The sequence below is a fragment of the Schistocerca nitens genome, chromosome 9 (genome assembly GCF_023898315.1).
Source record: "Schistocerca nitens isolate TAMUIC-IGC-003100 chromosome 9, iqSchNite1.1, whole genome shotgun sequence".
Lineage (NCBI taxonomy): Eukaryota > Metazoa > Arthropoda > Insecta > Orthoptera > Acrididae > Schistocerca > Schistocerca nitens.
The window spans coordinates 348,190,574-348,334,752 of NC_064622.1; the positions used below are offsets into that span (position 1 = coordinate 348,190,574).

General features: G+C 44.0%; 1 protein-coding gene across 1 annotated transcript; it reads right to left on the reverse strand.

Annotated features, from left to right (window-relative positions):
- Positions 1-12,510: 12,510 nt before the first annotated feature.
- Positions 12,511-112,822, reverse strand: LOC126203154 (U-scoloptoxin(16)-Er12a-like). The gene is made up of 4 exons (XM_049937396.1): positions 112,692-112,822; positions 46,957-47,051; positions 34,583-34,724; positions 12,511-12,763 (listed from the first exon to the last, which is right to left on the reverse strand). The coding sequence occupies exons 2-4, from the start codon at positions 47,045-47,047 to the stop codon at positions 12,661-12,663; spliced, it is 336 nt and encodes a 111-aa protein (XP_049793353.1). The 5' UTR covers positions 47,048-47,051; positions 112,692-112,822; the 3' UTR covers positions 12,511-12,660.
- Positions 112,823-144,179: the final 31,357 nt, after the last annotated feature.

Here is a 144,179-nt window from a genome sequence, read left to right on the forward strand (position 1 = left end):
AGCCTGGAACCGTAAGACCGCTACGGTCGCAGGTTCGAATCCTGCCTCGGGCATGGATGTTTGTGATGTCCTTAGGTTAGTTAGGTTTAACTAGTTCTAAGTTCTAGGGGACTAATGACCTCAGCAGTTGAGTCCCATAGTGCTCAGAGCCATTTGAACCATTTTGAACGGACCATCAGCCCGGAGACCACGGCTACGGTTACCCTTGACGCTGCATCACAGACAGGAGCGCCTGCGATGGTGTACTCAACGACGAACCTGGATGCACGAATGGCATAACGTCATTTTTTCGGATGAATCCAGGTTCTGTTTACAGCATCATGATGGTCGCATCCGTGTTTGGCCACATCGCCATACTGGCGTATCACCCGCCGTGATGGTATGGGGTGCCATTGGTTACATGTCGCTTGTTCACTTTGACGGCACTTTGAACAGTAGACGTTACATTTCAGATGTGTTACGACCCGTGGCTCTACCCTTCATCCGATCCCTACGAAATTCTACATTTCAGCAGGATAATGCACGACCACATACATTCTGCAGGTCCTGTACGGACCTTTCTGGATACAGAAAATGTTCGACTGCTGCTCCAGCCAGCACATTCTCGAGATCTCTCACCAACTGAAAACGTCTGGTCAATGGTGGCCGAGCAACTGGCTCGTCACAATACGCCAGTCACTACTCTTGATGAACTGTGGTATCGCGTTGAAGCTGCATGGGCAGCTGTGCCTGTACACGCCATCCAAGCTCTGTTTGACTCAATGCCCAGGCGTATCAAGGCCGTTATTACGGCCAGAGGTGGTTGTTCTGGGTACTGATTTCTCAGGATCTATGCACCCAAATTGTGTGAAAATGTAATCACATGTCAGTTCTAGTATAATATATTTGTCCAATGAAAACCCGTTTATCATCTGCATTTCTTCTTGATGTAGCAATTTTAATGGCCAGTAGTTGTAGTTGTGTTTCATCGATTTCAGATAAGCCGAATCTGATAGCCAAGACATCACCGTGAGCTCACTGTGATGCTCCTTAACCATTCCAACAAGATTCTGGCCTTGTGGCACGAGCAGTTGTTCTGCTGGAAGATGCTGTCGCCGTTGAGGAAGGCACTAAATAAAAGGGGTTACAGGTAGTCCCTAATAGTGTCCACAGTTGTCATGGTGCCTTAGATTTCTACCACAGGTCCGATGGAAGCCCAAGTGAATGTTCCCCATAAAATAACGTGGCTCCTACCCGATTGGGTCCGTGGCGAGCTGCATGTTTCAAGCAGCCGTTCGCTTGGATGACGGCGTATCTGGACACGGCCATCGACTTAGTTTAACAATAAACTGGATCCATCCGACTAGGTGAGACGACTCCATTGATCCGCAGTCCAGTCTTGATTATCTCGTGCCCACACTATAATTAACGATGTTATTGGGTCAGCATGGAAACCTGCAGGGGTCCTCTGCTGTGGAACACCATGTTCAACACTATGAGGTGTACGGTGTGCTCCAAAACACTGGTGCCCGCGCCAGCACTGTACTCTGTCCAGAGATCTACCATAGATCGCCGGCTATCCTGCTTTAGAGATCGGGCAGGTAACCAATGCCTATGTTCCGCGGTGAGGTATGGACGTCCAACTTCTTGTCGCCTCCTCTTGGTTTCAGCATCCTTCAACCACTTTCCATAGTTGCTCACGACAGCAGCACGCGAACAACCGACCAGCTTCGCCGTTTCCGAGATACTCGCTCCCAGACACTAGGCCTCAACAATCTGGCTTTTGTCAAAGTCGCTTAAGTCGGCGGATTTCAGCTTTCGCGCCACTTATCATCGCTAGAATGATTCCCCATTCGTCTCCTCCCCGTCCACAGACTTCTCTTACCGCTTCACGTGCACTCAGCGCCACCCACATCATGGTGGGCAGTGGTCATAATGCTTTAGCTGATCAATGTATGTTACCTAGACAACTGCATTCCCGAATTTTTCTTACTCTACATTAATTACTTTTTGATGTTTCCATTTTTTCCGTCAAGATACACTATTGGCCATTAAAATTGCTACACCAAGAAGAAATGCAGATGATAAACGGTTATTCACTGGGCAGATATATTATACTAGAACTGACAAGTGATTACATTTTCACACAATTTGGGAGCATAGATCCTGAGAAATCAGTACCCAGAACAACCACCTCTGGCCGCAATAACGGCCTTGATACGCCTGGGCATTGAGTCAGAGCTTGGATGGCGTGTACAGGTACAACTTCCCATGTAGCTTCAACACGATACCACAGTTCATCAAGAATAGTGCCTGGCGTATTGTTACGAGCAAGTTGCTCGGCCACCATTGACCAGACGTTTTCAGTTGGTGAGAGATCTGGAGAATGTGCTGGCCAGGGCAGCAGTTGAACATTTTCTGTATCCAGAAAGGCCCGTACAGGACCTGCAACATGCGGTCGTGCATTATCTTGCTGAAATGTAGGGTTTCGCAGGGATCGAATGAAGGATAGAGCCACGGGTCGTAACACATCTGAAATGTAACGTCCACCGTTCAAAGTGCCGTCAATGCGAACAAGAGGTGACCGAGACGTGTAACCGATGGCATCTGATACCATCACGCCGGGTGATACGCCAGTATGACGATGACGAATACACGCTTCCAATGCGCATTCACCGCGATGCCGCCAAACACGGATACGACCGCATGATGCTGTAAACAGAACCTGGATTCATCCGATAAAATGTTTTCCCATTCGTGCAGCCAGGTTCGTCGTTCAGTACACGATCGCAGGCGCTCCTGTCTGTGATGCAGCGTCAAGGGTAACCGCAGCCATGGTCTCCGAGCTGACAGCCCATGGTGCTGCAAATGTCATCGAACAGTTCGTGCCGGCCGTGGTGGCCGAGCGGTTCTAGGTGCTACAGTCTGGAACCGCGCGACTGCTACGGTCGCAGGTTCGAATGCTGCCTCGGGCATCGGTGTGTGTGATGTCCTTAGGTTAGTTAGGTTTAAGTAGTTCTAAGTTGTAGGGGACTGATGACCTCAGAAGTTAAGTCCCATAGTACTCAGAGCCATTTGAACCATTTGAACAGTCCGTGCAGATGGTTGTCGTCTTGCTAACGACCCCATCTGTTAGGGATCGAGACGTGGCTGCACGACCCGTTACAGCCATGCGGATAAGATGCCTGTCATCTCGCCTGCTAGTGATACGAGGCCGTCGGGATCCAGCACGGCGTTCCGTATTACCCTCCTGAATCCACCGATTCCATATTCTGCTAAAAGTCAATGGCTGCTCGACCAACGCGAGCAGCAATGTCGCGATACGATAAACCGCAATCGCGATAGGCTACAATCCGACCTTTATCAAAGTCGGAAACGAGATGGTACGCATTTCTCCTCCTTACACGAGGCATCACAACAACGATTCACCAGGCAACGCCGGTCAACTGCTGCTTGTGTATGAGAAATCGGTTGGAAACTTTCCTCATGTTAGCACGTTGTAGGTGTCGCCACCGGCGCCAACCTTGTGTGAATGCTCTGAAAAGCTAATAATTTTCATATCACAGCATCTTCTTCCTGTCGGTTAAATTTCGCGTCTGTAGCACGTCATCTTCGTGGTGTAGTAATTTTAATGGCTTGTAGTGTATATATAACAAGGCCGAGTCGGACCAGTGACCCTTTCAGGTGCTCAAAGAAACCCGAACTCCTACGGGAATCAGCGATCCCTGCGGATGGTGCGGGTAACGGGCAGGGGAAGTACGTCAATAGTGCGTGGATAAGATGCACTTTTAGGTCGGTCAAGGGTTGTGTCCGGATGGCCAAGGCGGTCAAGGCGATTGTTCGCGAAAAATGAAAAAATCCAGGTTCGAGTCCCGGTCCGGCACAAATTTTCAACTTTCACCACTGATTTATACCAGTGCCCAACTAATGTCCTTATTCCCTGACAAAATTTTTCTTTTCTTCTGGAATGAATTTAGTTTGATGACCAGGGTGTATTTAAATATTTTATAGAATACTGAGGGGTAATTATCCAGTTTCACAACTTTTTGTTGTGAGTTCACATTACTTCCTTGTACTTTTCAGACCTGGATGACAGCAAATGTACGATGGTGAACAGTTTAATTACACACCTACCTGGTAACATCCAATACTTCCTTTCGTCCTGATGACGGTGTTGCGCTGTTTCATGGGTTCCAATTCCGACGTGATGCCAATCCACCACCGACCACAATCCATGTAGCTGCAACCAACGCCCATTCGTCTCGCTCCATTGCGTCACAGATATGCACAAAGCGTCTGATGACTAATAAAGTGGGAAGGAGGACGGATGAGAGGGGAATCGACAGACAAACACCCTTCCATCCGTGCAGTGTTCCCCAAATTAGTTCGACACGATTTTGGATCTATTGGTTGGCGTTTTGTCTCGTTAAAAAAGAACAATGTTCGGCTATGTAAAATGGTGTCAATGTACGAAATTTTCAATAAAATAGATGGAAATTATAGGGGTAGAAGTGTGATATACAATATGCACAAGAACCAAGTTGGAAAAATAAGACCGGAAGACCAAGAACCAATTGCCCTTATTAGAAGGGTTGTAAGATAAGGATGCAGTCTTTTTCACTAAGTACATATTGGACGCAATCTATACTTCGAAGAGCCTGTGGTCGAGCGGTTCTAGGCGCTTCAGTCTGGAACCACGCGGCTGCTACGGTCGCAGGTTCGAATCCTCCCTCGGGCATGGATGTGTTTGATGTCCTTAGGTTAGGTAGGTTTAAGTAGTTCTAAGGGACTGACGACCTCAGATTTTAAGTCCCATAGTGCTTAGAACCACTTGAATTTATACTTCGAAGAAGCAATGACGGAAATGAAGGGAAGGTTCAGGAGTGGGATTAAAATTTAGCGTGGAATGATATCAGTGATAAGATTCGCTGATGACATTGCTGTTCGAAAATTTACAACTGGCCTGACCATAGAGTTTAAATATGACAGCTGCAACCACGACACCAATTCTCCAAATACAACGAACCCACTGTCGTCGGTGTAGCCATACACACTAACACGCCAGTTTGTAATACATGTTAGGAGAGGTTGGATAAAACTCCAGTCAATAAGGGCTACTACAAAAAAGAGTTGTAGACAATCTGACAAGTAACTGTTGAAAATGTGTATGAAACAAACATGATAGACAAACTGAAACACAAAATTAACACAAAACAGAAAGACGCCCACGTGCAAAGACAAACGACAAACAGATGATCACCGATATAAACATGCACATGAATCATAAACACAGAGAACACAAACACACAAAACGCGCCTGATAACAATTCACAGCAATAAGCAAAAGGCACATTCTCACCTGCAACTCTCAGGATAGGCAACATATTCAAAAAAAAAAGGACTGAAAATGTACAAAAGAAACTGATGATAACCAGCACAGACACAAACAAACACAATATATTATTTTGCAATCTATCAACTAAATTTATATCGAACAGACTGTAAAAATTTCAGCACGATCTACACAGAACACAGAACGGCATGTGAGAGTAAAAGCGGTCCTTCTATATTTGCAGAGCTCCTTATGTATATGAACCCCAGGCCAACAGACACAAACACCGACGTAAAAATTCTTAAATGCAGCAACAGCCACTCACCAAAAGTTATAATAGAAGAAAATTACCATAGGCTCATACAAAAATCACAGTAGAAGGAAAAGAAATAGGGAAAGAATACACAGAACTGTGCAATGAAACTCGTCTATGGTCTACCAGAACTACGAGAATATGTAAGCACGTAACACACACACACACACATACATACAGAGCACTCGCCAATTTACAAAGCCCATTCACAAATAACAGTTCTACACAATAGTACTTTCGGAAAATGTTTCTTTAACCTAACAAATGGTAGTTCATGAACATAACAACAAATCAGAATTTATAGCAGAATGTATGATAATGACATAATCTAAATTAGTCAAATGGAGAAATAAAGAAGTGATAACTTCATTTAGACCTAAATATTTAATAAATATATACACTCCTGGAAATTGAAATAAGAACACCGTGAATTCATTGTCCCAGGAAGGGGAAACTTTATTGACACATTCCTGGGGTCAGATACATCACATGATCACACTGACAGAACCACAGGCACATAGACACAGGCAACAGAGCATGCACAATGTCGGCACTAGTACAGTGTATATCCACCTTTCGCAGCAATGCAGGCTGCTATTCTCCCATGGAGACGATCGTAGAGATGCTGGATGTAGTCCTGTGGAACGGCTTGCCATGCCATTTCCACCTGGCGCCTCAGTTGGACCAGCGTTCGTGCTGGACGTGCAGACCGCGTGAGACGACGCTTCATCCAGTCCCAAACATGCTCAATGGGGGACAGATCCGGAGATCTTGCTGGCCAGGGTAGTTGACTTACACCTTCTAGAGCACGTTGGGTGGCACGGGATACATGCGGACGTGCATTGTCCTGTTGGAACAGCAAGTTCCCTTGCCGGTCTAGGAATGGTAGAACGATGGGTTCGATGACGGTTTGGATGTACCGTGCACTATTCAGTGTCCCCTCGACGATCACCAGTGGTGTACGGCCAGTGTAGGAGATCGCTCCCCACACCATGATGCCGGGTGTTGGCCCTGTGTGCCTCGGTCGTATGCAGTCCTGATTGTGGCGCTCACCTGCACGGCGCCAAACACGCATACGACCATCATTGGCACCAAGGCAGAAGCGACTCTCATCGCTGAAGACGACACGTCTCCATTCGTCCCTCCATTCACGCCTGTCGCGACACCACTGGAGGCGGGCTGCACGATGTTGGGGCGTGAGCGGAAGACGGCCTAACGGTGTGCGGGACCGTAGCCCAGCTTCATGGAGACGGTTGCGAGTGGTCCTCACCGATACCCCAGGAGCAACAGTGTCCCTAATTTGCTGGGAAGTGGCGGTGCGGTCCCCTACGGCACTGCGTAGGATCCTACGGTCTTGGCGTGCATCCGTGCGTCGCTGCGGTCCGGTCCCAGGTCGACGGGCACGTGCACCTTCCGCCGACCACTGGCGACAACATCGATGTACTGTGGAGACCTCACGCCCCACGTGTTGAGCAATTCGGCGGTACGTCCACCCGGCCTCCCGCATGCCCACTATACGCCCTCGCTCAAAGTCCGTCAACTGCACATACGGTTCACGTCCACGCTGTCGCGGCATGCTACCAGTGTTAAAGACTGCGATGGAGCTCCGTATGCCACGGCAAACTGGCTGACACTGACGGCGGCGGTGCACAAATGCTGCGCAGCTAGCGCCATTCGACGGCCAACACCGCGGTTCCTGGTGTGTCCGCTGTGCCGTGCGTGTGATCATTGCTTGTACAGCCCTCTCGCAGTGTCCGGAGCAAGTATGGTGGGTCTGACACACCGGTGTCAATGTGTTCTTTTTTCCATTTCCAGGAGTGTATATATAATAACTTTAAAATATCCTGATTAATTGCAGATGACCAACTCGAGCACAATGTCACGAGCTAATGTCAGACAGTCAGACAGACACTAATTTGTTATATTAAGTATATTAAGGTATGTATTCTGTCACTGATGTTATAAGTGTAAATACCCTAATATCACAGTTGCAAACATTATTATGCACAGTTTATTTACATGTATCTGACAGAAAATAAATTAACACGATGACAACGGTGAAACTTCACCGAAACATGTTTGAGTGTTAAACAAGACAGAGCCGTATTTTCACTATCATATATACGAAAGATCGATATAAGCAGTAGTAATATTCACGTGTGAAAGCAAAGATAAAGAAGTAATTATTTACCCATCGTTCTGCATCCTACATTCTCAAAGAGTTTTGAGAAGATAGCCTATAATAGAATACTTAACTATCTTTCTTGTAATAACATTTTTCACAACTTCTCATTTTGGCATCTGTAAACGATTCTTTGTACAGAAAGCAATATACGATTTTTCAAAGTCAGTTCTGGAAGAAGTATTCGAGAAAAAATAACCTAATAACACTTTCTGTGACCATGCAAAAATTCTACTTGGGCGACTAAAACACTTAACTAAATTCACCCATCTTGCCCGGATGAAGTCCTGTCTCAACGGCATAAAACAGAAAGCCACTTTAACAAACGATGCCACAGTAACAAAAGATCAATACAGTTGTTCTGCAAAGTTTAATACTTGAACATCTGTTGTTCTTCACCTATATCAGTAACTTACCAAAGAGACTGAAGCGGTCTTCTGAAATAGTGATATTTGCAGGTGATCCCAGTTATTGATTAAAAACTAATATTTTTAATATTCTAAGCGAAAAAAATGACTTACAGGTACCAGAAATAGAGATCAGTGGACACATCCTAAATGAAACTGCGTGAGTAAAATTCTTATGCATCCAGAAGCACAATAAGCTTAAGAGGCATCAGCACATGGTTAAGTTAGTTAATACAATTTGTAGTGCCTCTTTCCCGTTTAGATATCTCACTCCTTGTGTTGCTCTGAAGAGTGAATTGCTTGTAGAGAACCTGTTTTACATATTTTTACCCTATACTGTTGTATGGTATAATCTTCTTGCAGCTAAGTCAAAAGAGAGGCGTGAAACAAAAATATTGTGTCAAATTTACAACCGAAAATCTTTTCAGAGACCTCGGTATTTTTAACTCACGATTGATTATACTTACTTCCGAATGATGTGTGTGGTTTATAATAAGTGAATTTAGGATGAACTACAAAATTCACAGCCATGCTTTGGGTGCAAGTTCCAGTTATGACGTAAACTACAGTTAAACTCTACTTTTCCTTCAAAGCTCTAGTGTTATTCTCATGGTTACATATTGAACGATGTATTTCTGAATTTATAAGGACTGTTGTTTAAACGTTACAAAAAAAAGCGTCAAATAAAAAAAACTCCGACATTTGTGACATTTTGTTCAGTTTGTATTTACTAGAGAGGTGGAAGTAGCAGATGTAGCTGAAACATTTATACCATGAATGAAGAAACCGCCATCGAGGAAATCAAGGAGGTACTCGATAACAGGCAAATATGATGCACTGCGACCATTTAATCTTCGTGCGATATTTGCATGCAATGGGCAAGTTTCAAGAGTTAAGTATGTTGGTACTGCATGTTATAATTTAAACTAACAAAAAATCAAAGAGGTGGCCACATCCGCATTTTAATTTCAATGTCATCAATTCGCTCATCAATAATTCATATGCAGTAGCGTTACTGGTGACGAATAATGGTGCCTTTATGTCAACTCCATAAAAATAAATTAATGGCTGAGCCCAAACATGAAGCAAAAAGAAAAGCGTGTGTTCACAGTAGATATTATTTTGCATCTGTGATACAAAGAAGGTGTTGTGTACTTCGAACTATTCCCCAGCCCTCTGTCCATCCCATCTGTCATGTGTTGTCAACAACTGAGACGCTTTGAGGCCGTAGTACAAGAAAAACGACCTAGAAGGCTGCATCTTGCTACTGCATGATAACGCCTACCAGCATATTGTTTTGTTTCGCAAAAGAACCTAACTAACAGCATGGTTTGGAGCTCATCCCTAACAACAATTCTCTTACTCTTAAGCTATAAAATATTCACCTTTTTCGTTCCTTATCGAACAACCACCAAGAAATTGCTTCTGGAAGAAAATGCATACAATGCTTGGGTTGACAACCTCTTTAACTCCAGACCAGTAGATTTCTATGAGTGTGAAATCAAGAAACTACCTAGTCAATGTCAGATAGTTATTAGATAATATTATTTTGGTAGTGATTAATTTGCTTCTTGTTTTTAACAGATGTTCAATAAACGAACAAAAATCGCTGTAAAACATGAATCGTTCTAAAATAGATTAAACACAATTTTTCATGATAAACTTATTAAAAAGTACTCGTAATATGAGAAACAAGTTCATTACATTAAAATATTACACAATTTTGAATTCATTGCAGTCTGTCTCTAACTGAAGTTCTGTATCATGCATAGCATTTCACTATTACGACACTGGCGGAGAAGTAGACACACAAAGAATCCTAACTGACAAATTCTGTATTTACATAAAACTAAACTGTATCGGCAGCAGGAGAAAAGTGCTAGCATTAACAAGTAAGTGCTATTATCAACAACGCTGCGATTTTGCAATTTCATAATTTTTTTTCAGTTTCAGATCTATAGGATAATGAATGGAGGTTGTAAGGGGTCCGCAGGCCCTTACTACTAAGTTTGCACTCACACAGGTCGACAGGGCAACTATCGATTAGTGTGTCGGGTCGCGAGAGCGAGAGTAGAGTTGAGTCAGTCTGTGTGTGTTGTAGGTTCCCGCGAGGCGGGCAGAGCTGTGCAGAAGCCAGCAGTTGATATAATGCAAAGTTTTTCGACAAAGGGAGTGGCCATCGCCGCGGTTTAACCCCTTTGTGTTAGTATTATACGGGAAAGTGAAGAAGTTTAATTACAAGTGTGATCAGCGATATTTGTGTGCCGTTATTGAGATTCCGCGTCTACTGCGCCGGCATTATTTGGATTACAGTGTTGGATTACAGTGATTGTATTTTGCGTGTGACGATTATGAATAACGAAGAAACCTGTGCTGAGATTAGCCGTTATTAACAGTGTATGACGAAGGCAGTGGCTGTCTCTTTCTTTTGGTGTTTTTGATAAGAATATAGGTCTTGATTAGTGAAGCTGTGTTGTTGTTCTCTTGCCACCAGACATTTCATTATTACAGCATTTGAGAAGGACAGAATGGAATGTAACATCTCCGTAGCAGTCCATTCCGATTGCCAGCCCCATTAGGTACACGGTCATATTAATTAATTATTTATTTGGGTTGCTATTCAGATCCCGAACGAACGGGCTATAATAATAGAATATAAGGGAGTGTTACAAGGTTATGATAAAAGCAATGGAGAAGATTTCTTAGTTTTCTTGCTGCTTTTCGATCTGACAACTTGTAGCTCAGATAGAGACTGGGTAAAAAGTTGCCAGTACTTCTAGACCGTAAATGAGACTGGAACCGACAGCTAAACCAGTTTCCATTTGACAAAGGGAGCTCATTACCAGAGCTAGAATGCCAGGGCTGCTTGCATTACTCATAGTTATTCATAACACAGATAATTCACTTTTTACGTGTGAGATTAGTGAAATGGCCTTCTGGACTCACAATTATAAATTTATTAATCCGATAGTACAGCTTAAGAGAAAATCACTCAGAATATTTTAGGAAAATGAAAAGAAAATTTAGCAGGATGCTTCTGTGCCATTCCACAAAGTAAACTACAACAGAATTGCCAAACATTCTGCAATGTTGCCAAGTTTCAGTTACAGTAGTGGCTTGAAGAACATGTGTCTCCAGCTGACATCATTTTTAAGTGTGCTGCACATTAGGAGCATTTTAAAGACCTGGAGCAGACAACTGCCGGCCGGAGTGGCCGAGCGGGTAAGGCGCTACAGTCTGGAACCGCACGACCGCTACGGTCGCAGGTTCGAATCCTGCCTCGGGCATGGATGTGTGTGATGTCCTTAGGTTAGTTAGGTTTAAGTAGTTCTAGGTTCTAGGGGACTTATGACCCGAGCAGTTGAGTCCCATAGTGCTCAGAGCCATTTGAACCATTTTGAACCATTTGAGCAGACAACTGCGGAGTTGACCAGAGGTGAAGATCTGACAGGCATAAGTTCAATTCCCATTTCTGTAACAAGAATTACGAGATCTTTGTTATTAATAACACTCGGAAACACCGACTGCTACCAATATTCTTATGCATAATAACGAGGAAACACCCCTTAACAACTGACAAATTTCTGTCGGGTGATGTTGGATTCCCTCTGTTGAACAGAACTCTTTGCCAACCCTGGCAGTCAGTAGTTTCACTCCTGGAAGATGATGGCAGAGACAGCCATTGGATTAAGAAATTTGATTAACATGGTACGGCTTAAAAATCGAGAATATTTTATTCATGTTTACGTATGATGAACATCGGGAGAAACACGTAAACCACATTATCTTCTTCGAACAGTGAAGCTTGAAGGAAGTCTTTCAATATTTTATCTGATAATATCGAGATTTTTCGTTGGTGGTAGGGTACACTTAGTGACAAAATAATTGTTAAGATTTATAGAACTATTTTGAGTGAGCATTAGATGTTGCAGGTACGTTTGTCATTCTCGATCAGTAATCGTCAAGCCGATAATAACCCCTGTCATATAGCAGGAAATGTTCTTGATTGTATTCTGAGCATCAGAAAGTCATAACGTGTCTTCTCTGTCCTATACATAATCGAAAGATGTGAATATTGGAAAAAGAAATAAGATCCCCTCACCTTCTTCCAGCATTCCTCAGTGAAATGGAAATGTTATTTTTCATGAGATGCCATATAATCTGATCAGAGTTCATGTTTTTATGTGTATTGATCACTGAAGATTATGGCTGCTTCAGATGCCGAACATGCGTAACGTTAGCTGAGTGTTCATAGTATTCTGTCTAATTCATAGAGATAAACAAAGGAAGACAGCAGTGAGTGTTAATTTAATACTTTATTGTCCACTTCATACATAATATCTGCAAAATACATATTTTGTAGCAAAACAGTGTGGATAAGAAGCAGAGTGTGTGGGACACGTTAGCGGCGGCGTCTGTGATGCAGGGTGCGAGGTGCGCGCGACGTTCAGTTGGCGGGGCAGCTGAGGGAGGCGCAGCAGCGCGGGTACTTGGCTTTGCTGTTGCCCTCCTCGATGCGGCAGCCCTTCTTCGGGGTCACTGGGTCACACCTGCAACAGGCGCGCAACACACTCAGTGCTGGCTGCTAAACAGCAACAACTGCCGGCTAATACTAATAAGTCATTTATCATCTTCATTAGATTAAGGCCATCAATTGCTATCTAAGACAGACTGTGATATGCTACAACTCTACAATCTTATATTTCACATAATGTGGTGTTTTATCTATTTTTGAATGGTGGGCTCCATGTGGTTCCCAAGTCGTGCAGCGACCGTAAACCATAAAATTGCGACTGGTTGCTGCATATTTGGTAATTTTATCTATTTTGCCGCAGCTATCACTACATCGCACTGCTTAGCAAAAAAATGAAGAACCCAGAAGAAACGGTCAGATGTCATTCTAACTTCGTACACATACAAAAAATCTGTAGGTATATAAATCATAAGATGGTAGTGGTGGTAAGTTCCTATGGGACCAAACTGATGAATTCGTCGTTGTCTAGGCTTACACACTACTTAATCTAACTTAAACTAACTTACGCTAAGGACAACACACACACCCATGCCCGACGGAGGATTCGAACCTCCGCAGGGGGGAGCCGCGCGGACCTTGGCATGGCGGCCTATACCACGCGGTTACACCAAACGGCTAAGTCATCAGAGTTTTAATTCTCATTCTAATATCGATATTTTTTCCAAAAAATATCACGTCCGACCTTTCTCTTTGAATGTGTGAAGCGAGTATAGGTGGTGGAAAAGAAGAATTCGATTGTACTGGTGGGTATGAATGGGATAACAAGATTCCTCGGTGAAGAAAGAGCACAATGTTCAGCGCAACTGGTGTGCTATTTATTCTTCAGAAACAGTTGCCGAAAATTGTGAACAAAACTCTGATGATAAGACTGCTCTTTGCGGTCGGCGGAGACGTGTGAGGGGAAATGCTGATGCAAACGGCGCTCGACTTTACGGACAGAAACTACAACGTTTACCTTCAGCACGCAGTTTTGACACTACAACTGCTAGGTCGTTGGGGTCTGCAGGAGTGAAAAAACAGAGAAGTTGACATGAAGTGTTCCAGGCAAGTCCGATATGTGAAGAAACCTAACAAAGGATCCATCGGACACCTTTTATTGTGCCAGTTATATGCAGTTACCATTGTTAGCAAAGTGGTTATCCCCAGGCGTGAACGTGCATCGTTTTCCTTTCAATTCTTACTCTGAGGGGGATAAGCAGGTTGCTAGCATGTTGATGTACAGAATATCTAATAATAAATCAATACTTAAATATCCAGTTCTAAAACTGGCAGTATATTTACAATGTGCAGACGACATTTTTATAGACCAGTGCGTCGATATTTCATTCGTCGACATACATACATATCGATACACACTTCGATATATCAGCAGTCGGTTATTTATTTATCGTATGATGTGTACATTGATTTACATTTATATACAATATTTTCAGGACTAAAATGTACAATCACAAGTTCGTACAATTTTACAGCTCTATATCTAGTTCTTCAATCCACTTGACTGCTTCATCCGATGTACGATGAATGTCCATTAAAGTTCCTCTGAAAGTACGATGAGGGCAGTCAGCAACAATGTGATGAATCGTCTGTGAGGGGGCACCACAGTCACAATTTGCAGAGCCAACCCATCCCCATTTGTGCAGTAGATAGCCACATCTGCCTTGTCCAGTTCGAATGCGGTTAATGATCCTCCACTGACGCCTTGGAAGATCAAATCCTTGCGTCTGCTTGGAAGGGTCCTCGACTAGATGTTTATTGGCTACTGAAGACTGATCCCACTGGAGTTTCCATGAACTGTTAATGTTGAAAGCAGATCCTTCAAGGTCGAGTGCTGTGCGCCATGGTGGTTTCCTCGATTTCAAGCGTTGGTGTGTTCCTTGTACAATATCTTGATGGATGGGGAGCTGGGGGTTCTGCTGAATGTTTTTCCACGTCTTTAGGAGAGCTTCTGATCTTCTTAGGGCTGGAGGTGGGATATTGCTTAGAACCGGCAGCCACAGCGTGTTTGTGCTCCGAATACATCCTGTGATTAATCGCATTGCCTGATTGAGTTGCACGTCTATCTTCTTAGTGTGAACACTGTTGATCCAGGTTGGGCAGCAATATTCAGCAACAGAATATGACAGAGCTAATGCTGTAGATCTCAGGACGTTAGTATTGGCTCCCCATGATGTACCAACAAGCTTCTGAAGAATATTATTTCTAGTTTTAACTTTAGCAGCCACATTTGATAAATGCTGCTTGAAAGACAGAGTTCTATCTAGTGTTAATCCCAGGTACTTTGGTGTACTACAGTATGGCAACACTTGGTCTCTGAATACAACTTCTGGTTTGTAATTTGACTGTCTGTTACGTAGGTGGAATGCAGATATAACTGTTTTCTGAGGATTTAGGTGGAGGCACCATTTCTTGAAATATTTGTCTAAGGCTTCCAGATCAGTGGATAGAATAGTTTCAGCATCAGCAAAGTTGGAGCACTGAGTCACCAGACAAATATCATCAGCATATATGAATTTCCTTGAAGATGTTTCTGGTAAGTCGTGTGTATACAAATTGAAAAGGAGGGGAGCCAGAACAGACCCTTGAGGTAAGCCGTCATTTAGTTTAAACATTCTGCTCCTATCATTATCTGAGTAGATCTGAAAGTACCTATTGCTTAGCATATTGTTGAGTAAGGCCGTGAGTTTACGACATGGGATAACACTCACAAATTTTAAAAGGAGTCCTTCTCGCCAGACAGTGTCATAGGCAGCAGATAGATCCAAAAAGGCAGCCACACTTACTGATTTCTTCTCATACCCATTTTCAATATGCGTAGTGAGAGATAGTACCTGATCGTTACAACTTCTCCCAGGTCTAAATCCTGCTTGCTCGATAGGAATATGATGGTTGATTGTTTCACAGATTCTGTTGTAGATCAGACGCTCAAGGAGTTTATAAGTGATACTCAAGAGTGCTATTGGACGATAGTTTTCCACTTTTGTGGGATCTTTATTTGGTTTCAGTATGGCTAATATTTTTGATTTCTTCATCAGATGTGGGATGTTTCCAGTTTGCAGGATGTTTGAAAGTAAGTTGGTCAACCATTTTACTGTAGCTGGTCCACAGTGAGCCAGGAATTCTGGGTATATTCCATCATATCCAGCTGCTTTTCCAAGTTTCATACTTTTGATTGCAGCTTTAGTTTCCTCTTCTTGAAATGGAGTAGAGAATTCGGAAGACTGTAGGGCTGCTCTTTTCTTGGTGTTCAACTGTAGTTTGATATCCCTTTTGGCTTCTTGTCCTTTATATTCTTTGTAACTGACACAAGGTGTTTAGCATAGTCATTCAAATTGATGGCATTTTTTGATCTTTTTGTTGTAGGGTTTGAAGAGTTTAATTTCCTGATGATAGACCAGGCTTTTCTGCTAGAATGGATGTAATCTAGGGACCCCACAGTTTCATGCCAGATCTTTCTTCGATTATCATCCAGGGACTGGAGGAGGCTTGTTGCATTGTCAGAGTTAGGATGGTCTTCATATTCTTTTAGTAACTCCTCACTCTCGGAACTCCAACCAGGGATATACTCTTTACGGTACCCTCTAGGAATACATCGTCTGGCTGCACCTTTGATAACCCCAACAAATCTGCTGTAGTTGTTGTACGTTGGTTTGATCCATCTGATATTGGAATCTGTTTGCTTTGCAAATTCAGTCCAGTTGGCTTTCTTGAAGTTCCACCTCGGTTTAGGATGTGATCGTACAACAGGTATAGACATCCCCACCTCCAATATAACAGGTCTGTGTTGACTATGTGGGAATTCCTTGAGCACAGTTCGTCGTACTTGATTTAGGGAATTATGAGACTGAGTTGTGAAGCACAGATCTGGGGTATAGCCTTGGGACCAGCGAGCTGAGTGGAAGGTAGGCAGATCTTTAGCATCGTAAATTAAATTCAGGTTTTCAGTTTCCATCCAGTCCTCAAGCGCTTCACCGTTGAGGTCATTCTCCATATATCCCCACAGGTGATGATGACTGTTGAAATCACCGAGGTATATAGTTGGGTGTTGCAGAGACGGTAGAACGGGATTAGGCCAGTTAGTCCCTGGGGGTTTGTACACGTTAACTATCGTTAGGTTTTCAATTTTAACAGCAGTTGTAAAAATGTCATTTTCAGAATTTTCTGACAGCGGCTGGTAGTTTGTTATGTGATTCTTGACGTAAGTTGCAAGGCCATAATTTTGATGGTGATTAGAGGCTATCAGTTTAAAGCCCGGTATTTTCCCCCTACTCTGCAGCTGTGATTCATCAGCTGTGTGCGTTTCTTGAAGTGCGATGATATCAACTGCATATTTCTGTGTGAGCCTGGAAAGATACTCACATTTTGCTCGACTTATCCCTTCGATATTCAGTTGACAGATGCGCAGAGATGGTCCAATTCTACGAGCTTGTGGGTCCTGGATAGGACCGCACGTGTCCTTCGTCATTCTTTGACCGGTAAAGTCATATTTCAAATATCGATATGTCGGATTCCCAATGTTTTTAAAAATATCAACAGTCTTAGTGTCTAGTGTCGTTACCAGGTCTGGAAAGGTACGTAAGGGGGCGTGCATGTTGGCGGATCTTAAGTGATCACTGTCAAGGACACTGAGATGCGACGTATCGTGTAAGACAGCATTATCAGCACCTAACTGATTTTAATAGGGGCCTCATTGTGGGTCTCCATCTGGACAGGTCGTCGAATCATGCAGTGTCCAGATTTTGAGGCATTCGAATCTGACAGTGGCCTGATGTTGGACTGCATGGGAACTTGAGAACAGGCATAGTCGTCCCCAAGTTTCCAGTCGACAATGTCTGGCCACCACAGGGTAAGAGCGCCGTGTTGAGCACCAAGCACGTACTAACCACATCAGGGCCTGCCATCCGAAAGCAAATAACGGACTCCTTACAACACTGTGTGTCATTAAACACTATGCGTCATTAAGCACATGGGTCGGAGACTAGCAGCTGGGCTAGGGAATTACCATCACATACGTAGGTTGGCGTATAACCACACCACACACGGCTGTTTTTGGAGTGGCGTCGTGACTGATGAATATGGAGATGAACAACGTTGCATTGTGTTCAGTGATGACTCGCGGTTCTGCTCTACCCAGGATAACCATCGAGTTGCAACATTTGGAAGCCTACGGAGGCGATCTCGAGAGAGGTAAATTTTTCCAATGTTTTAGAGAGACAATGCTATGTTACAACGTCATGGTGCGGAGAGCCATCGGGAATGATTCAGGTGACTGCTGGTAATGACTGAAGGAACTCTGCGCTGCAACAGTACACCACAGACATCCTGCCTCCTCATATCCTATCGTGTTACCTCTCATGCGACAGTATCGTGGATACACTTTTTAAGAGAACAATACTCGTGCAAATATAGCACATGTCTCTGTGAACTGTCTGCGTGATATATGTTCCGAGTGAGGTTTTAAGGGATGTGAAAGATCCATCATGGTTTAATAGCCATATTAGAAAATCGCTACGTAAACAAAGAGCACTTCATCTCAGATTCAAGAGAAGTAAAAACCTAGCTGACAGACAAAAGTGAAAATGAGCGTAAGGAGAGCAGTGAGAGAAGCGTTCAATGATTTTGAAAGCAAGAGGTTGTCAACCGAACTGAATAAAGACCCTAAGAGATTTTGGTCGTATGTAAAATCAGTGACTGGGTCAAAATCATCTATTCATTCTCTCAGCGACCACGCCGGCACCGAAACGGAAGATAACAGCGAAGGCCGAAATACTGAATTCGGTCTTCCGAAGTTGTTTCAACCCGGAAGATCGTAACACTGTCCCTCCTTTCAATCGTCGTACGAACGTCGAAATGGCAGACATTGAGATGACCGACCGCGGAATTGAGAGGCAGCTACAATAGCTTAGTAGTGGAAAGGCGTCAGGACTAGATAGGATACCTGTAAGATTCTATAAAGATTATGCGAAGAACTTGTTCCCCTTCTAGCAGAAATTTATCGTAGATCGCTTGAGCAACGAAAGGCACCTAACGACTCGAAAAAAGCGCAGGTTATTCCCGTTGTTAAGAAAGACCGTAAGACAGATCCATACAATTACAGACCTATATCGTTGACGTCAATCTGTTGTAGAATTATGGAACATGTTTTATGCTCAAGAATTATGACGTTGTTGAAAAATGAACATCTCCTGTATAAAAATCAACATGGATTCCGTAAACAGAGATCCCGCGAAACTCAGCTCGCTCTGTTCCTCCATGAGATCCACAACACAGTGGACAACGGCGCTCAGACTGATGCCGTGTTCTTTGATTTCAATAACGCATTTGACAGAGTCCCGCATTGTCGTTTAATGAAAAAATACGAGCTTACGGAGTATCGGAGCAGACCTGCGATTGGATTCAAGACTTTCTTGCAGATAGGACTCAACACATCGCTCTTAACGAAACTAAATCAACAGATGTAAAGGTAATATTCGGAGAACTACAGGGAAGTGTGGAAGGACCGTTGCTGTTTACAATACAAATAAATGATCTAGTAGAAAGCGTCGAATGCTCTTTAAGGCTATTCGCAGATGATGCAGTTGTCTGTGCCAAAGTAGCAACGCCAGAAGATAGTAAGAATTTGCTGAACCACCTACAGAGAATTGATGAATGGTGCAGAACCTGGCGGTTGACCCTGGACGTAAATAAATGTAACATATTGCGCATATATAGGAAAATAAATCCACTACTGTGCTGCTACACTATTAATGAGAAACAGCTGGAGACAGCGTCTGCCGTAAAATATCTAGGAATAACTATCCAGAACGACCTTAAGTGGAATAACCACATAAAACAGATAGTGGGAAAAGCAGACACCAGACTCACATTCATCGGAAGAATCTTAAGGAAATGTAACTTATGCACGAAAGAAATGGCTTATAAGGCGCTTGTTCCCCAGATTCTTGAGTATTTGTCATCTATCTGAGATCCCTATCAGGTAGGACTGGTAGAGGAGATAGGGAATATCCAAAGAAGAGCAGCGTGTTTCATCACGGGATCACCGCATTGGAGTACACTACAGCGGCGTTATTCTAACTTTAAACCACTGTCGTGAGGCACCAAGTCCTTTCTCGCCAGCTGTCAACAATACTGGCTGACAATCGCTGCTGCAAATTATGGCTATTGGACAACCTGAGGAGAATGCAGCTGATCTGCTTTTTTAGAGGTAACTGGCTGAGATATGTGTACACAGATAGTATGTAAGCGCCTCTACACTATCAATTGTGCCTTCTAGGCGTCCATTACAAACAAAAGTACGAAACCTCTAGAACTGTAGTACGCGAAGAAGGTGAGCAGTGGAAACCGAATTGATGGTGTCGGGTTATCTTCATTGACGAGAGCAGTCCCGTGGAAAAGCGTGTAGGTGACCAGGTACGAACGCATGTCCTTCGCATACAGTCTCAAAGATTGAGCTATGAGGTGCGTCAGTTTTGGGACGGTATCGTGTACGGACGTCGGAATCGCTATCAAGTTGTGATGTATTCATCTTTCGAGACGATAATGCAAGAAGACATTGCTCGCAATTCGTGATCATCTTCCTTCCGGAGGTAAGAATCAACCGAATTGACTAATCTGGCGTATCTGTTGACGATAACCTGGTTAAGCACGCTTGGGACCATGTTGAAACTTGCAGTGCACCATCGCAGGAACCCTCTTCATGCACAGCATGAGCTCAGAAGGGCCGTCCTCGGAGACTTGGGCAGCCTTGAACATCAACGTCTTTTCTACGCTGTGGATACCATGCCAAGGAGGAGCCAAGCTTATTACAATGTATAAGGTTGAGCAACAGGATATTGGATGCTACCCAGCAGCATGCGAGGGCTGTCCAGAAAGTAAGTTCCGACTGATCGAGAAATGGAAACCACAGTGAAAATCAGAAATGTTTTATTTGTAACAGTTAGCTACACCTTCCAACAACTTCTCTACGTAGTCACCGTTCTGACTTAGACATTTGTCGTAGCGTTGTACCAACTTTCCAATACCCTCATCATTGAAGGCAGCCGCTAGTGCTTCCCGCCAATTCTCTACGCTGGCCTACAGTTCGTTGTCTGCGCCAAAATGTTGTCTTCATAGCCAGCGGTTTATGTGAGCAGAGATAAAACTCAAAGTGAGACAATTACGGTCTGTATTGTGGGTAATCAGACATTTCCAACTGAAAACGATGCAGGAGAATCTTGATTGCCCCTGCAGAATGCGGCTGAGAATTGTCTTAAAGAAGAAACCGCATGACAGTTATGTAATGTTGGCTGCATAGCTTCAGGCGAAATTTCGCATCAGCTACTCGTATTTGGCGGGAGACACTATTTTCTAGACATCTTTACGCGCTCACTGTGAGCTCAAAAATGAGAAGAACGAGGTGATGCTGTCTAGGGTCATACACTGCACAATACATCTGTGCAAAGCTTTATCGGATTTTCATAGTCGTTTCCATTTCGCGACCGATCGGATCTTACTTTCTGAAAACCCCTCGTATTTTGATTCCACAGCTCAACACTTTTAGACAGATTATCTCTCTTTTCTTCTTCTTCTTCTTCTTCTTGTTCCATATAAGCCATCTGACGACCAAGACATTCAATTACTGTGTTTGGGGTGGGTTTTGATGTTCGTCCCGTAGCTTCGCATTCTCTGGTAGCTCGCAATTTCTGCAGATCTTCTGTCATTTCCGCCAGTCATGGTGACTTGGTCATCTTCTTTCATCAGTAATCGAGAAGCTGACTGGTCAACCTGCTGCGATGCATCATGTAGACATGTTCCTTACCACGTCCATGATTTTTTCAGAGTATTTCTAGAGTTGCTGTTTGGTCGTCTTTTATATTTGTTAATTTCCTCGACTGGTTCCCGAATCTTCCTCATTATCTTTCTCTTCTGAATCTTAAGTTTCTCTGTGAGACCCTACCTTTTGAGTACTAGACACTCTACATCTACATGGATACTCTTCAAATCACGTTTAAGTGCCTGGCAGAGGCTTCATTGAACCACCTTCACAATTCTCTGTTATTCCAATGTATAGCGCGCGGAAAGAATGAACTATATCTTCCCGTACGAGCTCTGATTTCCCTTATTTTATCGTGGTGATCGTTCCTCCCTATGTAGGTCGGTGTCAACAAAATACTTTCGCATTCAGAGGAGAAAGTTGGTGATTGGAATTTTGGGAGAAGATTCCGTCGCAACGTCCAGCTCAAATCCTATATCATTTCTATGACACTGTCTCCCATATTTCGCGATAATAAAAAATCGTGCTGCCGTTCTTTGAACTTTTTCGATTTACTCCGTCACTCCTATCTGGTAAGGATCCCACACCGCACAGCAGTATTCTAAAAGAGGACGGACAAGCGTAGTGTAGACAGTCTCCTTAGTAGGTCTGTTACATTTTCCAAGTGTCCTGCCAATAAAAGGCCATCTTTAGTTAGCCTTCCCCACAACATTTTCTATTTGTTCCTTTCAATTTAAGTTGTTCGTAATTGTAATACATAGATATTTAGTTGAATTTACGGCTTTTAGATTAGACTGATCTATCGTGTAACCGAAGTTTAACGAGTTCCTTTTAGCAATCATGTGGATGACCTCACACTTTTCGTTATTTAGGGTCAACTGCCACTTTTCGCATCATCCTGGTATCTTTTCTGAATCGTGTTGCAGCTGTTTTGATCTTCTAATGACTATTAGTCGATAAACGACAGCGTCAGCTGCAAACAACCGAAGACGGTTGCTCAGATTGTCTTCCAAATCGTTTATATAGATAAGGAACAGCAAAGGACCTATAACACTACCTTGGGGAACGCCAGAAATTACTTCTGTTTTACTCGATGACTTTCCGTCAATTACTACGAACTGTGACCTCTCTGACAGGAAATCACAAATCCAGTCACATAACTGAGACGATATTCCATAAGAACGCAATTTCCCTACGAGCCGCTTGTGTGGTACAGTGTCAAAATGGCTCAAATGGCTCTGAGCACTATGGGACTGAACAGCTGAAGTCATCAGTCCCCTAGAACTTAGAACTCTTAAACCTAACTAAGCTAAGGACATCACACACATCAATGCCCGAGGCAGGATTCGAACCTGCGACCGCAAGGATCGCGCGGATCCAGACTGAAGCGCCTAGAACCGCTTGGCCACACCGGCCGGCCCAGTGTCAAAAGCATTCTGGAAATCCAGAAATACGGAATCGATCTGAAATCCCTTGTCAATAGCACTCAACACTTCATGTGAATAAAGAGTTAGTTGTGTTTCACAGGAACGATGTTTTCTAAACCCATGTTGACTGTATGTCAATAAACCATTTCCTTCGAGGTAATTCATAATGTTCGAACACAATATATGTTCCAAAATCCTGCTGTATATCGACGTTAACGATGTAATTTTGTGGATTACTCCTATTACCCTTCTTGAATATTGGTGTGACCTGTGCAACTTTCCAGTCTTTGGGTACGGATCTTTCGTCGAGCGAACGGTTGTATATGATTGTTAGGTATGGAGCTAATGCATCAGCATACTCCGAAAGGAACCTAACTGGTATACAGTCCGGACCAGAAGACTTGCTTTTGTTAAGTGGTTTAAGTTGCTTCACTACTGCGAGGATATTTACTTCTACGTTACTCATGTTTGCAGCTGTTCTCGATTCGAATTCTGGAAGATTTACTTCGTCTTCTTTTGTGAAGGCATTTCGCAAGGCTGTGTTTAGTAACTCTGCTATGGCAGCACTGTCTTCGATAGTATCTCCATTGCTATCGCCCAGAGAAGACATTGATTGTTTCCTGCCGCTAACATATTTCATATACGACCAGAATCTCTATGGATTTTCTGTCGGGTTTCGAGACAAAGTTTCGTTGTGGAAACGGTTATAAGCATCTCGCATTAAAGCCCACGCTAAATTTCGAGCTTCTATAGAAGATCGCCAATCTTGGGGATATTGCGTGTTTAAATTTGGCATGTTTGTTTCGTTGTTTCTGCAACACTGTTCTAACCTGTTTTGTGTATCAAGGAGGATCAGCTCCATCGTTTGTTAATTTATTTGGTATAAATCTCTCAATTGCTGCCGATACTATTTCTTTGAATTTGAGCCTACGCAGCATATACGGCTCCAGAGCAGATGACTGTCTGGTAGTGGTTCATTTTTGTGTTAGACGAAAGACTCTTTTTGCTATAGGGGCTTATGGTCAGTTGACATGCCAGTTCCAACCTCCTCATTCGAGTTGATAATGCTCGGACAGACTGGGTCCCAGCAGTTCTTCCAGGAGCTTAAACCTGTCGGTATTCTCGATTTCTCCCTCAAGATGCAATGTAGGTGAAGGATCACTGATGTGATTTATTGTGTTTTTTAAAGAGACATATTTAGCGCTGTAGTTGCTGCTTCTTGAATGAGAACATTGAGCTGATTCGCTGAAGTTTCTACTGAACTCTACAGAAGTGTCAGATCGTCGCGAATACTAGGCAATCAGCACTGAACCCAGTGTATCTGCGCCGCTGATAGACACCACTTGAAAGTCTCTGTCTAGCTTACTCCTTCCACCATTCTCTTTTTACTTTGTCTAGTTCACCGTTGAAGAGATGAGGAGTTCATCTCCCTGTGTTTAATTCCAGCATTTAATAGTTTTTTTTCTTTAGGCTCGTATGTCTCAATTCTTTCATTCCCTGCTCAACTTGAAACCAACAGCATTCACAGATATGCGGGTGAAGCAAAACTTTCATTAGTTTATTTATCAATCTCTTTGGTCATTTTTCACCACAGTAGGGGAATTCCTGGCTTCACCATAGACATCAATTACTACAAATTACTAGCATTAGAGCCGGCCGGTGTGGCCGTGCGGTTAAAGGCGCTTCAGTCTGGAACCGCGTGACCGCTGCGGTCGCAGGTTCGAATCCTGCCTCGGGCATGGATGTGTGTGATGTCCTTAGGTTAGTTAGACTTCAGTAGTTCTAAGTTCTAGGGGACTGATGACCACAGATGTTAAGTCCCATAGTGCTCAGAGCCATTTTTGAACTAGCATTAGATCCTACTCTACCGCATTTTCAAATTAAACACCTACTGCCAATTTAAATTTGAAAAAAAAATCCTAAAACAACATGAACAACCATTCGTGCTATCATTACACCATCAATGGAAAATAATACGCATTGTTCCAGATCATACTAGCTGTGGGTTCTTGTCTCCCTCTGTTAGGTGCTGCAGGCTGTCAGTCGGCGGTCCTTCCACTGAAGCCTCTCTAGTGGCTGATGGTGTACCAGCATTGGCTGACAAGTAGCCACTATAAAATTAACTGTCCTTTCCTGTACATTACTTAATTTCATTGTCCTTGAAAGACATTGTTAGCTTTCTTAATGTCTCCTGTGTCATTAAGTTCAGTAAATTTATCTTTGTGTCTGTTCCAGTTATAATTAAATTTTCATTGAGACATTTGAGTCTCATCTTTATCCACTATAATGATGGACGCTGAAGATATGAATTAAAAGCTGTACCACGGCCAGCAGTTGAACCCTGGTCTCCTTGTTTAATAGGCAGGAATGCTAGCCACTATACCACCACAGCACTGTCGCTACGATGCTGCATGGATTACTCAAGTCCAATGCCCTCCGCAGCACAAACTTAATATACTGTCCTTTTCTTCCCGTTCTTAGATCATCACTACTGCCAAGGCTCTCTGGCATTGGAATAACATCCCAGCGTTGGATCTTGTAATTAAATTTTCCTTGAGACAATTGAGTTTCACCTTTATCTATGATAACGATGTAGGCCGAAGAAATGAGTTGAAATCCGTGTCCTTAATTACTAGGCAGGACTGATAGTGCTATTCCAATGCCAGGGAGCCTCGGCGCTAGTGCTAATCTAAGAAAAGGAAAATAAGCAGCATATATGAATTGAAGTTTGTGCTGGGAAGGGTATTGGACTTGGATATTCCGTGTAGCAATCTCATCCATAGTGCTGCAGTAGTGCAATGGCTATCATTCTTGCCTAGCTAAGAAGAAGACCTGGGTTCAAGTCTTGGCAATGACACAAATTTTAATTCATTTCTTCGGCTTCCATCATTATTCCACTTATGTTACTATCAACGTCTGTCTTCCGTCAGAACATCTGGCACTCAAGTATTACGTAATCAGGCATTTCTTCAGGAGCGGGTCGTTCAAAACTTTGTGTAGGTCTTTTCTGTGTCTTAGACAAATATTAGCAGTAGGGACTACTAATGGAGTACACAGTTTAAGTGTTGATCAACAAACTTTTAATTTTTAACCACTAACGAACTTATGGAAAAATTTCCTAATCTCTGCGACATTTTTGAGGTTTTTACCATTGTTTATGTCACGTGTCTAATTCACTGATTGTTACAGACTAATTGACTAGCTTCCTGTCTAACTTTGTCGAATACGCCTTTGACGAATAACTAACGGCTTGTTGCTGAATTACTACTTCTAAAGCATAGCCCAACTATAGGTAGTTATGCGTGTGTTCGAGTAGTCCCAAACGGCTCAATACTTCCGAGAATAATACACTCCTGGAAATGGAAAAAAGAACACATTGACACCGGTGTGTCAGACCCACCATACTTGCTCCGGACACTGCGAGAGGGCTGTACAAGCAATGATCACACGCACGGCACAGCGGACACACCAGGAACCGCGGTGTTGCCCGTCGAATGGCGCTAGCTGCGCAGCATTTGTGCACCGCCGCCGTCAGTGTCAGCCAGTTTGCCGTGGCAGTCTTTAACACTGGTAGCATGCCGCGACAGCGTGGACGTGAACCGTATGTGCAGTTGACGGACTTTGAGCGAGGGCGTATAGTGGGCATGCGGGAGGCCGGGTGGACGTACCGCCGAATTGCTCAACACGTGGGGCGTGAGGTCTCCACAGTACATCGATGTTGTCGCCAGTGGTCGGCGGAAGGTGCACGTGCCCGTCGACCTGGGACCGGACCGCAGCGACGCACGGATGCACGCCAAGACCGTAGGATCCTACGCAGTGCCGTAGGGGACCGCACCGCCACTTCCCAGCAAATTAGGGACACTGTTGCTCCTGGGGTATCGGCGAGGACCATTCGCAACCGTCTCCATGAAGCTGGGCTACGGTCCCGCACGCCGTTAGGCCGTCTTCCGCTCACGCCCCAACATCGTGCAGCCCGCCTCCAGTGGTGTCGCGACAGGCGTGAATGGAGGGACGAATGGAGACGTGTCGTCTTCAGCGATGAGAGTCGCTTCTGCCTTGGTGCCAATGATGGTCGTATGCGTGTTTGGCGCCGTGCAGGTGAGCGCCACAATCAGGACTGCATACGACCGAGTCACACAGGGCCAACACCCGGCATCATGGTGTGGGGAGCGATCTCCTACACTGGCTGTACACCACTGGTGATCGTCGAGGGGACACTGAATAGTGCACGGTACATCCAAACCGTCATCGAACCCATCGTTCTACCATTCCTAGGCCGGCAAGGGAACTTGCTGTTCCAACAGGACAATGCACGTCCGCATGTATCCCGTGCCACCCAACGTGCTCTAGAAGGTGTAAGTCAACTACCCTGGCCAGCAAGATCTCCGGATCTGTCCCCCATTGAGCATGTTTGGGACTGGATGAAGCGTCGTCTCACGCGGTCTGCACGTCCAGCACGAACGCTGGTCCAACTGAGGCGCCAGGTGGAAATGGCATGGCAAGCCGTTCCACAGGACTACATCCAGCATCTCTACGATCGTCTCCATGGGCGAATAGCAGCCTGCATTGCTGCGAAAGGTGGATATACACGGTATTAGTGCCGACATTGTGCATGCTCTGTTGCCTGTGTCTATGTGCCTGTGGTTCTGTCAGTGTGATCATGTGATGTATCTGACCCCAGGAATGTGTCAATAAAGTTTCCCCTTCCTGGGACAATGAATTCACGGTGTTCTTATTTCAATTTCCAGGAGTGTATTTCTGTGGAGTCATGTTACCACCACGGCAAGTCTCACTAACAAGGGAACCTCCCCATCGCACCCCCCTCAGATTTAGTTATAAATTGACACAGTGGATAGGCCTTGAAAAACTGAACACAGATCAATCGAGAAAACAGGAAGAAGTTGTGTGGAACTATGAAAAAATAAGCAAAATATATAAACTGAGTAGTCCATGTGCAAGATAGGCAACATAAAGGAGAATGAAAGCTGGTGAGCGCCGTGGTCTCGTGGTTACAGTGAGCAACTGCGGAACGAAAGGTCCTTGGTTCGGGTCCTCCCTCGAGTGAAAATTTTACTTTTTTTATTTTCGCAAAGTTACGATCTGTCTGTTCATTCATTGACGTCTCTGTTCACTGTAATAAGTTTAAAGTCTGTGTTTTGCGACCGCACCGCAAAACCGTGCGATTAGTAGACCAAAGGACGTGCCTCTCCAATAGGAATAGAAAACATTTGATCGCAAGGTCATAGGTCAACCGATTCCTCCACAGGAAAACACGTCTGATATATTCTTTACGACACTGGTGACGGCATGTGCGTCACATGACAGGAATATGTTGTCGACCCACCTAACTTGCACACTTGGCGAATGGGTAAAAAGATTCTTCTACCTTGCCCGATTTAGGTTTGCTTGTGGATGTGATAATCACTCCAAAAAAAGTGATGAAAACATAAGAGTTTGTCACATAAACTGCATCAAATGAATGCAACAGTTTCAGAGTCGCACAGTTTTCCCTGTGCTCTGTCAAAACATATGTTTTTTACGTTTTCAAATGTTTCCGTGCGTAGACCGTCAAATTCTGTATATGTCCAAGCAAATCTGAACATGTCCTGGAATTTTGGAGAGCGAAGTTGATTATCTGTGAGTGCCTGAACTTTGATAATTATCTGAAAATAAAAAATTAAAATTTTCACCCGAGAGAAGATTTGAACCAAGGACCTGTCGTTCCACAGCTGCTCACGCTAACCACGGGACCACGGCGCTCGTAAGCTAACACTTTCCTCGATGTTGCCTACCTTGCGCATGGACTACTCAGTTTGTATATTTTGCTTATTTTTTTCATAGTTCCACACAACTTCTTCCTGTTTTCTCGATTGATCTGTGTTCAGTTTTTCAAGGCCTATCCCTGTGCCAACTTATAACTAAATCTGAGGGGGGTGCGATGGGGAGGTTCCCTTGTAAGTTAAGCCGCTGAGGACGCCGTCGGTGCAGCACGACGAGACTGCTGGCACTAACGTAACCGTGTCGATAAATTTGGACGTGGTTGTGTACATGTCGCCAGCCGCATCTTGCAGCAGAGCGACAGTAGGTATGACCATCTGATGATGTCGAATAGTGGTTTCGGTGAGATATGGTAGGACTTGCACAATGTCACACAGCGTAAAAAGTTTTTCATCCTACACTGATGGAGAAAAATCGAAACACCAAGAAGACATTGTGTGACATAAAGGAAAGTTGGTAGGCATTTTTATAAATCTCAAAGATGATGTGTAATGAAATTTTGCGCCTGTCGCATAACAGTAGCGCTACTAGCAGGTTTGCTTTACGGTCGTGTGCGTTAGTTACCTTTGAGGTTGCACATGGTGAGTTGATTTTAATCAAGAATGCCTTTAAAACTACGAAGACGCTATTATCAATACCTCACAGAGTTTGAAGGAGGTCTTGTGAAAGGGCTACACGAAGCTGTATGCTCCTTCTGCGCTACTGAAGAAAGACTTGGCAGCAATGTAGCCACTGTACTGACTGCTGGTAGCGGTGATCACCAGAGTGCACGGTCGCAAGAAGACTGGGCTCCAGACGGCCACGTGATACTGCCGAGTAGGCATGCCATCGTGTTCGGTGTGTGGCTCTGGCACGTTGTATTGTATCAGCAGCAGCAATTTGAGCAGCAGTTGGCACCATAGTGTCATTGTGCAGCGTACATTCCACTGACCCCAAAGCACCGCTTGCGACTTCAGTGGTGTCAAGCAAGAGCTCTCACTGGAGGGCAGGTTGGAGACCTGTAGTATTATCTGATGAAAGCTGGTTCTGCGTCGTACAAGTGACGGCTGTGTCTTCGTTAGGAGGAGGGCACTGGAGGCCCTGCAACCAACCTCTCTGATTGCTAGACACACTAGACTACATCTGGACTTGTGGTTTGGGGTGCGATTTCATATGACAGCAGGAGTTCTCTCGTGGTTATCCCATGCAAACTGATTGCAAAATTGTACGCCAATCAGGTGATTCGAGCTCATGTGCTGCCATTCATGAACAGCAATCCAGACGGTGTTTTCCAACAGGATAATGCTCGCCCATATGCCGCTGTTGTAACCCCAACAAGCTGTACGAAGTGTCGACATGTTGTCTTGGCCTGCTCGATCAGCAGATCTGTCTCCAATAGAGCACATGTGGGACATCATCGGACGACAGCTCCAGCATCATCAACAAACAGAGTCTCTGGTCTGAGTGACCAAAAGGCATGGAACTCCCTCCCACAAACTGACATCCGGCACGTGTACAACAAAATGCGTGCACGATTGCAGTCAACATTCTGGTGGTTACCCGGTTATTAATGCATTAGTATTTCACATTTGTTATGGCTTATATCGAGCTTACATTAACCTATGATCTAGCAAAATTTATCAGTTAAATACATTATCCAGACAAGTGTATTCCCGAAATTTTATTGCTCTTCATTAATTATTGTTTGGTGTTGCCATTTTTCCGTCAATTTATTTTTTATACATATTCTGTCTTGTGTGTGTAAACGTTTGTGTATGACGAAAAATCGAGCTTAAGTATAGATTAAAATGTGTGTGAAATCTTACGGGACTTGACTGCTAAGGTCATCAGTCCCTAAGCTTACACACTAAATTATCCTAAGGACAAACACACACACCCATGCCCGAGGGAGGACTCGAACCTCCGCCGGGATTAGTCGCACAGTCTATGACTGCAGCGCCTCAGACCGCTCGGCTAATCCCGCGCGGCTAAGTATAGATTAACATCGTAGTTTGTCAGCATACAGTCATGTCACTGACTGCCACCCATAAAAACCGTTAAAAAGTGACTAGTGTGACGATGTAATCGGTGTGTGTGCGCGTGCGCGCGCGCACGTGTGTGTGTGCGTGCGTGTGTGTGTGTGTGTGTGTGTGTGTGTGTTTGTTTTGATTTATGGACGCTCAGCCCCGGGGTTATCATCTTCTGTGCTCGCGAGCGGAGGCATTAACAGTCAGTGCGACACGAACAATAAAATCGCTTCGAAACAGTCGCAATCGTGCTGACTGAAGTCATATTGACATATCAGATACGTGATCCGTCTGGAATAGGTACATGAGCACTTATATAAACACTTTTTAATATGTTACAGAGGGATCACACTACTTAATTTGGGATATAAAATATTCTCTAATATACTATTTGACACAATACTGTCGATCATACAGAGGGAGATGGGGCCGTACCAATGCGGATTCCTTCCTGGGAAGTCAACTATAAATCAAATATTCACCTTAAGACAAATCATGGAAAAAGCAAACGAATACAGAGTTGGCACGCCTCACCTCTTTATAGATTTCAAAGTAGCTTATGATAGCATAAATAACAGATATATCAAGCTCTAGATGAACTGGTAATCTCTAGGAAGTTGGTAGGGCTGGTGAGAATGACAATGAGCGAAACACAAGGTAGTGTAAGAATAGGAGGAATGATGCCTTCTCTTTAATGCCGCCCTGGAGGAGGTGATGAGAAACATAAACCTTCTGAATAGGGGAACGATCTTCTATAAATCAGTGCAGATACTGGCCTACGCAGATGACATAGATATAATAGCACGAACCCAAAAAGCAATGGAAAAGACATTTACAGCTCTCGAACAGGCCAATAGGAACATGGGGTTAATTATTAATGAACAAAAAACAAAATATATGGCAGCTGGAAAAGCACATAGAGAAAATGTGCCAAATGTAATAACAGTGGGCAATTATACAGTTGAGAGAGTTGAACATTTCAAGTACCTGGGCTCGACAGTTACACATCTAAATGACACCTCCTATGAAATTAAGCAGAGATTAATACTAGCCAGCAGTGCCTATTTTGCCCTTAGAAGACTTCTATCCTCAAGGCTCCTCACTCGTACCACGAAATTAACTATGTATAAATCGCTTATACGACCAGTGCTTACATATGCCTCTAAAGCCTGGACATTAACTAAAGATATTGAAACACTGGATGCATTTGAAAGAAAGGTACTTAGACGAATTATCGGCCCAATCTGTGAAAGAGGAAGATGGAGAAGGAAATACAACCATGAGTTGTATATCAGATACAAAAAGCAACGCATCGGAAGGATAGTGCAATCATCCAGACTGAAGTGGGCGGGACATGGGGCTCGCATGAATGACACAGAAGTACCAAAAAGAATATTACAAGGAATGCCAGGAGGGCAGAGAGGACGTGGTCGACCAAGAGCCATATGGGAAGATGGAGTAATCGGAGATCTTACGAAGAGGGGCGATAGAAACTGGAGAATATTGGCAAAGGACCGAGAGAAATGGAAGGAAATTGTAGAAGAGGCCAAGGCTCATCATGAGCCGTAGAGCCAAGAAAGAAGAAGAAGATGTCTGTCGTGTCTTGGGGATTAATCGTCCGCGTCGGGGCGGTTTTCTGTAGACGTGAACACATAGTATATGCCTTAATTGTGGAAGATTAAGGCAAAGGAAATTGTATGTAAAATGAGAACGTTTCACGAGTGTCTGAATATTCGCTTAACCATCGTGGTCTTGTCGTGGAGACCACATCCATTCGAGTTGCGACCGTTACGCGCTCCCTCGTGAGAAGAACTTGCGTGTTACATAACTAACGTGAACTGTGCGTATCAGAACAAAAAGTAGTTATTGCACGTGTGATTTATGCTCTAAGTAGAACAGTTTTACCAGAGTTTTGTGTGAACTATTTCACCGTGTGTCCTTTCCCCAGCCCTGTAGACGTTCGTTACTTACAGGAACGCACGCTGTTGGTGGAACTTGCCACGGCGTATCAAGTACAGGGTGTTTCAAAAATGACCGGTATATTTGAAACGGCAATAAAAACTAAACGAGCAGCGATAGAAATACACCGTTTGTTGCAATATGCTTGGGACAACAGTACATTTTCAGGCAGACAAACTTTCGAAATTACGGTAGTTACAATTTTCAACAACAGATGGCGCTGCGGTCTGGGAAACTCTATAGTACGATATTTTCCACATATCCACCATGCGTAGCAATAATATGGCGTAGTCTCTGAATGAAATTACCTGAAATCTTTGACAACGTGTCTGGCGGAATGGCTTCATATGCAGATGAGATGTACTGCTTCAGCTGTTCAATTGTTTCTGGATTCTGGCGGTACACCTGGTCTTTCAAGTGTCCCCACAGAAAGAAGTCACAGGGGTTCATGTCTGGCGAATAGGGAGGCCAATCCACGCCGCCTCCTGTATGTTTCGGATAGCCCAAAGCAATCACACGATCATCGAAATATTCACTCAGGAAATTAAAGACGTCGGCCGTGCGATGTGGCCGGGCACCATCTTGCATAAACCACGAGGTGTTCGCAGTGTCGTCTAAGGCAGTTTGTACCGCCACAAATTCACGAAGAATGTCCAGATAGCGTGATGCAGTAATCGTTTCGGATCTGAAAAATGGGCCAATGATTCCTTTGGAAGAAATGGCGGCCCAGACCAGTACTTTTTGAGGATGCAGGGACGATGGGACTGCAACATGGGGCTTTTCGGTTCCCCATAAGCGCCAGTTCTGTTTATTGACGAAGCCGTCCAGGTAAAAATAAGCTTCGTCAGTAAACCAAATGCTGCCCACATGCATATCGCCGTCATCAATCCTGTGCACTATATCGTTAGCGAATGTCTCTCGTGCAGCAATGGTAGCGGCGCTGAGGGGTTGCCGCGTTTGAATTTTGTATGGATAGAGGTGTAAACTCTGGCGCATGAGACGATACGTGGACGTTGGCGTCATTTGGACCGCAGCTGCAACACGGTGAACGGAAACCCGAGGCCGCTGTTGGATCACCTGCTGCACTAGCTGCGCGTTGCCCTCTGTGGTTGCCGTACGCGGTCGCCCTACCTTTCCAGCACGTTCATCCGTCACGTTCCCAGTCCGTTGAAATTTTTCAAACAGATGCTTTATTGTATCGCTTTTCGGTCCTTTGGTTACATTAAACCTCCGTTGAAAACTTCGTCTTGTTGCAACAACACTGTGTTCTAGGCGGTGGAATTCCAACACCGGAAAAATCCTCTGTTCTAAGGAATAAACCATGTTGTCTACAGCACACTTGCACGTTGTGAACAGCACACGCTTACAGCAGAAAGACGACGTACAGAATGGTGCACCCACAGACTGCGTTGTCTTCTATATCTTTCACATCACTTGCAGCGCCATCTGTTGTTGAAAATTGTAACTACTGTAATTTCGAAAGTTTGTCCGCCTGAAAATGTACTGTTGTCCCAAACATTATTTCTATCGCTGCTCGTTTAGTTTTTATTGCCGTTTCAAATATACCGGTCATTTTTGAAACACCCTGTATATGGATAATTACAGACACCGGTCAACAGCAGTCATCGTCGTACCGTGTGTCCTCCCGTAATTATGCTGAATGGCTCTGAGCACTATGGGACTTAACATGTGAGGTCATCAGTCACCTAGAACTTAGAACTACTTAAACCTAACTAACCTAAGGACATCACAACATCCATGCCCGAGGCAGGATTCGAACCTGCGACCGTAGCGGTCGCGCGGTTCCGGACTGAAGCGCCTAGAACCGCTCGGCCACAACAGCCGACCGAAATTATGCACGTTGTTGCACTGCCGCTGCGCGTTATTGGACGGGCTTCGGCGCCCGCACTTACCCTTTGCCCTTGATGATGTACTTGCCCTTGGTCTTGCCCTGGGCGCAGGTGAACTGCGAGCATGGCTCGCGGATGCGATGCCACGTCTGGCCCACGGCGTAGCCCTCGTTGCGGCGTTGGTCGTAGCACTTGCCAGGGTACTCTGTGGGACAGAACATTGTCACATTTAAGACATGGAAATATCATCCATCCATCGCTAGTAGCTAGCTCTACGAGGGTTGTTCGGAAAGTAAGTTCCGATCGGTCGCGAAATGGAAACCACTGAAAATCCGATGAAGCTCTGCACAGCTGTGTTGGGCAGTGTCTCTAGTATGCCCGTAGATCGCTTCACGACGCCCTTTTAAGTTATGAGAGCACAGTCAGCATGTAAAGATGCCTAGGGAATAGCATTTCCCGCCAAGTATGAGGACAGGGTGAGAGATATCGCCTGATGGCGTGAATCCCATACAATGTCATGCGGTTCCTTCTCCGTGACAATTTTCTGCGGAACTCTGCAGGGCAATGAAGACGCTCCTGTAGCGTTTTCGATGGGAAGCCACAACACAGCCCGTAACAGGCTGGCCGTGAGTTTCATCTCTGCTGCCATGAACTGCTGGCTTTGAAGCCAACGTTTTGGCACACTCAGCGACATGAAGACCAACGTAAAGTATTGGCGGAAAGTACAGGCGGCTGCCTTCTATGACGAGAATATGGGAAAGTTTGCACAACGCTGCGACAGATGTCTACGTCGGAACGGCAACTATGTGGAGGTAGCTGTAATGTGTGGCTAGAGCAGTTGAAAATAAAACATTTCTGATTTTCATAGTGGTTTCCATTTCGCGACCGATCGTAACTTACTTTCCGAATAGCGCTCTTGTCAAAACTGCAACCCCACAAGCATCTACATTATCCCTCTATAGGGTGTAACAAAAAGGTATGACGAAACTTTCAGGAAATAATCATCTTTGGGTTGAAGCTCTTTTAACAAAACATATGTTTTTGGAAGGGGTCCACCTTTAGCAAAACACAATTTTGTTTTTTATCCATACATGTTTCACTGCAATTGCAGCATTTTCAGTGGGCTTTTATTTTATGGCTGTCAGAGACAAAGAATGTTCTTCACTGTTTGTATACATGTAGATATTGAAATATTGGTTTTTAAATCGTGATTACAGATGTTTGAAGAAACATATGAAATTATGAATTCATACCTTTTTACCACATGGTGTGGTTTTTCTGATGTATTATGTTTCTACAGTGACTGTTCTGTTTCACAGTTTGTCATCTGCAACCACATACACCTTAAAGTAGACAAATTTTTGAAGCCAAAATTACGATTTAAAATTGTTATGATTATGCCTGAAATTAATTAATTCTGTGTGGAAGGTTGTGTGTATGTGTCTATTTACAGTATGTTTCACTTATGTTTTGTTTTTTCATCTTCTTCATTGTGAAGCACTGTACAGGGTGTCCCAGCTATCTTGTCCACCCAAAATATCTCTGGAACAATAACAGCTATTGGAAAACGACTTTCACGGGTATCAATGTAGGGCTGGGGCCCATGAATGTACATATTTGGAAACATTCTAAAACGAAGGCATATGTGTTTTTTAACACAAACTTATGTTTTTTTAAATGGACCTCCTATATTTTTTCTTCAGAAATCCATAGCATGACAAAGCAAATACACAATGGCGTTGATTACATCGCAATATTCCCATTACATCCCGAGATATTGAGACGCGAATTTAACGTTTGAAACACCCGACATGCGCTGCTAGCGCACGTCCTGAGGCTCAGGCGTGAACCCCATGCTGCCCGTAATCGCGCAGCAGACCGTATTATTCGTTTCGGACCTCTTGATAAGTATGGAAGTGTGATTACGCATGTCAATCACACCGCGATTACGGGCAGCATGGGGTTCACGCCTGAGCCTCAGGACGTGCGCTAGCAGAGCATGTCGGGTGTTTCAAGCGTCAACTTCGCGTCTTAATATCTCGGGATGTAATGGGAATATTGCGATGCAATCAACGCCATTGTGTATGTGCTTAGCCATGCTATGGATTGCTGAAGAAAAAATATAGGAGGTCCATTTAAAAAAACATAAGTTTGTGTTAAAAAACACATATGCTTTCGTTTTAGAATGTTTCCAAATATGTACATTCATGGGCCCCAGCCCTACATTGATACCGGTGAACGTCGTTTTCCAATAGCTGTTATTGTTCCAGAGATATTTTGGGTGGACAAGATAGCTGGGACACCCTGTATATTGAACTGTCATTGAAACAGTTGAAGGTGTTTCTGGTGGTTGTTCTGAATCTTTCAGAGGCGTCCTGTGCATTGTGCGTGTGTGTGTGTATGTGTGTGTGTGTGTATGAGAGAGAGAGACAGAGAGAGGGGGGGGGCGAGTGTGTAGGTTTGAGGATTTTATTTTTCATTATTATTATTATTATTTTATTTTACTTTTCTGTGTGTGTGTGTGAAAAGGGGGAGAGAGACAGAGAGAGAGAGAGAGAGAGTGAGAGAGAGACAGAGAGTGAGTGAGAGAGAGAGAGTGAGAGAGTATGTTTGAGGATTTTTCCTTTGTATGTGTGTGTGTGTGGGGGGGGGGGGGGGGGGGGAACGTTCCTCAGACATGTGTACCAATAATAAATCGTAAGGTTGTCGTGTCTGTCTGAGCTCGCTTCTCCAAAACTACTAGCAAGATTCTTGCAGGTGACTTCAGCATAGTTTAGGACACCATACAGGCTTTAGCTCGTCAAAATCGAATCCCGGAAAAATAGATATCGTGATTTAAAGTTTTACAAAAACCGCCTTGTCCGTCTGTCTGTTTGGACACGCTAACCTCCAAAAGTAATAGACGAATTTTCATGGTGTTTTCACAGGTAATTTGAGCATAACTTGGGGTACCGTATAGAGTTTATTTCATGAAAGTCGGATAACGAAAGAAAAGATATCGTAATTTAAAGTTTTATCGATACTAGTATTATAAATACGAAACTAACTCTGTCACATTTTCACGATTAACCTGCTGAACCGATTTCGACAAAATTTGATGTGGATGTAGCTTGAACCCTGAAGAAGATCACAGGCTGCTTTAGAAAGTGTGTAGTACAAGATGCTTATCGATCTGAAGAATATGACGCGATTTAGGAAAGAATACTTAGAGACAATGGGGTGGCACCGATCAGCGGATGGCAGCGATTAGTTTGTTAACGTCAATACATTCTGTCCTAGAGAAGTGTGGTGAGCGCTACATTCTACCCGGTTGAAGACTGCACTAACTACAATCGGCCACTAATCAAGTTTCGCATTGTTGTCGCAGTGAAGTACACAAGTGCTCTTCAAACAAATTCCTTCTTATTTCTTCAAGTCATTCAATCAACTTAAATAACGTTTGCACATGAATTTTTAATGAGTTAATTGTACAGATGTATTTGTGAAATTTTCAATATCATTTGAGATCAAGGTTTACGTTTTTAAATTATCTTGTTGTAATGTTAGATTGTGAAATTATGTAGTATACATGTTGGGTAGCACCGGTCAAGTGAGTGATCGTCACAACCCCTCACAGACTTAAAGATACTAATGCATTGACCTTTTATATCTGTGTTTCTTTTAACTATAGTAGATTGCAAGAAAGTGTATTCTCTTTATGATGCCCAGGACTTGGAAAAGGACTGCTAGCCGGCCGAAGTGGCCGTGCGGTTAAAGGCGCTGCAGTCTGGAACCGCAAGACCGCTACGGTCGCAGGTTCGAATCCTGCCTCGGGCATGGATGTTTGTGATGTCCTTAGGTTAGTTAGGTTTAACTAGTTCTAAGTTCTAGGGGACTAATGACCTCAGCAGTTGAGTCCCATAGTGCTCAGAGCCACTTGAACCACTTGAAAGGACTGCTGGCAGGGGAGAACGGACTGAGGAAAAGCTGCAACAGGCAATAGTATTTATCAATTAAGGGCGTTCCATAAGGGCATCGAGTAAATAATTCAACATTCCATTCAAAAAATTGCGTGACAGGAAATTTAACGAAATTTCAAGAGGTCAACTTTTTGGTCGAAAAGTAGTTTTTACTCAAGAGCAGAAGACAGCTTTGGCTGAACGAGTAAAGTTGATGGACAATACTTTTTGTGGACTAACTCCATATGCCGAGGCAAACAACGTGCATAACAATTTTTCCAAAATTTCCTGCTTAGCTGGCCTTATTATCATACTGTCTTACAGTCTTTAACCGACAGGACGCAAAATATTTTTTGATAATTTGGGAGCTGTGATGACAAAACCTGCTTTCACACTGGGTAGTATTTTTAACAGGGACGAGACAGGAGTGACAACTGTCCAAGAACCTGGAAAAGTGATTGGCACTAGAAGAAAAGAAGAGTTGGCTCTGTGGTTAGATGGGAGCGAGGGAAAATGGTAACAGTAATTTTTTGCATGAATGCAGGAGGGCACAATATTCTGCCTATGTTTACATTCCCCCGAAAAAGAACGTCCCTACATTTGCAAAAGGATGGCCCTCCATCTGTGCTTTATGATTGTTCCCGTAATGGTTGGTCAAATCAAGCTTTAGTCGTTACTCTGCTTAAGCACTTCATTCACCACTCAAAGGCTAGCGTAGACAATAAAGTGCTTTTGGTTCTGGACAATCATAGTACCCATGCCATCTTCCAGTCATATGATTTGCCTTATGATAACGGTATAATTATGCTCTGATCCCACCACAATCGTCTCTTCGGCTTCAGCCGCTCTACGTCTGATTGTATTCACCTTTGAAATCTGGCTTTCGACGTGAATGTGGTATCAGATCCACATGCCTACAGAAAACAATCCTGTATGATACTGCTGGAGCGTTTAACACTGCGTATTCCATATTAACCACTATTAGAAATGCTGTTCCTGGGTTCAAACAAACAGGTATTTTTCTTATGAAGCCAGAAACAGTCACAGATGAAGATTACTTACCAGCTGAAGCCATCTTGTAACATGATGAAATTCCAGGAATAGCCGTAAGTGAGTGACGAGCCAGTGAGCACATCACCTACGAGCAAAACGAAGTCGAGTGACTCGGCGCATTCAGGATCCTGTTTGGCAAGTAGGCCATCCAAATCACCTTCCAGTGGCCAAATGGCTCCAATGACACAGCCCAAAGAAATTCTTGATATCACTTCTCAATCAAAACGTAGATCTGTTTCAGAATTTGGAGAGCTAAGCCCAACACCATCTTCAGAAGGTCAAAACAAACCAAAGAAACCAGAGGAAAACACACAAAACAATCAAAAATTTTAATTGGAAGTTCTCAAAAGAAAAAAGAAACTGGAGTGCAAACTATTAAACACGAAATCCCCTAAGGAACGTAGGCCGAAATAGGCAAAACGAAAGAAATCAACGAAGACGATGAAAGCTTAGAAACGCAACCACAATTCAAAGTTTGGTTCCCAAGCAATAAAGATTAAGAAATGTGGTTCGTTTGCGGGGAATTTGAGCAAAATGGCAAAGAGTGGTACAGGTGTACAAGCAGTGGGCTTTGGAACCGTCCTCTTTGCAGTGGGGCTGATTCAGCTATAAACTATTTTACTATTTTTGTGGCATTTGATTGAAGAAGTAGCAGACCTAAGCTTTAGTTTTAATTTTAAAAAAAGACTCAAACTTTTATTTGTCTCTCTCAAATAAGCTAAACACGTTGGTAGCTGTTCAGTTAATTTCCTCGCAAGGCCTATTTTTTATATCATTCTTCTGGTTAAAATTATTTCAAGCTATATTATTTGTAAGAATTTTTAACACAATGGATAAAATATATGTATATAATAATTAAATTTCAAAATTATTAAAATACATGGGATAAATATTAGATTGTTATTGTTCCATGGGTAGGAGAATGCTGGTATTTTGTTTGGCAGATTCTGTGCTAATGGATTGACCACAGGCAGTAGAATATATTTATCTGTCGTTTCAAGAAAAATTTTAAATTTCAGATGGATAAATTCTGAGCCATTTGTTTCCTTGACTGATCGGTGCTTCCTCATTCTCCTATTCTTAGAAAAGCTATTTACTTTTTGACTTTCGATCATACACTCTAACATAAAAACAACAGCGCACTATAAAGAAACAATGTGAATGGGACGGAAAGCGATGAACATGTACGGACAAACAAATGGTTACAATTTCGAATGGGAAAGAGAGAAAGAGCAAGTCAATAACGTGTTGGTCTATCTCCGTTCCTTATGCAAGAAGTTATTCGGCTTGGAATTGATTGATAAACTTCTTGGACGTGTTCTGATGGATTTCGTGCCAAATTCTGTCCAAGTGGTGAGCTAGAGCATTAAAATCTCGAACTAGTTGGAGCGCCCTGCTCATAATGCTCAAACGCTCTTAATTTGGGGGAGAGATTTGGCAACCTTGCTGGCCAAGGCAGAGTTTGACAAGCACGACAAGCAGTAGAAACTTTTGCCATGTGCGGCTAGGCATTATGTTGCTGAAATGTAAGCCCAGGATGGCTTGCCATGAAGGGCAACAAAACGGGACATAGCAAGTCGTCGACGTACCACTGTGCGGATGACAACTGAAGAGGTCCTGATATGGAAAGAAATTGCGAGTCAGACCATCGCTGCTGGCTGCTGGACGGTATGGTAGGCGACAGTCAGGTCGGTATCCAGTCACTACACTGTCTGAGGCGTCTCGAGACACGTCCTCGCTGGTCATCAAGGCTCAGTTCAAAGCGAGGCTCATGCCCGAAGGAAATGCTACTCCAGTCAATGCCATTCCAGGCCGAAGACATGTCTGGAGACGCCGTGGACAGCGGTGGGATACCAACCTGACTGTTATCACTTCTGGTATCTCAATGTAGCTTTCTGCGACACACTAGACAATTCTTTCCCATTCCGCGAAAGCAGCAGCAGACATTGTTAATGATGTTTTTCAAAGAATTATTAAGTGGTTATCTGGAAATGGACTCTCCGTAAAGAGTCCAATACCGCAGAACCCCTTGATAATGTCTTTGGCACGATTAACTGTTGCTTTTTCTCTAATGGGATTAATTATAAAACTAGTATCGGCTGAAAGAAGTACCAATTTAGCTTGATCAATGTTAAGGTCATTCACTTAGATAAGGAATAGGAGTGGATCCAAACTTAATCCTGTGGGACTCCGTTCGTAATTTCTCCCCATTCATTAAAATTTTGCTCTTCTTCCAACGTTGTTTGAATAAGTCAGCACAACCTCTTACATTCTGCTTGCTAATATGAGTCAAACTTGTTGTTTGTAAAACCATCAATTCCTAAAATTTAAGATTTTCTGAGAGAGTAAAATGATGTAAGCAATCAAACGCCTTGGAAATATCACAGAAAACACTATCTGGCGATAATTTATTATTTAAGGTTTGTCATGTCTGATGACAATGTATAAATAGCATTTTCAGTCGGGCAATCCTTCTGGAATCAAAACTGTAATGTGATAAGTAAATTATTCCTACATAAATGTGAGACTACTCTAGAGTACATTAATTTTTAAAATATTTTGGGAAAAAAAGTCAGTGAGGAAATTTGACTATAATTATTCACGTGTTTCTAGTCACCTTTCTTATAAACAAATTGATCAATAATATACTTCTGTCTGGAAAAATTCCTTGTTCTAATGACGCATCACATATATCACTAAGAACAGTACTTACTAAGTTAGGACAACTCTTAAGAATCTGTCCGGAATACCAAAAACCATAAAACCTTTTGTTTTTGAGGATTTTAATAATTTTATTATTTTCAGTGAAGAATGTTGGTGCTGTTACTTATCAGGATGGTTATTAGCTTCGGTTTCATCTGAAAATTTCGGAACCAGAGAAAGAGTTTATGATCATGAGTTGAATCTTAGTCTAATGTTAACATTTATGGCTGACTAAAAGGCGTCAATCTTCTACCGATTTCTCACAGGCCAGTTTTAGAATCATCTTGAAATCGGAAGGAGATAGATTGAGGTACATATAGGCCCAGAGACACCGGCCTGCATTGTAACCATACCTACAAGAACTGGGCCCCAGAGAAAAAAAAATCCTTTCTCTCTGCTAATGTTGCACTGGTTCTCTTAACATTTCAAATTTGGATGCTCGTTTTTCTGTCCCATTTCGGGTTTTCAATACATTTTCTGATGGATACTAAAAGTAGGTTTCAAAACCTCGAAAGAGGATCAATTCTGAGAGCATTTTGTAATGCTATCGGTTCCGCAGTAAAACGGAACAACTTGGGGTCAGTTGCAATAACTTGCAATAATTCTTTTTGGGGACAAAGACAGCAAGGTTACTACAGAAGTCTTCTAATATCGAGAACCACCAGATAACAACTGAACAAAGTGTGATCAATGAAGTTTAACTTAAGCGGAGACACTTCAGTTAATCGTGCCAAAGACATTTTCCTTAAAACCGTAATAGAGATAGTATACTTTTTCCGCCTGTTACCTGAGTGGAGTCCCAAATGGACTATGTGCCTTTCGAGTTAAATGCAATGGACGATGCTACTCAAAGAATGAAGTGTTATCACTCCATGGGGTAAAATACCACTTTTCCGATGTTTTCAAAACTTCTTCAATATGATTTCAAATTTAACTCTCCTGTATGTCGGGCACTTTATGTAATTAGGTAAGTGATTAATGACTTCGGTTGTAGCACTGTGCACCAATACCTCAGAAAATGTCTCGTTTGGTACAAAGGAATGAATTAATGGCGTACTTCCACCTGTTTGTTTCTGTAATAGGGACCTCGTTGAACACCATTTTTACATTACTGGAGTTCTTCTTTGCCGGTTAGACTCTCAAAATAGAGTTCCTTGACTGTCTGTCTTCTAATTTACCCAGAACTGTTCTTACTACTTAATGTATATGCCATCTGTAGTACTTGATGTCTTCCCTCTTTAATCTAAGCTTCCTTGTGTCTTTCGTAACATTTCAGAATCATCTGTATGGAACTTAAAATCTCTGACTCAGAATTTTGAAGATTTATTTTGCAAGAACCTTTCTCGTTCATTCTAAAAAAAGTCTCCGTGTAATTTTAGTTTTCTAAAATATTTAATGAGTCGATCCTTTTCCTGGTAAGGTTATTTTATGCCTCTTAGCCTCTATGGTACTAACCACCAAACCCTTGGACGCTTTAGTTTGCGAAGAACGTACTGTTCAAGCCTCTGAGCTTCTCTTAACCTTGCCTTTCTTATAATTCTAAGAGATTCACTTGGCTATAGATACTCTAATACCGTGATAATGTTGTTGTGAGAGTTTAGCTTGCCAATAGGGGACTTCCTCGTATAGATGTCGTTCGCCCTATGAAATCATTAGCTATCGTGTTTCATGTAGTCTTGGCTTTACTTTCACCAGTTGCTAACTGAAAGATCCTCTCAAGATATTTGAAGCTGTAAAGTGTTTCAGTATTATCTCTTTCCAACACTTGTAATTATAAAAGTAGCTTTTCTCCGCATATAGCAGGATAATATATTCTCGGCTTTCAAAGTGTATCATCTTAGATAAAATTATTGAACGTTAGACAGCCAGCACCACCACTGTACTCATGAGTTAGAAAGTACCTGAACTAAGTTGATTACGAAGCACCAGAAGCTGTTTCTTGTGATTTAGTTCTCTTTAATTTGTGCACTCAAAACCTTTGGAGATTTTGCCTTATCGGCCGACATAATTTATCAACGATGGCGCACCTTCTTATGTGGAGACCTTAGCAGGTTGTATGTTGTTTATAGTGTATTTAAAACCGTGGCTGTACAGTGTGATTACATGGCGACATCACCAACTTTCAGGGACGATAGAGAAGAATAAATGTATCAGTCTGAGGAAGGAACCCTGGTCAGGAAACGACTGATCTAAAGTTACAAGCGACTTTTCTTCTTTTAATCTGACAGTGGGCCTCTTCTACTGCAGGATATTTGCTTTCCAATTATGGGAGGAAGTAGTATGGACCAAGAGAAAAAAGTCTTGTAAACAAGGGACAAGAAACGCATACCTTACGACAATAAACTGGTAGCCAAGATCGCAGGAATTCTTTTTATTCCATGATTAACGGGTCGGCGAAACTAAAGCCACCATCATCGGATGTTAGGACACATACAGGTTACAACATCAAGGCAAACCTGTATGTGTCCTAAGATCCGATGATGGTGGGTTTGGTTTCGCCGAAACCGGTAATCATGGAATAAAAAGAATTCCTGTGATCTTGGCTACCAGTTTATTGTTTTACAAGCATCTAGATCGCCCCCACATGAGCACAATGTGCTCCCTACAGCATACCTTAAGAGCTTAAGCACTTCTTCAGCAGAAGAGAAGGCTTTACAATAGCTATGATGAACGACTACTCATAGTTCTGGAGGTATTAATTCTAAAGCCCGTTTTACTGGACTTTTTTCTTGTTTCGGTGCACACTGCCTCCTGCCAAAACTGGAAAGCAAAGAGTCTGCGGTAGAAGAGGTCCACTGTCAGAGGTATCAGAATGAGTTTCGATTATAGTTTTCAACTCTATCGCTTCCGGACCTGGAATCATTACCTCAGATGGATACATTTACCCCTCTCCATCATCACTGAAAGTACGTAATGTCACGGAATCGCCCTGTTTGCAGCAGGCCACTCAATAAGTTTTAAAGACATAATCTTCTACCTCTGTTTGTACTGGAATTGATTAAGCCTTTTGTTACCTTCAATAACAGTTAATTCTGTATTAATTCTGAAGGTGGCAGGGGTAAAATACAGGGAGCGAAAGGCTATTTACAATTTGTACAGAAACCAGATGGCAGTTATAAGAGTCGAGGGCATGAAAGGGAAGCAGTGGTTGGGAAGGGAGTGAGACAGGGTTGTAACCTCTCCCAGATGTTATTCAGTCTGTATATTGAGCAAGCAGTAATGGAAACAAAAGAAAAATTCGGAGTAGGTATTAAAATCTATGAAGAAGAAATAAAAACTTTGAGGTTCGCCGATGACATTGTAATTCTGTCAGAGACAGCAAAGGACCTGGAAGAGCAGCTGAACGGAATGGATAGTGTCTTGAAAGGAGGATATGAGATGAACATCAACAAAATCAAAACGAGGATAATGGAATGTAGTCGAGTTGCCTCGGGTGATGCTGAGTGAATTAGATTAGGAAATGAGACACTTAAAGTAATAAAGCAGTTTTGCTATTTGGGAAGCAAAATAACTGATGATGGTCGAAGTAGAGAGGATATAAAATGTAGACTGGCAATGGCAAGGAAAACGTTTCTGAAGAAGAGAAATTTGTTAACATCGAGCATAGATTTAAGTGTCAGGAAGTAGTTTCTAAAAGTATTTGTATGGAGTGTAGTCATGTATGGAAGTGATAAATAGTTTGGACAAGAAGAGAATAGAAGCTTTCGAAATGTGGTGCTACAGAAGAATGCTGAAGATTAGATGGGTAGATCACATAACTAATGAGGAGGTATTGAACAGGATTGGGGAGAAGACGAGTTTGTGGCACAACTTGTCTAGAAGAAGGGATCGGTTGGTATGACATATTCTGAGGCATCAAGGGAGCACCAATTTAGTATTGGAGGGCAGCGTGGGGGGTAGAAATCGTAGAAGGAGACCAAGAGATGAGTACACTAAGCAGATTCAGAAGGATGTAGGTTGCAGTAGGTACTGGGAGATGAAGAAGCTTGCACAGGATAGAGCAGCATGGAGAGCTGCATCAAACTAGTCTCAGGACTGAAGACCACAAGAACAACAACAACGTGTATTAAGTGGGATGTCGTTTATAAATATGACAAACAATAATGCACGTTGGATTGAACCTTGTTGTGCGCAGCACAAGGTTCTGACTTATTTTTATTTAAGCTTGGCATGGGCCAATTATTAGCTGTCTCATTAATTCCAGGTAATGATACTTTAGTAAGAAAATGCAGTGATATCCTCGATCAAATATCCTGAATTAGTCACCGGAAACAAATCTTTTTTACATGCATTGAAGTTCTTTGGTGAGGAAGGTTAAGATATAACACCCCTTTGACGACGAAATCATTAGAGATGGAATACAATCTCAGACTAGAGAAGGATGGCGAAGGAAAGCAACCCCATTCTTTCCAGGGGAACCATCCCAACATTCGCTTCATGCTTAGGTGGAAACTAAACCTGCACGGCATGACGGGATTTGAACATTGCTCCTCTCGTATGCGAGTCCGGTGCATTCACCATGGCGCCATCTCTCTCCGTCAGCACTTTTTCAGCAGGGACTAGTGTCTCTTTTTGTAAATTTAAGTAATCGCACCGATGCATTTCAGCCTATGCGGAACATGATGCGACCACTATACGTAGGCGGGCCCAGTAAAGGCACGAAGTTAGCGACTGCCTCTGTGCAGTGACAACCAAGGGGTGCTGCAAGCAGCGGAGTGAGGCGGGTGTGCCGGCGGTACTCACTGGGGTTCTCGTTGACCTCCTCCTCGCGCTCCCAGGCGCACACGGCAGCCACCAGCAGGGCGGCGGCCAGCAGTCCGTACATCGGCTTCATGGCTCTGCAACACACACACAACTGCTTAGCGTCACACTAGAGGATTCAGGCACTGAGCCGCGTGTACGGAAACAGAGGCATCATTTCAGTTCCAGGCCCGCTATCTTACGATACCGCTTCAGTTCTCACACTGCAACACATTACTTGATACTATAACAGGGCACTGCTATTGAAACACTTACACTACTGGCCATTAAAATTGCTACACAAAGAAGAAATGCAGATGCAGACAAATATATTATACGAGAACTGACATCTGATTACATTTGCACGCAATTTGGGTGCATAGATCCTGAGAAATCAGTACCTACATCAACCACATCTGGCCGTAATAACGGCCTTGATACGCCTGGGCATTGAGTCAAACAGACCTTGGATGGCGCGTACCAGTACAGCTGCCCATGCAGCTTCAACACAATACCACAGTTCGTCACGAGTAGTGCCTGGCGTATTGTGACGAGCCAGTTGCTCGGCCACCATTGACCAGACGTTTCCAATTGTTGAGAGATCTCGAGAATGTGCTGGTCAGGGCAACAGTCGAACATTTTCTGTATCCAGAAAGGCCCGTACAGGACCTGCAACATGCGGTCGTGCATTATCCTGCTGAAATGTAGGGTTTTGCAGGGATCGAATGAAGGGTAAAGCCACGGGTCGTAACACATCTGAAATGTAGCGTCCACTGTTCAAAGTGCCGTCAATGCGAACAAGAGGTGACCGACACGTGTAACCAATGGCACCCCATACCATCACGCCGGGTTATACGCCAGTATGGCGATGACGAATACACGCTTTCAATGTGCGTTCATCCCGATGTCGCCAAACACGGATGCGACCATCATGATGCTGTAAACAGAACCTGGATTCATCCGAAAAAAAATGACGTTTTGCCGTTCGTGCATCCAGGTTCGTCGTTGAGTACACCATAGCAGGCGCTCCTGTCTGTGATGCAGCGTCAAGGGTAACTGCAACCATCGTCTCCGAGCTGATAGTCCATGCTGCTGCAAACGTCGTCGAACTGTTCGTGCAGATGGTTGTTGTCTTGCAAACGTCCTCATCTGTTGACTCAGGGATCGAGACGTGGCTGCACGATCCGTTACAGCCATGCGGATAAGATGCCTGTCATCTCGACTGCTAGTGATACGAGGCCGCTGGGACCCAGCACGGCGTTCCGTATTATCCTCCTGAACCCACCGATTCCATATTCTGCTAACAGTCATTGGATCTCGACCAACGTGAGCAGCAATATCGCGATACGATAAACTGCAATCGCGATAGGCTACAATCCGACCTTTATCAAAGTCGGAAACGTGATGGTACGAATTTCTCCTCCTTACACGAGGCATCGCAACAACGTTTCACCAGGCAATGCCGGTCAACTACTGTTTGTGTATGAGAAATCGGTTGGAAACTTTCCTCATGTCAGCACAGTGTAGGTGTCGCCACCGGCGCCAAGCTTGTGTGAATGCTCTGAAAAGCTAATCATTTGCATATCACAGCATCTTCTTCCTGTTGGTTAAATTTCAAGTCTGTAATACGTCATCGTAGTGTAGCAATTTTAATCGCCAGTAATGTCTGAGGACATCGAAAAATTTCAAAGAAGGGCAGTTCGTTTTGTATTATCGCCAAATAGGGGAGAGAGTGGCACGAAAATATAACACGAAAATTGGGGTCGCAACCATTAAAGCAAAGAAGTTTTTTTTATATATTTGAGTGGTGTATGTTCTGTCGGAGATGTTCTCACGTTTATTACTATTATTATTTTCAGCCATAATGGCTATGTTTGTGCACCGTGGCTGTTCAGATGGTTCAAATGGCTCTGAGCACTATGGGACTCAACTGCTGTGGTCAGAAGTCCCCTAGAACTTAGAACTACTTAAACCTAACTAACCTAAGGACAGCACACAACACCCAGCCATCACGAGGCAGAGAAAATCCCTGACCCCGCCGGGAATCGAACCCGGGAACCCGGGCGTGGGAAGCGAGAACGCTACCGCACGACCACGAGATGCGGGCCCGTGGCTGTGTGGGATAATTATTTATTTCAAGTTTCTGCTACCAGTCACTTTTTATTTTATGATTAATCCAACAAGACGCGGCATCCTCTCATTGGAGTATCAATATTCGTCGCTACCTAAACGACAAACATCGGCATCGTTGAATTGAGCGTACTGGTGAAGATGAGGCTCTGTTTCCTTTGTCCCACAGATCGCCTGACCTAAGAGCTTATGACTGTTTTGTTTGGCAGAGGAGGGGAAGGGTTGTACGATAAGCACGGTGTTTACGTATCCCCACTGCCAAAACACTGGAATAGATCAGAGAAAGTAACAGGATGTACAGCATAAGGTATGGAAGCAACAAGACTATTCGTTCGACGTGTGTCGTGTGACTCATAGAACATTTGTAGAGTGCACAATGTAAACTTGATGAGTTTACGGTTCTATTCCTTCATCAATCAGATTTGTATATGTAATATTTTGTATAATATACAGCTTCGAAAACGAATGAATCATTTATAGTAGCCCTGTACTACACTAATACGAACGTTAGTGGCTTGTGACTTACAAATTCAATGTACTTGTTCAAATCGAGCACCACCAGCATTGCAGCATTTGTCAGAGGCTCTACTGCGACTGGTATACGAGTCATTTCACTTCTTCATGTTTCGCCATCATATTGTAGCTACTTTTCGATGGTAGACTGCTACTGTTAGGATTCTCTACAGGCTTCACTCCGGCGTCGCTCGATGAAGAGAATATATTGGAATCTCGGTCGCTTCTCTTCGTCCTACACAGCGTTCTGGTGATGGACGCTGTAGTGTCGCTGCTACTTTAGAGATGCATTATCCTTTCGGAAGTAAAGTTCCCTACTCGCAATGAGCGCTCAAATGGGAACCAGTAGGTGACGTAGCGTGACCATACACATGGCACACTACGAGTAGGTGTCCCGAAATCGTTATCTATCAAAATATGCTTGGTGTGGGCTGGGGACGGGGTGAGAAACACGGTCGTTCTATTGTTAGCGCCACATCCTCATTCGGTCCAATTCGCCGCCCATCGCCAACGGCTGCGGGGCTTGAGGCCGACTCTCGTGACATCATTCCCAGCAGCCAGCCCGCTGGCCCATCGCCGGTGTGTGTCGACACAGAGCGGCAGCCAAGGCCGCTCGCTCGGCGCGGGCAGCTTCGGCAAGTTCCCTTTCGCGTGACGCACTCCTTAATGCCGTCTGCAAAAGACCGTGCATTCAAGCGTTGAGCGAGCCGAGTTGCTGACGTCATAGCGTATAAGAAGCACGCTGGCGAATCTTTCGCCGGCCGGAATGGCCGAGCGGTTCTAGGTGCTACAGTCTGGAACCGTGCGACCGCTACGGTCGCAGGTTCGAATCCTGCCTCGGGCATGGATGTGTGTGATGTCCTTAGGTTAGGTTTAAGTAGTTCTAAGTTCTAGGGGACTGACGAACTCAGAAGTTAAGTCCCATAGTGCTCAGAGCCAGAGCGGATCTTTCCGAAAGTGAAGAGCAATATCTAGCATGACAGATGTTCTAGATGTGTGCATTGACCAATGAGATGGAAGAACGCCACCTGTCACATGACGACATCTCTTCAGTGCAGAATCACGAGACGCCGTATTAGTACTCCGTTGAAACCCAGAGGCATATATGCGCGTCAGCAAATTGAGGATTTCTCGAAAACCCGTCGTTAATTTTATGAATTGTTGTAATAAAATGAGGGGAAACGTCACATTGGTGACTAAAGAATTATTGTACACTGAAGAGCCAAAGAAACTGGTACACCTACCTATTATCGTGTAGGACCCCCGCGGGTTAAACGACATGACAAGGACTCGACTAATGTCTGAAGTAATGTTGGAGGGAACTGATACCATCAATCCTGCAGAGCTGTCGGTAAATCCGTAAGAGTATGAGGGGGTGGAGATCTCTTCTGAACAGCACGTTGCAAGGCATCCCAGATATGTTCAATAATGTTCATGTCTGGGGAGTTTGGTAGCCAGCAAAAGTTTTTAAACTCAGAAGAATGTTCCTGGACCCATTCTGTAGTAATTCCGGACGTGTGGGGTGTCGCACTGTCCTGCTGTAATTATCCAAGTCCGTCGGAATGCACAACGGACACGGATGGATGCAGGTGATCAGACACGATGCTTACGTACGTGTCACCTGCCAGAATCATATCTATACATATCAGGGGTCCCATATCACAGCAACTGCACACGCCCCACACCATTACAGACCCTCCACCAACTTGAACAATCCCCTGCTAACATGCAGGGTCCATGGATTCATGAGGTTATCTGCATACACGTACACGCCTATCCGCTCTACACAATTTGAAACGAGACTCGTCCGACGAGGCAACATGTTTCCAGTTATCAACAGTCCAGTGTCGGTGTTGACGGGTCCATGACGGGCCCAGGCGAAGGGTAAAGCTTTGTGTCGTACAGTCATCAAGGGTACACGAGTGGGCCTTCGGCTCCGAAAGCCCATATCGGTGATGTTTCGTTGAATGGTTTGCACGTTGGCACTTGTTGATGGCCCAGCACTGATATCTCCAGCAATTTGCGGAAGGGTTGCACTTCTGTCAAGTTGAAGGATTCTATTCAGTCGTCGTTGGTCCCGTTTTCGCAGGATCCTTTTCCGGCCGCAGCGATGTAAGGCTCTGGAGATTTGATGTTTTATCGGATTATTGATATTCACGGTACACTCGTGAAATGATCGTATGAGAAAATCCCCACTTCATCGCTACCTCTGAGATTTTTCCACCTCGCATATTCACTTAAATCTTGATAAGTTGTCATTGTAGCAGCAGTAAGCGATCCAACAACTGCTCCAGACACTTGTCCTATATAGGCGTTGACCTCAGCGCCGTATTCTGCCTGTTTACAATGAATACGCATGTCTATATCAGTTTCTTTGGCGCTTCAGTGTAGCTTGCGTATTATGAAAGTATGCCGTTTCAAGGCAATGACACTGTGAGGATCCATAAGAAATGCAATGTCCTTAGTACAATTTGTTATAATTAAATGTTAATTAACAACATATTTACGGTTAAAGCTTTCAGGAGACGTTAACATGCGAAGTACGGTCGATGACACTCATGGTCGGCATAGTAAATGAATTGCAAGGTATTGGGTGACATGTTGCTGGTTTGTGTCCCACTGGATCCAAAGGTTTTTTTTACTAGCCTTCGTGTTTGCTAATCGTTTCTAATAGTTTCTTATTAGTTTAATAAAAGTGTATTCTACGAGGGTAATCCCAAAAGTAAGGTTATTTTTTTATAAGCACATAGGTCTGTTTATTTCTAGAATGGTTTACACCAGTTTACAGCTTCAACATTTAGCTATTTTTCGACATAATCACCATTTCTGTCGATGCATTTTTGTAGACGCAGTGGCAGTTTTTGTATGTCCATGTCATACCAGCTCGCCGCCATGCTGTTCAGAAAGTTATGAACCTCTTCCTTCATCTCATCGTCGGAGCTGAATCGCTGGGACCACAAATAACGCTGAGAGGTACTGTGAGACTCTGAAAAAACTCAAACGGGCAGTTCAGAACCGGAGAAGAGGAATGTTGGGCAAGGGCGTACACATTCCCTATGACAACGCTCGCCCACACATCACTCGGCAAACCGTTGCTCTCCTGCAACAGTTTCAGTGGAACATAATCACCCACCCACTCTATAGTCCTGACTTGGCACCCAGCGACTATCACCTGTTCCCTAGGTTAAAAGAACATTTGGCCGGAAAGCGATTCAGCTCCTACGACGAGGTGAAAGAAGAGGTTCATAACTTTCTGAACAGCATGGTGGCGAGCTGGTATGACATGGGCATACATGGTGATTAAGTCGAAAAGTAGCTAAATGCTCAAGCTGTAAACTGATGTAAACCATTGTCGAAATAAACAGGTCTATGTACTTATAAAAAATAGGAGACCTTACTTTTGGGATTATCCTCGTATAATATTCGATGTTATGTAAATATAAGTGCGCTCTCTTTGAGGAATGGATTTATTCGATTTGCTTGATCTACAAGACAGCTTGCAGTATTTCAAGGTATTGGTTCTTTCGTGTTTAAAGTTTTTCATTTTATACGTTGTAAAGATTTTGCTTCTGAACAGGAACAGTGATCGAGTAAGAATGACCTTAGAATGTCAGTAAAAAGTGAGAATGATGAAATAAATTTTTATCTGGTGGAGAACTAAATTTGTATTGCACTATTTGTATTGGAACTTTCAGTAAGTCGATGTCCTTATTGTCTGGATATAGTACGTTCCTTTTTTGGTTATAATATGTCCATGGATATTATAGTTTTTATTTATGTATACTTCAGACAGAACAACATGACTATCATATTGACAAGGGAGACGCGTGCGCTTTAACAGAGCTAACATAGGAATTTTACGCCCCTACATTTAGTAAACTGTGCGATGTGTGAGCCAGATACAGCCAACTGCCGCTGGAGTACGCTGCTATCGGTTGTACCACGTATCGTACGCACAAGTCGCATCGTTTCTGACGAGGGAAGCTCTCCATCGCACGCCACTCAGATTTATTAGTAAGAGAACCCAGTGGATAGCCCATCAAAAACTGAATACAGATCAAGCATGACAACAGGAAGGAGGTGTACTGGAGTGAAAAAGGAGCAAAATAGATACGGTAAAAAGGTCCAAGAACAAGAAGTGCAATATAGAGGAACCGAGCAGAGAAATGGTGTTGTGGTTAAGTGGTTACGACCTGTAATGACAGTTGATTGTGCGCAACTACTCTATTAGCAGCCGAAAGAAAGTTGCTTTCGAATGGGAACCGCAATGTTTGATGACAAGGCGACAAATCAACCGAATCCTCCACCGGAAAACATGTCTGGTGTGTCATACACGGCATTAGTACGTGTATCACACGACAGGAATCTCTTATCGACGCGCCTAATTTGTACGACTGGTAAGTGAGTGAGATATGCCTTCTTGCCCGGTATAGATGTTCGTATGAACTTGAATGTGATCATTCCCAAGGAAATGATGAAAACATAATAGTTTCTCACATAAGCTACAGCCTTGTACGCAACAGTTTCACAATCACACAGATTCTCTGTGCTCTGTCAAAACATGTGTTTTTAACGTTTTTGAAGTTGCGTTCCGTTTTGGAAGTCAGACTTCTGTGTTGTATCTCACCTGCTCTCACTATTCATCACACTTACATGCGACGGTAACGTATTCTTACCACATGTCTCATATTCTGCAGGGTGGTCTATTGATCGTGACCTGACTAAATATCTCACGAAATAAACGTCAAACGAAAAAACTACAAAGAACGAAACTTGTCTAACTTGAAGGGGAAAACCAGATGGCGCTATGGTTGGTCCGCTAGATGGCGCTGCCATAGGTCAAACGGATATCAACTGCGTTATTTTAAATAGGAACCCCCATTTTTATTACATATTCGTGTAGTACCTAAAGAAATATGAATGTTTTAGTTGGCCCACTTTTTTCGCTTTGTGATAGATGGCGCTGTAATAGTCACAAACACATGGCTCATAATTTTAGACAAACAGTTAGTAACAGGTAGGTTTTTTAAATTAAAACACAGAACGTAGGTACGTTTGAACTTTTTATTTCGGTTGTTCCAATGTGATACATGTACCTTTGTGAACTTATCATTTCTGAGAACGCATGCTGTTACAGCGTGATTACCTGTAAACACCACATTAATGCAATAAATGCTCAAAATTATGTCCGTCAACCTCAATGCATTTGGCAATACGTGTAACGACATTCCTCTCAACAGCGAGTAGTTCGCCTTCCGTAATGTTCGCACATGCATTGACAATGCGCTGACGCATGTTGTCAAGCGTTGTCGGTGGATCACGATAGCAAATATCCTTCAACTTTCCCCACAGAAAGAAATCCGAGGTCGTCACATGCGTGACGGGGCCATGGTGCTTCGACGATCAATCCACCTGTCATGAAATATGCTATTCAATACAGCTTCAACCGCATGCGAGCTATGTGCCGGACATCCATCATGTTGGAAGTACATCGCCATTCTGTCATGCAGCAAAACATCTTGTAGTAACATCGGTAGAACATTACGTAGGAAATCAGCATACATTGCACCATTTAGATTGCTATCGATAAAATGGGGACCAATTATCCTTCCTCCCATATTGCTGCACCATACATTAACCCACCAAGGTCGCTGATGTTCCACTTGTCGCAGCCATCGTGGATTTTCCGTTGCCCAATAGTGCATATTACGTCGGTTTACGTTACCGCTGTTGGTGAATGACGATTCGTTACTAAATAGAACGCTTGCAAAAAAATCTGTCATCGTCCCGTAATTTCTCTTGTGCCCAGGGGCAGAACTGTACTCGACGTTCAAAGTCGGCGCCATGCAATTCCTGATGCATAGAAATATGGTACGGGTGCAATCGATGTTAATGTAGCATTCTCAACACCGACGTTTTTGAGATTCCCGATTCTCGCGCAGTTTGTCTGCTACTGATGTGCGGATTAGCCGCGAGAGCAGCTAAAACACTTACTTGGGCATCATCATTTGTTGCAGGCCGTGGTTGACGTTTCACAGGTGGCTGAACACTTCCTGTTTCCTTAAATAACGCAGCTATCCGGCGAACGGTCCGGACACTTGGATGATGTCGTCCAGGATACCGAGCAGCATACATAGCACACGCCCGTTGGGCATTTCGATCACAATAGCCATACATCAACACAATATCGACCTTTTCGGCAATTGGTAAACGGTCCATTTTAACACGGGTAATATATCACGAAGCAAATACGGTCCGCACTGGTGGAATGTTACATGATACCAGGTACTTACGTTTGTGGCTATTACAACGCCATCTATCACAAAGCGAAAAAAGTGGCCCAACTAAAACATTCATATTTCTTTACGTACTACACGAATAATGTAATAAAAATGGGGGCTCCTATTCTTAAAAAAACGCAGTTGATATCCGTTTGACCTATGGCAGCGCCATCTAGCGGGCCAACCATAGCGTCATCTGGTTTCCCCCTTCAAGCTAGACGAGTTTCGTTCTTCGTACTTTTTTCGTTTGGTGCTTATTTCGTGAGATATTTGGCCCGGTCACTATCAATGGACCACCCTGTATAACCAGCGTGTAGTATGACAACTGCTAAGACTACAGAGAGAGAACGAACATGTCAATGACCAGACGGCCAGTTCATAAAGGTGTGAAAGAAGAAGGCTCGAGGGTGTTTTGAACAAGGCTTGTCCTCTTAGCGGGCCAACATTATGACCACTTACACAGGACGCCGTTGCTGTTTCAGCTTGCTCTTTATTGCATTTCTTTTACTTGGACCGTTCACTGTTTCTATTTTGCTTTTATTCACAGTTCAGCACACCTTCTCCCTGTTTTCATGCTTCATCTGTGTTCAGTTTTTGACGGGCTATCCTATAGAGCCATCTTACCACTAAATCTGGGAGGGCTGTGATGGAAAGTTTCCCTTGTGAGTGTCTAGTAGCACGTTGAACTAGGCTCGTTCAACGTTGTCGTTCGAAAGCACGGTCCGTGTGTCGACGGATTTACCTCTCACCAGACTGCGCTTGCGTTCCTTCGGCGAGGAGAGAAATTCAATTGAAAGACTACCAGGTCGTCATATCAACGTGCTGCACTCACAGTGAAAGGAAGACCAGGGTTTAACGTCACCTCCACAATGTGATCATTAGAAATGGAACACGAGCTCGGATAAGCCAGTATGAGAAAGGAAACAGGTCTTTCCATTTCAGAGAAACCACTCCGACCTCTATCTTAAACAAATTAGTGAAACGATGGAAAACCTAAATCATGATTTCAACCCTACTCTTACTGAATGTGAATCCAGGTTGCTAATCACTGCGCCAGCTACTTATTGGAATGATTCCTGCAGCTTCGACCACAGCGTCTTAAATTTGGTTATTCACATACAAACATCCGCTCGTAATCTCGTGTTATGTCTGGACAATGCGATAAGCGCAAGAAGGCTCACTACCCTAGCCTTCTTGGGCATGATTTATTGACCCCGCCCAGATTTTCTGTATGTGAAGGCTCATCTTAGCATTTATTGTAGGGATTTTGATACAGCTTTCACTAGTCGAGAGAGCGATCCATGAGGAAGGTCTCTGTATTATGAGAGTGTGTTGAAAAATAATGCCTCCAAATTTGTATGTGAAAATTTTTAAAGTTTTCTAAATAAAACAAATGTTATTCACATTCTGTATCTTTATTCCTCACTTCTACATACCCATTTCTCAAAATAGTCAACCTGGCGACGAACACAATTCTCCCAACTAGAGATCAGTTTGATGATACCGTTGCTGTTCAATGTTTGACTCTGTTGACGGAGCCCCAACCTCACCTCTGCTTGCAGTTCTTCATCACCATCAAAGTGAAGTCCTCGAGGGTGTCCTTTATGTTTTTGGGAACAGATCCAAATCGGATGGTGCCAAGTCGAGACAGCATGGAGGATGACCAACGACGGCGAATCCAAGGGGTCGGCGTCGGATCGTTGCAGATGTCGCAGCGCTCGTGTGTGGTCTGGCTCTATCATGCTGAACGAGAAGGTGCTCAATATGTAGACGAACTCTTCGAACACTACACTGTTTCTCACTCACCGACGTAGTTACGTTACATAGCGCCATGTTACACGCTACAATTCGGAGCCCTATAGCGGCAGGGGGTTCGAACTTGTGTCAGCGAAGCACGAAAATCGACCGAGTAATATCCATGTATTTAATATCTCAACCGATATTGAGAACAAAACGAAAAATTCGGAGACAATACTTTTCAGAACGCCCTAGTAATTTTTTACTGTCACTCCAGACAAGTAGGCCGTTCGTAGACATCCGTGCGGAGCCAGACGGTCTGTATACACGTATTAATATCGTTTCTAGAGTGGCGGCGAGCATTAGTAGTTTCTGCTGAGTTTAAGCTACATCTACGCAGCAACAAGGGACCGTGCATCCAACGAAGGAGAACACTTTTTGCTGGCGTGAGAAACTCCTATTCGCTCTTGATTAGCGTACGAAGTGATTACTGGTTATTTAAATTTACTCAGAACGTTTCTGCAAAAATAATATCATCTGTTCTCCAAAGTTTTCCACTCAAGTTCCATGAGTATCTATATTACACAGTCTAATAAGCATAAATTGTCATAATTGTCAGGAGATCAAAACGTATTACGAAATGATATAGACGAGGTATCAGCGTGGAGAGAAAAGTGACAATCCTTAACAATAAAAAGTGTGATGTCTTCCATATAGGTACTAAAAAGTTCTGCTAAGTTTCGCTGACGTGATACATCACACAAATTTAAAAGTAACTAATTCAACTAAATATCTGGGGATACGGCTTAAATTGCAACCATCACACAGAAAACGTTATGGGTGAACCAAAGACTGCTTTTTACTGGCAGAATACTTAGAAGAAGCAACAATTATCACTCTTCTGAAGTATTGCTGTGCGGTGCCTGATCCTTGTCAGACAGGACTGACGAAGAACGAAATATTCACTCTGCAGCGCAGTGTGAGTTGATATGAAACTACCTGGCAGATTAAAAAACTGTGTACCGGAACGAGACTCGAACTCGGGACCTTTGCCGTTAATGTGCAAGCGCTCTATCATTCTTTTTTTTGAGGGGGTGGGGGGAATCTTACCTTCCCGGCGCCCAAAGGGTGGGGTGGGGGAAAAGTAGGCAGGAGGCCCAACCCGAAGCTTGGCCACCCGCTCCCTCCGCCCAGGAACCAAGAAAAGAGTAGGGAACGTGGAGTAATGGCACAAAGAACATCAATGATTTATCTATTTATTTCCTTTTTTGTAAAATGTTATGAATACCGCCGAGAATACCAGAGAACTGGCGTCGCGAAGAGGAGGGAGCGGCAATTTGCCAGATTCGGTGAGACTGCCGACGCATAGTTTTGCGGAGAAGAACATTTCGATGGACGGAGAACAACCGGTTCTGAGAGTGGAAAAGATGTAGATCAACTCTTCATTGCAGTAACACCCCAACACGGGGGGAGGGGGGGTTAATAAACGTACTAGGAAGGAAATTGGAAAAAACATTTGGACAACCGCACAATGGCGTTCATTAAGGAATGCCGAATATCAAGGATATATATCTCGCCATCAGAAAGCAAGTAGTGAACTGCGAGTCCAAAAATCCACTTCACTGAGATTGTCTTCGCTTGCGGGAAGTATCCCGCATCTGTAAAGAGCAGTAGGTGAATAGGTATCTGATGAGGAGTCGTACGAACAATTAGAGCCAACATCTGTCGCATCATGTATCAGGCATGTCTCGCCGATCCGCATACCCGGTGATGTTCGTCCGTGTCCAAAACATGTCACACACAACGGTGCGCGTGCGAGACGAATCCGTGGAGGCGTGACCGGTACACTTGCTTCCCACTGACAGCAAGGTACCATGCAGGCTGGTCTCAGTGTCACAATAAGGAACGCACACCGATCGTCAAATGTGGGGATGCTTCCCCTCAACCATATTCGGTGACCTGTGCTACTGAAGAAAGCCATAGATCGCCTTCGTGGATGTCACGCTGGCTGGTAATATCGCAGTACGGACAGCTCAGTTCAAGAAAAAAGTAGCGAAAGTACAAGAAGGACCGCGAGACGTCCGAAAGCTGGATAGGTGCTGAGAGGTGTGGTGCAAGGGCCTCCAGCAATAGGCTAGTAAGGCACATAATACGACTGCATCACAGCACTGACAAAAAGGGCTATCGCTCTGTCACGTACATGATACAGACCTGAACCGCCCTTGCACAGCGGGAGGGTAAGGGTCTCGTACCTTATCCTGAACAGCACGCCGTGGCAATCATATGGACCCAATTCCGCTACGATGCGGCGGGCCACGGACAGCGGAAACTGAGCTACCCGACTCACAACCCCTGCTCACAGTTTTACTTCCGCCGGTATCTCGTCTCCTACCTTCCCAACTTCACAGAAGAGTCGTCCTTGGGTAGCTCAATCGGCAGAGAACTTGCCCGAAAAAGGCAAAGGTCCCGAGTTCAGAGTTTTAATCAGCCAGGAAGCTTCATACCAGCGCACAGTCTGCTGCAGAGTGAATATTTTGTTCTGCAAACATACCCCAGGTAGTGACTAACCCCTGTCGCCCCAATATCCTTTCTTCAAGGAGTGCTAGCCCTGCAAGTTTCTCAGGGGAATTTCTTTGAAGCTTGGAAGGTAGGAGGTGAGGAACTGGCTGTCTTAAAGCTGTGTAGGCGCCTCGTCGGTAGCGCTTGAGTCTCTCACTCGGTAGAGCACTTGCTCGCGAAAAAGGTCTTTTCGCGACGGAGTCTTGGAATAAAAAATTCTCGATCCTAAACTTTCGATTACTGCCTGCAGAATTTCCGTGATATGACTGAAGTAAACCAGAAAGTCAAATGCCGTCCTTTACGTATAATAGTGGGAGCCAAGCCAGTTTCACGATTGTCAGAGTTAGCCCCTGACTGTAATACTGGCGGCAATCATTAATAGCCTGGGATTATGCGAATCTGACGTGGCTTGTTACCGAGAACTGTTTACCCAAGGATTAACGGAGGAAATCGAGAAAGTTCAAAAAGGATAGGTCGTTTTGCATGGCGATTTTTACTTGTTCGAGGTGGCAATCGTTAAAAAAAGAAGCTTTTCGTTGCAGCGAGATGTTTTCAAGAAATTTCAATCTCCATCTTCCTTCTCCGAACGCCAAGAAATGTCGTTGCCTGCCATCTGCATAGGTAGAAGTGACCATCGTGATTAAACAAGAGAAATCAGAGCTCGCACGGAAAGATTTAGATGTTCATTTTTTTCCAGGTAGTAATCGGAGTGATACGCCAGACAAATAGTCCAAAAGTGGTTTTATGTAACCTCTGCCAAACACTTAGGTATGAATTCCAGAGTGATAATGTAGACACAGAAGAGTCTCCTTAGAGTGGGTTTATAACACTGAAGACAACAGCATTGACATCGTAGAAAACGGTAATGTTGTTGAGCCCGTATAACACAGACGGCCTACACTGTGTGTGAAACTGCGTCTACAGCAAACCAAGTCGAGGTCATATGGCTGGCAGGCTCAGAGAATGTAGTTAATGCAGGTTGGGAAGTGTCATGTTTAAGGGGAAGTCAAGTGGCGGGACAGTGAGAGTATCATATTCGTAACGAAATAAGAGCGGCGTGTGGTGTGCTGTGTGTGGGCAGGAGGCGCCTACGCGCCAGTCTGCGGGTCATTACGTCGCGTGTTGTGGGATCGGAGCCGTGCTCGTGAACAGCACGCAGCCACGTTTCGCATTCGCCGGCGGAGGTCGTGGGGAAGTCTAGAACAGATTGGCTCTGATTGCCGCAGGGCCGGCTGCCCAATTTTCTAATGGACGGCAATGGACGGCGCCGACTACTGTTACGGAGGTTGCGGAATTGGCCTTAAAGAGTTACGTGTGTGCTGCAGCTACGCAGTGAGCCTTTGTGGAGCCTGCTCAGTCACGCGAATACAGTGGAATGACGTCGTCATGGAAATGGATTTTACTGCACGGCTTCGCACGATCACCCACGGCCGGACTTGTTTATACACTGAAGAGCCAAAGAAACCGGTACACTTGCCTAATATCGTGTAGGGCACTTGCGAGCAAGCAGAAGTGCGGCAACTCGACCTGGCATGGTTGGTTCAAATGGCTCTGAGCACTATGGGACTTAACATCTGAGGTCATCAAACCCCTAGACTTAGAACTACTTAAACCTAACTAACCTAAGGACATCTCACACATCCATGCCCGAGGCAGGATTCGAACCTGCGACCGTAGCAGCAGCGCGGTTCCGGACCGAAGCGCCTAGAACCGCTCGGCCACAAGGGTCGGCGACGTGGCATGGACTCGACTAATGTCTGAAGTAGTATTGGAGGGAAATGACACCACCAATTCTGCAGGGCTGTCCATAAATCTGTAAGAGTACGAGGGGGTGGAGATCTCTTCTGAACAAAACTTTGCAAGGCATCCGAGATATGCTCAATAATGTTCATGACTGGGGAGTTTGGCGACCAACAGAAGTGTTTAAGAAGAGTATTCCTGCAGCCATTCTCTAGCAATTGTTGATGTGTGGGTTGTCGCATTTTCCTGCTGCAATTGGCCAAGTCCGTCGCAATGCACAATGGACATGAATGGATGCAAGTGATCAGACTGGATGCTTATGTACATGTCAGCTGTCAGAGTCGTATCTAGACGTATCACTCCAACTGCACACGCCCCATACCATTACAGAGCCTCCATCAGCTTCAACAGTCCCCTGCTGATATGCAGGATCCATGGATTCATGAGGTTGTCTCCATACCCGTACCCGTCCATCCGTTCTACACCGTTTGAGAGGCAACATGTTTTCAGTGATCAACAGGCCAAAGTCGGTGTTGACGGGCCCGGGCGATTCGTAAAGCTTTGTGTCGTGCAGTCATCAAGGGTACACGAGTGAGCCTTCCGCTACCAAAGCCCATATCGATGATGTTTCGTTGTATGGTTCGCACTCTGACACTTGTTGATGGTGCAAGCGTTGCGGAAGGGTTGCACTTCTGTCACGTTGAACGAACCTCTTCAGTCGTCGTTGGTCCCCTTCTTGTAGGATCTTTTTCCAGACGCAGCGATGTCAGCGATTTGATGTTTTACCGGATTGCTGATATTCACGGGACACTCGCGAAATGGTCGTGATTGCTATGACCTATCGCTCATTCAAACTCACTTAAATCTTGATAACCCGCCATTGTAGCAGTAGTAAGCGATCTAACAACTGCGCCAGACACGTCTTGTCTTATGTAGGCGTTGCCGACCGCAGCGCCGTGTTCTGCCCGTTTACATATCTCGGTATTTGAATACGCATGCCTATACCAGTTTCTTTGGCGCTTTAGTGTGATATGTAGTGATAGACGAGAGCTTCGGAAATTCCCGTTTCGAACTTCTAAGACTTGTAGAAGGGAGTGAGTACATAATACTTTGAATAGGAACCCATGTGCGGAAACATACGTTTTCCGTCCCACGACGGTTTCAATTCAGGAGATTAACTCACCCACTTTTGCTGAAGGAAGGAGAAAAGTCTTAGAGTTGCTTGTCCTGGTATGTAACTGTATACACAGGAGGTCGTCAGCAAAGTTTAATTTACGAGACTCCTGTAGAGACAGAGGAAGATCTGTTGGCACAAGTTCTGGCCGCTACACTAGAAATTGACGAGACACCAGGTCGGGTGGAAAGTGTGTACCGCAACATGTTTCGTAGGTACAATGTCTGTAACAACACTGTGGCCCCCACATCGAGCCGCTGTTGTAATGCATCAGTACTGCTCTGTATGGACAGTAAGCTGGGTTCTGTTTTGTTTTGGAATACTTTAAACACGTAATTCTTAAGTGTTCATACAAACAAATGTGCTTAAGTGATAAATAGACGTTTCGTTATGTTTCCTTTGGAGTTGTTACCCAATAATTGTACTGCGTCACGCCGAATTCAGTTCCTCAAGCAGAAACGGATGAGTTAATGTTCTGCATTGAAATCGTCGTAGAACAGAAACGGTACGTTTCCGGACTTGGGTTCCTACTCAGAATATTATGTAGTCACTCAAGTAGTAGAAATTTGTAACAGGAATATCCGAACACCCTGTATACCAACCTTCCAAGTGAATCAGTCTGTCTATTAGTGAAAAGGGTAACAAAATCCCTGCAGTAGTTCCTGAGATTAGTCTTCACATACAGAAAAATGTGACGGTGGACTTTATAGCATGTAAGGCTTCTGGTCAAACTTCGCTGCTCTTGCAGTTCTAGCGACTGTTATTTTACAGTTTTTCCCGCCAGACATCGCCTCCTCACTAGCTGACCAGCTCGTAACCCCCATCATTGCCATGAGATGTCACTCCAAACGCCAGTTATATATGGAACACATTACAATACGTATATTACACACTCACTCATTATGACTATAAACAGTAAATTATGCAGTGTGTAATGTGTGCAGGTATTTCTATTTGTGACTCTGGATCTTGTAGTGAATAACATTACATCAGTATTTTTGTCATTTACAGTCTACTAATTATAGCCATTACAAGTCGTATGTGTTTAGTTCGGTTAATACCTACATTACACATGATAAGACCAAGCTATTACTGTTTATTTTCTTCTGGTTAGGAGATCAGGTGGTGAAATGCCGACGCGTGGACACAAGACGGTTAGTCTATATCGCTACACTCTGTATAAAGAAACCCTCCTTGTGAATCAATCTGCTTGTGAACACCTATCAAAACCCCTACAGTAATTCCTGAAATTTGCCACAACATAATGGCAGAAAAAAGCGGTGGCAGGCTTTAGTTTGTAATGCACACTGTAATTCTTCTTCTCATTCTTCTTCTGTCATATTACGAGAAACATGTTTAAATTTATTAAGTAGGCTGTTATTTTTATATTCTTACGCCCTAGAATCCGTTTATTCGCACCGGTATTAGGCAAACCTCCGTACCATCGTTTAGGTATTGTTTCTATTATCTTCGCCGCTGGTGGGCGGGATAGAAGCAACGTCATTCCACGATGAAATTACGCGATTTTCAGGGCTGGTAGACAAGATTAAAAGTATTAATTTGAGGAAGGGGCCATCATCTGGAAACGACAAATGTTATAAACGAAAATCGTTCTGTTGCCTCTGACACTGGACCTCTTCTACTGTAAGATCTTTTCTTGCCATATTTTGAAAGGAGGCAGTTTGGAACAAAACAAGAAAAAAATTGTCTAGTCAACATGGGCTCTAAAATGCAAATCTTAAGGGCACACCTTCTGTAGAAGAAATGTGTTTAACGTTAGCAAAGATGAACATCTGCTCGTCGCTCTTAAGGTATACACTTTAGAACCCATGTTTTCTGGACATTTGTTCTTGCTTTGGCCCAGACTACCACCTCTAGCAATATGGAAAGCGAAGAGCCGGCAGTAGAAGAGGTTCACTGAACGATTTTTGCTTCAAACTTTCGACTAGGTCGCTTCCGGACCGCTGTCCCTTATCTCAAATTGATACACTTCCCCTCCTCCATCATTCATGGAAGTTTTAAGATTACCACACTGTAAGGGGTGTACTCTAATTACACTGATTAAATTTTTGAGATTGTTCAGAAGTATTTTCTGCGTATTTTGTGATGAGAAATGCGTGGTCTCCACTGGCTCGTTACAGAGCAGTAGTGTACCGTATTGTCCATAGATAGGCAGAAAGACCAATTATTGTGTGACTACACGATTGCCCAATCATCACTGAAAGTATCTAGGGGAATCCGTACGGAGCGATTTAAAGTGGGACGAGCACACTAAATATTCCCAGATGAGTAGACGCCAGGCTGAGGTTGATTGGAAGAATGCTCAGGACGTGTAGTCCACCCACATAAGAGGCAGCTTTCAAAACACTAGTTCGACCAATACTTGAATACTGCTTATCAGTCTGAGGTCCGTACCAGACAGGATTGAGATAGGAAATAGAGAAGATCCAAAGAAGAGCAGCGCATTTCGTTACAGGTTCATTCATTAAGCGAGAAAGTGTCTTGGAGATGCTCAGCTAACTCCAGTGGCAGACACTGCAAGAGAGGGAATCTGCATCGCGAGGTGGTCTACTGTTTAAGTACCAAGAGTGTTCGTTCCCAGAAGAGTCAACCAATATATTGCTTCCACCTTCGTGTATCCCACGAAAAGACCATGAATGTAAAATTAGAGAGATTCAAGCTCACACGGACTGTTACCAGCAATCTTTCTTTCCGCGAAACATTTGCAACTGGAAAAGGAAAGCGAGTAAGTGACAGTGGTACACAAAGTACCCTCCACCACACACTACCAGGGGGCTGCGGAATATACAGGATGTTCGAAAGTTCCTGTTACAAACTTCTAGGACTTTGAATTGGAATCCGTTTCCGTGCTGCAACCATGTAATTATTGACCGTATTTAAAAATTTGAAACGCCGGGATAAGAATGAGACACTGAAAAGTAGTAGGCAAGTTTTGTTATTTGAACAGAAAAATAATTGAGTATAAGAGAAGTAATGAGGATATAAAATACACGTTGGCAGCAGAAATGAAAACTTATAGAAAAACAAAGAAATTTGTTAAGGTCGAATGTACATTTAAGTATTTGGAAGTCTTTTCTGGTGGTATGTGTCTGCAGTGTAGTCTGATATGGAAGTGAAACGTGGAGTGCAATTGATATTGGCAAGAAAGTAATAGAAGTTTTAAAGATGCTATGCTACATTAGAATGGCGAAGATTTGACGTTTTTTCGAAAACGGTTGAGAAGTGCATCGTCCTACAGCACTGTTCGTCACAGCTAAGTGTGTACTGAAATCGCGCGAATGATGAGCAAAATCGGCGACTCCGTTGTTCCCCGGTGACGGCCTCTCTGCCTGTCCGCCAGGCGGCGTTTGACCTCTGCGAGGCGATGACCCCGGGCGGCTGGGCTGGAGGCTCGGCAGACACCGGCGGTCCCTGATAAGACGCCGCGGCTGACCTCTAGGGCCAGCGGCGACCGGAATCTCTAAGCAGGGGGCAGGCTGTGCCCCGCCTGTCTCGTTAAGAAGGTTCGCGAAGCTTCTGATGGAGCCGGCCGGTCTTGGCGTTCCGTAATTGCCGTGGCTGGGGCCACGAGACACAGAGCACAAGATTGAATAGGACAATGAAGATATTTAACACTTTGAGTGCCAGTCTTATTCTTAAATCTGCTTTCCCCAAAGGCCAGCCTCTTATCTCTGTTTGCTCCATTCAACGCCGGACACTTTCACTACAGTTTGACTCTGGTCAAACTTGAGAAACGTGAAACACAGGGTGTCCTTATATTTAAGATGACATTTTTTTATTTTTATTTTTACAAATGTACTAGGGAACCCATGAAGTTTCTGTACAGCTGTGTTTCATTCAACATTTTCGCCACAAGGAGCGCTGTGTGAGTTATACCATAAAAATGGCTTCCCGCAGGAGGAAGCTCAGTGTGTTGTGTGGCTAGGTGAGAGAATCACCGATTACTGTGAAGTGGAAATGTCTGTCCCATTATGGAAAGAAAGCACCTGATGTCAAGCTAATCAGAACATGGATGGAAACTTTTTTAGCTACGGTGTCGGTCCAAAAACGGACAAGCAGCGGCAGACCATGTTTCGGAGGAGACTGTGCGGGGAGTTCAAAGCGCTTTCACGAGGTCGCCAAAGATATCGATTGAACAAGGTTCGCGGGAACTTCAAGCGCCAAAGAGTACAGTGCGTAAAGTATTTCGCAAGCGTAGAAACCACCACTAGGAGCCAACCAAACAAACTGCAGTAGTAGCATTCTTATTTCTATAGCTTTTCTTTTTTTTCTTTTTGTATTTGCCACCATATATTTTCATTTGTTCCGGTGCTGAAATATATTTTGCACACTTTTGCTCATACAGGGTGAGTCAGGAGGAAAGGTAAATGCTTTGAGGTTGATAGTATTGGTGATTCTGAACAAAAAACTTCACATTAACATATGGCCTTTTCTTAACCTTATCCGGTACATAGCTGTTTGAAACTCACGGGCGTCAGTCGCATGCCCTTCTCCATCATACGCTTGCGTATACAACCAAAGCGACATTAGGCTACATGCTGTTGTCTTTACTGACCATAGGTCATGTTTCTGAAACCACATGTGATTTTACACGTACGCATTGACTTAGTGGGTCCACTGCTTCCGCCAGTATGGTTCCGATACATCTTTACGGCAACCGACTTGTGCACCAGTTGGGCTGATGCTACACCAGTTACAGACATATCGACTGAAAGAACAGTAAAGACTTTTCCTACTACATGTAACTTCTCTCGTATTTTACACGTATGTTCTCAAATAAAGGACAGTACAAATGAACTCGCACCAGTGACACAGCAATTGTCTACAACATCTACAAAATGCACTACAGCTGGCGGAGTTTTTGAACACCTTTTGTGAGGAAATGTACAGAATTAAACAAAACATTAGATCACAATTTTCCATTTACTATCATATGCATTTGTTCTCTTCCTTATCGTTTTCATTAGTTTCCTTGGAAACTGTAGCGTACTGGACATATGTTCACAAGGCTATTTTTGTTCAGCATCACTAATGCTGTTATCCGTCAAAGCATGTGCCTTTTTTTCTGACTTACGCTGTATTTTTGGCCTTTCGTTAGTAGTTGCACCCAGATTGTGATACATATTCTACAGACAGCTATGTTCGCTTTTCCTGATCACTAGTCAAGTAAAGCAGAACACACCCTAACAAGCGTGAGGAGGTATTTTTCTTGGTTATGGGATAGTACTTTTGGCCTCGTTGTAGCACCGATGTTACAGAGATATGCTGTCTTGCTGTTCTGCAACTCAATCGCAGATTGTTCGTAGCATTGTAGTGGTTGTTGAATGGGTAACGTTGGTAAGATGCAAAAAGGGTGAGACAAGGGAACACTGAAAGTGGAGAGGTGTCTGGAGTTTGACGTGGTGGCATTACTTACAATTATTTGATTTCACAGGATTACTCCTGATGCACAAATAACGTTGGAAAACTTTGTTTATGTTCACCAGTTGCACAGCGCTACACTCAGTTCACCATAGGGAGCAACTCCCACTGCTGTCCAGGATATTAACAAACCAGAGTGTGTGACTTTAGCTGATGGTCAAAGACTTTGCATTAGAGCAGAGATTTTCATTGATCATCACTAGTATTTTCAAAAATAGTACACTGATCTTGCTGTTGTTGCCGAATCTTATCATTGTGTCCTCTCACCCTGAATTTTAATCCCACTCGTGAGCTTTTCTTTATTTTCGACAATGCTTCCTCACAGTACAAGTTGAACAGAAGGGGAGAAAGACTGTAGTGAACTTCCGGCGCATCTCATCATTCATCAATACCCTACTAACGCATTTCTTACACATTGATTCTTCTGACGAGCCTCAAACTTCAGCATTCTCTTCATCATTACTAAATTATGACCTGAGTCTATATCTGCTCCTGTGTACACCTTTCAATCCAACATCTGATTTCGGAATCTCTGCCTCACTAAGAAGTAATCCAGCTGATATATTCTCCTGTCTCGAGGTTATTTCCAAGTGTACCTTCTCCGCTTGTGATTCTTGAACAGTATATCTACTAATACTAATAAGGGAAAAATATCAGTGGTCCTAATACAGCTCCTTCAGGGACACCTCATGTGTCCAATTTCCAGCACATGGAATTAACTACAACAGCATAATTTAACTATCATCATAACAGGCAAGAGTCAACAAGGGCAGCATAAAGCAGTATAAGACACCGCAGTAATGTATCGCAGGTGCACAGAACTCTGGAACAGACCGCACCGCCCAGTGGAATATGATGCTAATGGACATAATGAGCCTAAGTACCTGATAGGTTAGCAAGTTGGCGGGCCGTGGCTACCGTTGCTATATAGTTCTGGGAAGCTTGACGAAGGAAACATGCTCAGCGTCAAAGAAGCAATGGGACTGACTTACCTGTCCTTTTCTCATTTTTTTCTGTTTGTCGCCCCAAGTTGTGAAAAAGACAAAAATTATCACACAAAGATTGTTCACGATTGTTTACCAGTACCTTCGTATCTGCTAAACCTTGTTCAGCACTGAGTCACTCTATCTTTAGGGTCTTGATGCATTCTTCGTTGCTATAATGCAGGCTGTGGAGCATATGAACTGAATGAACTGATCCGTAAGCATATTGTGATGTGCTGTTCAATATACCGTAGGTATGTCTTTATTGTAGGTACTGGTTTCCTGTAGTAAGGATGATAAACTGCATACATACCTCTGACAGCCACATAGCCTGTCAGCAGCATGCGAGGGCTTTACACAATGCAGATTTGGCTCCCAGCTATAGACTTAGGTGACAAAAGTCATTGGATATCGAAATGGTGCCAGTGTCGCGTACACAACGTATAAAAAGGCAGTGTATTGGCGGAACTGTCATTTGTAGTCCGGTAATTCATGTAAAAATGTTTTCGTCGTGATTATGGAAGTTTGTTGTTGTTGTTGTCTTCAGTCCTGAGACTGGTTTGATGCAGCTCTCCATGCTACCCTATCCTGTGCAAGTTTCTTCATGTCCCAGTATCTACTGCAACCTAAATCCTTCTGAATCTGCATAGTGTATTCATCTCTTGGTCTCCCTCTACGATTTTTACCCTCCACGCTGCCCTCCAATGCTAAATTTGTGATCCCTTGATGCATCAGAACATGTCCTACCAACCGATCCCTTCTTCTAGTCAAGTTGTGCCAGAAACTCCTCTTCTCCCCAATTCTATTCAATACCTCCTCATTAGTTATGTGATCTACCCATCTATTCTTCAGCATTCTTCTGTAGCACCACATTTCTAAAGCTTCTATTCTCTTCCTGTCCAAACTATTTATCGTCCATGTTTCACTTCCATACATGGCTACACTCCATGCAAATACTTTCAGAAACGACTTCCTGACACTTTCTCTTCTTCAGAAATGCTTTCCTTGCCATTGCCAGTCTACATTTTATATCTTCTCTACTTCGACCATCATCAGTTATTTTGCTCCCCAAATCGCAAAACTCCTTTACTACTTTAAGTGTCTCATTTCCTAATTTAATTCCCTCAGCATCACCCGACGTAATTCGACTACATTCCATTATCCTCGTTTTGCTTTTGTTGATGTTCATCTTATATACTCCTTTCAAGACACTGTCCATTCCGTTCAACTGCTCTTCCAAGTCCTTTGCTGTCTCTGACAGAATTACAATGTCATCGGCGAACCTCAAAGTTTTTACTTCTTCTCCATGAATTTTAATACCTACTCCGAATTTTTCTTTTGTTTCCTTTACTGCTTGCTCAATATACAGATTGAGAAACATCGGGGAGAGGCTACAACCCTGTCTCACTCCTTTCCCAACCACTGCTTCCCTTTCATGTCCCTCGACTCTTTAACTCGACTTTGAAAGAGAGTATTCCAGTCAACATTGTCAAACGCTTTCTCTAAGTCTACAAATCCTAGAAACGTAGGTTTGCCTTTCCTTAATCTTTCTTCTAAGATAAGTCGTAAGGTCAGTATTGCCTCACGTGTTCCAATATTTCTACGGAATCCTAACTGATCTTCCACGATGTCGGCTTCTACCAGTTTTTCCATTCGTCTGTAAAGAATTCGTGTTAGTATTTTGCAGCTGTGACTTATTAAACTGATAGTTCGGTAATTTTCACATCTGTCAACACCTGCTTTCTTTGGGATTGGAATTATTATATTCTTCTTGAAGTCTGAGGGTACTTCGCCTGTCTCATACATCTTGCTCACCAGATGGTAGAGTTTTGCCGGGACTGGCTCTCCCAAGGCCGTCAGTAGTTCCAATGGAATGTTGTCTACTCCTGGGGCCTTGTTTCGGCTCAGGTCTTTCAGTTCTCTGTCAAACTCTTCACGCAGTTTCGTATCTCCCATTTCCTCTTCATCTACATTCTCTTCCATTTCTATAATATTGTCCTCAAGTACATCGCCCTTTGTATAGACCCTCTATATACTCCTTCCACCTTTCTGCTTTCCCTTCTTTGCTTAGAACTGGGCTTCCATCAACGCTCTTGATATTCATACAAGTGGCTGGCTCTCTTTTCTCCAAAGGTCTCTTTAATTTTGCTGTATGCAGTATCTATCTTACCCCTAGTGAGATAAGCCTCTACATCCTTACATTTGTCCTCTAGCCATCCCTGCTTAGCCATGGAAGCACGACGGGAATTAACAGACTTTGAACGCGGATGGTAGTTGGAGCTAGAAGCATGGGGCATTCAATATTTCGAGATTCAGCATTTCGAGATCCACAGTGTGGCGACGTTAACCTTCACCGCGGACAAGACAGCGGCCAACGACCTTAATTAAAGGACCGAGAAAAGCGAGAGTTGGGAGTGTTAAGAGACAAACCACACTGCGCGAAATAACCGCAGCAATCAATATGAGACGTACGACGGACGTATCCGTTACGAAAGTGCAACGAAATGTGGCAGCAGACGACCGACTCGAGTGCCTTTACTACCACCACGAATCGGCTGCAGCGTCGATCCTGGGCTCGTGACCTTATCGATTGGACTTTAAACGACTGGAAAATCGTGGCCTGGTCACATGAATCCCGGTTTCAGTTGGGAAAAGCTGATGGTAGGAGTGTGGCGCAGATTCCACGAAGACATGGACCCAGATTGTGAACAAGGCACTGTGCAAGCTAGTGGTAGTTCCATAATGATGTGGGCTGTTTTTACATGGAATGGACTGGGTACTTTGGTTCAACTGGACCGATCATTGACTGGAAATGAATATGTTCGGCTACTTAGAGACCGTTTGCAGCCATTCATATACGTCATGATCCCAAAGAACGATGGAATCTTTATGGATGACAATGCGCCATGTCACCGGGCCGCAATAGTTCACGGCTGATTTGAAGAACAGTCAGGACAATTCGAGGGAACGATTTGGCCTCCCAAATACCTCGACGTGAATCCCATCGAATATTTATGGAACGTAATGGAGAGGTCAGTTCGTGCACAAAATCCTGTCCCGGCAACACTTCCGCAATTATGGACGGCTTTAGAGACAGCATGGTTCAATATTTGTACAGGGGACTTCCAGCAACGTATTGGGTCCATGCCACGTCGAGTTGCTGCAGTACGCTGGATACAAGGATGCCAGACACGATATTAGGAGGCGTCTATGCCTTTTGTCAGCTTATTGTGGGTGTACATTTTTGTAATACTGTTCACTTGTGTATTGCAACGTACAGTATCTGTGACAGTGTTCAAATCTGTCACATGTCTCTTCACTAATATGTACGAGGTGTGCCTAGAAAAAACCGGACTAGTACTGGTGAAACAATAAAACGAATGCAATAAGGCTGAAAGTCGCGTGGCCTGTCACGTGACTCTCGCTCCGCCTACTGCTCGAGTTTCATCTGCCTCCTGCACTCAGTCTGCCCGTAGCGTCTGTTTTAAGTAGTTGACGTTTTGTCTGTGCGTCGGAAAATGTTGAGTGTACAGAAAGAACAGCGTGTTAACATCAAATTTTGTTTCAAACTAGGAAAATCTGCAAGTGAAACGTTTGTAATGTTACAACAAGTGTACAGCGATGATTGTTTATCGCGAACACAAGTGTTTGAGTGGTTTAAACGATTTAAAGACGGCCGCGAAGACACCAGTGATGACACTCGCACTGGCAGACCATTGGCAGCAAAAACTGATGCAAACATTGAAAAAATCGGTAAACTTGTTCGACAAGATCGCCGTTTAACAATCAGAGCAGTGTCTGAGTTAACAGGAGTTTCCAGGATGTCAGAACAAATCATTCTTCGGCGTTCCTTCTGTTCAATTGTGAGACACTTTGGAACCATTTTTGAACACACTTTGTTCATGTTGAAACTGTCATGAAGAATCTGCCTAACACTTTCCTTGTCAACTCCTGTTAACTCAGACACTGCTCTGATTGTTAAACGGCGATCTTGTCGAACAAGTTTACCGATTTTTTCAATGTTTGCATCAGTTTTTGCTGAAAATGGTCTGCCAGTGCGAGTGTCATCACTGGTGTCTTCGCGGCCATCTTTAAATCGTTTAAACCACTCAAACACTTTTGTTCGCGATAAACAATCATCGCCGTACACTTGTTGTAACATTACAAACGTTTCACTTGCAGATTTTCCTAGTTTGAAACAAAATTTGATGTTAACACGCTGTTCTTTCTGTACACTCAACATTTTCCGACGCACAGACAAAACGTCAACTACTTAAAACAGACGCTACGGGCAGACTGAGTGCAGGAGGCAGATGAAACTCGAGCAGTAGGCGGAGCGAGAGTCACGTGACAGGCCACGCGAATTTCAGCCTTATTGCATTCGTTTTATTGTTTCACCAGTACTAGTCCGGTTTTTTTCTAGCCACACCTCGTATACTGTACTTCGCAAGCCACATTATGGAGTATTGCGGAAGGTACCATTGGTACCACCATCAGTCCCGCCGTCCCCTCCCTTTCCTGTTCCATTCGCGGATGGTTCAAAATCAAATACCTCTATGGGTCGGCTTGCGTCACCTACTCGCTAGGCGCTCAGCGGGCAGTGCGGCACTATGTTTTCGATTTTTTTTTCAAACTGTTGCATTATCACGCTCCCCGCTTACAGAGGTCAGGGATCACACATCTACATCTACATCTACATGATTACTCTGCAATTCACATTTAAGTGCTTGGCAGAGGGTTCATCGAACCACAATCATACTATCTCTCTACCATTCCACTCCCGAAGAGCGCGCGGGAAAAACGAACACCTAAACCTTTCTGTTCGAGCTCTGATTTCTCTTATTTTATTTTGATGATCATTCCTACCTATGTAGGTTGGGCTCAACAAAATATTTTCGCATTCGGAAGAGAAAGTTGGTGACTGAAATTTCGTAAATAGATCTCGCCGCGACGAAAAACGTCTTTGCTTTAACGACTTCCATCCCAACTCGCGTATCATATCTGCCACACTCTCTCCCCTATTACGTGATAATACAAAACGAGCTGCCCTTTTTTGCACCCTTTCGATGTCCTCCGTCAATCCCACCTGGTAAGGATGCCACACCGCGCAGCAATATTCTAACAGAGGACGAACGAGTGTCGTGTAAGCTGTCTCTTTAGTGGACTTGTTGCATCTTCTAAGTGTCCTGCCAATGAAACGCAACCTTTGGTTCGCCTTCCCTACAATATTAACAACTGAAGTTGTTCGTAATTTTAACACCCAGGTACTTAGTTGAATTGACAGCCTTGAGAATTGTACTATTTATCGAGTAATCGAATTCCAACGGATTTCTTTTGGAACTCATGTGGATCAGCTCACACGTTTCGTTATTTAGCGTCAACTGCCACCTGACACACCATACAGCAATCTTTTCTAAATCGCTTTGCAACTGATACTGGTCTTCGGATGACCTTACTAGACGGTAAATTACAGCATCATCTGCGAATAACCTCAGAGAACTGCTCAGATTGTCACCCAGGTCATGTATATAGCTCAGGAACAGTAGAAGTCCCAGGACGCTTCCCTGTGGAACACCTGATATCACTTCATCTACATAATATTATAGTACAAAGTAATATCTCCAGTTACAGTTACATTTTGTGAAAGTACACCAAGTCCTTTCATCCATAGATGAATTTTTTCATCATTACTAACTTTTCTACAGGAGCGTGTATACAAAGTAAATGGTATATTACTATACACATAACTAGGTCTACTTTGCGTCTTCAGGTCGATACCACAATGCCAGGTCTTGTAGCCGATAACATCTCGATCAGCGAATGATTCGAGTCCAGGTAGGGAAGCGTTCTCACAACGAACGATGGCTAGGGTATACCAACCATTACCTGAATTTCCGATAGAGACATCGAAAGTTCATCTGAGGCCATCAGTTCCCTACTCTTAGAACTACTTAAACCTAACTAACCTAAGGACATCACACACACACCCATGCCCGAGGCAGGATTCGAACCTGCGACTGTAGCCGCAGGCGGTTCCCGACTGAAGCGCCTAGAATCACTCGGCCACAACGTCCGGCTCGCGGGTGGTGCGCGGGGAGAACGGCTGTTGGAAAACCAGAGTTTGAGCTCGAATTGGAGCTCGAATTTTTCTTGTCTTTACGGTATTTTCACGAAATAAGTTTAGGAGGAAGCAATGTACTGGTTGTCTCTTCTAGGAAAGTACGCTCTCGGATTCGCAACGCTTCTCTTCCAGCGCCTGCCACTGGATTTGAGTGAGCAACTCAACGCTTCTGTGCTCACACACGAACCTGTGACGGAACACGCTGAATGTCTTTGCATCTTCTCTATTGCATCTGTCGGTTCTAAGTGGTAAGGGACCTAGAATCACGAGCAATTCTCTGGTATCAGTTACCGAGGGTTTTGTGAGTTACTTTCTTCGTAGCTGGACTACAATTCCTGATCACTGTATCGATGAATCTCAGTGTAGCATCAGTCCTAGCAGCGATTAGCTTTGTTGATCTGTTCCATTTTAAATCGCTTAGTGCGCATGCTCCTGGATATTTTAAAGTGGTGACTGCTTTCAATGACTGTTGGGCAGTTGCCTAATAATACATAACGAGTCTTTACTCACGTTTATGAGCAGTATGTTTCATTTTACTGTATATATGCTGAGCGTCAACTGCAAACTATGCACCAAGCGTCGACTCGTTGCACGTCATCGTTATCTAGCAGGTGATTTATACACAACGATATCATGGAGCAACAGGTCTATAAATAAAACGGGTTAGCTTTATATACCGATATATGCTCTCTGTAACGCTTCACATGATTAATATTTTCTGAGGCCAGTTGTGGGTGAGGTACTGTTCTTTCTACTTGAACTGGTAACAAGGCTGCATTAAATCCTTACTCATAAATTCATGAACAAGGTAGCCTTAAAATCGCCGTCCGCCTGTAGTACCAGCATTGTCCCTCTCTGTACTTGCTCATCCCTACGATTTTCTAGAGCCAGGGACGTTCACATCATCTGCTACTTTTAACCTGAGTCGAAATCACGCCCCCAGATATCAGTTTGCTGCTCCGTCTTTTGTATACCCCTTTCCAAAGCCTCGTTGCCTGTGATAACATCACGAGGCGATTTGAAAATGTACGTTACACATTATCATGCAATCCAAGTAACTTTTATTAAATGCTCCACTACCCATCAAAGTGGTAGATACATGACACAATTTAAAGAAGTACGTTCTACCAATCACTCAGTCCCTCGATGATAGTAATCTGCTTCTTGGTCACTGAGCCATTCTAGCTCCGCTGTGTGAACGTCCTCATCGTTTGAAAATCTGATACTGCTGCAAATGAATTCGATTGCCCTGACGCTATCATCTGTGGTCGATGTCGTTGGTCCTCCTTCCCCAATCAGCGTCACCTTCCTCGGTGCGCCTTTCGTCCAATTTTCGTTATTATTTCACTATGGCTGTAAGCGAAATATCATTTGGTCTACATACTGCCAGGATTTGATGCTGGATTTGTGTTCAGTTTAGACATTTTGTCCACAGGAATCGTAGTATACCGCGTACTTCAACTTTGGGATACGTTTCATTTCACTCCCACGCTGCGATGCACCTGTTTCTCGTGCCACGCCATAATTTGTCTGCAGGAAACCCGGAACATGTACTCTCTTCTGACAATGCGGCACTCTTGTGCAATGTTCTGAGCATCGGACGACACTTTGAACTTACTTTTTGAAGTCCTATCATACATATTGTGAACACTCCTTGGGGTACGCCGGAAGTTACTATTATGTCTGAAGATTTCCCTTCTTTAAGGCTACGCTGTGATCTGTTTTCCAGGACCTCTTCAGTCACAAAGTTGGTCTGGTTCTACTTGCTCGTACTTTGTTCGTTAGGTGACTCTGGGGAACAGTATTATCGCCTTCTGAAAGTCAAGGAACACGATATCAACCTGGGTGCCGGTATCTTCTGCTCCCTTGGTCTTGTGGACAACAGAGCAAAGTGCGTTCGCAGACCGTTGTTTGAAGAAACCGTACTGATTCCCAGATAACCGGTTTTTTGGTGTCCTTAAAGGCCATACATAGTACAAGAACATAAGTCGTGTTCCAGATGTATGTTAGAAACGTTAGCTTATAGTTCTGTGTGTCTGTTCTATGGCCTTTATAAAACTAGGAATGACCTGCACATTTTTCCAATCACTTCGAACCCTTCGTTACTTCAGCGACCTACAGTGACGGCTGCTAGAGGACGTGCAATTACTTTTGCATACTCAGAATATAATCGTACACATGTACCATCAAGACTAGTTGCCAAAATAATTTCAGCAGACTATCTCGCCGCCAGTTACTTAGATAACTGTCGTTTGGCGAATCTCAGTGTGACTCAACGAAACACTATTCCGAAAAGGAATTTAGTATTTCGGCTTTCTCTGTCATTCTTCGTCTCGATGTTACTATGCTGACAGATTATGGTCGGCACAGACGTCTTTGATCCGTTTACTAATTCCAATTAATATCAAAACTTCCTAAGTTTTTCTGGTTTATAGAGACGACGAATAGAGACGAATGTTTTCTGGAGTTGTACGTTTTTCCAGAGTGGGTATTATACAGGGAGTTTCAGAAGTGATAGTCAATAATTCACACATGGGAAGTACAGGCCAAACGTAGCTAAAAGGCTCCAATAGACACGTGCCCACAAATCAGTTGTTGTCGAGGTACATTTTCTGTCGCGGCACATCAGTGTCAAGGAACGTATGATATTTCTAAACGTCAAAGTAGGTGTTGGAAATATTGTCCATGCGTCTGAATGCAACATTGAAAGCGTCTCTGAAATGAGCTGTGAATCCTCTCAGGCAGTCCTGGGGAATTCTGTAAATGCTGGAAGGCTGCTTCAATCCGCAAGCCTAATTCCTCAAGAGAGTTGACCTTGGTAGCGTAGACCAGGATTTTGACATGACCCAACAAAAAGATATCCATGGGATTTAAATCCGGAGACTTTGGAGGCCATGGCACAGGCCCTCCTCTGCCTATCCAATGTTGACCATAGGTCCGTGTTAGAAGCCGGCGTACTCGTAAATGAAAATGTGCTGGAGCATCGTCATGCATTAACCACATGTTCAGGCGTTGGTTCAGTGGGACATCATCATGTGCATCTGGCAGTCCGCAGAAACCGCATGTACTGTTGTCCGGTTAGTCTCTGTGGTAGGAAGTGTGGTCCAGTCATGGGATCTCCGAGCAGTCCTGCCCAGAAGTTCACCTAATAACGCTGCTGATGTGATACGTGTGTTGCATTAGTACTGACATCGGCTCAAATGTGACAGTTATGACACTTAAAAATACTGTCATGTGTAAATCCAGACCGGCTGGTGTGACCGAGCAGTTCTAGGCGCTACAGTCTGCAACCGGGTGACCGCTACGGTCGTAGGTTCGAATCCTGCCTCGGGCATGGATGTGTGTGATGTCTTTAGGTTAGTTAGGTTTAAGTAGTTCTAAGTTCTAGGGAACTGATGACCTCAGATGTTAAGTCCCATAGTGCTCACAGCCATTTTGTAAATCCAGTCTCACCTGTGAACAGAATACTGTGTACGAACAGGGGATTCATGGTACACTGTTGCTGCACCCTTCGGCGGAAATTCTCTCTAGGAGGGAAGTCTGTATTGTTGAGGGCTTGCACCCGCTGGAAATAAGAGTATTTGCCGACGTAAAATCCGCCAAACACTGCTGTGACTCAGGATACGCTCTTGGGAAGCAACCCTTCTTGTCGAAGCATTCGGATTATCGTGTACAATGCGTAATTCCCTTTCTTCAACATCGGATTTTATGGATCTAGATCGACCTCCTCGTATATGGTGTACGAAATGGTCCTGGTTTCTCTCAGGTGCTGATGTAACCGGCTAAATATACGCCCGCCGGACTGCCTGCAGATAGGAAAAGGTTCTTCATGCAATCGTGCAGCCTCAAGGGCACTGCCATTCGCTTTGTCATGTATGAAGTGCATGTCAGTGTGCTTTTCATTGGTCTAGCCTCTGCCCATGGTGCCTTCACGTTCGTAACTGACTGTGAGGTCGTTTCGGCACAGTGCACGGAGGGGAAAAGGGAAGTAGTTGCGCATGCGCATGTGTAAACAAACAGATACTCGATCCCAAACCTTGAGATACCAACGTAAATACTGCGGTATCCAGGGGCGTTTACACTTCGTTCCCAACTCGAATTAACCCTAGGACGCCTAAGGGGGGAGGGGGGGGGGGGAGGGTTCGTTGAACCCACAATTTTTTTTATGTCCCCTGCTTTTGCCCAAGTAACTTTCATACTAGGTATTCCCTTTGAGTTATTATTTGTTGGCTATTTTATGAAACGTTAGTGTCAATATATTTTATACAAAATTACTGCTTTGAAATAAAAAATAAATAAACTTATTATGGGTCCAACAACCCCCTCCCCCCCTTAGGCTTCCATGCTATAGAAAATTTCCTTTAGTAGGATTTCGTATTTATCATCTCTACAACAATCAAAGTTAGTTTCTTGTTGGTTGGTATTCTTGTTATTCACAACAATCAGTTTACTTTCAGAGGAAGTGATTGTTGGTGTCAGTCGGCTGTTATTCATCTTGTAAACTTGCAGTGAGTTAGTGCAGTTCCCAACACGTAGGCCTCCAGTAACTTTGGTATCCTACACAGCAAAAACGAAACCAAGTAAAAACTTACTGATGTTGTCAACAAGATTAAGGCACCAAGATTAAGGCACTGTTGGAGGAGAGAAGAATAAAACCGAGATAAATGCATATTATAATTCCACTAAAGGTGGAATTGATACCATTGATCAAACGGCGCGTATGTACACCTGCAAGAGGGGAACAAAGAGATGGCCTCTATCTGTATTTTACTGTCTCATCGACATTTGTGCTATCAATGCAACCACCATATTCATCCAGCAACATCCAAGATTGAATGAAAAGAAACACATCAGAAACTTTATCTTCTGCAACCTGGGATGGAACTAGTGAAATTGCAGTTAGAAGAAAGAAGTGCCAATGCAGGAGAGTTGTCTAACCAAATTGTTCAATTAATGGAGACTATTCTACAAAAGAAAATGAAAGAAGTGACAACAGAAGCACGTCAGCCTCCTGCAGAGAAAGGTCGGTGCCATATTTATGTAAGAAAAGCTAAAACGAAGAAGCAGAAGTACAACAATCTAAGTAAACCAAAACAGTATTGTGGACAGTGTCATAAACATGTGTGTAACACACATTCAGAAAAAATTGTGAAGTGTGTCTCTTGCCTTGAAGTTGAGGACTCAGAGTAGTCTATTGTATATGAACACATCTGTATTTTGTATTGTAATGTGTCAATTTTTTATTCACTCAATCCAATATTTATAACAATTAACAACATTTATAAACCGATGCCTTAGTTAAAATACAGAAACCATTTTGAAAGTTGTAATTTTTCGTCAGTAAACTTATTTAATACCTGTGGTCTCGCCGAACCCCCCTACCCCCCTTAGGCATCCAAGTTAGAAAAAAAGGCTTGGGCGTCCTAGGATTAATATGATACCTCGGCAACGGTCGATTTGCGGACTCATGGTCATTGGAGCTCTTTAGCTGCACCTTCCACGTGCGAATTATTGACCATCATTTCTGAAACACCCTAGGTAAGGGGCTATAAAAATGTTTCCGTCAGAAGGTCATACAGAACAGAATCGGTATGCCAATCAGGAAAGGTCACCGTGATCATTGAGAAATGGTCCAACCAACGCACCAGGTTGAAGAAACTCGTTTGGTAAAACACAATGTCCTACTGAGTCCGTAAGTGCTTTCTCCACAATTTCATTCGACTGGAATCATCAACCCTTCGAGCCCTTTTTTTTAAGGACAGAAGGGCTGATAGTCGCAGACAGAGAGATCAGAACTAGAGGGCACGTGCTCCAGTCTCTCACTGTATGAGGTTGGACTCCCAGCCCGACCAACGCTCTGCGTCGAACCGCGGCCAGCACGGAACTTTTCGGACTACTCCACAACGGAGGTTTTCGACAGACAAGCTGCCCCATGCAAATCCTTCATTCTCCGAGAGATGTCTACCAGTGTTTGTCTTACGGCGGCCAAGACAAGAATAACAGCACGTTGGCCCTGTTTGGACACACTTCGTGATCACGTCGCCATAGCTGATACTTCTGCGTTTACCAGACGCATGTTGGAAAGACATGTACACCAACCACTTCAGTACATACCCGCGACGCAGCCGCACTGCGTTGCATATACGCTGCAGCGATGCCCTCAATCGGACACTATTAGATCGCGCCATATACCTTACTGCAGCTTTATGGAATTGCGGAACAAAAGAGGAAACTCTTGCAGGTGGTGCTGAGAGTTACAACACAGAGAGCCGCTGTATGGACGTGCGTTCCGAGAAAGGGGCGTCGAGGTCACTGCCGGGAGGTTTGTTAGCAGCGGCGCGTGGGACGTCGGAGGTTTCCTCGAAACAGCGGCGTGCGTGGGCAGAAGGTTGCGCGTGGCCGGTCTTTACAGCGCCTGACAGTGGTGATTTGTAGCAGGCGCGTTAGATGCTGGACGAGTAACACTGTGCACGCCCTTAGTTTCTGAGAACTGTTTCCTTTTTGCAATAATGCGATTTCCTGGCAGCAATAACCATTCACACCCAGTAGCTATCAAAATTAACAAGTAACAGCACACTCTGATGTAGTATTGAAAGCTATCATCTCCCGCTCCATGTGCACAACAAAATACCTAATGATGGGAATAGAGGATATCACGGTCCAGTCACATTAATGTGACCACTGCCTAAGTTCGACGTCAGCGTGCAGTAACCACAACAGATAGCATAACTAACCAAGGGAGGAGGTATTTCCGAAACGGCTAAGTTCGTAAACTGCTCGCGTGCTGCCGTGGTTAAAGTGTACAGGCAAGTATGGTGCACCACAGGCCATAGGTAACGGGGGTGAACGACGGCTGTTACGTGTACGGACCAATAGGCGTGCAACTGTTGAGCAACTGAGTGCCTAGATGAATCTTGCGACTACAAATAGTGTCTCCTCAATGATCGTTTGGCGAATGTTACTGGTATGGGCCTCCGTAGTAGGCAACTTTGTCATGGAGCCATGCTGACTGCTCTTCATCGGCGATGAAGGCTGGAATTCGGGCAACAGTATCGCATCTGGACGTCCACTGCTACTGAGTGGCGACAGGTGACTGTTTCAGATGCCAGATGGGGTGCACGGCGTGAAACGTCTGAAAGGAAACACACTGCAACAATAGTCGGAAAGATCCAGGCCAGAGGAGCGAGCGATGTGTTTTCGTGGCATTCCCTGGGTGATTTCGTCATTCTGGAAGACAAAATGGATCAACATCAGTATGGAACTATCCTTGGGTACCATGTACACCCCTACATGAGTTTGGTTTTCTCGGCATGGTGGCTCCTAACAACAGGAGAATACAATGAGTCGTTCGGAGAGCACCAGAATGAGTTTACCGTACTCTCTTGTCCACCAAACTCGAGGGGGTCCCACAGATTTTCGATCGGCTGGTTCGTTCCGTGGACAATCAACTGAGAAGTCTAGCGTAGCTGGCCACAACTGGAGTCGACGTGGCTCCACATCCATGTCGCTACCTTTCAGAACTTGACTAACTTTCTTCCTGCACGTCTTGCAGCTGTCTGCGCTGGAAAAGGTTGTTAAACTGGCTTCGGAGAGGTGGTCACATTAATCTGACTGGACAAAAAAAAAATGGTTCAAATGGCTCTGTCACTATGGGACTTAACATCTGAGGTCATCAGTCCCTTAGAATTTAGAACTACTTGAACCTAACTAACCTAAGGAGATCACACACATCCATGCCCGAGGCAGAATTCGAACCTGCGACCGTCGCGATCGCGCGGCTCCAGACTATAGCGCCTAGAACCGCTCGGCCACACCGGCCGGTTCTGACGGGACAGTGTAGCTATAAGGTAACGATATTTTCTTGTAAACAACAGCTTCTTCAATGGACAATGAGAATGTGTTGTTGATAAATCGTGCACGCGTATTGATAACGTTACTGCTTCTCTTATGCTTCTTTCGAACACACTGAATATTACTTACGTTACCGTAGGACACTCACGAAAGGATATCAATGATAAGATTCGATGATGACATCGCTGTCCACAGTGAATTGGAAGGAGAATTACAGGACGTGTTGAATGGAATAGCCTAACGAGCACACACCATGGGTTCAGAGTACGCTGAAGAAAAACTAATGAAAACTACCAGAAATGAGATTAGCGACATCCGTAACATCAAAACTGGGGACTTCTGCTACGTTCTAAAATTCGGAATTTAATCTTTCGGCTTTCTAGCTGATCATTGTTCACGAACTGATTGTCTAACATATTTCAGCCATTATGCATAGTCCTTCTTACGGATGCAACAGCTACTGTTACGTATTCTTCAACAGAACACAAGAGAAATCTTCAAATGTAAAAATAACTACTGCGTACCACAGTAGTGTGTTATTGGACCATTACTTTTCGCGATATACAGTATGTAGCTGACCTAGTGGATAACGTCGAAAATTTTATTAGGATCATGATGTTCTGTCGAACCAGAGCTACCCGTGGTCTTTCACAAGAAATCAAAACGTCGTGGGTCCTGAGTTCGAACTACGCTACTGCGTGCATTTTGAATAAAAACCATAAGCAACGGTGGCCGAAGACTTCTGGCGTAACAATTCGCCTCATTCTGCCAACGGCCTTGTCAAAGAGGGCGGAGGAGCGGACACAGTTTCAGGGTACTCTCCTCCCTTGGGATGGGAAACTCCTAGGAAAAGGCGAACGAATCAACAATGATGAACGGCACGAGGATACAGAAGGCAATGAAAACCACGGCTCTAAAGACAATGTATATCCACAGGAAATGTGACCTGTGATTTAAAAAGTGGCATGATGATCTCTTCATTGGCAAAAAATTCCGGGCTAGAACCCCTTTCAGATCTCCGAGAAGGGACTGCCAATGGGGAGGTGGCCATTAGAAAAAGAGTGAATAATCAACGGAGCGGCAAGGCTCTACGAACCGGGCCGTGGAATGTCAAAGGTTTTAACGTGGTAGGGAAGCTAGAAAATCTGAAAAGGGAAATAATAAGGCTTATATAGATTTAATGGGGATCAGTGAACCGAAATGGAAATAAGGATTTATGATCAGTCGAATAAGTGCACTGACAGGATTGTTCTCATTAGAATCGACAGCAAACAAACACCGACAACAATAGTTCAGTAATACATGCCGACATCGCAAGCAGAAGATGAAGATATAAAGTATATAAGGATATTGAACGAGTAGTTCAATACGTAAAGGGAGATGAAAATCTAGTAGTCTTGGGGGATTCGAATGCGGACGTACGGGAAGGAGTAAAAGAAAGGGTTGGTAGTACGAATGAGAGAGGAGATAGACTGAGTTCTGCAATAAATTTTAGTTAGTGGCAGCGAATACTCTGTTTAAGAATCACAAGAAAAGTAGGTATATTCGGTAAAGGCTGGGAGATACAGGAAGATCCCAGTCACATTACATCAAGGTCAGGCAAAAATTCAGAAATCAGATATTGAATTGTAAGACGTACCCCCATGAGCAGATATAAGCTCAGATCACAATTAAATAATGTGGAGAGTAGGCTGATGTTGAAGAAATTAGTCAGGAAGAATCAATGCGCAAAGAAGTGGGATACAAAAATATTAAGGAATAAAGAAAACGCTTGAAGTACTCTTAGTCTATATGTACTGCGATAATGAGCAGTTCAGTAGAGCGTTCAGATAAGGGGAATGGACATCTCTAAAAAGGACAGTCACAGAAGTTGGGAAGAAAAACATAGGTACAAGGACGGTAACTGCGAAGAAACCACGAGTAACAGGAGAAATACTTCAGCTGATCGATGAAAGAAGGCTATACACAAATGTTCACAGAAATTCAGGAATACGGAAATACAAGTCACTTAGGAGTGAAATAAATAGGAAATGCGGGAAATTAAGGTGAAATGACTACATGAAAAACGTAAAGAAATCTAAAGAGAAATGATTGTCGGAAGGACTGACTCGGCACACAAAGTCAAAACAACCTCTGGTAAAATTAAAAGCAATGTCAGTAACATTAAGAGTACAATGGAAATTCTACTGTTAAATGCAAAGGAGAGAGTGGATAGGTGGAAAGAGTACAATGAAGGCCTCTAGAAGGAGAAGGACTTATTTGATGACGCGATAGAAGAAGAAGCAGGAGTCGATATGGAAGATATAGTGGATCCAGTATTAGAATCAGAATTTAGTAGAGTGTTGGAATCCTTAAGATCAAATAAGGGAGATGGGACAGCATGCCAGGGGATCCAGAAGGGATAGATAGTATTCCTCAGGAATTTCTAAAATCATTAGATGAAGTGGCAATGAAACGACTATTCAAGTTGCTGTGCAGAATGCATGAGGCTGGTGATATATCATCAGAGTTCTGGAAAAACATCACACAATTCAGAAGATAGCAAGAGTCTAGAAGTGCGAGAATTATCGGATAATCAGCGAAACAGTTCCTGCATCCATGTTGCTGACAAGAGGAATGGAAAAGAAATTTGAGGACATATTAGGTGATGGTCAGTTTGGCTTCAGGACAGGTAAAGGCACCAGAGATGCATTTGTACTTTGAGGTTGATAATGGAAGCAAGACTGAAGAAAAATCAAGACACGGGATAAGATTTGGGAACCTGAAGAAAGAGTTTGACAGTGTAATATGGTGAAAAGTGTTCGAAATCCTGAGAAAAATAGGGGTAATTTATAGGAACTGACGTGTAATAACCAATACGTACCAGAACCAAGAGGGAACAACAGGAATGGAAGGCGGAGAATCAAGTGCTCGGATTAAAAAGGGTATAAGACAGGGGTGTACTCTTTCGTCGCTAATGTTCAATTTATGCATTGAATAAGCAATGACGGAAATGAAATAAAGGTTCATGAGTGGAATTAAAATTCAACGTCAAAGGATATCAATGCTAAGATTCGCTAATGACATTACTATCCTCAGTGAAAGTGAAGGAGAAGGAAGGAAGGAAGGGAGGGAGATTGGGTTTAACGTCCCGTCGACATCGAGGTCATTAGAGATAGAGCACAAGGTCGGATTGTATCAAAGATAGGGAAGGAAATCAGCCGTGCCCTTTCAGAGGCATCATTCCAACATTTTCCTGGAGCGATTTAGGGAAATACGAAAACATAAACGTTGAAGGACGGACGCGGGTTTGAACCGTTGTGCTCCTGAATGCGAGGCTAGTGTGCTAACCACTGCTCCACCTGACTCGTTAAAGGAGACTTACAGGATCTGTTGAATGAAATGAACAGTCTAAGGAGTACAGAATATGGTTTGAAAGCAAATCGAACAAAGATGAAACTAATGAGAAGTAGCAGAAATGAACACCGAGAAACTTAATATCAGAATTGGGGATCACGAAGTAGAGGAAATTAAGGAATTCTCATATCTAGGGCGCAAAATAATCGATGACGAACGGAGCAAGGAAGATATAAAAAACGGACTAGTACTGAAAATAGGCATTCCTGGCCAAGAGAGGTATACTAATATCGAACATATGCCTTAATTTAAGGAAGAAATTTGTGAAAATGTACGTTTGGGGCACAGCATTGTGTGGTAGCGAAACATGGATTGTGGGAAAACCGGAAAAGAAGGGAACTGAAGCATTTGTGAGCAATGTTACTGGCGAATGTTGAAAATTAGGTGGACTGATGAGGTAAGGAATCAGGAGGTTATCCGCAGAATCGGCGAGGAAGCAAATATACAGAAAACACTGACAAGAAGAAAGGACAGGATGACAGGACATCTGTTACAACATCAGGGAGTAACTTCCATAGTACTAGAGAGAGCTGTAGAGGGTATAAACTGTAGAGGAAGACAGAGTCTGGAATACACCCAGCAAATAATTGAGGATGTAGGTTGCAGAAGAGTCCTCAGGTAATGTAGTCCATCTACAAAGGAGGTAGCTCACAAACCGGTCGTTCAACGAATACTTCTGTGTTTCTCGTCAGGCTATCAAGAGTACCAAAAATGATTGACAGAAGAAATACAGAAGATCCAAAGGAGAGCAGCGAGTTTAATCACAGGTTTCTTCAGTAAGTGAGAAAGCGTCATCGAGATGCTCAACCAACCGCAGCGGCTGACGCCGCAAGAGAGATGTTCTGTATTCACGATATGGTTTGCTGTTAAAATTCCGAGAGCGCGTGTTCCAAGAAGAATCAGCATATGTATTGCTTCCTCCTGCGTGTGTCTAGCGAACCCGCCAGGGTAGCCGAGAGCGGTAACACGCTGCTTCCTGGACTCGGGTAGGCGCGCCGGCCCCGGATCTAATCCGCCCGGCGGATCAACGACGAGGGCCGGTGTGCCAGCCCGCCTGGAAGTGGTTTTTAGGCCGTTTTCCACATCCCGCTATATGAATACCGGGCTGGTCCCTACGTTCCGCCTCAGTTACACGCGTCGCAGACATTTGAAACACGTCCGCACTATTTCACGATTTACACTAGACGCAGACAGTTGGGTTACACTGATTCCGTCCTGGGGGGTACGGGGTGGCGGCAGGAAGGACATCCGGCCATCCCTAACATTAACATTGCCAAATCCGTTGTAACCACGCAGACCCTGCGATCGCTGTGGGACTATGGCGTAAGCGAAAGCGAAAGAAAGTAAAATTAGAGGTATTCTAGCTCACACTGAGGCTTACCAGCAATCGTTCTTTCCGCGATCCTTTGGTGATGGGAACAGGAAGGGGGGGAAGCCACACTGATACACAAAGTACCCTCCTACGCACACCACAAGGTCGCTAGCTGAGGACCCTACCGCACTGGGACGCCACGGCATGTCCGCCGGCCGCTCTCCTGGAAGCGCTCAGGTCCGGCAGTACAAGACGCCAGCACTCCACCCAGTCGAAGAGCTACAACCTTTGTGTCGTAAGTTCGAAATAAAAAGAAAGCGAATGCGGAAAAAGAAGTTCTGGGCACATCCCTTCATTGCTGATCGTGGCATTAACGGGTTATTTGACACGTTTTAGAACGATTTAAGAAATTACAGTGTTAACCTTTCCATTAACCTGGGAATGTCATTATGTTCATTTGACGGGTTAGTGGAGATCTCCTGATATTAACTGACGAAGAAGGTCACTGTTTTAAGAAAAGTAATCTCATCATTGGAAAAGGTTTTCGTGACCTATGTGCTCGGTAGCTAATTATTTGCTGTCTGAAGTGATATTTACAGTTTTAGTTGTAACTGTAAGGTATACACAGAAAAGCTTCTCAGTTTTCCTTTGAAATGTATGCGGTTACAAACTGAAATTGAATTAACAAATGTTTCAGAAAAAAAGTCGAAAACCTGTCTCCTTTGCTTTTTCTTAAAATAATTCTAGCGTGTCCGATGTATCTGGCCCATTAGCATCACTTACTACAACAGGAGATGTACGTAGCTGTGGTATTTCGGTCTGTAAGTAGGTTTGTAGGAAAGCTTTCACATAGCACGGATAGTAAACGTGCTTTGTGTGTGGTGTTAGCTATTGTGGTTGGACTCGAGCATCAACAACAGGCTGTGAGCAAACTGAGGATCGATAATATCCACGATCTACAGCCAGCCAGAGTCCAGAAAGTGCGTTGCTGTAAGTAATTTGAACGTGATGTGGAGAGGTTTATGCTTCGAACTAAACTTCATTTTTGAGCCTCGTAATTCTCAACATGTTCTTTCCAGTTCACGTTTTGAATAGTTCTGAGATGCAGTGTCCAAAGTTACTGATCTCATCTGAATCTCGCAGGTAAATGATTCCATGTCAAAACTTTTCATAGCGCTCAAGTGGACGGATAAAGCGGTACGGGTGAGCAGCAGGTTGCACTTGGCAGCACTGCTGGCGACGTGGTTCGGGAACGGCCATAAGCTGCCGTGCGCTCTACTGGCAGCGCCGCCAGGATGATGATGATGCTGCTTAAGTTTGTGGGGCACTCAACTGCGCGGTCATCAGCACCCGTACAAAGTCACAATTTTTTGACGGTCCAATTTTCTTCAAAGTCCAGTTTATCCACTGTCCCGAATGATGAGGATGACGATGAAATGATGAGTACAACACAAACACCAAGTCCCTGGGCAGATAAAATCCCCAACCCGGCCGGGAATCGAACCAGCGACCCCGTGATCCAGAGGTAGTAACGCTAGCTACTGGACCACGAGTTGCGAGAGGCTCCACTGCGTCCCATGCTTCTGTCTGGCGTCTCTGCTAGCATGCCTGTCGGTACACCCCATTGCGGTAGGGCCCTGAGTGAAGAGGTAGATATGCTTCAGCACGTTCCCGTATGTAACAGTTACTGTTTCCATAATAGCTGCGAATCGTACCATTAAGCTATGGTACGTTTTTACCTCGTTTTACCCTGAAGAGCCGAAGAAACTAGTACACCTGCCAAATATCGTGTAGGGCCCCCGAGAGCACGCACAAGCGCTGCAACACGGCGTGCCATGGACTCGACTAATGTCTGAAGTACTGGAGGGAAATGACACCATCAATCCTGCACGGCCGCCCATAAATCCATAAGAGTACGAGAGAGTGAAGGTCTCTTCTGAACGGCACGTTGCAAAGCATCCCAGATATGCTCAATAATGTTCATGTCTGGGGCATCTGGTGACCAGAGGAAATCTTTAAACTCAGAAGAGTGTTCCTGGAGCCACTCTATAGCAATTCTGGACGTGTGGGGTGTCGCATTGTCCTGCCGATATTTCCCAAGTCCGTCGGAATGCACAACTGACATGAATGGATAAAGCTGATCAGAAGGATGCTTACGTGCATGTCACCTGTCAGAGACGTATCAGGGGTCCCATATCACTCTATCTGCACATGCTCCACATCATTACAGAGCCCCCCTGCTAACATGCAGGGTCAATGGATTCATGAGGTTGTCTCCATACCCGTAAACGTCCATCCGCTCGATACAATTTGAAACGAGACTCGTGCTACCAGGCAACATGCTTTCAGTCATCAACAGTCCAGTGTCGGTGTTGACGGGAGCAGGCGAGGCGTAAAGCTTTGTGTCGTGCAGTCATCAAGGGTACACGGGTGGGCCTTCAGCTCCGAAAGGCCACTGACACTTGTTGATGGCCTAGCATTGAAATCTGCAGCAATTTGCCGAAGGGTTACACTTCTATAACATTAAACGATTCTCTTCAGTCGTCGTTGGTCCCGTTCTCGCAGGCTCTTTTTCGGCCGCAGGCACACTCGTGAAATTGTCGTACCGGAATATTCCCACTTCATCGCCAACTCGAAGATGCTGTGCCTCATCCCTCGAGCGCCGACTACAACACCACGTTCAAACTTGATAACTTGCCATTGTAGCATCAGTGACCGATCTAAAAACTGCGCCAGACACTTGTTGTCTTATATAGGCGTTGCCGACCGCAGCATCATATTCCGCCACTTTACATATCTCTATATTTGAATTCGCATGCCTATACCAGTATCTTTTGCGCTTCAGTGTATTACTTCACTTGAAATCTATTTATCTAGGCCGTGGCCTATCGTGTTTGAGTTTTAACGGCGATTGTCTGCGTTTGTCGGCTATGAGCAAAGTGTTCTGAGTTGTCTTCTGAACTGGTTATCAGAGACTGTACCAGCTTTTGCCTTTTGTGACCGTCATACGTTTACTAACATCAGTAAGATCTGCGCCCACAGAAGCAGCATTCGAAAGAATGCAGTACTTTAGGAAAATTGCAATGCATTCGAAACTAACAGGAACATTCCACTTGCAAGAGAATAAATCTAAAGTGCCAGAATTATATTTTCACTCTGCAGCGGAGTGTGCGCTGATATGAAACTTCCTGACACATTAAAAAATGGTTCAAATGGCTCTGAGCACTATGGGACTCAACTGCTGTGGTCATTAGTCCCCTAGAACTTAGAACTACTTAAACCTAACTAACCTAAGGACATCACACACATCCATGCCCGAGGCAGGATTCGAACCTGCAACCGTAGCAGCCGCACGGTTCCGGACTGCGCGCCTAGAACTGCGAGACCACCGCGGCCGGTCCTGACACATTAAAACTGTGTGCCGGACCGAGACTCGAATTCGGGATCTTTGCCTTTCGCGGGCAAGTGCTCTACCATCTGAGCTACCCAAGCACGACTCACGAGGTACAGGCAGAACTGAAACTGTGAGGACGGATCGTGAGTCGTGCTTGGGTAGCTCAGATGGTAGAGCACTTGCCCGCGAAAGGCAAACGTCCCGAGTCCGAGTCTCGGTCCGGCACACAGTTTTAATTTGTCAGGAAGTTTCAAATCTAAAGTGGCCTCCAAGTAGTGAACCTCATACGTAAAACTCCTCATTCCAATGGATTTGTTGTGTGACATATGAAACAGTGTGGAAATAGAGAATCACAGGCCCTGAATACAGCCTATGGAGAGGTGAAATGTGTTGGTGCTGTTTATCTTTCTCCTAGCGTAATGTACAGCATTAAAACAATCCAGATGTTACTCTGCAAGCCACGACAGTGCAAGGTAACGCCCATACGCAGCGAAGGATTACGCCATTCGTAGCAGCTGCCTCGTCCTCAGGGCAGTCGGCTTTCTACGTTCCGTGCTGTACCGATGTGACTCACGCACTTAAAGCTGTAAGCTATTCACGGTTTCTTCTCATGCGCGATCTCTGCTGGCAACACACAGCAAATAAACTCCTAACCGCATGCAACTACCGCTTCCGAGATTAGTTTTCTCTGTAAGAATACACTAAAGAGCCCATGGTCAAGGGAGATACAACGCTATTTGTTCTCAATAAGGCGATCTCTTTCTGGTGCCAATATAATGTGATATGTAGAGTTGAGGTCTTCTGTGAAGTCCTGGTCGGCGCTTTGGACTAGCTATTCTAACATATCTACAATAGGGAATATAAATTGCCCTTCCGTTACCGGGGAAACGTGCGATTGCCGACTATTGTTAGAGTATGCGAATAATGCTATTGTCTGAAATATCTCGAAGGGCGGAGTCTCACCGCGACCAGTCGTGATGCCATGTTCGAGGTTTACAGGCTGGTTCATCACGACGATGAGGGGTCTGGAACGGAGCTGCGACACAAAAGCTAGTTGCAAAGTAAGAAATATAAATGAAAAAAAAATCGTGCAGGTGTCGAACTGCTGTTTCCAGGAAAAAAACCATAAATTCATCCACATTTGAAGTGACTCATCAATCACAGTCTAAGCTAAAGAAAAAAAGACTCACCACGAAGGAATTATCTAAACGCATCGGAAATCGGTAGATGTGATGTACACGTACGGACATATAACAGATTACGGTTTCAGAAAAATTGGATGATTTATTCAACAGAAAGAGCTTCACAAACTGAGCAAGTCAACAATCCGTTGGTCCACCTCTGCTCCTTATACAAGCAGTTATTCGGCTTGGCACTGATTGATACAGTTGTTGGATGTACTTCTGAGGGATGTCATCCCAAGTTCTATCCAGTTGGAGCGTTAGATCGTCAAAAACCCGAGCTAGTTGGAGGGTCCCGACCATAATTGGTTCAAATGGCTCTGAGCACTATGGGACTTAACATCTGAGGTCATCAGTCCCCTAGAACTTGGAACTACTTAAATCTAACTAACCTGAGGACATCACACACATCCATGCCCGAGGCAGGATTCGAACCTGAGCCCATAGTTGGCGCGCGGTTCCAGACTGAAGCGCCTAGAACCGCTCGGCCACAGCTGCCGGCCCGTTGCCCCCAGTTGAGAACGTTTGGAGCATTATGGGCAGAGCCCTCCAACAACCTCGGGATTTTGACGATCTAACGCGCCAGCTGGGTAGAGTTTGGGATGACATTCCTCGGGAGTACATCAAATAACTGTGTCCATCAATGCTAGCTAAGCCGAAGAACTGCTTGCATAAGGGCCAGAGGTGGACCAACACGTTGTTGACTTGCTCAGTTTGTGAAGCTCTTTCTCTTGAATTAGTCATCCAATTTTTTTAGAAATTGTAGTCATTTATTTGTCTGTATGTGCACATCTACCATTTACCGTCCAATTCGGGTAATTCCTTCGTGGAGCGTCTTTATTTTGTTTGTGTGTGTACAGGGGTTGGAAGGTTAATAGCGGCAATTATTTACTTACAGAACAGACATATGTTTCAAAGTCTTACCGTCCTTCAGAACAGTCACCAGCGCGCTATATAAATCGTTGGTATTGATGTGGAAGTCTTAGGACACCCTTAGCAGCGCCAGTTGGATTGACTGTTGGAATGGGGCGGTCTGTTGCCCTATGAATCTGTAACAGTTCTGAAGCGAATACCCTTCCTCTAATTTAGGAATCGAGTTGAAGGGCTATAGTCCAGGGAGTGTGATGAGTGGTACAGAACTTCCCAGCACCATCGCTCGAACACATGAGCCACAACTTACGCCATATACGCCAGAGAGAGAGAGAGAGAGAGAGAGAGAGAGAGAGAGAGAAAAAAAAAAAAAACCTGCAAAATGACGGCCTGGTCCTGCAGAAAACACCTCTGTTTCTTTCACTAAGCTGTTCGCAGGCCGTGTTCCAAAAATGGACGACCCTCTCATCATTTCGCAGCACAATGCTCGGGCTCATATGGCGCAAGCTGTGACAGAGCTGTTCGAACGATGGGGCTGGGAAGTGCTGTATCACCCACCACACTCTCCAGAATTCAGCCCTTGTGACTTCAACTGGATTTCTAAACTGAAGGAAGCTTCAGGACTGTTAGAGAGATTCGTCGGGAAATAGACCGCTACACTCGAATTATCAAGACAACTTACACTGTTAAATTTACAACCATGGTAGAAAAGTCGTCTGTTCTGAATCCTATAAAGTCACTCAAATTCCACACCTGCCAGCACAGAACATTTTCGTCATCAAACAGTCTCGATTGCTGATCCTACACGTGTGCGTTCTGAACATCTACAACCACGGTCCGCAGACGGTTAACTTCCACGTTGGAGAAGCGGTTCCTTTTCATGGCAAAACATGCTTCCTCGTTGTATTCTACTTCATTTAATAAGTTCATTTGTGCTACGATGTTTCACTTCCGACAGGAAAATGTGAAAGTTCTACGCATTTATGGAACCCGCTTATATCGGGGTGAATTTTCAGTTGCTCTATTTCCACAAGTCATTGATTCAGCTTTTTTCCGTATACGCATGGCCTTCCGACAACCACAGCAAGGCTGTACGCATCACTCACTGGACAGTTTCCGAGTAACAAACCAAGAAGGAAGCAAAATTTTCTGAGGTGAGTGGCTCGCTCTAACGAAGCGGAACTCCGCCAAAACCGGTTCTCTGCAGTCCAAACCGGCCGATCTTGACCCACCTCGCAGCCCTGTCTGGGATCCACCTCTGCGTTCTCGTGTTTTGCAGTACAGCGCTGGGCTGAGCTCTCGCCGATCATAGCTTCTGACCAAAAAAGAGATGGTGTATGCTAGCGTGGCTTCCGTCGCCGTTGGCAGTTTGAATAAAAGTGTCCTAGGTGCATGATTACATACAACATGCAGCAAAAAAAAAAAAAAAAAAAAGTGGTGCCAGACTTTCAGAACACATGCCTCACTCATTAACTAGGAAATGTTACATGTAAATATGTTCAGAAAGCTTCCTTTGAATTTTATAAACAGTTTTCTCCATCTCCTTACAATACAGTTATCACGGGGACCTCACAAGAACGTAACGTACCAGCATATCAAATGAAACTCTTTGATACTATTTTATCGAGAGTATCCGAGCATCCCTATGTACACACATTTAAAAAAGTTTTGCATCACCCCGGTTCCCAGAGCTCCTGAAGATAAACGTTGACTGTGGATATTGTATCACAGACACAGTCCCTTTGACTGTTCAGGGATGACACTAAACCCGCCCAAAGATGTAAACAACCATGCAGGAGCAGCGCCTATTAGACGGAGGGGTCCGACATTCGATCAGTTCCAGTCATTCCACCAGGGGGAAGGTACACGGCTCTTGTTGTCTGTAGTTTAACCATGCGTAGACGGTCAATACCGTGGTCCGATCGCGTCCGCATTCTTACTTTTGCCAGAAAGGGCTCTCAATAAGGAAAGTATCCAGGCGTCTCCGAGTGAACCAAAACGATGTTATTCAGACATGGAGGAGATGCAGAGACAGGAACTGTCGATGACATGCCTCGCTCAGGACGCTTAAGGACTACTGCTGCAGTGGATGACCGCTACCTACGGATTATGGCTCGGACGAACCCTGACATCAACGCCACCATGTTGAATGATGCTTTTCGTGCAGCCACAGGACGTCGTGTTACGACTCAAACTGTGTGCGACAGGCTGTATGATGCGTAACTTCACTCCCGACGTCCATGCCGAGGTCCATCTTTTCCACCACGACACCATGCTGCGCGATACAGATGGGCCCAACAACATGCCAAACGGACTACTCAGGATTGGCATCACATTCTCTTCACCGATGTGTGTCGCATATGTCTTCAAACAGACAATCGTCGGAGACGTTTTTGGAGACAACTCTGTCAGGCTGAACGCCTTAGACACACTGTCCAGTGAGTGCAGCAAGCTGGAGGTTCCCTGCTGTTTTGTGGTGGCATTATGTGGGGCCGACGTACGCCGCTGGTGGTCTTGGAAGCGCTGTTAACGGCTGTACGACACGTGAATGCCATCCTCCGACTGATAGTGCAACCATATCGGCAGCATATTGGCGAGGCTTTCGTCTTCATGGACGACAATTCGCGTCACCATCGTGCACATCTTGTGGATGACTTCCTTCAGGATAACGACGTCGCTCGACTAGAGTGACCAGCATGTTCTCCAGACATGAATCCTATCTAACGTGCCTGCGATAGATTGAAAAGGGCTGTTGATGGACGACGTGACCCACCGACCATTCTGAGGGATATACGCCGAATCGCCATTGAGGAGTGGGACAATCTGGACCAAAAGTGCCTTGATGAACTTGTGGATAGCATGCCACGACGAATACAGGCATGCATCAATGCAAGAGGACATGCTACTGGGTATTTGACGTACTGGTGTGTACAGCAATCTAGACCACCATCTCTGAATTTTTCGCTGTATGGTGGTACAACATGTAATGTGTGGTTTTCATGAGCAATAAAAAGGACGGAAATGTTGTTTATGTTGATCTCTATACCAATTTTCTGTACAGGTTCCGGAACTCTCGGAACCGCGGTGATGCAAAAATGTTTTTGATGTGTGTAGTACGGAACTGACCACTAGATGTCACGAGAGGCGGACATGCCTGCGTAAAAAGTGATAGGAAGTATTGTGCTGTCGGTAAAAGGGGAATGGGTAGATCAGCGGAGCTCAATGATTTCTAACGTGGACGTGTGACTCGATGACGATGTCAGCTGAGTAAAAGATCCACCAGGGACATTCCAACCCTCCTGAAGCTGCCAAGGTCGGCTTGTGGTGGTGTGATTGTGAAATGGAAACGCGAAGGAACAACCAGAGCTAAACCGAGGCCAAGAAGATCTCATCTGCTCAAGGGCAGGGACCCTCGAGCATTGCAGAGGGTGACTGTAAAAAAGATCGGATGGAATCAGCGGAAGGAATCGTGAGTTCCAAAGTGCTATTAGCAATGCAGCTAGCTCAGTGACTGTGCATAGAGAGTTAAAAAGCATGGGTACAATGGTGGAGCAGCTCTTCACAAGCCACTTGTTCCTGTAGTCAATGCTACGTGACGCTCAGGGTAGTGTAAACAGCGACGCCACTGGACATTGGCTGACTGGAAACGAGGATCTGGAATAACGAATCACGTTATATCTTATGGCAAGCCGATGGATGTGTGAGTTTCGTGAATGGCTGGGAAATGTCACCTGCCATCATCTGTAGTGCTCCTAGTGAAGAACGCAAGAGGTGGTGTTTCTCGTGGTTAGGTTGTGCTCCCTGAGCCGTGCGTGGCTCGTGTTCGTGCACTATCTCATTTGACATCCTGTTTTTACCGTACTGCCACCTCGTTATGTTAATTTCATTTACTGGTGTCAATCAGTTGCCGCCTTGCCTGCCCGTGAGCTGCAGCAGCGGCGCTTATCGATATAAGCCCTGCCGTATTATCTTCGCTGACTGCTTTTACTTCCCGGTTGTCGTGTGTTAGGAGTCAGTTCGGATCTGTCAGTAAGTTGGGAGGCGCTAGCAGTGCAGTTCGGACCTGGCAGTGTTTGACTTAGGACGCGGCAGAAGTTCAATTGGCGCATGGCTGCAGTGAGGTCCGGACAGCCATGACTCGCCCGACGGTTGCCGATACATATCACTTGATTGCAGACCACCTTGGTTGTTCGTCGGCCGGTCGTCTTGTCGGACGACGTGTATGTTGGCCGGCGATCGCTTATGGGTTGCCTGTGAGCCGACTTGTGATTCGTCCTTATTATTGCACAGCCGCTGCCGTTAGTATTGTCTAGTCCTTCGTGCAAGTGTTCGTGAAACTGTGTGTAGCTTGTGATGTCGACTGCTCAGTTATTTTAGTGCTGTCTCCTTGCTGATGTGTGGTCGGTTGGCATGGAGTAGCGAGGAAATCTCCGTGGGGCGTAGTTTGGCCGGGTCCGCTGGCGGTCTCTACACAGTGTCGGAGTGTGTGAGGCTGTTCCCATTGTTGTTGGACGCGAAAGTTGAGTTTGGATTTAATTTATCAGCAAGTCAAGACTGCTCACATTGTGCCGTCTGGTTCTCGTTGCTGGCTGTTGGAACATTCCCGCGAGCAACAACGTGTGTGTTCGAGTTGGCGAAGGTCTAGCCACCGACAAGTGGAGTCTAACTGTATTTGGTTATTTGCAATTGAAGTGCCCCAGATGAATTTTCTGCCTTGTGGCCGTTAGACTTCCGGTTACCTGCCCTGTCCGCTGACGTAAAATTCAGGCAGTGTCCTTTTCCTCGCTGTGTTGTAGCGGTCAATCACGTGTGTGTAGTTTTGACAGCTTATGCATACTTGGTTGTGGGCGGCTTCGCCTTTTACATTCTGGCTTTGGAGTTCCTTGTGTATTGGTCGGGTAGAAAGCAAGTCGTCTTGTCGGTAGGTCCGTTAACTGTCTCTTGTTCGGTTGCTGGCGGATCGGATATAGTTGGGCCGACTACCTGTCTCCCCTAAGCGAACGTTAATATTTCAAGTGCAGACCGACCCCTGGAAAATTCTGAGCGCCGCTGCCTTTTCTTATTGGTGTTTGATTGTGTATTTTAATGGCTCATAGCCGATGGTTTGAATTTGTATGCTTTTAGTTGAGTTTTAAATAATGGGCATTCAGCCGTTTTAAAATTGAAAGTTCCTTACTTGAAAGTCTTGCATTGTTTGGGCCTTCAGCCTCATTTAATTTTCTTTTTTGAATAAAGCTTTGGGCCTTGTGCCTTTTGAAAATTCATTGTAGTTGTATTTTTCAATCATGGGCTTTCAGCCGTCTTAAAATTAAAATTCCTTACTTGTTAAGTCTTAGATTGCTTGGGCCTTCAGCCTCATTTGAAATATTATTTAACGATAAAACCTTGCGCTTTCTGCCTTTTGAAAATTTATTGTAGTTGCATGACAGTGTATCCTATCATAAGCAGCATACAAGAGGCTGTGGAAATAACATTCCTGAAATGGAACGCCTTTGGGATGAGGCAGGCCGCCCACTTCTCTCAAGAACCCAGCATCAAACATCGCTACCTTCTCTTGTTTTGACTCTTGATGGAGAATGGGCTGCCATTCCTCCACATTCTGACCCCTCATTCAAAGTGTCCCCAGCAGTGTTGAAGCCATTATAAGCGCGAACTGTGGATACACCTCATATTGATGTGCACTAATATTTGTCCGGATACTTTCGATCAAATAGTGCATGAGATGCTCAAAATGCTGCCATCACACAGATACCTGGACCTACACGCCATACAGTTCAATCTCGGATTCAATGACTTATCCCTGGAGTATAACGTATCATTTCACAGCCTTCCACATTACGTGCATGAAGATCTTCTTCATCCTTCATCAGGCTTGCATGCACAACAACTTTCAAACGATCCCACAAATAAAAGTTTGGTGGGTTTGAGTGCGAAGAACGTGGTGGTCCTGGAATAGGTGCACCTGTTCCGAACGAAAAAAAGTTTCATGTTGTGTGCTGGTACATTCTGTTCCTGTGGGATCCCCCTAATTAATGTAGTCTACTATAAAAAGGTGAAGAAAATCACTAATTTCAGTAAGTTGTAACATACTTTCTTCTACTACTTACGTGGAACGTGTCCTGAAAGTCTAACAATTTTTATGTGAGACCCTGCATATACACCATGTACCTAGTCAGTGTTTATATAATAATTAGTAAGCTCTACCCTCTGCCCACATTCATTAAATAATCGAACTCCCATGAATAAAACAGCTTCGAACGTCTGCTTACTTTACAAATGAATTCATTGTTAAATATTTTACGTTAATAATGTAAAACGTTTATGTCTGTAGACGAAAAACCCTAATTATGTTAGTTTTATTACTTTCGGATTAACCACCGATAGGCCGGCCGAAGTGGCCGAGCGGTTCTAGGTACTAAAGTCTGGAACTGCGCACCGCTACGGTCGCAGTTTCGAATCCTGCCTTGGGCATGGATGTGTGTGATGTCCTTAGGTTAGTTAGGTTTAAGTAGTTCTAAGTTCTAGGGGACTGATGACCTCAGAAGTTAAGTCCCATAGTGCTCAGAGCCATTTGAACCATTTTTATCCACCGATAGACTAATGGAAAAGTCAAAAGGAATGGAGAAGTGTAGTCTTGGCAATTTGCGCACTGTTTTAAGCTAAATCTAATTTTGGCATCAGAAAGGCCATCTAACCACCAGACATGAATAACACTGCCAAAACCGATACACAAGGTGATACAGTTGCACCTATCGACGTTTTATGTCACTCGCATTGCTATATCTGGTCTTCAAAAACTACGAGCGCGATTTTGATATTATTTCACTCGCTAAGCGCAAACTAATAGTTCTACAGAACAAAATTAACAGGACCTTTTAGTAGGAAATTTAATGTAGATAAATTTTGTATTGGGATTCGTTTTCGCTAGAGGGCACGGTTTTCGAGTTACTCAGGAAACACGTACAAAAGTGACCATCAAACGCTGGTCCACTTCCACACTCTTCTCACTAGTCAGGATTTCTAATATGTCGTTCGGGGTACTCCGTCCTACCTATGTACAAAAATTTCCGATTACACGAACTGTTCCCGATATTCGATCTTTTTTGGTCTCTATTGATTGGGCTATTACACCACCAGCATATTCGGCTGCTTCGTTAACATTATTAACTTAAAATTGCTCGTGAGAGTAATGAAAGAAAAATGACATTTGTTAACGTTGCGCTAGAAATTAATTACGTTGACAACTCGAGCCAAACTCATCACTTACAAACGCAGTAATTTCGTACTCAGAAGGCCTGACAAATACAACGGTCTAACCGTTTTTTTTATATTGTTAAAATTCACAAAACTGCTAGGTAAAATTTACAGAAATGTCAGTCTTACAATTTGTAAGTGTTCAGCTAAGCCGGTGACGTAATAAGGTCAGTCAAGACAAAAAAGGTCGAATGTGAGAAATAATTCGTGCAATCGCATATCTTTGTACAGCTGTGGGAGTGAGTACCACAAACAACGGATTACAGATCCTCACCGGTGGACGGCGAGTTGGGGGGGGGGGGGGGGGGGGAGGGCGTTGGAGGTCATCTCTAAACGTTTTTCTTGAATAACTCTAACCTACGGCGTCCAGCAAAAAAGTATCCCGGTACGAAATTTAACTACAGGAAGGACTAATAGTTGGCGCGTAACGAACGAGAGAATATGAAAATTCACGTGCGGTTTTCGAAGGCCAGATATAACACTGTAGGTTGCAAAAAAACATCGATAGGTGCAGCTGTGTATCAACGCTGTCCCCGTAGAGAAACGGAAAAGCAACAGGATTAGAAGAAGTGAGGCAGAATTGCCTCTCAGTTGTTGTTTACTGTTCATCCGAATGGCAACTTTCCAAGGTCATAAAAGGCGCTTAAGCCTGGTAATGTTTCTTGGAAAGACTCGAGAGAAATCACACACCGGTGATGCGATAATACCGTGAAACGGTTCAGGAAAACCGGAGAGGAAACTACATTAGGTTGCACGCTGATTGCAGCTTGTTCTGCTATGGATTATGTCAGTACATTTAGCGATACTATACACAAGGGAATTGGTTAAATATTTTTATGGATGCACACTTTGCTTCTTTCCATACAAGGATAACGTCAAGTTGTAGACTGTGGAGGTCATTTTTTTTTCTTTTGACTCTTAGTTAAAAACCAGGAATACCCTACCCCTGATTCCTTAAATTTCGACGTCTCATTTACGTCTGGTTACTTAACAAATAAGTTAAAGTATTGCATATTTAACGTCAAGCACGTAAAACCTATATTGTGTAAGACTCAAAGCCCTAATTGTGCTCGTTTTATTAGTTTCGGATTATTGACCCAGAAACTAATAAAAATTTTAAAATTTGAACGTTTGTTGGTAGTCGTTAAGTGCTCTCGTCACCAAACAATGGATTAGTGCAGTCTGTGACACTTGTGCTCCGTTTTAAGAAAAGCTAGTTTGTCACGCATGTCAACGTTTCTGACGTCATATCTCCTGAGCTGTCGTACAGTGACATAATTTGGCAGTTACATTCAGTGGTTTACGTGCATACTGACTGCAAAGCGTGGAGTTAATAGTATGGAAGTAATAAATTAAAATGTCGTTCCTGGTGCTGAAGTTCTACTGCAAGAGCAGCGAAAATGAAGTGAGCGACAAAAAAATTTCCTTTCACGGTTTTTTGGGCGGTGTTAGCGGGAAAAAGTTTCGAAAAGTTTTGAAATCACGTGTAAAATTTGTTGGAAGTCGTAAGTGCTCTCTTCTGAAGTACAACAAAGTTCAGAACAGAGTAAATGTCTTTTGAGGCTGTTAGTACACGTGCATTTTTTAACAGCTGTGTAATCCATATAACACTAATGGACGCAAGTATTAGTAAGAATAATTTCTAAAGATGTCGCCACTAAGATCAGAGGCACACACAGAGGAAACCTTGCTAAACTCAGTTGTTTGAGGACCAATAATACCTTATTTTCAATTCAAGGTTTAATCATAATGTATTCCTATGAATTTTGAACATTCATTATACACATTTACATTATTCTGTGCTCTGTAGTTATTGATTATGATACGGTCTGCTTTCTATGAAATCGAATTTTTTAAAGTTAAATTCTGTATTGGCAACCAATCAATAATTTTTATGAATATTTCATATATTGTTCCTTCTTATTCAAGCTCTGTTTGGCTATATTCTGCAGCCTGTATCGTCAGTAAAACGAAATTTATCTGCTCTGACTGCGAAAGATGATACGTCATTTATATACACTAAGAACAGGATCAGTCCCAAAATTAAACCTCACAGACCGCGAAAAATAACTTCACATCTCAAACACAACTGGAGCGTTTCGCAGTTGCCAACACCTTTATCAGTTGTTACGTCCATAATAAATAATGCGAAAAAGATACAGGAGCGACTGCTGTAAGCAGACAGCAGCTGGTAAAATATCTTAGCTTTCAAAGTTAAACAGGTCTAATAGCGCCACACCGTCTACCATTAAACGCCTCGTAATTCATTGTTAATTACTATTATTATTGTTATTATTACAAATTTATTTACTTAACAATTTCTACCTGAGAAGGCTGCATAACTTTGCAAAAAGTACGAAGTTAATAGTCTCAAACAATGAATGATAGCAATTTGTCACACTGACGCGACTTAGTGCACTTGCGTTTGTTTCGTTATTTATTTGTATTTCAGAATATATTCTGACGGATCACATACAATATTTTTGAGAGTTCTGTTAGTGTGTATTAATGGAGGATGCTGATTATTGCAACATGTAAGCGAATTAACAGCACTTAACAAATGGAACCCAGAGAAAGATTCCCTTTCGGGTAGTCTTGTGAACATAGTATTCGATCCTAGTTGGGGTCCTAGTTGGGTCCGTATTTTACGGACTAAAAGACGCACCTTAGTTTTTAAGCATTTTTTTTTAAATACCGTTTTTACCATTTTAATTATTAGATTACAAAGCCATACTAAAAAAATTCTTAGTTTATAAAACCGAACTGACCTCTAAAATCCCTGAATATAGACGTCTTCTAGCTTTGGCCATTTTATATTCAGTCCTCTACTTCCACAGTTGGACTTCATCTTTTTCAGTTCTTCTTTATTTGCGCGCCAATCGCGATTGGTTTTTGTGTTGGTGGAGAGCCAAATGCTGCTCACCTGCTCTGTTTCTATGTTCTTGTGCATATGCTCTTATTTTCGATTTATAGCCCGCATCATATAAATACCATTTTTTTCTATTAAGAAACTGGCTACTCACAAAAATATTGTACTTTTACCGATAACACAAATCGCTTTCAATTCAAGTTCATGGCACCTCAGACTGCAACGACGCATCAGAGGCTACATAGTGTTCTGGGTTTGTGTTGGCGGAGCGGGAGGGAGACAGTGTTAGGAAGCTTGTGAATCCCCGCAGCCCATGTTTCGCCGCATCGGATCACTGCTGCTTCTCGATGAATCCAGTGTTGCCATATAGAGATAGATTTCCTGCGGCATCGAATATATGGCCATTTTTAAGACCGGCGGGAATTTTAAATCAAACACTGGACATTATTATATTAATTTCGAGTATAAGACGCACCTGAATTTTGGAGCCAATTTTTCGAGGAAAAGAGTGCGTCTTACACTCCGTAAAATACGGTAGTTAATTGATTAATAATGGGAATGAAAGTGAACAGGAAAGGTCATACCACAATTATAAAATAGAGAAGAGACCAGATCTCACTCGAAAATTCAAATATAATTGTGATGTCACCGCCAGACACCACACTTGCTAGGTGGTAGCCTTTAAATCGGCCGCGGTCCGTTAGTATACGTCGGACCCGCGTGTCGCCACTGTCAGTGATTGCAGACCGAGCGCCGCCACACGGCAGGTCTAGGGAGACTTCCTAGCACTCGCCCCAGTTGTACAGCAGACTTTGCCAGAGATGTAACACTGACAAATACGCTCTCATTTGCCGAGACGATAGTTAGCATAGCCTTCAGCTACGTCATTTGCTACGACCTAGCAAGGCGCCATTACCAGTTTATATTGAGATTGTAATTATGTATCATCAAGAGCGATGTTCTCCAATTATGGATTAAAGTTAAGTATTCCAAGAGCTTCGTACTTTATTTATTAGACTCAACTCCTTTAATTGTTCCAGACCTCACGCCAGTCTGCGTGAGCTTAAACGCGTGCATTTCGGCCTCCTCTAGCAACATGGTGTTGGCTCTTCTGCCAACACATCAATAATGTTGAACTCGGAATTCTTTGTACTTAAATATTTTGCACTCAAATAGGAGGAAAAGAGAGTTGTACAGTCTCATTCCGCTTACACTATCAACAAAAATGTCAGTTTAAACCTTCGAGTCCCAGCAACACGAAAGAAGGTATACTTTTAATATCATTCACGAAAATAACCTTATCATCATAGGTAGCAACGAATACAAGAAGAAAGTGGCAAAAAGTAAACAGCCAATTGTTTAAAGGCGGTAGTTTTACTTTGGGATCACGAGGGCACACAGATTTCAACCAACCATCATTTCATGTGCTATATTTTAAAGTAAATTCGCATTTGCCCAAGACGCAGTGCCATATCTCGGGACTTCCATGAAATGCCTAAAACAACTTAATCATAAACAAGCAAAAATTTTACATATTTCGTATCAAAACTGCGTAATGCCCCAGTCAAACCAGCAGCAGAAACTGAAATTGACGTCACAATAACTTTAGATATACTTGCTTTCAATGATAAAAAAATTCGCATGTGATAATTTCCTACAGTCAAATATGCCCGTTGCGACTGTTGATTTGGATGTTATAACTGGCTGCTACAACGCACTACATTCGTAGAATTACCTCAGTATAGTACTAGATGTATCTGTCTTTCAACAGCAACGGATATTTCATGTTAACACTATGCCGTCCGGCGACACGACAGTGGTGTCGTGCGCGAAACATCGGTCAACGGGCGGCGGCACCACAGTGGTGTCATCTGCAGATTATCGCTCAGTGGCCGGCGGCACCAGAGTGGTGTCGTTAGCATAGTATCGCGCAGTGGCCGGTGACAGCACTTTTGTATCTTTTGCATTCTGTTGGTGTTTTGTTTAGGTAATAATAAGTTACACACGTCAACAAGCGTTTTGTTTTTATAAGTACTTGTGCCCTTTCATCATGGTGGACGAAAGAGACAATAGGATCATTTACGATGAATGCGCGGACGTCTAGTCTGACGTTCCGCAGGACTTGGCCGATTGGGAAGAAGACATTGGATGTCAAAAAAAATTAAAGTGAAGCAGAATCGTAGGAAGAGAGTGAAATACGTCCAAGAAGAATTCGGCGAACACTACGGTTGCCAACTGATTCGGTTGAATCAGAGGAAGAAGACAGTGCACAGTGGTCAGATTTTGATTTACCGAGGACCAATAATAAACCTGAAGGATCCACGGGACCAAACATATTTCCCAAAGATACGCAGAGCGTCGAGGATATGGTACAATTATATTCTGGGAACGATCAATTTGAAAATATTAGCAACGAAACCAACAAGTACTACAGTCAAAATTGCAATAGAAGGAAACTGGATTTTAAAAACTGCCAAATTTTTCGACGTTACGGGATCCGAACTTAGAAAATGGTTTGGGTGGTGGTGGTGGTGGTGGTGGTGGTGGTGGTTAGTGTTTAACGTCGCGTCGACAACGAGGTCATTAGAGACGGAGCGCAAGCTCAGGTTAGGGAAGGATTGGGAAGGAAATCGGCCGTGCCCTTTCAAAGGAACCATCCCGGCATTTGCCTGAAACGATTTAGGGAAATCACTGAAAACCTAAATCAGGATAGCCGGAGACGGGATTGAACCGTCGTCCTCCCGAATGCGAGTCCAGTGTGCTAACCTCTGCTCCACCTCGCTCGGTAATGGTTTGGGCTTGCTATCCTTACGGGAACTGTAAAAAAAGCAAGGATCGATGATTATTGGTCAACGAATCCGTTGATAGACACACCAATATTTCGCAAAACGATGTCCCGCAACCGATTCAGACAAATATTATCATTTTTGCATTTTTCCGTCAGCAACAACAAACTGGATAATGCCGACCGGTTTGTCAAAGTGCAATTCGTAATTGACTATTTTTCCAAAAAGTTTAAAGAAACGTTTAATCCAAGTCAAAACATCAGTTGATGAAGGAATGATACGGTGGCGTGGATGGTTAAATTTTAAAGTTCACAATCCATGAAAATTACGAAATACGGCATACTCATTCGGATGCTGTGTGATTCGAGTACGGGATACATTTCCTCATTCAAGATATATTCCGGCGCTGGGCAGTCTTTAGCAAAAACAGTGATTGAACTATTGACACCTTCTGACGGAAATTGGCATCACCTCTGCATGGATAATTATTATAACAGTGTAGAACTTGCAGAGAAGTTACTTAAAAAGTAAATTCGAGTTTGTGGAACGATCAGTCAAATTAGAGGATTTCCAGAAAGTTAAAAATCAATGTGTTTGAAGCTTGTCATCAACGGAAAGGTGACAAGCGGCCGGCGATAGGCCAAGTAATACGAATTAGCGCTGCCGGCGCCAAGCGAATACATTTGTACGAGACGTGCGGACGGCAAAGTGTCACAGGCACTGGTGCTTAAAAACAAAATTAATGAAATGGTGGTTTCAGGCAGAAAGTACTGGTACTCAAAAGGCTAAGAAGGTTAAAAATGTGTACCTTCTGATATTTAGAAAGGTACTGTTGATAATGACGAACGAGCGAGAAATGCGAGTTGAGAGAAACCGGTACTGGAATGTAAGGGCGTTTTCCTAGAAAGCAGGCGGTTCATCTCGTCTGGAGCTGCAGGCTGCAGGCAGGCCGTTCTCTTCCAATGGTTCAAATGGCTCTGAGCACTATGGGACTCAACTGCTGTGGTCATCAGTCCCCTAGAACTTAGAAGTAGTTGAACCTAACTAACCTAAGGACATCACACACATCCATGCCCGAGGCAGGATTCGAACCTGCGACCGTAGCAGTCGCACGGTTCCGGACTGCGCGCCTAGAACCGCGAGACCACCGCGGCCGGCCGTTCTCTTCCAATGACGAGTGTAATTCATGTCTCACGGACGGTAAATGTCAAGCTTTGTATAATAGGCTCACAACTCCTCCGAGGAGATGTGCTTTTAGCCGGCCGCGGTGGTCTAGCGGTTCTAGGCGCTCAGTCCGGAACCGCGCGACTGCTAAGGTCGCAGGTTCGAATCCTGCCTCGGGCATGGATGTGTGTCATGTCCTTAGGTTAGTTAGGTTTAAGTAGTTCTAGGGGACTGATGACCACAGATGTTAAGTCCCATAGTGCTCAGAGCTATTTTAGATGTGCTTTTAAGGGTCCAGTTACATACATTTCTTTTATTCCCCCAAAAATATCAATTTGCAACATACACTGTCGGAAAAAGAAATCGCAACATCAAAAAGGAGATGCACGAGATAAACGAAAATTGGTAGATGTGTTTCTACATCTGAAAGGTGATATCTATTCAGATTTTGCGCCAGTGGCATAACAATTTCTGGATTTCCGGAAGGCTTTTGACACTGTACCACACAAGCGGCTCATAGTGAAATTGCGTGCTTATGGAATACCGTCTCATTTATGTGACTGGATTTGTGATCTCCTGTCAGGGAGGTCACAGTTCATACTAATTGACGGAAAGTCATCGAGTAAAACAGAAGTGATTTCTGGCGTTCGCCAAGGTAGTGTTATAGATCCTTTGTTGTTTCTTATCTATACAACCGATTTTGGAGACAATCTTAGCAGCCGTCTTCGGTTGTTTGCAGATGACGCTGTTGTTTATCGACCAATGAAGTCATCAGAAGACCAAAACAAACTGCAAAACGATTTAGAAAAGGTGTCTGAATGGCGGGAAAAGTGGCAGTTGACCCTAAATAACGAGAAGTGTGAGGTCATCCACATGAGTGCTAAAAGGAACTCGTTAAACTTCGGTTACACGATAAATCAGTCTAATCTAAATACCTAGGTATTACAATAACGAACAACAATGGGAAGTTATTACAATTAGGTGCCATACCTGCAATTTTCTTTAAAGAATATACCTTTTTTTGTTATACAGTTGTGAGTTGGTTCGGTTACAAAGCGAGCTGAATTTAAAACATTGCAATTTTGTTTCTAGCGACTGAGAGCAATGTGCAGTTTTTTTTATTAACTGCTGCTCGGAACTGAGGCAGCTGGTCATTTCTTCTTTTATCACTAAGTATTCTTTTTAGCTTAGCGACGTCAGAAGCAGCGGAACATTATTAACAGGACTCACGTCGTAAGGCGCAAATTATTTTTATGCTGGTAAATTATAATTTCCGGGTGATTTTTATGTTAGGCCTCTTGTTGCGGGGCTCACTCGGGACAGACTATAAAAACCTGACGTTTATAGCGCGGATTACGAACCTTATTCAGATTTTCAAAAGAAGGGAGTAAAACTCTCAGTACACGAGTTCGCCAACACACAACGCATAGCGTTGACATTTGCCCTGTTCCACAGATATTTTCAGTCTAATACACATACAAAGATATATAGAGGTAAGAAATCAAACAGAATATGTCTAACGAGTCACCAGAGACTTTAGATTCCTTCATTAAAATACTCGGAAAATATCCCCGAACTAACTCCGAATTTTTTTCGGTGTAATTGTGATTCACACTCTATAACAGGTGTGTGTGTGTGTGTGTGTGTGTGTGTGTGTGTGTGTGTGTGTGTGTGTGTGTGTGTGTATGTTGGTGGCAAGTATGAGTTTTGGAAAACGCCATCATTCGTAACACACACAGCTTGGGCTCCCCGCATATGACGTCCTAAGAGGCGCGGACGGGATGTAACCAGTTGATTGCGATGTTTCTAGCGAAAATTTTCAGTACTACGCCAGCATGGTAACATGGAATGTTGTTGTGACACCCGAAGACTAGCAGATTTTAATAAAATTGTCTGGCCGAATTAGTGGGGTACCTAGTTGGATCGAAGTATGATATTTTGTTTAGCAAGTAGTTATTTATTAATGAGTATAAAATATGAGTACTTCTGTGTGGTCCCAAGACGAGGGAGAGACGAAATTTCGAAAGTTAGAAAACATTTTCGTATGTAAGAAAATACTTTTGCACTATTTTACTTCTGATGCAATCGTACCAATTTATAATTATTAATTTTAAAAAGAGATAGCGCTGGCCGATGGGTAGGTTCCTCTTCAGGCAAGAGGATTCCATGAGCGCGAAGATGCTGCTGCTGGCAAGCACTTGGTGCTTATGATCATCCTGGTAATGACTACCTAACACATCGTTAGAGTACACTCGGAATTCGGTTGTGAAATTGGCTTAGTTGTTGCAGGAACGTCAGTATAGGGTGGCAATAGAAAGATCGTGCTACCACAATATACTATGAGACTGAGTGTTTAAACAGGATCTAGCAGGAACATTCAGTCTGTTTCGCGGTTTTTCTGAAGCAGCCAATACACATCTTCGTCGTCAATATGAACCACAGTGGACCTTGTTACGGCATAAAAGCGTCGGCACGCAAGTCGGAAACGACAGAGAAGAGAAGGCTGTGAGAAGAGGTCAGCCAATCGCACACTGACCGACGTCCCTCCAGGACAACAACGCGACAGCAGCGGCCGCCAGGTGAAAACGACATAAGCGCCGCGCCCGACTGGTGGCAGTCCACTTCTATAGCAGTTTTAACGTTAACCACTTCGTTAGCCGACGCATCGTAGCCTCTTCATTAGCAATCTCTACGTAGCACAGTTAGAGATCAGCAGTAACTGCAGTTAAAAATGAAAAAAAAAGTTCAAATGGCTCTAAGCACTATGGGGCTTATCATCTGAGATCATCAGTCCCTTAGACTTTGAACTACTTGAACGTAACTAAACTAAAGATATCACAGACATCCATGGCCGAGGCAGGATTCGAACCTGCGACCGTAGCAGCAGCGCGGTTCCGGACTGAAGCGCCTAGAACCGCTCGGCCACAGCGGCCGGCACACTGCAGTTCAGTTGACGGACTGTTGTTAATAGCAGTAGCCGGCCGCGGTGGCCGAGCGGTTCTAGGCACTTCAGTCCGGAACCACGCGGCTGCTACGGTCGCAGGTTCGAATCCTGCCTCAGGCATGAATGTGTGTGATGTCCTTGGTTTAGTTAAGTTTAAGTAGTTCTAAGTCTTAGGGGACTGATGACCTCAGCTGTTAAGTCCCATAGTGCTTAGAGCCATTTTAACATAGCATTTACAGCAAAATCGAAACCGTCGATGTTTAATTCCGGTTGTACTCTAAAATCGTTGATCTGTAACGTGAAACAGAGGGATTTTAAAGTAAAAATACAGATTTGTAATATAGCACTAAAAACGCAATTTCCTAGACAAAAAGGTAAAATAAAAAAGTGAAACAAAAATCTATCGAACACCGCTTCAGTACCTCGTCGAAATGATATCAAACACGTTTCTCTTATTTATGAACAACTTTCACGACTATCAATAATAACAGGAAATTGTTACCTTTGAGCATGATGATGAACTTTCTATTGAATACAGAATAACAACAGTGATTATATACATTTCTACTTTTGTGCGAGTAAACTGTAGTTGCATCTAAAGTAATTGCTTTTGTTACGTAAAGGCGCAGAAGTGACGCGATTAACCACTTTTTGTGGGTTGCAAATTTACTGTAAGGTTATAGAATACATTTTGGATTACCACTGAATGATGTGCGGTTCTAATTATATTCAAAAGAAACAAACAAAGTATCTAAAAACAAAGGGAAGTTGTCGGTTTCCAGTTTCTCTGTTAAACATTCATTTACGTTTCTTTCCCTAGCAATGCTACCAGTGCTACTGGTAATCTGACCGTTTACTACGTCATTTGTGTTGTGTACCGAAACTATCGGAGCGTAGTTTTAGTAGAGCGTTATCTTTGGTACACAGCAGTATTGATTATTTTACTGATGGAGCTTTGGTCAATATAAATCAACAGTATTAGTTCACAGAAAGAACTGCAAGGGTGACAAAACTTCGCTGTGCTCAGCTATTCCCGCAGCGACGGCTACCGCATTACAGCCGTTTACAATAAACCGGTTCCTTCTTTGTTTTGGTGGTTACATATTACAAACTTATTCACTGTTGTCAGTGTATTTTCATAGACAGAAAGGTAATTAAGGGTAACAAAGTCGAATAAATTGTGTATACAATCCGTCACGTAAGAGCGTGATCGACACTACATGCAGATGGTAAAAGATATCGCGTTAGCTCTTACACATTTCAATAGAGGGAACCTTTCTCCTTCATGCAACGTCCGTAAAGCATTAGTTCACTCTGAATTCTTGACAGAAATACGCAGGAATAGAGATGAGTGCAGCTTACGCGTCGCGTTTTGAGTCTGTATTTCTCTGTGACTACCCCAAAGGCCTGAAAATGAGATATGCCGCGGCGTCTAAATATAGGGAAAATCAAAGTAATTTGTACAAAAGTGAGTAACACGCTATAAAGTGGTTAAAAACGTGGATGACTTTGAAGAAAGTGGCCTAATCGCTAAAGTGACTCCAAAAAGTCGTAAAAATGGTTATTAACCTTTATGTGGGAAACTCATTCTTAACATTGCGTCAAGGGCAAGCAAAATTTACTGTGAAACAGTTGTCACCGCGAATGTGACGCATTTGGAGGTCTCTTCCACGTGAATACGCGGAAAACATGGTTTCAAGAATGACTCGGAGAAGAAAAGCAATTACCAACGCTGCAGGTAAACTGCACGTATTATTAATCGTAATTGCTTTTTTCATTTGTTCTTATATGGCGTATTTGAATGTTTTAGTTTGTTGCCAAATACTTTTTTCTGGTGATTAACCCAATCACGATCTTACTTAACAGACTGCAGACCATTAGTCTTCAACGAGCCACCAGACACCACGGCTCCAACACACACAAAAATTCCCTGAACAACCTCCGAAAGTTTTTCAGTGGAGTATGGGCTCTCCCTGTAGTTACATTGAACGCTTGAGAGAAATGCTGAAGAAAATCGGGAACCTCGTTGGTACTGACCTTTTTGAGTGTCACGAAAGCAGCAGGCGGAGGAGTATGCAGTGCGTTCTGCGGCGGCAAGTGGCCAACTGTGCCTGCAGCCTCGCTCCCGTACATCTTAAAGCGACGGCCGCGCCGCCAAGCGGCGGAGGGGCGCAAGCTCTCAATTCTAGGCCGGGTCCACATATTGGGACCAACGCTGGCGCCAACGGTATCCGTCCAATGTGTGTATCAATGAAACGACCCCAGTGACGTAGCAGCTGGAGGGGGGTGGGAGTGGGGGGAGGGGGAGGGAGGGGGGAGTACAGTTCGTGCCGGGTACCAGCTCGGTGAGGGTTCCGTGACAGGTATTTTAAATACATATTTTTAATATGGTCTGTCGAGGATACGACAATGCTTCTACAATAGCTGGAGTGCATTCAGGATTTTAAGCAAGAATTTTAGAACTTAACTCTAAGGCATTATTTAGACCCTGTGCAAACCAATCTTTCAATCTCCACTCTTGCTGTGTCAAAGGTATCATATAACGTCACATTACAAGTGTCTTTTTTGGGACTTTAGAAAATTTTTACGGTTTCACACAGTTTCTACTCATAGTAGATTTCATTTGCAGTAGGATATTGAAACAGACACTAAGTGCTCAAAAGTATCCGGATACCCGGCTGAAACTGACTTTCAAGTTCGTGGCGCCCTCGACCGGTAACAGTAGAATTCAATATGGTGTTGGGCCACACTTAGCCTCGATGACAGCATCCACTCCCGCAGGCATACTTTCAATCAGGTGGTGGAAGGTTTCTTGGGGAATGGCAGCCCATTCTTCAAGGAGTGCTACACTGAGGACGGGAATCGATGTCGGTCGGTGAGGCCTGGCAGGAAGTCGACCTTCCAAAACATCCCATCTATAGGATTCAGGTCAGGATTCTGTGCAGGTCAGTCCATTATAGGGATGTTATTGTGTAAACAGTCCGCCACTGGCCGTGCATTATGAACAGGTGCTCGATCGTGTTGAAAGATGCAATCGCCATCCCCGAATTGCTCTTCAACAGTGGGAAGCAAGAAGATGCTTAAAACATCAATGTAGACCTGTGCTGTGATAGTGCCACGCAAAACAAGAAGGGGTGCAATCCCCCTTCCATGAAAAAAATGACCACACCATAACACCAACGCCTCCGAATTTTACTGTTGGCACTACACACGCCGGCAGCTGACGTTTACCGGGCATTCGCCATATCCACATCCTGTCATCGGATCGCCACATTGTGTAACGTGATTCGTCACTCCACACAACGTTTTTCCACTGTTCAGTCGTCCAATGTTTACGCTCCTTACACCAAGCGAGGTGTCGTTTGGCATTTACCGGTGTGATGTGTGGCAAATGAACAGCCACTCGACCATGAAATCAAAAAAGTTTTCTCACCTCCCGCCTAACTGTTATAGTACTTGCAGTGGATCCTGATGCAGTTTGGAATGCCTGTGTGATGGTTTGCATAGATGTCTGACTATTACACATTACGACACTCTTCAACTGTCGGCGGTCTCTGTCAGTCAACAGACGAGGTCGGCCTATGCGCTTTTGTGCTGTACGTGTACCTTCATGTTTCCAATTCACTATCACATCGGAAGAAGTGGACCTAGGGATGTTTAGGAGTGTGGAAATCTAGCGTACACAAGTATACAAGTGATTCAAATGGCTCTGAGCACTATGGGACTTAACAACTGAGGTCATCAGTCCCCTAGAACAGAACTACTTAACCCTAAATAACCTAAGGACAGCGCACACAACCATGCCCGAGGCAGGATTCGAACCTGTGACCGTAGCAGTCGCGCGGTTCCGGACTGAAGCGCCTAGAACCGCTCGGCCACAACGGCCGGCTGCAAAATGATTTACACACGATATCCGTATGGTGCAAAAGGTTGCAGTTGACTCTAAATGACGAAAAACGTGAAGTCATTCACACGAGCACTAAAAGCTCTCCGCTAAATTTCAGTTGCACGACAAATCACACATACCTAAAGGCTGTAAACCCAACTGAATACTTAAGGATTCCGATTAGGAATAACTTAAATTGGAACGATCACATAGATAATGCTGTGAAGGAAGCCAACGAAAGACTCAGATGTACTGGCAGAACACAGAAAGTGTAGCAGGACTGCTAAAGAGACTGCTTACATTACGCTTGTCCGCACTCTTCTGAAGTTTTGCTGTACTGTGCTGTGTGGGATCGCATCAGATAGGATTGACGGACGACATCAAAAAAGTTCAAAGAAGGGCAGCTCGTTTTGCATTATCGCGAAGTAAGAGAGAATGTGGCACGAAAATGATACACGAGTTGGGGTGGCAGTCATTAAAAGAAAGGCGTTTTTCGTTGCGGCAGGACCTTATTATGAAATTTCAGTCACCAACTTTATCCTCAGAGTGTGAAAATATTTTGTTGCTGACCACATACATACGGAGAAATGATCATCATACTAAAATAAGAGGAAGCAGAGCTCGCGCAAAAAGTGCATCTGCCAGGCACTTAACTGTGAAGGGCGGAGTAATCCCGTAGATGTACATGTAGACATTGGAAGATTCTTCCGAGAAACGTTGGAGCTATAATTAAGAGAGTTTCAGGTTCACTGTGGTGTGCTAACTATGAAGCTTTCAAACCTGTGTTTCAGTGCTTTAAAAGGATTGGCGTTGCCGCTGAGTAGCTGTCCGATTCTTTGGAAACTATAGAAACAATAGGAGCTGTTCAAACTCTACTGCCTGGATTGTGTGATTTCTCATTTAATTTTTCTTTCGTTTATGAAATATTGTCTTACACGAATTCCTCCACGTGCAAAGGTATTCAGAGGTTTTTTAGGGCCGCTGAGGATTGTGGGTTGCTAAGATGTTTCTTTGAAACACAAGAGAAATTATTTTGTTGACGAAGCACTTCAATTTACGCAGGCAATATGCGACGAGGTGGGCATTCCTGTAGAAGGAAGTGGAAATATTAAGAATAAGGAAATGATACCTACTGAGAAGGCTGCAGACGAAATGCTGACTTTGCACCAGTCACTAGTGTTAGAGTAACTCGGCAGGTTCCTACGAGAAATCGATACTCATCGCAAAACCTTGGAACTCGTATCAGATGGTTTTGCTATTTTAGAGTCTATAAATCTGATTAAAACCTAGGAAACGTAACTTATCACTATTCTAAAAAGTGCAGTTGACGTTTTCAGGAGACTAGCTTAGCGTCCGCTGCTTCGCTCGCGTAGACTCTATGGCCTGCAGAGATATTTTTCTTTTTTATTTAATCGAATTTTTATGTTGTTCACAGATTGCAACACCTTCTACGCTTTTCGCTCTAAATAAGGCCGAATGTACTTCTGACCTAAAAGCGATTCTGGTAGCTGAAGTCCAAAGATTTTGTTAAACATGTCAGTTGCGTTGTTGTGGAGATATTTCTATAGCAACTTTCATCCTCTAACAAATATTTACTTATATCTAACCGAGAAGTGAAGTACCAATTTTTGTAACTTTCACTTTAAAATTTTTTAACGTACCGAAATATTTTCTTTAAAATTTTCAGCCACTATTGCACTCTCTTAGGGGTTGAGTTTCCAGAAACACTGAAACATGTATATTTTTTTTATTTCCAACCGAGAAGTCAAATACCGCTTGTGATAGTTGTAGTCTTAAAAATCCTTTAGTAATTATTTATTTCCAAAGAAAACTTTCATTCACTTTTTTACCCCCTTATTGATTGAATTTTCAAAAATGCTGGAACACGTATTTTTTATTTTCTAACTGAGAAATCAAATTCCAGTTTTCGTAGTTCTGGCTTGAGAATTCCCCTAATGGCGACACACTTTCAAAAAGTCTTTCATCCCCTATTTAGGACAATCTGCTCTTAAGCGATGCCAATAGTTTAGACTCACGGCCTCTTCAAACTTCAGATTTCTATCGTTAGCGGTTTGGGCTGCGCAATGAGGCGTCAGTGAATCAGTCTGACCCTATTTCACCCCCTTAGGAGTTGAATTTTCAAAAACAGGGAATTACATATTTTTTCATCTCCAAACGAGAAGCCAAACACCAGTTTTCAAAGACTTAGCTTTAAAAATGCTTTCCCAGTGAGATATTTTCATAAAATGTTCACCCCCTATTGTAATCCCTTGGGGTTGTATTTCGAAAAACAGTGAGATGCGTATGTTTTATTTCCGACGGAGAAGTCAAATACAAGTTCTCATAGATTTAACTTCAAAAATGCTTGCACAATGAAACATTTTCATAAAAGCAATTATCTCCCGTTTCACGCTCATGAGGGTTAAATTTCCAAAACCAGCGAAACATGTATTTTTTATTTCTGAGAAGCCAAATTTAATTTTCCATAGATTTAGTTTTAAAAATGTTTGCATAATAAAATATTTTCATAAGAAACCTCATCACCTATCTCATCCTCTTAGGTCTTAAGTTTCTAAAAACACTGAAACACGTATTTTTTTTATTTATATCCGAGAAGTCAAATACTAATGTTCATAGACATAGCTTTAATAATATCGTAGTAGTTCTTTAATAATGATATATTTCCAAAAAACCTTTCACCCACTATTTCAAACCCATCGGGTTAATTTCCAAAAATGCTGAAGCACGTATTTCTTTATTTCTGACAGAGAAACGAGATACCAATTTTCGTAGGTCTAGCTTCAAAATTGGCTTAACAGCGACATTTTTCAAAAACACACTTCATCCCTTATTTCATGCCCTTACCGTCAGAATTTCGAAAGATTCCTTCTTAAACGACGCCCACAGTGTGAGAGCCAGATCTTCTCGGAATTTCAAGTTTCTGTCCTTTAGCGGTTGGGCTGGACGATGATGAATCACGCCAGTCATTCAGGACATTGCCTTTTATATATAGAGATTTCTAAACCTGGTATCCTTGCAGAAATTCAATCTCAGCCTGGAAGCTTCCAGAGTTCTGTGAGAAGAAACTCCTTGTTGGACGGCTTTAAGATTCTTATAGGCTGTCTGAATATGAATTTTCGAAATTTATTCCAAACCTCATTTTGGTGTAGAGATTTTTCTTAACTTTGTGTGTTTAGACAGCATTACGTGAGAGGAGTTTCTCAAGGCTCAGTCTTGTTAAGAATTACCTTAGGCCCACTATGAGTCAAGCACAACTCCCTAGTTTGGCGGTTTTGTCAATCGAAAATAGTGCAGGTAAACACATCGGTCTTGATGATACAATTTCAAAATTTGCTGCAGAAAAAGAAGGAATAAATTCCAAGCTACATGTTAAAGTCACCTATCACTAAGAAGATGTTTTGGAAGTTTGTACTGCTTCATTAACAATCAATTAAATTGTATTATTTACACAAATGCGTTTTACTTAAATGTTTCTGTTCATAAAAAAACTGTTTACAAAATAGTTAACAGTATGATAAAATCCCCCCAGGGGATCCACAACTCTTTTGTGGATACGTGCGTAGCGAGCACGGGACCCCGAGCTGATGTGGCCTTCCTTCCTTTCCGGTCTGCATACCTTCCCTTTCCGCATCCTTCCCCATCCCGCATCTTCGCCACCCCCCCCCCCCCTTCACCTCTGGCTCTTTCTTTCCCTTTCTCTGGGGTTATGGTTTGTGCCTACGTCCGGAGACGGACGCTTGTACATATACTACATTCTTCGCCTTCATTCCTTGCTTGTAAGTCTTCATCCTTCCTTTGTCCTTCTCTTTTCCTTACCTCTTCTCTCTACCTTCTCCGCTGCGGCGTTTGAGACCTCTCTTCTTTCCTTTCCCTTCCCTTTCTCTTTCTTCCTCCCTGTGCGTGTCTGAAGGCCAACCCACGCACTTCCATGCGTAGCCGGTGACGGGGTAACGCGTAATTCCCCGCCCCGGGTAGACAGGTAGGACACGTATGTACCCCCTGGTAACGGCCAGGCCCAGGGAGGGGTGATTACCCGAGCTGATACCTTCCGAAAGTGCCGATTGGTCCCTCCGTCCGTTTGTCGGGAGGTGTGACCTGAGGTGTGAACAATCACCTAAGGCGGGAGTGCCCTCAGAGAGGGCCCCCACAAGGGAGGAGCGCGCCATCGGAGACGCCGGTAATCATGGGGGATTCTTCCGCAATGGTTTCCTCACCTTCCACTATGTCTGCTCACAAACGTAAGTTCACTGAGTCTCAACCACAGTCAGTTCTTCCATCGTTGCCACAGTTCCTTGTTGTTTCTCGGTCTGACGAAGGTCACTACTTCTCCACGGTCAACCCTTTCATTATTCAGAAAGGTGTCGACGCAATTGCAGGTCTTGTAAAGTCTTGTTCCAGATTACGGAATGGCACCCTGTTGTTAGAAACAGTCAGTGCCCTCCAGGCACAAAAATTGCTGCGTACGTCACTACTACACACCTTCCCTGTCCGGGTGGAACCGCACCGTACCTTAAATTCCTCGCGTGGAGTCGTTTATACACGCTCCCTCGATGGACTGTCTGACGCAGAAATTCAGCACTACCTGTCTGACCAGGGCGTAACGGCTGTTCATAGGGTTATGAAAAGGGTTGACACGAACATCATTCCAACCCGCACTGTCTTCTTGACATTTGACAAAGTTCAACTACCATCGAAAATCAAAGCCGGCTATGAGATAATTTCCGTTCGCCCTTACGTCCCGAACCCTACGCGTTGCTATCGGTGCCAGCGGTTCAATCACACCAGCCAGTCCTGTTCCAATCCGGCCAAATGTGTTACGTGTGGCAGGGATGCCCATGAGGGTGCTTGTCCACCTCCATCCCCTCGCTGCATCTACTGTATGGGTGACCACGCCGCTTCCTCTCGAGATTGCCCCGTTTTTAAGGACGAAAAACTCATCCAGGAAATTAGGGTGAAGGAAAAGGTGTCGACCTTTGCTGCTCGAAAATTATTCGCCAGTCGACAGCCCACCGTGCCTCAGAAAGGAAACTACAGCACTGTCCTTGCTTCTCCTCGGCCAACAAAGGAGGCGGCCACGCAGACTTGCGACCTCACCTTTAGTGCCACGGTCGTCAGATCGGCCAGCGCAAAGATCGCCCGTTCAACCTCACCATTTTCGCCTGCCCACCTTTGTCGAGTTCTGCTAAATCTGGAGCCCAAAAGTCAGACACCAAGACTTCGAAAAAAGAGCATACTCGTGAAGAGTTTTTACGTACGGCAACTTCCCAACCATCGGTTCCTCCTTCCTCTAAACATCATACTTCCAAGAAGGCTACAAAGAAACCCAGTTCCTCTCCTTCTCCGCCAAGGCGTGTCCCATCTACAGCACCACCTGGCGGAAGTCGCCCTCGGCCGTCTTCTGTGTCGCCGAGGCGCACTGCTGGCGGCCGATCAACCGGCCGGTCGCTGGTGGCAGGAGCTGCTCCTGACCAACCTATGGATCAGGATCTTCTGCCTTCGGCTGAATGCCATTCCATGCTGTCGGTCGCAAGCTCAGAGCAGTCGTTGAGTTGACAGCGACCTTGGTCGCATTCCTCCATTTTCTGTTCACCCTATGTCCATTATCCACTGGAATATCCGCGGTATTCGAGCCAATCGGGATGAATTGTCGATCCTCTTACAATCCTACTCGCCCGTCATCTTCTGTCTTCAGGAAACAAAGCTGCGTCCCCATGACCGCTTTGTTCTCCCTCATTTTCAGTCCGTCCGATATGATCTCCCCTCTGTTGAAGGCACTCCAGCACACGGAGGACTCATGATTCTTCTCCATGAAACTGTCCATTATCACCCAATCCATTTAAACACTTCCTTCCAAGCTGTCGCCGTCCGTCTTTCCCTTTCCGGATACACGTTCTCTCTTTGTACTGTATACATTCCATCGTCCACACCAATGGCACGAGCTGATCTCCTTCATCTTCTTGGTCAGCTTCCACCCCCATATTTGCTGGTTGGGGACTTCAATGCCCACCACCCGCTTTGGGGATCTCCACATCCTTGTCCACGTGGCTCACTATTGCTAGACGTCTTCCACCAAGCAGATCTAGTTTGCCTCAACACTGGGGTCCCTACGTTTTTGTCTGCCTCCACGGCAAATTTATCTCATTTGGACCTTGCGGTCGGTACTGTTCCGCTAGCTCGGCGCTTCGAATGGTTCGCCCTTGATGATACACACTCCAGTGACCACTTTCCATGTGTCCTTAGACTGCAGCCTCAACGGCCATATTTGCGCCTGCGACGCTGGAAGTTTGCTCAAGCCGATTGGACACTTTTTTCGTCTCATGACCGTCACTTTCCCAGCGTCGACGATGAGGTCACACATATTACCGACGTTATTCTTACAGCTGCGGAACATTCAATACCACGCACCTCCGAATTGCCCCGGCGCCCCCCAGTTCCTTGGTGGAACGAGGCATGCCTTGATGCACTACGTGAACGGCGACGTGCTCTCCGCGTTTTCCGCCACCATCCTACTTTGGCCAACTGTATCCGCTATAAGCAGCTACGAGCGCGATGCCGTCGTGTCATCCGCGATAGCAAGAAGGCAAGCTGGAAATTCTTTATTAGCTCATTTAACACCTTCACTCCCGCCTCGGAAGTTTGGAGTCGGCTTCGACGGTTCTCAGGCGCGCCTAGTTTCTCCCCGGTCTCTGGGCTCACTGTCGCGCATGACACATTAGTGGACCCCGTCGCAATTTCTAACTCGTTGGGTCAGCACTTAGCCGAGATTTCGAGCTCTTCAAATTACCCGCCAGCGTTTCTCCCGAAGAAACGTGCAGCGGAAGTGCGACCTCTTGCTTTCTCCTCTCAAAATCGCGAAAGCTACAATACTGTTTTCTCCTTGCGGGAACTCCAACATGCACTCTCTTCTTCTCGCTCCTCCGCCCCAGGACCAGATGGTATCCACGTCCAAATGTTGCTGCATTTATCAACCCATAGTCTGCGTTACCTCCTTCGCCTTTATAATCGAATTTGGACCGACAGTACTTTTCCCAGACGATGGCGGGAAGCTATCGTCGTTCCTGTTCCGAAACCTGGAAAGGACAAACATCTCCCCTCTAGCTATCGCCCCATTTCTCTCACGAGTAGTGTCTGTAAGGTTTTGGAGCGTATGGTGAATTACCGTTTAGCGTGGTGGCTGGAATCCCGCAGTCTTTTAACACCTGCCCAATGCGGATTCCGAAAGCATCGTTCTGCAGTTGACCATCTTGTTGCTCTCTCCACTTATATCATGAACAATTTTCTCCGGAAACGCCAAACGGTAGCAATATTTTTTGATCTGGAGAGAGCATACGATACCTGTTGGAGGACAGGCATCCTCCGCACACTGTTCTCTTGGGGCTTTCGAGGCCGGCTGCCCCTTTTTCTTCGCGAATTTATGGCAGAGCGCACATTTAGGGTGCGGGTGAACACTACTCTCTCCCGCACTTTCTCCCAAGAAAACGGGGTACCCCAGGGCTCCGTGCTGAGTGTTGTACTGTTTGCCATCGCTATAAATCCAATTATGGATTGTCTCCTTCCCGATGTCTCGGGCTCCCTCTTTGTGGATGATTTTGCGATCTACTACAGCTCTCAACGGACCAGCCTTCTTGAACGACGTCTTCAAGGATGTCTCGATCGCCTCCACTCTTGGAGCATCGAAACAGGCTTCCGTTTCTCTCCCAGTAAGACCGTTTGTGTTAATTTTTGGCGACGTAAGGAGTTTCTTCCGCCCTCCTTACATCTAGGACCTGTCAACCTTCCGTTTTCAGACGTCGCTAAATTCTTGGGTCTTACGTTTGACAGAAAACTGTGCTGGTCCTCCCACGTTTCCTATCTTTCGGCTCGCTGTCTGCGATCGCTTAACACCCTCCGTGTCCTGAATGGTACCTCCTGGGGAGCGGACCGAGTGGTCCTTCTCCGCCTCTATCGCGCCTTAGTGCGCTCGAAATTGGATTATGGAAGCATAGTCTACTCCTCTGCTCGGCCGTCTATTCTTCGGCGTCTCGACTCTATCCACCACCGTGGATTACGTTTAGTGTCTGGAGCTTTTTACACTAGCCCTGTGGAAAGCCTTTATGCTGAGACTGCTGAACCTCCGTTGTCCAATCGGCGAGCGGTCCTTCTAAGTCGTTATGCTAGCCATCTGTCTTCCATGCCTGCTAATCCAGCCCATGCCCTTTTTTTCGACGCCTCATTTGATGTAGGGTATGCTGGCCGCTCCTCCTCCCTACTACCCCCGGGAGTCCGCTTCCGTCAACTGCTCCATTCTCTTTCCTTCCGCTTTCCTAAAACCTTTTTGACAACTTCGGGTACAGCACCGCCTTGGCTCCGTCCCCGGATCTGCCTGCTCCGTGACCTTTGTCGATTTCCCAAGGATGGTACCCCTACACTTGTTTATCGTCGGGCATTTGCTGCTCTATGTGCACAAATGACGGACGCCACATTTATTTACACCGACGGCTCGAAAACATCGTTAGGTGTAGGGAGTGCCTATATTGTTGGCGACACCCCAAATCAATTTCGGCTTCCCGACCAGTGTTCGGTGTATACTGCGGAGCTTTACGCAGTTCTCCAGGCTGTCCACTACATCCGCCGCCATCGGCGGATACAGTACGTTATCTGCTCAGATTCTCTCAGCTCTCTCCTCAGTCTCCAAGCTCTTTACCCTGTGCACCCTCTGGTCCACCGGATTCAGGACTGTCTGCGCTTGCTCCATCTGGGGGGCGTCTTGGTGGCGTTCCTCTGGCTCCCGGGACACGCTGGTATCTGTGGGAATGAGGCGGCCGATATAGCGGCCAAGGCTGCAGTCTCTCTTCCTCGGCCAGCTACTCAATCGCTTCCCTTCACCGATCTACGGAGCGGTTTATGTCGCAAAGTTGCTCATTTATGGCATGCGTATTGGTTAACACTTCCCAATAATAAATTGCGGGAAGTGAAAGCTCTTCCTTGCGCTTGGACTTCTTCCTCCCGAACGCGTCGTCGGGAGGAGGTAATTTTAACTAGACTCCGGATAGGGCACTGTCTTTTTAGCCATCGACATCTTTTAAGCGGCGATCCTCCCCCACTCTGTCCCCACTGCTCTCAGCTGTGGACGGTAAGACACCTTTTAATCGAATGCCCCTATTTTAATCCGTTACGCGCCCGTCTACAGCTATCGCCTGATCTATCGTCGATTTTAGCAGATGACACGCGCTCAGCCGACCGCGTTCTCCAGTTTATTAGTGCCAGTGAAATGACGTCAGTCATTTGAAGCTTTTTTTGGGGACAACCAACCCCTTTCTGTAGTGGATTTTTAAGCCTTCCTTCTGCTTTTAGTTTCTCCAATTTTATGACTTTGTTCCCATTGCTGCTGATTTTCAGTTTCGGTTTTTTTTGCTATTTCCTAAGTCACAGGCTGGGCGCTAATGACCATAGCAGTTTTGCGCCCTAAAAAACCAAACCAAAAAAAAAAAGTATGATAAAATCTTCTCGGGTTGACAGCTGAGTCAGGCTGAAGATGGCAAGCAAGAAACTTGCTGAAACGTTGCTGGAGAACAACACATTGACTCAGCTGTCAACCCGAGAAGATTTTATCATCGAGATTCGTGGAGAAAGCCTGTATTCTCATATAGTTAACCGTATACTTCACACACTTAAGCACTTGTATCAAAATACTAGTTCTCCAAAAAAATATTCGATATGTTTGTGTACGTGTGTGGGGGTGGGGAGGGGGGCGGACAATTTCAGAGTCCACACTTTGTGACAAACTGCCTAACTACGGCACTGGTTGGCCCCAACTTTGGTAGAACTCCTATGCTTGTTCGTGGTCCAACCAAACATCAAAGGATGTCGGGCCAGTATCAATACGCCAACCACACATTGTTCCAATGTTGCTTGTTTTCCGTCATTGCAGTTCCAAAACTGAGCTTGTTTGTTTGTTCATTCGTCGTCATCATATTTATTTCCAGGTTGAGTCTTTCGAAATGTCTCAGGAACAGTGGAGCAATATTATTCACACTCAAAACCGCAAATGCACCGGCTGCAATCTGTGCATCAGAGATATTTACGTTGGTTCTATATGAATTCAACTGAATATTGGCTCAAATATGTGGGCGCTGTCCCATAAATATTGGTCAGTGGTAGTAGGAGAACAAGGCCGGCATCAGTGCAATTTGTTAGTGTGGGTTGCCTACGTTAGAACTCAGAGCCAAACCTATTGTTCTCTTTTGACTGAAATGTCAATAACTTTCAGAGTAGTACTTGCAACCTACGTCCTCAATTATTTGCTTGACGTATTCCAATCTCTGTCTTCCTCTACAGTTTTTGCCCTCTACAGCTCCCTCTAGTACCATGGAAGTCATTCCCTCATGTCTTAGCAGATGTCCTATCATCCTGTCCCTTCTCCTTATCAGTGTTTTCCACATATTCCTTTCCTCTCCGATTCGGCGTAGAACCTCCTCATTCCTTACCTTATCAGTCCACCTAATTTTCAACATTCGTCTATAGCACCACATCTCAAATGCTTCGATTCTCTTCTGTTCCGGTTTTCCCACAGTCCATGTTTCACTACCATACAATGCTGTACTCTAGACGTACATCCTCAGAAATTTCTTCCTCAAATTAAGGCCGGTATTTGATATTAGAAGACTTCTCTTGGTCAGAAATGCGTTTCTTGCCATAGCGAGTCTGCTTTTGATGTCATCCTTGCTCCGTCCGTCATTGGTTATTTTACTGCCTAGGTAGCAGAATTCCTTAACTTCATTGACTTCGTGACCATCAATCCTGATAAGTTTCTCGCTGTTCTCATTTCTACTACTTCTCATTACCTTCGTCTTTCTCCGATTTACTCTCAAACCATACTGTGTACTTACTACACTGTTCATTCCGTTCAGCAGATCATTTAATTCTTCTTCACTTTCACTCAGGATAGCAATGTCATCAGCGAATCGTATCATTGATATCCTTTCACCTTGTATTTTAATTCCATTCCTGAACCTTTCTTTTATTTCCATCATTGCTGCCTCGATGTACAGATTGAAGAGTAGGGGCGAAAGGCTACAGCCTTGTCTTACACCCTTCTTAATACGAGCACTTCGTTCTTGATCGTCCACTCTTATTATTCCATCTTGGTTGTTGTACATATATGACCCGTCTCTCCCTATAGCTTACCCCTACTTCTTTCAGAATCTCGAACAGCTTGCACCATTTTATATTGTCGAACGCTTTTTCCAGGTCGACAAAGCCTATGAAAGTGTCCTGATTTTTCTTTAGTCTTGCTTCCATTATTAGCCGTAACGTCAGAATTGCCTCTCTCGTCCCTTTACTTTTCCTAAAGCCAAAGTGATCGTCACCTAGCGCATTCTCAATTTTCTTTTCCATTCTTCTGTATATTATTCTTGTAAGCAGCTTCGATGCATGAGCTGTTAAGCTGATTGTGCGATAATTCTCGCACTTGTCAGCTCTTGCCGTCTTCGGAATTGTGTGGATGATGCTTTTCCGAAAGTCAGATGATATGTCGCCAGACTCATATATTCTACACGCCAACGCGAATAGTCGTTTTGTTGCCACTTCCCCCAATGATTTTAGAAATTCTGATGGAATGTTATCTATCCCTTCTGCCTTATTTGACCGTAAATCCTCCAAAGCTCTTTTAAATTCCGATTCTAATACTGGATCCCCTATCTCTTCTAAATCGACTCCTGTTTCTTCTTCTGTCACATCAGACAAATCTTCTCCCTCATAGAGGCTTTCAATGTATTCTTTCCACCTATCTGCTCTCTCCTCTGCATCTAACAGTGGAATTCCCGTTGCACTCTTAATGTTACCACCGTTGCTTTTAATGTCACCAAAGGTTGTTTTGACTTTCCTGTATGCTGAGTCTGTCCTTCCGACAATCATATCTTTTTCGATGTCTTCACATTTTTCCTGCAGCCATTTCGTCTTAGCTTCCCTGCACTTCCTATTTATTTCATTCCTCAGCGACTTCTATTTCTGTATTCCTGATTTTCCCGGAACATGTTTGTACTTCCTCCTTTCATCAATCAACTGAAGTATTTCTTCCGATACCCATGGTTTCTTCGCAGCTACCTTCTTTGTACCTATGTTTTCCTTCCCAACTTCTGTGATGGCCCTTTTTAGAGATGTCCATTCCTCTTCAACTGTACTGCCTACTGCGCTATTCCTTATTGCTGTATCTATAGCGTTAGAGAACTTCAAACATATCTCGTCAGTCCTTAGTACTTCCGTATCCCACTTCTTTGCGTATTGATTCTTCCTGACTAATGTCTTGAACTTCAGCCTACTCTTCATCACTACTATATTGTGATCTGAGTCTATATCTGCTCCTGGGTACGCCTTACAATCCAGTATCTGATTTCGGAATCTCTGTCTGACCATGATGTAAACTAATTGAAATCTTCCCGTATCTCCCGGTCTTTTCCAAGTATACCTCCTCCTCTTGTGATTCTTGAACAGGGTATTCGCTATTACTAGCTGAAACTTGTTACAGAACTCAATTAGTCTTTCTCCTCTTTCATGCCTTGTCCCAAGTCCATATTCTCCTGTAACCTTTTCTTCTACTCCTTCCCCTACAACTGCATTCCAGTCGCCCATGACAATTAGATTTTCGTCCCCCTTTACATACTGCATTACCCTTTCAATATCCTCATACACTGTCTATCTGTTCATCTTCAGCTTGCGACGTCGGCATGTATACCTGAACTATCGTTGTCGGTGTTGGTCTGCTGTCGATTCTGATTAGAACAACCCGGTCACTGAACTGTTGACAGTAACACACCCTGCCCGTATCTCGTGGTCGTGCGGTAGCGTTCTCGCTTCCCACGCCCGGGTTCCCGGGTTCGATTCCCGGCGGGGTCAGGGATTTTCTCTGCCTCGTGATGGCTGGGTGTTGTGTGATGTCCTTAGGTTAGTTAGGTTTAAGTAGTTCTAAGTTCTATGGGACTGATGACCATAGATGTTAAGTCCCATAGTGCTCAGAGCCATTTGATTTTAGTAACACACCCTCTGCCCTACCTTCCTATTCATAACGAATCCTACACCTGTTATACCATTTTCTGCTGCTGTTGATATTACCCGATACTCATCTGACCAGAAATCCTTGTCTTCCTTCCACTTCACTTCACTGACCCCTACCATATCTAGATTGAGCCTTTGCATTTCCCTTTTCAGATTTTCTAGTTTCCCTACCACGTTCAAGCTTCTGACATTCCACGCCCCGACTCGTAGAACGTATCCTTTCGTTGATTATTCAATCTTTTTCTCACGGTAGCCTCCCCCTTGGCAATAACCTATTGTTCTGCTAAGTGGATCATGACCCCCTGGGGATATTACACCCTTTGATTGGCAGCTCCTTAACCTATTGCCCCTACCCCTAGCTGTCCCCCTCCTCTTCCCAACTCCTCAGGAAACCTCCAACCCCACCCCCTCCCCTCGCTGTTTCAGGTACAGGTACACGTGAAGGCCAGAGTTATTCGAATAGCTCCCTCTCACTCTTATCAGTTTGATTGACTACTTAATTAAATTGATCAATTAATTAATCCTTCCTCTCTGGCGGACCCCCCAATCCCTCTTCCCCTACCCCTTTTTCTGTATCCAGAAAGGCCCGTACAGGACCTGCAACATGCGGTCGTGCAGTATCCTGCCGAAATGTAGGGTTTCGCAGGGATCGAATGAAGGGTAGAGCCACGGGTCGTAACACATCTGAAATGTAACGCCAACTGTTCAAAGCGAACAAGAGGTGACCGAGACGTGTAACCAATGGCCCCCCATACCATCACCCCAGGTGATACGCCAGTATTGCATCGACGAATACATGCTTCCAAAGTGCGTACACCGGAATGTCACCAAACACGGATGTGACCATCATGACGCTGTAAACAGAACCTGGATTCGTCCGAAAAAATGACGTTTTACCATTCGTGCACCCAGGTTCGTCGTTGAGTACTCCATCGCAGGCGCTCCTATCTGTGATGCAGCGCAAGGGTAACCGCAGCCATGGTCTCCAAGATGATAGTCCATGCTGCTGCAAACGTCGTCGAACTGTTCGTGCAAGATGGTTGTTGTCTTGCAAACATCCACATCTGTTGACTCAGGGATCGAGACGTGGCTGCACGATGAGTTACAGCCATGCGGATAAGATGGCTGTCATCTTGACTCTAGTGATACGAGGCCGTTGGAATCCAGCACGGCGTTCCGTATTACCCTCCTGAACGCACCGATTCCATATTCTGCTAACAGTCATTGGATCTCGACCAACGCGAGCAGTAATGTCGCGATACGGTAAACCGCAATCGCGATAGTCTACAATCCGACCTTTATCAAAGTCGGAAACGTGATGGTACGCATTTCTCCTTCTTACACGAGGCATCACAACAACGTTTCACCAGGCAACGCCGATCAACTGCTGTTTGTGTATGAGAAATCGGTTGGAAACTTTCCTCGTGTCAGCACGTTGTAGGTGTCGCCACCGGCGCCAACCCTGTGTGAATGTTCTGAAAAGCTAATCATTTGCATATCACAGCATGTTCTTCCTGTCGGTTAAATTTCGCGTCTGTAGCACGTCATCTTCGTGGTGTAGCAATTTTAATGGCCAGTAGAATAATATATATATATATATATATATATATATATATATATATATATATATATATATATATATATATATAAAACAGATCAATATTGACCGCTAACAGATCAGTATTAGCAAATAACCAGCGGCCCGCCCCGGATTCGTGTAGGTTGCACTAATTATCTACGGCCATACGACTTGTCTGGTGTAACGATGTTACACTGTATGCAAATCGTGGGTCAGCCCATCTGTTAGTGAAAAATTCCTGGGGTGGTTTCTGAGATTATTCTTCCCACACAATCGGAAAACACCAGCGATGGACTTTAAGTTAGCTATATTGTGTAAAGGTAGCCGTCATCCCCGACCATGTGCGTGTATCGGTAAAGCCGCGAGTCCTCGTTTATACTCGCGAACCCGTGTAGCTGCTCTCATTCCGGCGCTGGCACAGTACAGTTGTACCCTAAAATAGACTCAAGTGGTGTGTTGTCGGTTACAGTGACAGCAGCGAAGACCCGCGATTCGATTGTGTCCGTGTACATGGAGACGGCGTGTTAGGAGATGACGTCAGAGGACCCACTGGCGAGGTTAAGGCGAGTTCATGGACCGCATTTCTGATCTCTTGTAACTGGTAATTACTCCTTCAGCTATTCTTTCCACACAGTAAGTAAAATATGCCCGCTAAACCCGTTGAGCAGAACAGGTAACTAGGATTGTGGAAAGGGCCAAATAGGTTGGGATCAGTTTCACTATCTAATTGTAATTTTATATATATGAAGATGGTACCTGTCCCTTCGGACATGTCCGAAAGAACAGATACCATCGGTGACCATGCAGCTCGTTAGAATGAAATTACAATGAAATGAATACCCTTAGCTGCTTACAGGCGTTGACATACGTCCCCGATGAACTATGTCAACGCCTGTAAGCAGATAAGGGTGTTCATTTCATTGTAATTTCATTCTAACGAGCTGCATGGTCACCGATGGTATCTGTTCATTCGGACATGTCCGAAGGGACAGATACCATCTTAGCACATATATAGTTAAGGCTCACCGGCCACCTGACCATCTTCTTCTTCTGTGCGAATGCACAAACAGTGCCCGAACTCTTTCGGGATTCGGCAACGCGCCGCGAGTAATGAGTATAATGGGCAGGGGCACTACGAATGTAGTGCGGGATAATACGTTGAGAATGTGGGTTTCGCGGGAGGCGTGCCAGAGATAAGTCCCTGCAGTCGCGCTATCATCTGTGTCCTCGGTGGCTCAGATGGATAGAGCGTCTGCCATGTAAGCAGGAGATCCCGGTTTCGAGTCCCGGTCGGGGCACACATTTTCATCTGTCCCCGTTGACGTATTTCAACGCCTGTAAGCAGCTAAGGGTGTTCATTTTATTGTAATCTAATAACGCTTTTATATATATTCATAATATGTATAAACACACATTGTTCAAAAGATATTAAGACGTGTATCAACGTCCGGTATGTTAAATCTGTTTTGATGTGGTCTTACTGCATGACTTGCGATCTTCGTTTTCAGTGTAGGCAACAACTGAAGGCAATCGCCATCTATCGGCTGTGTTATGCATTACAGTTTCAGATTACCTCTCAGAAGGAAGTGAGTACCAGTGTCCTAGTGTTGTCTAGTGAGGCATACAAATGCAAGTAATCATTTATGAACACTGTATTCAAGCAAGCCCATACAATCGGATATCTTGAAGCACCCCAAAAACGGATGGACTTTAGTCGTGTTGCTGCAGGTACCAATGCCTCTCCATGTGTCATCCATAGATAGTGGACACTGAGCCGTGGAAAAAACTGCTGTTTTGAAGAGCGCGCCGCAGCGCGTTGTGTGAAGCAGTCGCCCTCCGTTTCTGGCGGTGGCGTCGCTGTGGCAATCGCAGCTTTGGTGTCTCCCTCTGGTGGAAAAGGGGAAAGGTTTCCTGTTCACGTGCATTTAAGGGGCGCTATAAGCTCGCCAGGTGGTCAGTTGGTCAGCCGGGTCAGTGTGGGACAGTCAGTGTCTGTCTGTCGTTCGGAGTGCTAGTATGTGTTAGGTCGCCAGTCTGCTCGAGTTTGTTCAGGCAATGGTCATTGGCCGTTGGATCGATCGGCTGGTCGGTTGCGCACTGAGACACCAGATGACTTGTCCGCCTTGAGCGTCGGCGCATGTGAGGTCGCCACGTGGGTCCAGTGTGCGCGCCGTATAGCGAGGCGTAGTGGCTTCGCGGCCGACACGAGAGCAACAGGAGTTAACCCACGACATAGGTCTGGCCGGGGCGAGCTGCGACGCCGTGAGACGGGAGATTGGCGCGCCTTCCTGCGTCCGTTGAAGCGGCTGGCAGCGGACGGTTCGGGAGAACATTTTGGGGGTGCTCCGCCAGGTCTTCACCAGACATCGCAGTTTTTTTGGAGTTAAGTGATTCGTGATATGTTGTTTCATTTACTTGTTAAATTCTACTTGTTTTCTTGGTCAGTCTCTCGTCCCCACCTTGCTCGTCTGTCTCTCGTCCACATTTGTTAGGCAGTTAGAGCTTCTGTAGAGTTTGGAAGGTAGGAGACGAGGTACTGGCAGAAGTAAAGCTGTGAGTACCGGGCGTGAGTCGTGTTTCGGTAGCTCAGTTGGTAGAGCACTTGCCCGCGAAAGGCAAAAGTCCCGAGTTCGAGTCTCGGTCCGCACACAGTTTTAATCTGCCAGGAAGTTTCATATCAGCGCACACTCCACTGCAGAGTGAAAATCTCACTCTGGACTACATGTATGTATTTTGTGTGCGTGTGTGTGTAGTGTAGTGTAATGTTTGTCTTGTATGATGATAATAATAATGATGATGATGATGAGAGAAGAGAGATGGTGAAACCAGGCGCCGTACACAGCCTACGTCTTGTGAATAGCAACATCGTGGCCGCCAAGATTAACGTTCCCATGCGACGGATGGATCACCATCAACAGAGTCGCGTGACATCACTTTATGAGACACTGCAGAGATTTTGTTAGTTAAACCAAGACATTGGCGCATAGTCTGGTGATCAGGAACTTTACACCGCCACCTGCCACCCCTCGTCCCCTTGCTGCCCAAACACTGACAGTGACAACTTTTTCCGCCACCAGGATTCGAACTGGCTTATCCTCGGGTCGGGGGCCAACGCACAATCGTGCGTTAGCGCCCTCGATCATGGAGGCGGGTTAACCTATTTATTTTTATTGATTGCAGATGCCACAGCTATGTGCAACTATATAATTAAAAATATAAACTTCCAAGCTGGATAGTATGGTACACTCATGCTCATAAATTAAGGATAATTGCAGAATGTGGTGCCACACAACGTGCCACTACACAAAACTGGCGCTAATAGCATAGGCACATAGGAAAACACACGACACAGATCTGTAAGTCCACGGTATTGGTGATAAGTTGAGAAAAACGCCACTGTTTCCTGCACATGTACCCCGACATCAATATGATATGATCACCATGCACACGTACACAGGCCTCACAACGGGTTGGCATACTCTGGATCAGGTGGTCGAGCGGCTGCTGGGGTATAGCCTCCCATTCTTACAACAGTACCTGTCGGAGCTCCTAAAGTGTCCTAGGGGTTTGAAGACGTGGAGCGATACGTCGACCGAGAGCATCCCAGACTTGTTCGATGGGGTTTAGGTCTGGAGAACAAGCAGGCCACTCCATTCGCCTGATATCTTCTGTTTAAAGGAACTCCTCCACGACGGCAGCTCCATGGCGCCGTGCGTTATCATCCATCAGGGGAAACGTGGGACCCACTGAAAACGAGGACATACTGGTACAAAGTGACGTCCCGATACACCAGACCTGTTACAGTTCCTCTGTCAAAGATATGCAGGGGTGTACATGCACCAATCATAATCCACCCCACACCATCAAACCACGACCTCCATACAGGTCCCTTTCAAGGACATTAAGGGATTCGTATCTGGTTCCTGGTTCACACCAAATGAAAACCCTGAGAAAATCACTGTTCAGACTATACCTGGACTCGTCCGTGAACATAACCTGGGACCACTGTTCCAATGACCATGTGCTGTGTTCTTGTCACCAGGCTTTCCTGTGACCACGGGTCAGTGGAATGCAGCTTGCAGGTCTCCGGGCGAATAAACCATGTCTGTTCAGTCGTCTGTAGACTGTGTGTCTGGAGATAACTGTTCCAGTTGCTGCGGTAAGGTCCCGAGCAAGGCTGCCTGCAGTACTCCGTGGCCGTCTGCGGACATTGATGGTGAGATATCGGTCATCATATGGTGTTGTACACTGTGGATGTCCCGTACTGTAGTGTCTGGACACGTTTCCTGTCTCCTATGGTGAGATCACATTTTGTGGCACACGGAGGGCCCGTACCACGACCTGCTGTGTTTGAGCAGCCTCCTGTCGCCGTAGTATTCTACCCCTCATAACGTCATCAATATGTGTTCTTTGAGCCATTTTCCACAGACAGTCACATTAGCACGTTTGAATACGTCTGCACACTTACTCGCTGCACCGTACTCTGACATGCACCAACACACCTCTGCGTATGTGGACTGCTGCCAGCGCCACCGTGCGACGACCGTAGGTCAAATGCACCGCATGGTCATACCCCGAGGTGATTTAAACCCGCAAACTGCCCACCAGTGCGTTGTTTCATCATGTATCAGCATTATCCCTAATTTATGAGCATTAGTGTAGATCCGACACCAAATATTAGCCTATTTTGCATTTTTACACACACTTCTTTATTATGCAATCATCTTCTCGCTCAGAGAACCCAAAATAAACAAAGTGTTTGTAGAACAGATGCGAGCATTAAGAATATTACATAAACTAGGTAACTGTACATCTTGCAGGAGGCTTTCTAACACACTGAGTACCAGTCATAAAAGCGCAAATCTACTTACCATAGTTGGTTCAAATGGCCCTGAGCACTATGCGACTTCTTCTGAGGTCATCAGTCGCCTAGAACTTAGAACTAATTAAACCTAACTAACCTAAGGACATCACACACATCCATGCCCGAGGCAGGATTCGAACCTGCGACCGTAGCGGTCGCTCGGCTCCAGACTGTAGCGCCTAGAACCGCACGGCCACTCCGGCCGGTACTTGCCATAGTGCCAACCCATTTTCTCACTCTCTTTCATTCACCGCCGGCCATTTTCGCAGTACTTTGTCTCTATGGTACAGATTCGGGAATGATGATAAATATGTTTTTCTTAGATAGGAATAAAGCTTATTATTTCCTCTTCAAACACGTGTCACTTATGGTGCCCTGCTTTGTAACCTTTCAACACCACAATTAAAACTAAAAAAGACGTTTCGGGTAGAAAAAAAGGTTTTTGTAAGTTATAGACTATTTATTTGTACAAATGGCAGAGTTTCTTTTTTTATATACAGAGATCGTGGCTGTCTCGCACGTTTTCTCCTGCTTCCACTGGACGTCTGCGAACGCTTCAGAAATCTGAGGGCACTGGCATTGTGGTTTCCCTGTCAGTGACGCGCACACCACGTGTTCGCCTGCCACGTGATACACATCGATTCGGAACGTAGTGCAGGTTGTGGGAGTGTTCGAGTCTAGCAGTGCAAAGAGGACGATGGTATTCATAGTGGAGCAGCGGGTGTTCGTTGTGGAAATTTGCGTGACAACAAAGGCATGGAAACGGTGTGATCAGTTGTATGCTGAGAAGTTTAATGGTGTCAAACAGCCGGCAAAGAGTGCCATGCAGCGCTTAGTCTGAAAATGGCGTCAGACAGGATCTGTTTAAAACAAGTCAAAAGACATTCCGAAACGTGCTCTCATACCAGAAAATGTGGCTGCAGTTCACCAGGAAATGCTTCAGATTCGCACCAAAACAAACCGACGCCTGTAGTAAGAGACCGGCATATCACGTTGATCATGCGGACGAATAATCCACCTGGTTGCGGCCCTAGCTGGCCACCCAGGTCGTCTGGTCTGCCAGTGCACGAATACTTTGTGTGGGGAGCCCACAAGTCTAAGGTGTATCGTAACAACCCTCGTAGTCGTCAAGAACTGCAGCAGAACATTTCGGATGCAGCAATTCCAGCAGTCCAACTTTGATCAGCCTTCATCAGCTTGCTGGTCGGGGCCAAAAAGTGCCAAGGGATGAATGGTGGTCATTTTCAACATCTGCTACAGTCTGCTGTATTTCATTTCCTCTGCTGTGTTTCTTTGTACCCTGGAACTATGGTCTCTGGACCACTTTTATTTGCCCCATCCAGTACAAGTGTTTGTTTCCCTTCTGAGAAATTTCGCACTAGTAATATTACGCTCACGAGTTGGAAATTGACTGCGGGTGCAGCAGTTCTCACTAAGAAGCAGTGAACGTAATTTTACGGGTGTGGCATTATTCGCACCGTCAACAACAAAGTAATAGAATTAAATTTTCACTCTACAGCGGCGTGTGCGCTGATATGAAACTTCCTGGCTGATTAAAACTGTGTGCCGGACCGAAACTAGAACTCGGGACCTTTGCCATTCGCGGGCAAGTGCTCTACCAACTGAGCTACCCAAGCACGACTCGCGCCCCCTTCTCACAGCCTTAATTCCGCCAGTAGTTGGTAGAGCACTTGCCCGCGAAAGGCAAAGGTTCCGAGTTCGAGTCTCGGCCCGGCACACAGTTTTAATCTGCCAGGAAGTTTCATATCAGCGCACACTCCGATGTAGAGTGAAAATTTTATTCCAGAAACATCCCCAAGCTGTGGCTAAACCATGTCTCTGCAATATCCTATCTTCCAGGAGCGCTAGTTCTGCGTGGTTCGCAGGAGAGCTTCTGTGAAGTTTGGAAGGTAGCAGACGAAGTACTGGCGGAATTAAGGCTGTGAGAACGGGTCGTGAGTCGTGCTTGGGTTGCTCAGTTGGTAGAGCACTTGCACGCGAAAGGCAAAAGTCCTGAGTTCGGGTCTCGGTCCGGCACACAGTTTTAAGCTGCCAGGAAGTTTCAACAAAGTAATATTTCGGGCACGGCACTCTAAATGTTAAGAACCTTGGAATTCTTTGAGTCACTGTTGAAAATGTTTACTCCTTTATAGTTTTTTGTTTCTGACGATAAAAATCAGTTTCAGCCGAACTGTGATGCGCAAAATCATAATACAGGACAAAGAATAATTTTCTTGTGAACTTTGGCTGCTTGGCGGTGGTCTCGCGGTTCTAGGCGCTCAGTCCGGAACCGCGGGACAGCTACGGTCGCAGGTTCGAATCCTGCCTCGGGCATGGATGTGTGTGATGTCCTTAGGTTAGTTAGGTTTAAGTAGTTCTAAGTTCTAGGGGACTGATGACCACAGATGTTAAGTCCCATAGTGCTCAGAGCCATTTGAACCATTTTGGTTGCTTGCCTAGAGTTCGGTGTTGAGTTATGAAAACAGGTGCAAAGATATTCAAGAAGCACCCATACAACACAGAACAAGAAACTGGATATTCGCACCAGCTGAAAAGCAAATTAGAAACATTCCTCATGATACATTCTTTCAACAAATTATCTGAGTGTCTAACTTCAAGGTTTCCGTCAGCTACATAGTAGCAGTGTTCGTTGCAGAGCTGAATGATGGGTTGTAATGTACGTAGTACTTATAGATGAAGGCTACTGTTTCCCTTAGAAATACCACTGTAATCAAATACACTTTAAGCTACAAATACGAGATAAACAATAGCAACTTAGTATAAGTAGCAAGGGAAATTCCCCACTGCACTCACTTCATATTTAGTGGTAAGAGGGCTCAGTGAACAGCCAGTCAAAAACTGAACACAGATCAAGCATGAAAACAGGAAGAAGATGTTCTGAACTATGAAAAAAATAGACAGCGAACGGTCTAAGAACAAGAAATGCAACATAGAGCAACGCAACCAGCAACGGTGTCGTGGTTCAGTGGTCACGGCATTGGAGTGCCAAGCGGGCGAGCCAAATACAAACCTCCCTCGTGCCATTTTTTTTTTTTCGCTATATTCAAAACTGTGTCTATGTCGTGGTGCAACGTCCGTTTGCAACAGCGAGGTGTAAGGTAGGGACCTTTAATGACTGTTGATTCTGTACAACTACTCTATTAGCAGCCGAAAGGAAGTGGCCCTCGAATGGGAACCGCAAACATTTGATGACAAGGCGACAAGTCAACCGATCCTCCACCGGAAAACACGTCCGGTGTCTCATACACAGCATTAGTGACAGGACGTGTGTCATATGATAGGAATCTCTTATCGACACACCTAATTTGTACGCCTGGCGAGTGAATGAGATGTGCCTCCTTGTCCGATTTAGGTGTTCGTATGAATGTGAACGGGATCACTCCCAAGGAAATGATGAAAACAATAGTTTGTCACATAAGCTGAAAAACATGAGCGCAAGTGTTTCACAATCACACAGTTTTCCTGTGCTGTGTCAAAACATATGTTTTTAATGTTTTTGAAGTTGTATTCCGATTTGGAATGTTTCGATTCTTGAATTCCTTTGTTGTAACATAGTTCACACCCGTTTATTTGTTGTTTTCATTTCTGTGAGACGTCTATGTGGTATCTCGCCCGCTCTCACTATTCATCTCATTTACTTGCGACGGTAACGTATTCTTACTACCTGATTCATATTCTATAACCAGCGCATAGTACAACTGCCAAGACTACAGAAAAAGAACAAACATTTCAGTGAATGGGCGGACATTTCACAATGTTGTGACAAAAAATTAAAAGGCACAATTGAGTTTTCAACATGGCTCATTGGTTTACATTCCAGCACCGTGACCACTTGACCACGACGCCACGGCTGTTCAACTTCTCTCACTATTGCACTTGTTGAGCTTGTACCGTTCACTTTATGACTGCTGATTAAACCAGAATCGAGCGTTACACACCAGAGTCAAAACGCCAATCAGAACAATGAGCGGAGGTTGGCGTTAAGTTCTCCGAAGAAGATAAACACCGTTTTATCAGCTGGTAAGGTGATGGTCACTGTTTTAGAGGTTTCCAAGAAATAATCCTCATAGGTTATTGGAAAAAGGCGGAACCATAACTGAATACTATTGTGCTTCATTTTTGGATTGTTTGAAATATGCTGGCTGAAAAAAGACCAAGGTTGTCACGCAAAAAATTGCTCTTTCACCAGAATAATGCACCATCCCACACATCAGCGATAACAATGGCAAAATACATTAACTGGACTTTGAATACGTTCCTCATCCACCCTATTCACCAGAATTAGCCCCAAGTGACTCCTTCCTGATCACTAACTTGTGGCGTTGGCTTGCTGGAAAGAAATTTTCATCAACTGAGGAGGTGATAGTCGCAGGCAACGAGTATTTTGAGGAGTATGAAAGAGGCTATTTTTCGGATGCGATGAAAAACCTGGAGGACTCTCAGGGAGACTATCTCGAAAAGTAAGGTGAGTTGTTTACAGAACAAATATTTTTCTTACTTTTTCTTAGACATATCAAACCACCCTCATATACAAGCCGAGCAGAAACAAGCTGACATGAGCGACTTCTTCAAAGGCCAGATCGTTATGGCCCCCTGCCTGGGAAACCAGCATCGCGGAATCCTCGAAAGTAATCAGCTGGTCGTGTCTTGCTGTCATGAGCATCTACTGAAAGTGGTTGAAGGACGGAGAAACCACGAGCTGGTGACAAGGTGTTATACAGTCACGCCTCATGTCTTGTGATATGATTTCACTGTCGACTATCGATTATTAAAGGAAAGTCCACCGCGACCACTAGTAACAATGTCGTTGACCCTAACCTATATTGATATTTCGTATATTCTATACATAAGACACGATAATAACAACAGTATTACATTGCTTGAAGATTCCGTAGGTAGGCCTACCATACAATCCTTCTGAAACTGTATTTTAGGATTCGCGTAAGAAATCCATATTTCGATTGTTGCAACTAGTTAATTTTATTACCAAATATTCTGCAACCATAAATTGATGATATTTTGCAGCCGTGAACTGAGGATTTATGATGACTAACTATCATAACAGGTTAATAGGTTTCATGAGAGAACAATTTACCAAACTCCAAAATAATTGTGTCACGTATCACTGAGAGAAATTGTGATGCAATATCAAAATTCAATTAAACGGCTGTTTTAAAAACTAAGGGAACAAATATCATGTTTCACACATGTAACTTTAATCCAAATGCATCAGATGAATTAACATTAACAGAATATTAACCATAATTTTATATTCTCTATAACTTCGGAAATATCACAGTTTTGTAAAATCTAAGACCAGTTTTGGAACCAGCACAAAAATTTCTTCGAGACGAGACATTTTACACATAATTTCCCTCTCGTTTTAAATTTCAAAAGTTGCTGTTATTTTATATTGCTAAGTTCGCAGACCGAAAGGTGGAAGGAATAGGCTACTCAAATATTGCTGCTATGGCTCTAATATATATTACAATTAATGTTTTATTCAAAGGACAAACACTTTTATGTATAAATTAATATAAATTAAAACAGCCAGTAAGCTTAATTCCACTGTGAAGCACATATTTATACTTAGGTTTTGTGACCTCGCATCTCTTAAACTAGTGGAGAGAGACATGCTTACATACAGTTATCTACACTTACAGTGAAAATGTGCTTAATTCATTAGACAAAAATTGCAGGCAACTGGTATATTTTTTGATCTGTCAAAGGCATTTGACTGTATAAATTACAGTATCCTTTTAAGTAAATTAGAATACTATGCTGTAACAGGAAATGCTGCAAAATGGTTCAAATCTTATACCTCTGGCAGGAAACAAAGGGTGTTATTAGGAAAGAGACATGTATTAAGCTATCAGGCATCATACAACTGGGAACTAATTACATGTGAGTCCCACAAGGTTCCATTTTAGGGCCCTTACTTTTTCTTGTGTATATCAGTAACCTTTCATCAGTAACATTATCAGATGCCAAGTTCGTTTTGTTTGCTGATGATACAAACATTGCAATAAATAGCAAATCAATTGTAGTCTTAGAAAGATGGGCTAGTAAAATATTTGTGGACATTAATCACTGGTTCCTAGCCAATCCTTTGTCACTAAACTTTGAAAAAAGACACTACATGCAGTTCAGAACTTGTAAGGGATGTCCCACGAGTATATGCCTAACATTTGATGACAAGCAGATAGAAGAAGTGGACGGTGTTAAATTCTTGGGATTATAGTTTGATAATAAATTCAACTGGGAGCAGCACACCACAGAACTGCTGAATCTCTATTTGCAATGCGAATTGTGTCAGACATAGGGGATATAAAATTGAAAAAGCTGGCATACTAAGCTTACTTTCGTTCCATAATATCATATGGGATTATTTTTTGGGGTGATTCATGAAGCCAAGTTTTCCGAGCACAAAAACGTGCAGTAAGAGTTATATGTGGTGTGAACTCAAGAACATCCTGCAGAAGCCTGTTTAGGGAACTAGGGATACAAAATACTGCTTTCCAATATATTTATTCCACAATGAAATTTGTCATTAAAATATATCACTTTTTCAAATCAACAGCTCAGTTCATGGAATCTATACTAGAAATAAGAATAATCTTCACAAGGATTTAAAGTCACTTGCTCTTGTACAAAAAGGAGTGCATTATTCAGGAACACACATTTTCAATAACTTGCCAGCAGCCATAAAAAGCTTAACAACCAATGAAATTCAGTTTAAGATAAGCCTAAAGGATTTATTGGTGGCCAACTCCGTCTACTCCATTGATGAATTTCTCAGTATGACCAGCTATATATATATATATATATATATATATATATATATATATATATATATATATATATATATATATATATATAACTTCTCCACCATTTCAGTGCAGTAATGTGTTCATTGTAAATAAGTATTGTAGTAGTTTATTACCTCATAAATAAAAAACCGTTTTTATTTTATATCCAGTGCATTAGTACTTGTAAAATGATTCTTTCATATAGTGTTCTTTAAAAAAATGACTATCATTCCACTTGGGATCCGTAGAAGGTACATTAGCTTATTTGTTTCCGTTGTAAATATCTGTCCTGTATTATTGTTTTTCTGACATGTTCCACATCTTGGAGGACCTCCTTACTATGGATCAATTGGAATGAAAGTAAATCTAATCTAACCTTAAGAGACGGCAGAGAAGCTTTGTATGATCAGACGGTGAGGTAGGTCGTTAGACCTCGAATACATTCTTTTTCGTTTTTGTGTGATCTGATGTTGAGGTAGATCGTTAGACTTCCAGTACTTTACTTTTTGTAATTGTCAACCAAAGTTAGGTTCGAAACATTGTACGAACATGAGCAACGACTCCTGATAACTGTGACTGTGTATGTAAACTGTGTTTAAATGATAATTGTAATTTATAGACATGCTTTGACTTATTACATGGAACACACCGCCTTTAGCACAAGTGAACCCTGAGATTAAACTACTGGAATGGACTGCAGCCAGTGGAATTCATCACTGTTTGTTTATGTAAACCATACATGTGGATTTGTTACGTAACAGCGTGGTGGCTCAAACTTTGTAAGTAGGGTTTCTCAGGATAGTTGCGTTTCGAGTGTCTGTTAGTCCAGTTTCTTCAACATCCTCATGACACATTCAGATCAAACTCTGACCAATTGTTCTACCCTTCTCTGTATACGTACGTGGCCCATACACTTGAGCAATATTGTAAGATAGGAGAGTGCTAAACTATCTCCTTTTTAGACTTGCTGCATTTCACTTGTGTTCTACCAATGAACTGGAATCTCGGGTCTACTTTACCTACGACACACCCTTTGTGACCTTTCCATTTCATATCGCTCCGAACAGTGACACCCAAATGTTTTTATCAGTTGACCGATTCCATTTGTGACTCATCGATTTTGCAGTCAGAAGAGAGTAGTTTCTTTAGCTTTGTAAAGTTCAGAATTTTATATTTCTAAACATTTAGAGGAAGTTACCAATCTTCACACCACTCTGACATCTTATCAAGTTCCGATTGAATATTTGTGGACCTTTTTACAGATAACTTCATTACAGATAACTGCATCATCTGCGAAATGACTGAGGTTGATATTAATAGCCGGCCGCGGTGGTCTCGCGGTTCTAGGCGCGCCGTCCGGAACCGTGCGACTGCTACGGTCGCAGGTTCGAATCCTGCCTCGGGCATGGATGTGTGTGATGTCCTTAGGTTAGTTAGGTTTAAGTAGTTCTAAGTTCTAGGGGACTGATGACCACAGCAGTTGAGTCCCATAGTGCTCAGAGCCATTTTTGATATTAATATTGTCTCCAAGGTCATTAATATATAATATTAACAGCAAAGGTTGCAACAAATTTCCCTAGGGCATAACTGAAGCTGCTTCTACATCTGTCGATGACTCTCCATCCAAGATAACATGCTGTCTCCTCCTTACTAAAAAATTTTTCAATCCTGTCATAAATTTCGCTTGATAACCCACTGAAATACATTTTCGATCACCAGCATAGGCGTGATACTGACCCAGATGCTTTACTAAACTCTACCTAACTGCATTGATCCGTAGCTTTCATGATGTCTTGTGCGAAAAGTGCGAGTTGGCATCGAAGAGATAATTCTGTTTGTGATATCTCATTCCTTTTGAACACAGTGAACGTGAGGTCGTAAGTTTGCCCGATATGTAAAGTAGAACAGGCGGCGATCTGTAGCAGACATCTAAGAATGGCGCAAGTAGTTCGGAGCACGTCGTTCAGCAGATATTGTTGAACGTAGCTTTCCATAGCAGACGACCCCTATGTACGAGGTCATATCATAAAGTAAAGCGAATTTTTTAATTTCGCAGGCTTTATACGTCCGATTAAAAAAAATTTTTTAACCGGTTGGTACACATGTTAGCGATGTATTTTTTGCATTTTAAGGTATTTTGGATATTTAGTTTATTGTTGACAGTCGGATAGGTTACATGTGTTTTCGAGTACTCGACAAATTTTTGACTATGAAAAACATGGATCAAAGAATTGGCATTAAATTTTGCTTGCAAAACGGAATAAAGGGCAGCACTGCATTGTTGACTGTGGCTTTTGGCGATTCTGCTATGAGTAATACAAGAGTTTAAAAGTGATATAAACGTTTCATAGAGGTTCGAGAAGACATGGAAGACGACAAGCGCTCTGGACGACATACAACATCAATTACTAACGATAATGTGGAAGAAGTAAAGAAAATGGTTCTGGAAAATCGCCGAATCAGTATCAGAGAGGTTTCTGGTGATGACGGCATATCCTTTAGCACACGTCAATAATTTTTTCGGATGTTTTGGGCAAAGCTCGTTCCAAAATTGTTGAATTTGGCCCAAAAACAACGTCGCGGAGACATGGTTCAGAAATTGCTGAATGAAATCGACAAAGATCCAGGACTTCTAAGGTAGGTTATGACAGGTGACGAAACATGGATATACGGATATGACGTCGAAACCATAGCCGAATCGTCTCAATGGAAACTGCCTGATGAGTCAAGACAAAAAAATCGACAATTTCGTTCACCTGTGAAGGTTTTTCTCACTATTTTCTTAGATTACAATGGGATTGTGTATCATAAGTTCCTGCCACATGGTCGTACGGTCAACAACGAATACTACCTGGAAATTACGCACCGTTTGCACTCCGAAGAAAACGACAAGTATTGTGCCAAAACCACTCGCTGAAACTGCGTCACGGTAATGCTCCCGTTCAGTCCTCGATGCTTGTTCGTAATTTTTTGGCAAAAAAACAAAACGGTTATGTTGCCTCACCCAACGTATTCGCCGGACATGACCACATGCTACTTGATTCTGTGCCCAAGGTTGAAGAGAACCATGGAAGGACGTATTTTGCAACCATTGATGAGGTAAAACTGTGTCGCTGAAGGAGCGGAACACCGTAAAGAAAAGTGAGGTTCAGAAATGCTTCTGAGACTGGGAAAAGCGCTGGAACATGTGTATTACATCTGAAGGGGAATACTTTGAAGGGGACAGAGTAGATGTTGATGAATAGCCGGCCGGTGTGGCAAGCGGTTCTAGGCGCTTCAGTCAGGAACCGCGCGACCGCTACGGTTGCAGGTT

Bases quoted from the DNA above. Each gene is read 5' to 3' on its own strand.
- LOC126203154 (XM_049937396.1), bottom strand. From the start codon at position 47,047: ATGAAGCCGATGTACGGACTGCTGGCCGCCGCCCTGCTGGTGGCTGCC. The intron at 34,725-46,956 runs GTGAGTACCGCC...TCTGTCCCACAG, and splicing joins GGAGGTCAACGAGAACCCCA to AGTACCCTGGCAAGTGCTAC. The intron at 12,764-34,582 runs GTAAGTGCGGGC...CGCCTGTTGCAG, and splicing joins TACATCATCAAGGGCAAAGG to GTGTGACCCAGTGACCCCGA.